The sequence below is a fragment of the Hippoglossus stenolepis genome, chromosome 3 (assembly GCF_022539355.2).
Source record: "Hippoglossus stenolepis isolate QCI-W04-F060 chromosome 3, HSTE1.2, whole genome shotgun sequence".
In the NCBI taxonomy this organism is placed as follows: Eukaryota; Metazoa; Chordata; class Actinopteri; order Pleuronectiformes; family Pleuronectidae; genus Hippoglossus; species Hippoglossus stenolepis.
Genome location: NC_061485.1, coordinates 20,452,672 through 20,572,263, shown reverse-complemented (window position 1 = coordinate 20,572,263; position 119,592 = coordinate 20,452,672). Strand labels below are relative to the sequence as shown.

Here is a 119,592-nt window from a genome sequence, read left to right as displayed (position 1 = left end):
GGCAGAGTGACGTCACACATGCTCAGGTGTGTGAGCTGCTCTGGTTTACAAACTGTGGAGGAGTCAAACACAAGAGAGGTGGAACTGTTCCTCACAGCCAGACGCCTCAGATCGGTGAAGTCCCGGACGTAGAGGAGGCTCTGCTGGGAGCTCGTGTCCATCACTACCGTGGTGGCCGATGGGAGGAAGTGGGCGACCTGCTTCCAGTCCTTCACCTTGGAGCTCCTCACCACCGCGCTGTTCACCCTCCTGCGCCGCAGACTGGCCCAGAACTGGCGGTTGTAGTAGCCGCTGTGAAACTTCAGCACCACGGTCCAGTCCTTCCACAGGGAGCCGTGGTCCACCAGCGTCTTGAAATACTTACAGGAAGCCCGCACGTTCAACTTGTCGGCCGTGGACAGGCAACTGAAAACGCGGTTCCACACCTCTGACGGAAGCCGAGGAGGAGTCTGTGCCATCGTGTTGTTCGGTGGGCTTTAGTTAAATGGCTTCATCTCATCCATTTAATAGTTTTTGTTTCTGTTCTAAAGTCAGAAATAAAGTTTAAAGAAACAGACAACTACAACCGCTTCGCTGTCTTCTTCGTATTTTTTTCTGATGGCGCATGGTAACTAATGTGGTAGCTGCATTACCGCCACCTTCTGGTTTGGAGAGTGAACCATTGATTACGCCATGAATCCAGTGTGTCTCATATAAATATCTCTACATATGTAAATATCTCTCTTCAACCCGTGTGGCAGATTCATTAAAGATTGAATGCTGAGCGTCTTTCTTTATTTAATTTGATTTATTTATTTTATAGGGACAGAGCATGTTAATGAACATCAGTATTTAAAAAAACACTACATTTGAACATCAGATTCTAGCAAGAATGCTTATTTACATGTGCAGTCCCTAGGAAAGGGAACAACCAAAAACAGACGCGTCAGTATCAACAACATACAGAATCAAATATAAGCATCACACAAGTAAAAGAGGACAAACCACAGCCTGCAATGTGTCCAATCAGAAGTTATCACAGTTCTGGTTCGCCATCAATTTACTCATCTTTCTCAGTTCTCTTTTATATGTTGTCCCTCATGATCATATCAGTCATTTAAATCTAAGTTATACAAAAAATATTTTATAATTATAATAATAATATTAATAATAATAGATGATTCACCCCCCTCTCCTGACTCAAAGGAAAGGGGGTATAGATGATAGATGGATGGCTAATACTATTACTAATAATAATAATAATGATAGCTATCTTCATTTACATAGCACCTTTCAATACACAGTTGTAAGGTGCTTTACAAGTTAAAAATTAAGAATTGAAGGCAACAAATTAATTAAAATTAAAGAAACAAACAATTGGACCCAATTAAAAGCAATTTGAAGATCACACAGCATTAAAGCACAAATATGAGAAAATAAATGTTGCCAATGAGAAAAGAGTAAAACCAGATAAAACTAAAACATCTAATTATAATAATAGTTGGTAAAATCAGAGCTAGATTAAAAGTAGAAAAAGAAGTAAGGGAAATAAAATGTAGAAGGTGAATTCAGAGTGTGATGATAAAGTAACCCCACCTTGTTCTGTTACTAATTACATGTAGTTTGCCACCCCTCTATTGCTTCAGTCCAAACTACCACCATGCCATCTGATTCGCTTATTGTCCTGACTGTCCTCCCATTTCCTCTCTATAGTACATCCGGTGCAGCCTTGCCTTTCTTTTGATTGACACTGAAACCATTCAATAGTTGTGAAGCTGCCGCCCACAGCTCCACTGTGATTGGTCACTCATGTGTATATATATTTGCCCGGCGTCCATCATCTTTCTCTTTCTTCCACGCGACCCTCGAGTTCGGTAAGGCCTATCCTTTGTCTTCTTGTTTAGCGGAAAATATTTATCTTTAATGTAATTACATCATCTTTGATTATTAGACTCATCACACTAACATGTATGGCACATATTGACGTGGATTTTGTGTCTAGTTAAAGTGCGGATGTGCGACTTAACCGAGTGCGGCCTGTTTTAGCTTTGCTAGCTAGCTAATAGCCTGCTAACGTGAGTGGCCGACCACGTGTCAGGATCTGTAATACACATATTGTATCGTTTGATGTTACCTTTACCCTTTTAGATTATGACTAATTATCGTTTCCCTTTCTACAGATACTACCTTGTCTTTAAACCAGCTGTTAGCGATCCTTGGAAGCACTGCAAAGATGCCCAGGGAAGACAGGGCCACGTGGAAGTCCAACTACTTCCTTAAAATCATCGTAAGTACGACTTGGCGCATATAATCCTATATTTTCATTCAAATAAACGCACATTAAATGCTTTTCTATATTTTCATACTGTTTATGCAAATTTCTTGTTTAGATTTCACTGCTGACGTGCTGTGCCCTCGATTTGTAGCAACTTCTGGATGACTATCCAAAATGCTTCATCGTGGGGGCAGACAATGTGGGGTCCAGGCAGATGCAGACCATCCGCATGTCCCTTCGCACCAAAGCGGTGGTGCTCATGGGTAAAAACACCATGATGCGCAAAGCCATCCGTGGCCACCTGGAGAACAATCCAGCCCTGGAGAAGTGAGTTTACTCTTCCCCTTCTACTTTATCGACCTTAAGTCATCAGAGTTTATGTTGCAGGATAAGTTACAGTGCAGCTTGTTGGTGCTGTGTTGTCGTTCCCCCTGCACACAATAACTTGTTTCCAGCTATCCCTGTCTGTCTCAATCACCCCGGCAACCAGGGACGCATGGTTTCATACACTTGATGAATTATTCTCTTCATTTAAACGATGATCTGCCTCCGTGATTAACAGTTGATCCCATTATTTTTGACAGGCTCCTGCCCCACATTAAAGGAAATGTGGGCTTTGTCTTCACCAAGGAGGATTTGGCTGAGGTCCGGGACCTGCTGCTGTTCAACAAGGTTAGTCCTAAAGAAATCCTGGTTGAGCTATCAAATTTCATGAAGTTGACCTTTGTCTCCTGTTAAGTAGACAGTGTTCAAACACTCCTATGGCAATATAGCAGTACAATAAATTGTAGCCTATAAGGTGACCAGCAGTTTATGATGATCTTAAACAGCTATTAAAACTTCCATTGGTTTAAGCAAAAGCATGTCCAACTATCATATAATTGGACATTGAAGCATTAAAACTTGCGTAAGATCACCTGAAGTTCAGTGGAAACTGTTTCAAGATTCATTATTACCCAAAATGCAATAAACAAGAGTAAAAAGTAATTGACTAAAATGGTGATAATAATGCTTTATGGTTGTACATGTGACATGCACATCCAATCAGGGACCCTACAGGAAGAACATAGTTGTTAGTCTTTGTCTATGTGCAGGATAAGTTACAATGCAGCCTGTGCAGTACTGTATTGTCGTTCCCCCTGCAAACAATAATCTGTTTCCTCGCTATCCCTGTCTGTCAGTTCCCTTTGACTGCTAGGGACGTATGGTTTCAGACATTGAATCACAAACTTGGCATTAAGCCTCATGCAGATATGGTCAAACCTGCCTTAGTCAAGTATAGTTCTAAATTGTTGTCCATACCATAGGTGCCTGCATCTGCCCGTGCTGGAGCCGTCGCCCCCTGTAATGTGACAGTGCCTGCCCAGAACACCGGACTGGGTCCTGAGAAGACTTCTTTCTTCCAGGCTCTGGGCATCACCACCAAGATCTCAAGGGGAACCATTGAAATCTTGGTAAGTTTGAAACTATTATTGTTGGTATTTGTTTGCTTGACTCTGTGTGAAAGTCAGTGTTCCAGACTTTATTGACTGAAATGCATGGATGCTAATCCAAGCTGTAAGTGCATGAAGATGTTTCCATTTTAACTTGCCCTATTTCTTTCTCCCAGAGTGACGTCAATCTAATCAAGACTGGCGACAAGGTTGGTGCCAGTGAGGCCACGCTCCTCAACATGCTGAACATCTCGCCCTTCTCCTATGGACTCAACATCCAGCAGGTGTATGACAATGGCAGTGTTTACAGCCCTGAGGTGCTTGACATCACAGAGGAATCCCTGCACACCAAATTCCTGGAGGTGAGATGTTTTAGGTTTTATGAAATCAGATTTACAATAATTCATTTAGATCTGTGGTGAATGTTTGCATGGGACTTACTTCGTAGCTGCAACTATAATGTGACTTTTTTGTCTTTCTTAGGGTGTGAGGAACATTGCTAGCGTGTGTCTGGAGATTGGATACCCTACCATGGCCTCTATCCCCCACTCCATCATCAATGGCTACAAGAAAGTTCTGGCTGTTGCTGTGGAGACGGACTACTCCTTCCCCCTGGCAGACAAGGTATGATGCCTTTTCTCTGCAGGATAGATTAAGATGTAGCCTGTGGTTTTGTGAGGTTCCATTCATGCAGGTCATTCAGGGATGCTAGTTTTCTGACTACCTTATTTGATTTTCTTGTCCTAGAATACTTTAAATGGGCCTTCGAATCTTTGTGTAGCAGAAACTAACATTATACCCTCTATCCTCACAGGTCAAGGCCTTCCTTGCTGACCCATCTGCTTTTGCTGCCGTTGCTGCACCTGCAGCAGCCGCAGTTGCTGAGACTGCTGCTGCTCCAGCTGCTAAGGAGGAGGTTAAAGAAGAGTCTGAGGCATCCGACGACGACATGGGCTTCGGTCTGTTCGACTAAACAAATGCAGCGAGCAAAAGAGTCAAATAAGACCATGATTCAATAAAAGAATTAATCTCAACTCCTTGTGACCTGTCAAATTTCTGTTGCACTAAACTTGTGGTATTAAATGTTGAGCTCATGTGGTCCTAATCTAGTGCTTATTGGGTGAAATATAGTCATTGTGCTAGGTCAAATACTTTCAATTAACATTTCATCTGATTTGGAGTCCAGCATATTTAATGGTACCTGTTTTGTCACTGTATTAATTGTTGGAACTGCTGGGTTTTCTATAAATTAAGGTCTCGACCTTAATGTCAAAATTAGCACTTAAAATAGAAATTTTACTATCTAATTAGAAATACAGTGTTTAGATAAGTGCTTACAAATGTAAGACTAAAGTTTGCATCTAAAAATATATATATCAAAGTCAACCTCAGGTAATTTCATCTGGAAAACTTTTCAATGGTAGGTCTACCTCAGTAACGGTTTTTGTTGGTCATATCTGAGGGATTTAAGATTTTTAATTTCACGTTATAGGTATAAATTAAAATGTATGTATTGTGACTCCAGACTTGGAGGGTAAATGAATTCCTCAAGCGCCTTGCAAGTAATGTGATGGGCATATGTAGGACTTTTATTCTGAAATCCGTGGAACGGAACTCAGTGGGCTTGTGGAGCTAACAGGAAGTGTCCGCAATGGCTGAGGTAATTGTGTTTTTCTGGGTTTTATTCGTTTTTATAGATTGTCATGTATTTGAATGTCTAAATAGCTTGACGTGTTTGGTAATGTGTCGGTTCAGGTCCAGATACAGTCTTAACATCGTATTTTCCCACGGCGTTGGCTCATCAAACCTAAGCTAACGTGATATTAGCAAACACTAGCTAACATTACCTCATTAAACACGGATCTTAGTATAGCATATTTAATAATTTCCTCCAGTGTTATGTTGTATATGGTTGAGTGTCATAGGATTAGGTCGATATAGAGAATAAATAGTTTGTGGCTTACTGATAACAAGCTTATGTGGCTAAAGTATCCTGATTTCCCTAAGAGTTTGTTAGCTAGCCTCACATGTGTCGGTAGCCTTTCAGACGGATCATCTTTAAAAACAAGTCACATTATTTTGTGTTTTGTTGTCCAGACCCTCAGTTTACAGGACCTCCAGCAGCCAGGTGTCTCCTCCAAGGTGTTCGTCCAGAGGGACTACAGCTCAGGAACCATCTGCAAGTTCCAGACCAAGTTCCCCTCTGACCTGGAGTCAAGAGTATGTATTCACAGTATTGACATGTATGTCATCGTTGTTGGCTGAGTGTCCATGCATCAGGCCTTTAAGTGGTGTGTGTGTGTGTGGTTTCAGCTTGATAAGCAGCAGTTTGAGGAGACCATCCAGACTTTAAACAACCTGTATGCCGAGGCAGAGAAGCTCGGGGGGAAGTCATACTTGGAGGGCTGTCTGGCTTGTCTAACTGCGTACACCATCTTCCTCTGTATGGAGACACACTACGAAAAGGTAAAACTGCTTCAAGTGTTTTGGTCCCTGGTGGGTCGGGCAGATCCAATAACAACAACCAATAGTTTACAGTTGTGTGCTTCTCCCTGAGTGTGTCTCTGACTATCTCTGTACAGGTGTTAAAGAAGATCGCCAGGTACATTAAGGACCAGAATGAGAAGATATATGCTCCCAGGGGCTTGCTGCTCACTGACCCCATAGAGAGAGGCCTCAGAGTTGTATCCTTTGCTTGGCTAATGCTCCAGCTCTGAATTCTGTGTCACCAGGTGTTTCAAGAAATTTGTCATGTTCCTCCCTTTACTCTGAATTCTTTTCGAACATTTGCTGCATGTCCCAGGTGTCTCAATCATTTTGCGGGAAATAAAGCCACCCTTTTTATGTTAAGCTTTTGGCATTTTGTGTTGTCTCGAGGTTGAGGTAGCTACTAGCTAACTGTAAGCCATTGTTATGTGCTGCCAGAGCCATGGAGAGTGTGTTGCCACCAGAGGTAAATGTAATCTTAACTATGCATGTGTGGTGATGTTTATGTTGCGTGTAAGCAGAGCAAATATTTCAGTACATAGCTCAGGCACAGAAATCTGAGTTGTGATTTGGCCCGGTAGGTACCAGCTGTCTGCGAACCGGAGAGTAATTGGCACAGGAATTCTGTACCTAAGCCTACATAGCAACACATTAATATGTGCTACAATAACACGGGTAAAATTAGGATCAGTGTTAGTTTAATTCTCCAGGAAAGTGAAATTCAGGTTCAAAATAATGTGCGTTCATCTCCATGAACCACGTCCCATGATAAGGGTTAGTTAGGCTCATAAATCTCTATGGTAAGAGTATTCTTGGAAAGTTTCAAGTGTGCATAATTTGATGCACCACACTTATCAAACTAGTCTCAACACAGCTTGTAACACTAGTGATTCTATCTGTAAATGTAAACGTAGCTTGTGCAACCTTGTGTATTCTAACAAAAACAAATTGTCGATTGTATAAGAACATGTGTAGCATTGCATATTCTCCTTAACTTGCTATCTTCCAGGTTGAAATCACCATCTTTGAAGACAGAAGTGTTGGCTCTGGAAGATAAAGAATCTTGCAGTATGTTGTCAGTCATAGAAGCTTCTTTAATGGAGTCAGCTTCGCTGGGAAAATCTTGGGAGCTCCACTGTGACACTCTTGATCCATGAGGATTCTGAATTTCTGGACAGTATTTTCCTTTATCGGTAGTCCAACCAATTACTGACCAATTCTACTTCCATCATGTGATAATAACTGCAATTTACTTACGAGGATGCCTTAACAAACCAAACTCCATGGGCTTTTGTTTATTTTCAAAAAGTTTTCCCCTTTTTTCCTTTACTCTTTGTATAAACTAATAACTGACAAGATACTCTTCATCTATCTGGAAGCACATATTCAGATATCTGCTTCACCTGAATGGATGTATATAATATAATCTGATTCTTATTTCTGTTATTTATACGTACGCTACTGTCTTCCTATCCTTATTTGTTAATGTGTCTTTTTATATATATAAAATAGTTTACAGTCCAGACTGTAAGTGTTTGAGCAGTGACACTTTTTTTCCCTCTTCAGGCCCTTTGCTTCTGCACATTTAGTTTGAAATAAAAATTCAAATAGTCCATTGAATTGCCAAATCTCAACTTTAATTTGAGTAGGCTCTTAATGATATAGAAAGAACTGTGTGGGAGATGCAGCTCATTTAACACAGAGGCAAAATTTCTAAATGATTTGGACACTTGGCTCCTAAATGTTTCTTGGGCAGCTGTGTGTAGTTTGAATGTTAATTCATGCTGTAAAAAGTTGAAACTGCAACAAGCAAGGTATTTTCCATAAAATGTTCCATTTAGTTTTGTTTGACCTCATGTGTGTCTGTTCAAAACCCCTAAACTGTATGCACTGTGTACTAAAAGGGCCATATCTTCCACACGGTTCTCTCTGTATGAACATAACCCATCTCAATGTAAAGCTGAGACATGGCACTTTAGTATTTGTATTTATTATTATCTGTTATCATTTTAAATTGAATCTACTGAGGGACAGAGCCTGAAGAACAAAAATATGTGTAACTGTCAAAATACTTTGAATAAATGTTGATGTCCTAGTTGATCAAGATCAGTCTCCATTAATCGGCCATTGTGATAAATGCCACTTTTTACCATGGTAATCATGAGGGATTTGACTTGTGTATTGTTTTGCAAGTCAAATATTGTGTTGTCATAGAATTGTGTGGGGGCGGAGTTGTTGGAACTGTCTATAAACCTAAGTCCTGTTATGCGTTGTATTCCACAGTGTTAACATGCTGGTTGTTGTCTTTGTTGGAGCAAATGTCTCATTCGTGCATGAATGTGACTTTTTGGTGGGAAACTCTTGTCTTGTGAAACACACACATTGGACTCGAGATTTTTATGACATCAAACATGGAGCATGTTTGCTGTTGGTAGGTCAATCATAAAACTAAAATGTGAACCAATACATTTTGAGAAATGTCTGTCTCTGCCATGTCATAACCCAACTGGACTAAATCTCCCAAATCATACCCAACAGTCCTGTGCCATGTTTCTCCTTAGAGTCGTTATCTACATGGTCAATGTCATCCTATTTTTCATTGTCACCAAACACCACAGGAACCTTAAACACTTTGAATTCCACAGATGATTGCTGTAATTGGTGTTTGATACAACCAGTCTACTTTTGTTACAAATAATCTTCTGTTTTGTCTAAATAAACAATCTTTTCCTGAACTTTGTGGAACTCCTCATGTTTGACTTCATTTAAAAACTAAAGCACATGTGTAGTGATGGTAAGTAACCAACACATTTACTCAAAAACTGTACTTTGCAGATTCTGCTAAGTATAACAAAACAAATCAAGAAATTAATTATAATGTATTACAGGTTAAGCAAAGACTTTGATTTGACTATTGATACTGAAGTAGGTTTTTTCCTAAAATTAACTTAATCCTAATTACTCAATTCTTACACAGGAAACTGCCTAATTTTTACTGTTGCAAGTTATACACACAGTAATTGCCGTAGTGCTATGCTTAACTATATTCAAATATTGAAACATCAACAAAACAACATCTTTTTAAATAATTTAACCTTTGGTAAAGTATTTTTTATGCAATACTTTATGGGAGTATGTCTTCGGTTCTGGTGCCTACATGAGCTTTAGTGGCATGTTTGGGCATCAGGTTCGAAAAAAGATTTTTATTTTAACTTTGTTTGAATTATTATCACCATAAAATTAGAAATATTGCATCTTAACAATCTTGTCGGGTAGATTTGTAGGACCTTTATTGTGAAGGCGTCAAACTGGATCTTTGGCCAGTAGAGCAAAACATCTGCTTCCCGGAAGCTAGACGGTCAGTTAGCTTGCTAGTTACTTACACAAAAACATAACACATAATACCACTCCAGGGTAAGACCCTTCAATTTAATATCAGCGTTAACTAGCCTCCGGTTATCTGACGTTTACCACATTCGTGCTAACACGACAGCATGTTTTCAACGCGTTGTTTAAGACATAAAAACACAAGCTGGTAGCTTTCTGCTCCACTTAACACATGCGTTACTATTGCGGCTAACTTTTAGCTAACGTTACGGGTCACAGGAACTACATTTGGCTTGATTTGATGTGTTTTGGCGTTGCTGCTAGTTAGGTCAGTTAAAAGTTATCTTCTCCGCACTGGACCCATCCTTCTATATCCACCCTGGCGTTCCCCTGTTACGATGGCATCTATCTCCCAAAGGAAGAGAATGAATTCGTGCATCATGTCATGGAGGAGCTGGAAACATACCAGCAGAACAAAAACCATGAGAGGTAAGGGAGCACACAGCTGAACTGTCCAGCTGTTTTATTTGAAGTCATGTGTCTCATCTAGTTCATCACAAATCCCACAGGATGTTATTATTTTTAAGAACCACTCATTTTATTGTACAGCTTCCTCATCAGTCGTAAAGTCGTACAGTCATTAACATCTGGGGATGCTGGTTAGATGATATTGTCACTGAGCATCATGGGAAATGATTGGCATACAAACTGAAGTTAGGTTTGTTTTGTTGGAATAAAACCGGTTTTACTCTTGACAGGAAACCATTTAGTAGCCTACCATCATTTCTGTGCTTGACTTGCTGCTCTTTCATTATGGAATCATCACTGTGTAATTTCTAGGAAAATGGGCTCGGTCCTCAACGGCAGCAAGAATAAAACCCACCATTCTCTTTGCTAAGTGTATCTTACTAAAACTGCCTCAATAACTTACATCTCTTTTCAGACTTACAACTGGTCCTCAGATCAGATACAAAGCTCGGCAAACTCATATTAGTCCGAGCTTAAAACTAATCCGGGGTACACAGCCTTCTAGCACTTTACATTGTATAATGAAGTGAATTATTAAAGGCTGTAACAGTTGGAACACCTCATCCCATCGGTTGAATAGAAAGTGTTTATTTTGTACCCTTATAGAGATCTGTGAGATTATTTCTCCTCTCTGTACTCACCAGAAGAGACTATGATCTGAGTGAGAGATTTACAGTGACAATGAGGCCTCAATGGCACATTTATGTAATTCAAAATTAAGTTGCTTTTACATCGTCCAAAGAAACTGCAGCCCTCTAACGGTGCATCTCTGTCCTCTTTCAGCGTGCTCCTGTTCCCGTCCCTACCCAGCAGACTGCGGTACCTGATTCACAAGACCATAGAAGACCTGCCAGAGCTCACCACCTTCTCAGTCGGAGAGAGCTGGTGTCGCAGGGTGGTGGTCTGCCACTCTGAGCTCAGGTACTGATGCAAACAAAGGATCATATGCACAGCGTTGACTAAACTTTATGCTGTGTTTTAATTGTTTTTTAACTCTTTTAATAATTATATGCATTTTAAATAGTAAGAGAAACATAATATAACATAACATAATAATCTGACAAGATTTACAGCTAGTTCCTCTAGTGCAGGATACATTACAGCCAAGAATGGTCATTTAAGGTGCTAAATAGCCAGCATTAGCACTATACTTAGCAAGAGCTGTCCCCACGGTTTGAAAGTAATAACTTTTCTTTTACTAAAGGTAGCATGCTAACCAGCTAGCCCCATCCTGTCCCATTTAATACTACTACTTTGTGTTAAGGAAACACTGTAATTTTCAGTCAACTCTCAGTCCAACATGAGAGGATGAAGAATTAGAGCTGTCTAGAGGGTGTATTCTAACCTCTTGTCTTGCAAAAAAACAACTACTGAATCAAACAGCTTTTAATGAGACTTGCATATAGCACTGTTAAAGTTGAACTAAAATGAGTAATTCATATCAAATTCAAGGTAGGGTTTAATAAAAATGTGGATTTTTGTTCTCTTTTTATTGTAGGGGAGAGATGGAGGAGGACAGTGACTTGGAGAGCAACAACAGCTTGTGTGAAGAGCCTCTAAAAAGTAGGGAAGAGGTGGATGGTGTTGCCAAGTCTAAACCTTCAATCACATCACGAAGCCGAGCACCTAAGAGGCCAGACAAACCTCTTTACATGCCACGAGTTGCCCGGGAGAGGCTGTCCCTGAAAAGCTCACACGAACCCACGGCAAATAAAGAGCCACCAAGTCCTGCCTCTTGTAGCAGTAGCTGCATTAGTAGCTCATCTGACTCTTGTTCCTGCCATGAAACTACAGAAAACACTACGTCCTCATCCACATCCGAACAAGAATCACTCCACCATGTAGCAGACGGTGTCCACAACCTTACTGAGGACAGTTCAGTGCATTGTGCTCTGGAAGAGAAACAAAAGATGTTGCTGAGGTTGGATGAAGCTGAGGCCCTTGTCTGGGACCAGACTGCATCTTGCTTCACTGACATGACTCTGGAGGACAATGCTAGTGTGCCAAACAACACCCAGATAGAAGACAGCACAGATGCAGATGATGTAACTGAAGAGGTAAGTTAGCATACCTATACTTTTGAAGGTGTGGTATTATTTCTACATTTTCATTTAGTGAAATAATAGGGAAATCACGAGTACAAAATGCTTTGTACTCTTGTGTTTTTGTTGGTGATGTTGTCTTTAATGTCAAGTTGCTTATTTTGTGTTTATCTTATCAGATCAAGGTACACCTGAAAGAGGCAGTGTCCTTCTCCATTGAACACGTCCACAACGACTTCTCTATTTATGAGAATGTGTGCATCAGTCCGGATGGGTTTAGTCATGTGATCGAGATCTATGACTTCCCGGCTATTTTCAAAACAGACGACCTGCTGGATGCCTTCACAGAATACAGGTGAGATCAGAGAGTGAAGATTCTCTTTGAAGGGAGCAGGACCTAATGCCTCTGTTCCTTCCTGAGAACCGTTAAAAAAAACAGCTCAATGTTATTGTTTTTTTTCTTTTTTGTTTGTTTTAAGGGGACGGGGTCACTCAGTTTATCTGCAAAATATCCAGTAGGATAATGATGATGTCATCGATTTGGATCAGAATCAAACTAGGTATCCCACCAATATAATTTCTTCTTGCATGTGTTGTTTAGCAGCACTAAATTACTGGTACTGCCAGACCTTATGTCAATAATCTGCATTGGAAACAATACACAAAGTGACGTCAGCCAGATTACTAGCTCTCATTTCATGCACACTCTGCCATTTAAACAATTTAAGGTCATTGAAAAGTTTCCTTATAGCAGGCAACCACGCAACACTGGTGCATAGCCTGAAGGAAACTGGTGCATAGCCTGAAGGAAAGAACATCTTGTGGCAAACACTTGCTGATTACGTACAATCCTGAGAGAAACAATGGGACATTATTACTGGGCAAGAGCTTACTCCGATATCAATGTAGTGCATGAAGGGTGAGAAGTCCCCCCTAGTAATGTTCTCACTGTTCACGTGAAGGGGAGCAGCGTCACTGGCGTAGATTTTATTCATTTAGGAAAGGCAGTGGATGAACTTGTCAGACCCGCGCTTTACATTCATATCAAAGAGCCGTTGAAAATAATCGTTTGTGTCACAACACTACAGCTCAGTTTGTCTTTATAGTCACTGTATTTTAGCCTCAGTCCTAACATTTGTTTTACTCAGTGTTCAGCAATAGAAGCATGTTTTTCCTCCATATTTATTCTCCAGCAAAATTATTTCATGAGGACTTGAAAGAAAAGCAGCATCCTTCTGTCTATTGTCCAATTTAATTAATGAAATTATCCTATATAATTGATCTAACCAATAAAGATGTAGTCGAGATTTACTAAAAACAACTGCTCTCCTGTGTTTCTCAGTGATGGTGGAATGAAGATCAAGTGGGTGGACAACACACATGCCCTGGGGGTTTTTGCCAGTGAATCAGCAGGTATGAGCTCTCTCGTGTGAGTTTTAGGTTAAGAGCTTATGTATGTGACAGAAATGATGTACTAATGTGCAGCGCTCTTTACTGTGTCACAGCTCTCCATGCCCTCTCCATCTCCCACCCACTGCTGAAGGCACGAGCACTGGCTGAAGGGAGTAAAAAAGCCAAAGGCAAAGCCATGCGACGAGCAGGTTGGTGATTCCCTCCTTAAAGCCATGTCTTATATGTAGCAATAATGTTTTAACCCCCTCTTAATATTTAGTCCGGGGGATTCGTTTTTGTTGTAGCACTGTTTGATGGATAAGATGGTTGTTTCTGTGACACCCTCCAGAGTTTATCCAGCCTGTGAAGGAACGCCCCAGGACAGACTGTGCTGTCGCCAGGCGGATGGTGACCAGAGCCCTGGGGCTGCAGGCACGAGGCAGCGTGCCGCGATACTGAAGAGAAGTGCTCACACTGTCGACATTTACAGGTGAGCAGACTAATGCAAGCCAAAGATTTTTGGCGTCAGTTTCACACAGGTAACACTGTGGCTTCATCCATGCTACTTTATTTTTGTTTTAAAAATGCAACACAATGCTACTTTTTCCAGCGCCTGTGTTCACCGCATTCACTTCCTTATTGGTTCTCATCAGTCACGACTTGACTACCAGCGGTAAAGGCAAAAGAAATCCCTGCTCTTACTTTTCACCATTGTTGTTTTTCATTCGTAGTATTTTCTGTATTCAAGCAACCAACTGCAGAGTAAACATTCTGTTTCCTGTTTTCACCGGCACGCACATGTCCAGTGCACGTGAGAGGTCACGTGACATGCATTTTTCAGGTGTATTAGTATTGATTGAGATTATTATTGATATAGAGCTGAGATCGTATAGATGCCTGTGGAGTTGCAGCTGAGGATTTACTGAAAAGGAATTCCTTTATTGTCCAATGAAAGTCGGCCTGTGCTCCACTGTGGCTGAGGTCTTCTTGTGGGAATAAATGAATTAGAGCTATTTTATGATTTGGGAGATTCCATGCTATTATTACTTAATAGGATTTCTGTCACATTTATTTTAACACTTAAGTTCTCAGTCCAACTCTAACCACTTTGGGGTTTTAATTGCTACTGATGAGAAAACTATGAATAACACACAATTAACTGCAGAATATACACATATCACACAACATTAAAACCTTTAAACATTAGAAAAAGGTTCATCACACAAGTTGATATCTGCGTTTACCATTTTTAATGAGCTTTTCCACATTCACCCATGCATACAAAATAAAAAACAGTTTGGAAACAACTAACAAGTACTCTTATAAAAAAGAGGGGTCATTGAATTCGTACATCAGAAATTTAATTCACAAAACCATGAAGAGTCATTTTCACACATGTGCAGGTATCACAGTTCACCCGCAATGTTATCATAGTCCCTGATGGTAATAATTTAACAAACTTGAAGCATAAGCTGAGGGGATGTGCACTTCATGAAGATGAAAATGTGTCTACTGTAACAGCCAAAATAATGAAAGCAATAAATAAAACATTTCTTAAAAGTGAACTCAAGGTAGCAAAAAGCACTTTCCCTTTCAGCTTAATGGTGACTTAAATTTATGAGTGAAAACCTCACAGATTGTCAGAAATACTGCAGGAACCCAATCCAAGACAGTTGGCATCAATAAATCTATGATATTCAGCAGAGTGGCTCTGATGATCGAACTTCCACTCGCCTGCTTTGCAGTTGTGGTTACTAGTGATAATTATTTGTAGAAAGTTCATTTACAGCTATGCTGGAAACAGGCATTATTTGTGTGTTGCCATCTTCTGTGCCTTGTTGCTCTGTAGTTGTTCTCATAATCATGTACTGTATTTGTTTTTGGCTTCTAGTGAAGCATTTTCACTGTGATTGATAGATTTGTCTTCTAGTTCAACTTTCTTTGAGAAAACAAACATACAGTGCAAGATTTCGACCAGCACCAGATTTAGCAGCAGACTGTTTTTCCATCCATCCTAAGTAAACTCGACATCCAGGTGACGCTCTCTCTCATCTAATGGGTACTTTCATTCGAGTCGTTCCCCAATGTTTGAAACTTTGGCCTTGAACTGTTAGGCACAATTCATTTAATAAATTATTTGGCTTAGATCCTCCCTGACATCTCTTTCATTAAGCACCAGGTCAAAACTGATATTTCACTAACAACAACCGTAAGAGACTAAGAGATAAGAACATTTTTGTACATCGTGTAAATACATTTAGTAAGCAAGCAGGTCTTTTGTGTCCATTTACTCATTGTCTTTTGTACCAGCTGAGCTCTGAGCTCAACTTCAATCAAGGACTTCTGCAAGGAAGCAAAGCTGCACAGCCCCCTCTAGTGGTTGTCAAATATTAATATTTGCTTCCCTAATGTCCGTCTGTCCGTCCTCGTTGTCCACCTCAGGTCTACCTGCGCGACAGCTGGTTGGTGAGCAGTCCAGGGAACGTTTCCTCTGTTTCTGAACTCAGTGTGCCACCTGTGGGGTCAGACAGGGAGAGGATGATGAGGAGCAGTATTATGTAACACAATTCAAATCAAAAACTGAATCTCCTGGTCGAAACGTAAAACACTGTGGGTTTTTTTAAATTAAAAAGTGTGGTCTTTCAGTTTAAAAGCAGGACTTACTGATTTATACATTCAGATTTCGTAATACTACAAAACCCTCGTGCTTAGTTTTTCAAACTGTGAGCTTGCACTCAGATATTTTGTTGCTTGGAGAGATTTCCTGAGCTCCAGCTTTAGCTCTATGTTTGCATTAAACGTCTGCCCGCGGATTTTTTTCTTCTGCTCTGACAGTTTGAGCACAACTCTAACAAATATTAGCACAATGGTTTTGAGTGAAAAAAATTCTAAACGTTATGATTTGACATCAAAACCGTTTTTTTTTTTTTTCTGCAGAGATGTTCTATAGCTGAAGAGGCTCTACAGTGGTCACCAGCAGCTGACATCATGAGTATGACTACCGTCCAACGTCACCAACATCCACCCTGATCGAGGGTCCTGAATCCCCACCAGCCTCAAAGTTGTTGTTCTGCAGTTAAACCTGACCCCCAACCATCAGACATTACTGTTGTGGTTCCTGTTGTTCACTGGGTCACTAATAATACGACAATGATAAAAGTGTTGAAGAGCCAGTGAAATATGAAACATTCAGATGCAAACAGACTCATTAGAAGAAGCTGGTACATTTGTTTTGAGTTGATTGCATGTTGCCTTTAAACTTAAGTATGTTTAACAGTCGCTTAATTTCTTGACAGGGAGTTTTATTTTTGTTTCCCCCTGGCCCAGGTGATCCAGGATTGCTTAAATAATTCAGTGTTAGTAGCAATTATTATAATGTAACTTAATATCAAATTTCCCCACAGATTATTTCTCAGGATTGTTTACAGAAATCTATTACATTATGCGCTGAAGTTATAGACAGATTTTTATATGGAGCGTAAACAGATATAATGTAATGTAGATCCATTACCATCAAGAGAGACACAGGTATACAGAAGAACACATGTAACAAGCAATGTTTTACTGGACTTCATAGGTATTTTCTGATGTTTTAGTTCATTTTAAAGTGTAGTTTTATTTTTGGTAAAAAAGTTGCAATATATGAGTTGTTGATATTTAATTTATTCGGAAAAGCTAAAAAAAATATATTTCTTGTTGCCTCAGATGTGAAGAGTTCAAGTTGTTTCTTACATCATATTACAGAAAACTTAAGCTTGTGTATTGGAAGCTTGAATGTTCAGCCCTCTGTACATGTTACTATTACATTTTATCAGTCCTCTGTAAGTGGTGTACAAAGAGACAATTTATAAGTTTGTATTGAGTAGAGGAAGATAAGTGTTTTAGATTTTGAATGGGCTGTTTCCCTGAAATTGTCTTTTGTGCCTGATTTGAGTTTGACAGGACTTGTTCTGGGTCTGTGCCGATGACAGTAACTTGGAGATTTGAACTAATCTACAGTATCGTATTAGGACATTTCAGGCAAAAGTAGACTGGATTGTAGCGTTAAATGTGGCACAAATTCTCAAAAACAAAACTATACATTGTTTTCAACTAAATCTGTTGAATAAAAGAGGTTTCAGTGTTGTAAAATAAATATATATTCACCAAGCACTTTATTAGGAACACCTGTACATCTGCTTATTAATGCAGTTTCCAATCAGCCAATCATGTGGCAGCAGTGGCATAGAGTGCTGCAGATACAGGTGAGATGCTTCAGTGAATGTTCAAACATCAGTTGTGTGACCAGCAGCATCTCACTGATTAGAGAGTTCAATGGAGAGAGCTTAGACTGGAGCTGCCAGAAAGAGAACCACCCTTTACAACTGTGGTGAGCAGAATCAGACCACATCAGGTTCCACTCGTGTCAGCCAGGAGCATAAATCTGAGGCTGCAGCAGGCCTGCTCACCAAGACTAAACGGCTGAAGAGTGGAAAAATGTAGCCTGGTCTGATGAATGTGGATTTCTGCTGAGGCCGCAGAGTGTAGGGTCCGAATTCATGCTTTGCACAGCATGAATCCATGAACCCAACCTGCCTTGTGTCTGCAGTCCAGGCAGCTAGCTGGGAATATCCAATCATGGTTTGAATGAATTAAATTATTGCTTATGATCACAGCATCTTCTCATGGCTACTTCCAGCAGGATCATGAACCAAAGTAAAAATCGTCTCAAACTATTTTCATGAACAGTAATTTCAGTTGCCTTCCTATTCACGAGAAGAGTCACTGAATCTAATAGATCAACTTTTGGGATGTAGTACAACGCATTTGCAGCATTATTGTGCAGCTGATCTGCAGAGATGATGTGAGGCAGTCATGTCAACATAGAGCTGAATCCCTCTAAGGAAAGTTTCCAACATCTTGTGAAAACAACGCTATAAATAAGGTATTATGTGCAAAGAGAAACTGAAACACTGTTGTATTACAATCTTCTTAATCTTTAGTATGAGGATCTGTTCATTTACACCAGAGGAATCATGTGACTTTAAGCCAATTTTATATAGAAACATCACATGTAATATCTGGTTTCAAATCCTGTGCAGTCAAGTACGTTTTGTCAAGTAAGGTATGTTGTGTATGCGCAAAAGTAAGGAACAGTATAAAAATATTTTAAAGAGTAGAAAAAAGATAAGTGCAATATGAACGTTGGATATGTTCAATTTAAAGTTAGCGCAGTATAATTGTGTACTGTTATATTGCAATGTGGTCCCGGGCCTTATTGATGAGGCCAGCAGCAGTCGGTCCTGATGTTTAACGGTTGGAGCTAATATCCTATTGACCCAAACACAGAGGAGATAGTGATTCTTGTAAGTTCTCACCTATACGACAGTTGTACATCCATATCCTTTGTCCGTCGTACCGAGAGCGGCACTTCATTATGTTGTTGGTGTAATCTGATTCTGCGACCTCATAGTTGGGGTTTATCACAACCTGGCAGAGGAGAAAACAGGTCGGGTTAAACATGACCGCAAGATGTTTCGCTATTACAGATTTATACACTTTTAAAAAGGAATTAGAGCCCAAGCACTGACGGTGCATTATTGCATTATTATTAAGTGTTACTGATGACCAAACAATACAAGTTAAGACTGAGAGGGTGTCAGGATGATCTCGCAAACTGAATGTCCCAAAACGTGAACTTGTTGCAGCTGCTTCAGAAAGATGATTTTCTAGTGCAGGAGGTCAGAGTTTGAGTGACAACTTTGTTGAGTTGGTAAATTCAGTTTCTGCAGCAGCTGCAGTGTCCTTCAACAACCCCTGCTGACTTGTTTTAAGTCTGAATAAGAGTTTTATTGCCTGAATGCCAAACAAAAGCAGATGCAGAGACATGGAAAGTGTTTTGTTTGGTCTATGAGACCACGCTGGCTGAGGATGAGAGGATCTTTCCAGCAGCAGATGCTAACAGACGAACCTGGAAGATGTAGTCGCCAGGCTTCACGTCTGTGATGTCAACCCACTGGCAGTCGATGTCATGTCTGTATGTATCCCAGCATCCAACTGTGATTCCTTGTGCTCCAAAGTTTGCACATTCGTACCTTTTCTGGATACCTGTGAGTGTAAATGTTTGTATTTAGACCTGTTCAGGAAGTTTTAATCAAATCCTTCATTCAACAACAGTGTTCAATATTTGTAAAATCATCCATATTCAATAGTAGAATTTGGGCTTTTACTACTACTTTAATATTCTGAAGAAAATCTCATTAAACCAAAAGTCATTCAACACAAAGCAACAGCTATGTAATGTAGATCAAAAGGAAAGGAAGGTGTCTGTGTTTACCTTCGTCACAATACGTGTCCTCCAGACAGAAGCTGGCTTTGTGTCCCTCTGCCACTTTGGTGCCATTCAGACTCAGCAGGTCATAGTGGGTGAAAACTTCCATACTATGGTAATGTCTAGGAAGGACAAAGGCAAAGAAAAGATACATTTTCTGTACACAACTACTAACCTGACAGTTACATATGATTACACATTCTACTCTAATCAGCAGGAGTACAGGGGGCTCTGGTCTTGTGTCCTGTGTTAACGCTCCGGAGCTACTGCAGGATTATTCCTTCTCTTTGGTGAGTCGTCCTCACAGTTCTACAATATACTGTCACTTTTTTATTGTTTGTGTGCTGGACGTTGTGTGCAGAGCTTTTTATAAACAGTATATATCTGTAGAGTGAAGGTTGAAAACTTTGTGTTCATCCTACCTGGTTTATCTGCATTGAATATTTTATAATCAATGTTTTTCATATAATGAAACTGCATTTGCTTTATTATGTGTGAAATTAAGTGTGAAGTGCAGCAGGGAACTATTAAGTGTGCGGCTCTAACCTGTGACATTCATGCCAAATCCAGGAATGGTGCGCCGACCGCGGCCTGAAGTCTGACAGGCCGTTGTTGTGGATCTGGGAGGAGAAGCGGAGAAGGCGGCGGTAGGAGGTGGAGTCGGCTTTGTCTGCGCTGGTGGAAAGACAGTTCTCCTCCTGGGCACACTGCAGCGCATACATGGGCCTGTCCTCCAGGTAGGTGGTCTGCTCTACAACCTGAGCATTGAGGACCAGGTCTGGAGCCGCTGGACGGAGAGAGCAACAAAAAACATTTATATCCAACTGTGACAATACACGTTACTCCAAACATATTCCCCCATAAAATGCACCTCTCTTAAACTTTGCAATATTCTAAATGTGTTAAATATTGGTGTTCTACGGTTTCTTACACTGAGTACATGAGACCCCAGCAGCGAAGCGTCCGCCTCCTTTGGGACAGAGGACGTGTTTCCCATGGTGCAGACACTGGTCCAGAGTCAACTCGGTACCTGAACACCTCACTCCGCTCATCACCACGGCGTCAGCTGAGGAGTCTCCTTGCCAGTACCATGTTTCCTGAGTAATGAGAAGCACAGAGATGAGAGAAGTCGAGAAGTCAGCTGAATGAGAAGAAATTCAGAATACTTTGGGTACTAATTATTGTGACTTAAAAGAATAAGCTATGGTATAAAGCTGAAGCCAGCCGCTGGTTATTTTAGCTCAACACAAATACTAGAAACTGGCTCTAAAGCTCCATTATTAAAATGTAACATTTGTTTATTTGTTGCAATCGCTTGATTTGTACAAAAGCTGAGGTGTTACTTGGCTTTGTGCCTCTGCTGTAGTAACGAATTACATCAGAGGTATTTTGTTACCTTCAGACAGAGCGATGCTAGCAGTTTCCCCCTGTTTCCAGTCTTTATGCTAAGCTATGTTAACGGCCTGCTGGCTGCAGCTTTAAATTAAGTGTACAGATGCGATAGTGATATCATCTAACTTCTGGGGAAAAAAGCGAATAAGGGAATTTTCCATCACGTCAAACGACTTTTAATCTCAGTTAAATCCTGGTTACATTATTTCATCTATTTATGCTCAACTCAGCTGGAAATAAGCAGAATGAAAATCATGGTGCTTAAAGAGTTTTGGAAACAAAGATCTGTGTGGGACGGTTTAGAACCAAAACATGATGTTAATTTTCCTTTGGTATTTAATTTGCGGACACGTCGTCATCCCATTCGTCCCACAAGGCGGATCTAATCAGAGGGTATATCAAACACACACACACACACACACACAGCATGGGGCGCTCTCTCATCCTCACTCTCCTGACTCAGCCTTTTTACAGCGTTTTGCAAACCACAGGGAAACCGTGAAAGATAATCCTTCTTTCCATTATCTACCGAGGAAGTGGAGTCATGAGAGAGAAACTGAGGGATATGGATGTGGGGGTGCTCGCGGGTGGGCTGAGGAGACGGACAGACGTGCAGCAGTATAGTTTGAGCTCTGTGTCATTTGTTCCATCTGGTGGTGGGATTTGCCTGCAGAAGCATTTCAAAGTCAGACAGGAAAGAGTTTCCTAGGAGACGGGTTCCCTGCTCCGCTGTGATAACAAAGAGTAGACATTTATCACTCCTCAACCTGCCGTTAACATGAGAACTCTTATGTAATGGCAGCTTAGTGTATGTAGTAACAGAGAGACTTGTAATTATGATACCTTTACCTGATTATTTGACTTGGCACAGAATTACTCTTTAATCAAGTGAAATAACTACTTGTAATCACAACACAACATTTTATATCAGATCCTGGATCAGTGCTGGTAACACTTGACTGGGGGGTGCATCCTCCGGCACTGAGCACAAACACATGATGACGTGTTTACCATTAGAAGTGCATCACACGTAATAGTCCCAAACACAGCTTAGTGAGATAAACATCCTCCTCCAGAGCCAGTCCACGCACATTATAAAACCCTCTGCTGTTATTAGCGCACGTCCCCAGGATTCACACATACTTTCCAGGCTTATAAAGTCTGAAAGCGTAAATGCCACACTGGTTTAAAATAGAAAAAAAGATATAAAGATCTGAAGGGGGTCTTTACCTTTACCAACCTTATGATTAAAAAGGGAGCCCTGGGGTCTCCTTTAAAAACCAGGAGGGAAACCTAAACATGGCAGGACTGTGACGCAGCAAAGTCATGCCACCGATTTTACTGTTGGAGGGTCCACAAAACTTCAAACGAGAAGCCAAGGCTTTTCCCATCGCTCCTGCTGAGGAGTTGTCATGGGTTTAACGTGCCTGACCTGCTTTCCGTGCTGACAGCGTGTTTTCAACGTTTCTAAGCAGGCGCATCTTTGTTTTGCCCTCTGGGTTCAATAAATTTAAAGCTGGTCCGAGTGAGTGTGAATGTCACCCACTGACATGGAAACACACACACAATAAAGTGTGTGGTGCTGTCAGACTCATTTACTCTCATTCATATTAAACATTAAGTAATATTCATAATGTCTTTTGATGTTTTATAGTGCTTTTAAAACTAATAACACAGACTCATTTCTTTAGCTACAAGCGAAAAAAGCGATAAGGTCAGTTTACTAATACTATACAACAACTCAACAATGTGTGTGACAGTCAACAAAACACTACGCCAAACAGGGTAAGGACCCATAGTGGAAACCCTCAATGCTGAACTGCTATTGCTGCTATCAAATGGATGTTTTGTTAAGCATGAATAATGATCATCATCAGTTTACAATGTTTATCACTACAAGCTAACTTGTCTCTCCCTAGAAGAACTCCCCTGTTTATCTTGGATCCTGTCCTGCTGTTATAATTCAGCTGGAGTTTCTCAATGGCAGGTTAGTCCCAGTGGCCAATCCACACACACACACACACACACACACACACACACACACACAGTATATTGTTTCAAAGTCCAACTCCTTTATTACATCCCCTAAAACTCTTCTTTGTTCATCGAAGGACATTCAAAATGTTTGTCATTAAAAGAATTCTCCTCCTGCCTTAAATGTGACTCCACACCTTCCTTCCTCATTTCGTGACTGTGATCTATTATGCAAAAAATCTATTCATATGATAATACTGCCATGTCCCTCATCCTGTCTTCCCACCTTCACAGCTCACCTGCAGTTGAGGAGCCTTTTCCATCTACTGAGCCTCAACCACAAGATGACAGGATTGGTTACTTAGGTTTGTGACATCACAAACCCTGGCTGTTTGACAAGTGAGATATTTTACCTTGTTTAAAAACTTGATATTCACCAGAAAGGACATTAAGGGACAATTTTATGAATGAAAACAACATATATATATCTCATATTATAATAAACATTTGCTCCAGAGATCTTACCTGGAAAGCGTGGCTGGCAAAGCCCAAGCCCAGCTGCCTGCAGACCACCATGGCCTCCATGGTCCCCCAGCTGTCACTGCACACTGTGCCCCACACCAGCGAGCCGTTCTTCTCTGCCAGGACCTCCACACGACCCTCATAGGGGTTACGGCCCCCGTTTATCCGAAGCTGAGGACAGAGACGGACAGATGTGTCTTGCAGTGCAACACAATCAAAAGCTGTTTTGGTTATACATGCCATACTCAGTTACTCACTCTGTTCTTGAAACCCATGGCAGGAACGTTACACTTGACGGCTGCGTCTTCCTCGTGGCTGCAGCCCAAAGACTCACGGTTAAAGTGGCACTCAGTCAGTGACTTTTCAAACCCAGAGCACTCCACCTCATTCATGTGGACCGGCCCGATCCCTACAAGGAAACAAACCCAACAGAGACAATGAATATTTTCACTCTGTTGAACTTGTGACTACACTTACTATGAAAAAAAACAGGTTGGCTTATTCACCACGACCCTAACCCAACTTTTGATATTTGCATTTCACAGTAACTTCATAGAAACACAAGCAGTTCCCTCTTCCCGAGTGAAGCTCCAGCATCCTCGCCTGCCTGACTGTTTAGTTAAAATAACTGCGTCCAAAGACAGATGTTGTTTCCTAGAATCAATCAGCAAAGGAAACAAGCTGTCAGCTATGTCAAAAGAAGATTAGACACTTGAGGCCAGTAAAAAAACAGTCCTCTGAGTGTAGCAGAGTTTCCACGATAACATGCTCCGTCAAAGCAGGTTTTCTTCCCATGTGCCTGAGCAGGAATGTCTCTAGTGATGTGAGCTCTGAAAGTACAGACTGAGACTGAGACGGACTGGCAGCCTTCAGAGAAAAATAACTTCATGACAGGAAGAACACAGTGCTGTGGAAAACAGGCAGTCAATTTCTGTGATTGACAGATGACAGATTTAATAGATTAAATGATTAAACATGGAATTTTTCAATTGCGTGACACACAATTTATATAGGTCCAGCAAAAAAAGAGTGAGAAAAAAGTTATAAAATTACATTCATAAAATGCACATTTATATGTATTGTATAATAAAAAGGAAAAAGTAATTACACTTACATAAAATTTTACTCCCATAAAAATCTTGGAATCTCTTTCTTGTACCATTTCATTTCATTTTTATTGAAAAAAATGTTTTCGTCCACTCCACCGACTTCTGAAAACAATCACAATCATCTAATTCCAGTCTATTTTTCCATCTATTTCCAGGATCCTGTGGTCAGCTCATGAAAAGAAATCCATCAAATAACCTTGTGGACTCTCCAACCATGAATTCCTCCTCTGAAACCCATAAGGTTGGTTTTCTTTGCTGGAACACTAAGGGCGCTCCTGTGTTTTTGATGTGAGACCAAAGCAAAGGAGACGACCAATATCTTCCAACCAACATATGGTTCTTATAATTCTGAGGTAGATTGCATTTCGCACAATCAGGTTGGTAAATCGAGGCGTGAACATTAATCTGCTGCTCCATATATCCTCCTGCATATTTATGTGCTGACTCGAGGTCTAGACTGATTCAACTGAGACACAAACAGGTGGGGACACAGAGGGCAAACTAGAAAAGTGCTCGGAGAATTCATACCTCATACCCGCCAAGGCTAACGCCCTATCTCGCATGCTAAAGAAAGAGAAAAAAAATGTCCTGGATCCATTCAGATCTTCTCCGTAATGGATTCTTCCTTGGGTCATGCCCCAGCCCATTGGTTCAGTAGTTTTTCTGTAATCCTGGTAACTAACAAACACATGCTGATGGAATCATAGCCTCCTTGGCAGAGGTAGTAAGGGGGAGGTGGAGATCTCTGGTTTCAGCCCACACCTCTAATTGTCCCAGCTGGAACTACTGTTTTACTTGACCTAGTTTTTAGATTCTTGTTGTGTGATAGTGCTGTAAATGTGGAATGTAATGAAAGTGAATATTGTGCTACACTCTACCCGTACGGGTGTGAACATGTCTTAGTGTCTGGAGTCAGGATTGTGTCACCACTGCTGCGATTAAATGAACCGTAGTCTGAGATAATTTTGTTGACACTTAATGTGCTTTGGAGCTCTGTTTAAAGAAAAACAACAACAATGATTTATTTTTTATATAAACCTGAAAACATCTTTGTTCTGAATTACTGTAAGTAAAAGGGAAACTGTTTCCAAATTACCTCAAACTTCATCTTTGACATTTCTGCATTGGAGTTTTGGTCCAGCCAATTTATAGCCCGAATATTTTCTTTGTTTAACAAGTACCTTCACATTAAAACCACTTTTTTAAGATGAATGCACTGAATTTGTGAAGGAAGTGTGTTCAAGCTAAAAACGGATGTTAAGTTACTCTTTTGATATAAAATATGCATTTAAAGGATGATTTCCAACTCATTCATTCAGTGTGCCACCCTATGCAGTAGTACTATTATAGTACTGTAGTATGATACTTTATGGTATGTGTACTTTTATAGGATGATTAATCTGTAGATGGTACCTTGTCCTTGTCGGCCGCCAGTCAGGGCCTCTTTGGCACTACCGAATCCAAGCTCTCGACAGACCACGGTGGCAGCTCGAATGTTCCAGTTGTCGTCGCACACTGTTCCCCACTCGCCGTTCTTCAACACCTCCACTCGCCCCTCGCCTATCATGGCTCCGCCTCTTAGACGCACCAGGGGTTGCTATGGAAACAGTCCACCAAAAACAAAAATTTGTGAAAATATTAACAGTCATGTAGATTATAATTTTGTTAAAGATTCCATATTTTACGTTTTCCAGTGTTTTATTAGAAGTTGTTGTCTGAAGAAGATTATCTGTAGTTTTACTGGCAGTTTTTCTGAGTGACGCACACATGCCAACCAAAAGTAACAGGTAATAAAGACCTTTAAAATCAAAGTTTGAATTAAAGTGATTTATTCACTTTAGTAACATTAGAGGACATACTATATACTCTATGTCTATATCACCATTGTTCCTTGTTTTGCAGCATACAGTTACAAATCAGGGACACCATGGTAATAACTCAGCAGTAAACAATAAACACAGTAAGGGAGTACTGATAATTTCATTGTATTTTTGACAGATGTTCATCCATTCAAATGTTTCCAGATGTTTGACACCACTGACACTTGATTTATAAGAATGAATTGTTGTAATCCAGAGTTGGACGACATGATACGTGTATCTTGTTATTATTGAACTCTGTATTTACATGTACAAGATTTTGTACTTCCTGTTATGTGATGTAATCATCTAGCGCCACAATGAATTTGCAGATCAAACAGATTTTGAATCGGATGTTTGTAATGAGTCTAATTAGGAACAAATGCAAGCATCTGCAATACGTCCAGTTAGATCCCATTTGCAGAGACTAATTTCAGCCATATGGTATCATGAACTGACGGTGTCAGACGGTCTGATAATATTTTCCAGTTGACAGTTGTTCTCTGACCTACCTCCATCCTGTAGGCCTTGCTGAAGCCGATGCTGATGCTGGAAGCGAAGGCACGTCCCGGGATACAGCTGATCACGACAGGCATGCCCTGTCCACAGGAGCTGTTGCCCTTGAGCTCGATCTCCCTGCCCAGTTTACAGTCGGACAGGTTGGCCTCGTTACCTGTGCAGTTGACAGAAAAACCCCAGTAGTTCTTCTTACGACGCTTGGCCAATAATCTGAGGAGGCATAAAATGACAGGGAGATAACATAGAGTCATTTACTGCAACACATGGTTTATACTGTACATTATTTATGGTTATGTGTGAATGCCATCCATTTTAGAAAGCATGTCATAGATTTTAAGATTAACACATGAAGAATGAAAAAGAGTTCATGCCGAAACCTGCAGACTTGAATCTCACTTCAGAAACACAATCCATCACAGTCAGTATTTAGTCTCTGTTATTTGATGTTATCTCATCGTCACGTGTTCCACTTTGGAGCTCCTTCAACCCCTGGTTTGATAGATCACCTTTGATATTCGTCAGCACCCAAGCAATATCATTTTATACCTTAACCCTTGATCTTTACATGAAATTACTTCTTGTCAACTCTACACATGTCTCAGCTTCTGTTTGCCACCTTAAAACCTTAACAAATTTCCTCTGACATGTACAAAAGCACATAAAATGTTTTATTGTTCTTTCTCTTCACTAAAATATTAAGCAGCTGTTTTATAAGATTTATTTGCGTGCAGGATTGAACAAAGCACATCTTATACTGAAGCACAATGGAGGTATTATTGTGTGAATACCTTTCCATTCTCACGACCCCAGACTTGAACCAAAGTCTTCAAGTCACTGAGCAAAGCAATAACAGTGGATACTGAAGAGACCTGAGCCTTGGAAGAGGCTGGCCATGTAATGAAAGCAGCATGAGAAACATTTACAGCCTTTCACTTCTTCAGCCTTATCCAGATGCTGTTAACACAGTGAAGCTTCAAGTCCCTTTGAATACAAGGACAGATTGAGATCCGTGAAATATGAAGAAATGCAACTTTTGATCGAGAGGTATTAGTTTCGTTTCGCACGTTTGTTAAATAGAACAGTTTTTTGATGTTCCAGATAAAAGAAAGACTGAATCACTAAAAATCAGTAAAATTGTGAACCGTGTGAGGCCACAGCAGCATCACACACTTTGAAACCACATCTCAAGTGATAAACAAAAACACGTGTTCCTTCCTGATATGAAGCATACGATTAGCATCAAAACAGATGAGGTCATGTCTACCAGAGCTATAAAAACAATTTTAATCCAAGTCACCTTCTGTGCCTTCATTTGGCCAAAATAGAGACGTGGCAATCACATTGACTCATAGTGTAAATTTATGTATTTCTGACTGGTTTTGATTTGACAGTGGTTGGACTAGGTTTAGGTGCATAAAAAACAGATTTGGATATGAAAACTAAAATGTACGGCCAGTGTGAAATTCACTTTAGATCAAACCATCTATTAATGTATTCTAAGAGGGCAGGTCGCCACGTTTTCTTCTCAGAAATATTTGATTCTAGGATTTATATCTCAGCCTGAGAGAGCCAAGAAAGAACTATATTGTTCTCCTTCACGCAGTCACCAGATGTGCTCGTGTGATTATTTTCTCATGTGGTGTCAGCATGTGTTTTGTTTTGAACGTCGGTTCACATGTAAGCAGATAAAAGTGACACTAAGTGTTGTAAGAAGTGGCTGGCTTTGTGCTGTGACACTTAAGAATGATGGCTCATCACTTACAGGGAAACAATTAGATGATGTAGGTGCTCAGACTCATCGGCGGCCAATCGTGCCTTGACCACCAGTCGCTGTCTGTTGTGGCAGAAGGCTAGACTCTACGTGGGTGTACATATTTCACTGGTGTATGTCTGCCACAGTTATACCAGACAGTGTGCACACATGTCGACAGCATTGGGATGAACAACATCTGAGCTTTACTAGTTTTCGAAAGAAAAAAATGAACAAGTTGTTGGAAGTGGTCCAGAAAAAAAGATTCTGTGACACTGAATCTGAGCACCTTTATACCGCGACTGATACGGTCCCCGATCCCACTTTATTTACACATTCTTTACATTCCTGTAAGTGTGTGTGTGTGTGTGTGTGTGTGTGTGTGTGTGTGTGTGTGTGTGTGTGTGTGTGCATCTAGTTGAGTCCCTCTCAGAGCAAATAACAGAACAGACAAAAAAAGCAGGTAGATGAGTACCAAAAGTGTTTCAATGCAGAAACGATTTAAACTGAAAGTCAATATTTTCTCTCCAAATCATATTGCATGTATTTCCAGCTTGGGCTTAAATGATTGATAAATGGAGCTATTGCCTATTATGTAATATGAATACAGTGTTTTGATATCGTTTGGTGTAGGATGGTTGGCGAGTTCTTTAAACTTGGCAAAAGCTTTCAAAATAAAACAAATTTGTAGTACGCTATGAGGCCAGTCAAAACTAGAATAAAGTATAACCTACCAAATGCGTAATAGAATACTTTTTATCTTATAATTACTATTTTACTTATCATTCTCTAAGCTGTTACATATTTCTTCGATTCTAGAATGGAGCAACTGTAATGTGATCCAATTACCCTCAGGCATCATTTAAGTATTTCTGACTCTAATTCAGATTTCTTAAATTAAAATCTGTGATTGATGTAGCTTCCAGCGATCCTGATCAGGCACAAAGATCCTTAGACTTATTACACGTAGCCAAAAGGAGCCACTGTTTCCCAGCGTACTGCGTTAAGTCGAGTCCCAGCAAAGCCCGGCCTTCATCCTCTAAGACTTCCTGAGGCTGTTTGGCTTCTTGTCAAGAATCTCCAGGCCCAAGTCTGTTTCATCTCCGTGTGGAAAGTGGATGAAGGGCTGACTGATGACCACTGTAAACAGCCTGGTTATGCAACGGTTGCTAACATCAGTCTGGTGTGGTGCAACACTCCTAAAAAGACTTAGACCTAAAAAGCACCTACAGGAAATGCTGTATTTTTAACATATAGAGATGTTTGTATCAAAAAGGAATGTGCGGCGAACCTCAGACGTTAACATGCTTTTTACACAACTATGAATTCAAAAAGGATTCATTGTGTAACACTACTATATTCCCATTACCTAAACTGCAAATAAAACTCATTTTTATGTGTGTGTTTCACTCATGTGAAGACTTTCATTATATCCAACGGCCTTACTTAAACCCTGCTGCTGGCCCATGCCCCATTACTCACTTGTAGGGCCGGTTATTGAAGCGTTTCTCGCTGGGGAAGCCATACATGCCACAGATGACCCTGCTGTTCATCTCCGTCCACTCTTCATTACAGATCTGTCTCCACTTGCCGCCGTCTTTCACCTCCAAAAAGCCCTCGGTGATGGGAACCCTCTTCCTTTGGGAATACGTGGCCCGGATCCTCACGTCCTCCACTTGCACCGTCAAACCCTGCAACACGGAGCAGAGGAAATGTTCCATCACTGCCTCACTGCCTCCGATATTATAGATAATATAGACATAGGTGGCCTCTGAAAGTAGATTTTAGGCCATCTGGATGGAGACAAATGTGCTAAACAACCATTCGACGGGATTCGACAGTCACTTTACAGCATCACTCAATAGATGGAATGAAAGTTTATTTTAAGTAGGCGTTCATGATCCTCGGGGAGACTTTGATGATTATGTGGCTTTTTCTCGCGATTTACATTTGTAGATTTAAGTGAAATATCGGAAAACAACTTTTGCACATATCAATGTCCCCTGCAGGAGGAAGTGTAATTCCATTGGTTATAACTTGACATTTAATTGAGCACCATCATCAGATCAGATATTTAATCAGTCCAATTTGGTTTCTGACAAGACCTGCACAACTAATCAGATTAACATCAACCTCTTAGTGGGAATTGGCAGATGAGCGTGCTTCCATGCTAAATTGACATGATGATAGACATAGGAAACAATACACCTGCTTAGCATCAGCATGTTAACATGTTCAGTGAACGCACACATGTGGATGTTATGGTGCTTTGAGACACAAAGCAATTCAAAGTGCTTTTCAGAGGCTTAAAATAATTGCAAACATTTACATTAAGACAGTATAATTGCATTTAAAGACAATATAAAAAAGCAAATGAATAGTTACAGATTAAAAAGAGGTTACATAAGTAATTTATCGGTGCCTTTGACAGTGGTTCAGAGTTTTAGTGATTCATGGTGTAGGTAGATTGATGGTGGATCATATCAGACTATAGATTGTAACAAGAAAAAACATATTCTTTTACTTGGAACCATCCTTCATTACATCAGTAATGTCTCCAGTGATAAATTTGTTTTCATGCTAAACATGCCAAATAGAACAAGTGGAGCCAAAGGAAATTCTTTATATTCCCAGGTGCAGAAATATCTGTGCTCCCATGCATATCATGTTCCAGTGGAGGCTTTTTCTGTGATTCCCCCTAACGTGTTTCCAAGAACCTTCAGTGCAACATTACATTCAACACACTGAAATGTAACGTGATGTTTCCGTTAAACTAAGTCACTCAAATCCATCAGTTACATTTTTCTAAAAGACAACCATGACTACTCTGGACATGTACAGCTTCCACTTAATAAATTGTGAATACTATACAGCCTATATGAATAATAAAGGGAGATGGCTTTCTGGTCAAATACAGGAGTGTTACAGATAAAAGGAAAAGAAAAGAAATTCCACTCCAAACTATTAGGAACGGGAACATTTTGCACATCTGCTACAAAATACACAAAGTCCAGCTGAAAAATCGAATGATAAGATCTGTGTTTAAACTTGTTAAGTGTTGGTGAGAGGCCCGAGCAGGGCAGATGAATGTCTGGAATTTTCTTTTTCCTTTTCTTCCATCTTTGCAGAAGGATTTGGAGAAGACATTTAAAAGTCAGTAGGGAGTTTGTTGACAGCGTACTTTACAACAGAAACCCGTCAAACCCAGCTAGTAGTGTTTTGGTTACCTGCGTCCTAAAAAGTGGTAATTCATCACTGTTTCATACTTGTTGCTGGATATTCAAATATGAGGTGAAATGTATTATTGCCATTATTTTTACTGATGCAACAGTGAACCAAGAATCAGAAACAGATCAGTGAATTATCATCTTTTCCCTAAGTTCTCATCTTTCAAGGGAGGTTAATAAATAAAATCAGAATCCAATTAAGTCTCATGTCAAATGAAGAGAGGTTGAAGAAAGAAGCCTTGTGGAGCTGAGTGCCCGACAGGGTTCAGGTTGGGGAGCGTGTCTGCGGGTGGTCCACAGGCTACTAAAGGGCTGTCAAGCCAGTTGGTCAGGCGGAGGGTCATCAAACATAGTTAGCATCATGTGTCCTGAAGACCCCTAAATCAGGAAGGAATGGTAACCTTTGACCTCCAGGGCTTTACGGGGAACCGGCTACCTAATAACAGAGCCATTGTTGATTTCCCTCATCGAGCCTAGAGCTGCAGTTGGTTCCTGGCTGGGTGTGACGTTACACTGTGGGCGCCAAAAAGAGCCAAAACTCTGAGCTACTTTGTGGTGTGCCAACACTGATCTCTGTAATTTTGTAACAGGAGGAACTTTAACTCTGCAAGAAAAAAAACATTCAGGCACGTCTCCTGGCAAATACTAAAGGCTTGCCCAGAGGGTGGTTTCCTGGGATGGCATCATCCTGAAAGAATGTTCAAGACTTCAGGACCTCTGAACACTTACGACGGCAGGAGGAGCCATGACTGAGTCAGACTGTTTCTACTGTGACCCCAGTGCTTCCACTGACCGCAGCGGTTAGAGCAGCAGAAAACCACTCGTTCAGGAGGAGATTCCTGCTGGTCGTATAGCATGACATAGTGTTTTCCATTAGTGCCCTGCAGTAAATGAAGGTGAGGAGATGTGATCATGATCAGGGGATCTGGTATTCTCGGTAACACTTCATTATTATTATGATTACACTGAAATGAACAAAATAAACTGAAACTTTTATGAATAGATTAACTTTTCTTCAATATAAAAGCAGAATGATGTACAGTTTATAACTTATGGTTTAACAAACATGAAGATAATACAAAAAAAAGAAACAAAGAGGACAAATGAAAATCATACTCATAAATTGATAAACTAAAGTATAACTGACACAGAACATGACAGTACAAGTATGTACGTACTGTGTATTTAGTATTTTCTCTGTTTTTACTTATTCTCTCTTGTGTCTTTAGTTTGTATGGCATGTCTATTTTTTTTTTTCTATTCTAATGGGAATCTACTGGTCGGCTTCCAACAGAATTTCATTGTATTGTACTGGTGCAGTGACAATAAAGTTATCTTATCTTACAGGTGAAGGCAGGTGGGAAGATTAAAATACCAGACAGGACAGGGAGGGTAAGAGGTGAGTATGAAATGGGGCACTGAGAAGGGTCTGACCAGTGTTGCATTTGGCTCAGACAGCGGAAACTGGAAATGTGAACGTGTGAGGCCGAAGAGACAGATACCCACAGCCGTGATCCGTCCAGCAGGCGTTTCCCCTCTAAACCCAAACCGCCAGACATAAACTCAGCAAAATCCTGTTTGGCCCAGCCCCAACCTCTTTTCTTCTTCAGGCAATGCTGGGAAATTATTACTAGAGAGCAAAGAAGGCGATAAGCTGTTTTACAATAATGAAAGACTGAGAATTTTAATGATATCACTTAGGAGATCTAGACTTTCCAATAAGAGGACTCTCAAAAATGTACGATGAAATCAATGGAAAGAAAATCTTTTCGGGGGAAATATGCTTCTCGGCTTCCATGCAGAGAGCTAGATGAGAACATTGATATCACTTAGGAAGTTACAGCCAGAAGATGGTTAGCTTAGCATCTCATGAAGGGATCTGGATGTGTGCTAGAGAAAGTGCTGCACATGAAATGAATGGGTGCATGGCAAAAACTGTACTGTAACTAGTCATGAAAACTAGGAAAGCTCAATATAAATACAGACCATTCATCTAAAATATGGAACAATTTATGTAAGTATAGGTAATTTGCGTGTTTATCATCAGGATCAGTGCAGGGACAGAAACTCATTTGTAATGAATGCAGGTTTTCCATCCTGCAGGTCATCCTGAGGTTAACTCTCACCTGGATATTTCTATAAAGTTTCCTCATCTTACAGTCAGTCTCACCACTGTGTGACTGCACTGATTCATTCATTCTGTGGATTTGATCCAAATACTTTTATCCTGTTCAAATACAGTCATTCTTGTTCTTGTTTGTGAGTGGTAAAACATTCTTTATTTAGCCAGTTTGACCATTACTGAAACATTTCCAACAGGAAAGCAGACTTGTTTTTCTGACCAGGATCCCCCCGCCCCCCTCACAATGTACATGTGTGAACATTAGACTGTGGTCTAGCCAGTGTCTGACTAATGCTTCCCCTACTGAGCATTTCTTTTCCGTTTTACTCAGCTTTACCGCCCGGCTGCACGTTTGTCTACACGTGACCACAGACCCCCATCCGCTCGAAGCCCCACACTGCAAAGCTTGGCAGGGATGAATGATAATCATGCCACAGTTTAGATGAAAAGCAAGAGCACAGTGAGGCTCTTTGAAATGACTTTCACAGCCTAACTTCTGCCTCACCGGCCCCCAGTCTGCCTGACTGACGAAGTGCTGTGTGTGTGTGTGTGTGTGTGTGTGTGTGTGTGTGTGTGTGTGTGTGTGTGTGTGTGTGTGTGTGTGTGTGTGTGTGTGTGTGTGTGTGTGTGTGAGATGATTAACATCTGGAATATCTATTAGAGTGCACTGCTCCCATCATAGAAATTAAATCATTACAACAGGAAGACTAGACCCATACTCATCTCAGACTAATTTAATGATCATTACTTCATGACTGAAATATGTCTGCAAATTAACAGCATGACCTTGATTAGATTATTAATCAAATTAGAACAGTTTAAAGCATCATAGAAGGTGATGATTTCCAGAATCTGACATATTCTAACATTTGTTTTCTTGCTGAGCGTTTGATGTGACAATCAATACAACTCTCTGTATTTCTTTAAGAAGCCATAGCCAAGGGATGGTTAGCTCAGATTACAACTAGAGAATCAGCCTGGCTCCATCCGAGGGTTAAAAAATCCCCGACCAGCACCTCTAAAGCTCTTTAATCAAAAGGCTTCATCTTGTTTGCTGAGTATCTATAAACAGAAAAATGTAAAAGCAACAGTTCGGAGTTTCACAGAGGCTTATCTGCCCAATGTTTTCTTGTTGGAAGACAGTTCCTCCCTGGGCTCTTGTCACTGTGAGTTTGCCAGATGAACAGCTCACTGCTGATAATCCATAACATAAACCCCCATTAAACCGCAAGTTGCTGTTTTTACACTTAAGGGATCAAATTCACAAGATATAATGAGTTAAAATAAGCCTTAGAGATGCTAGAAGAGATATTACAGTTGGACAAAGCCAGGCTAGCTGTACCAGTTTTTATGCAATGCTAAGCTAGCTGGTGGTAACGTCACAGACAGTCATGAACTCTCAGAAAGAACATCCCAAAGTATATTTTCCAAAAAGTTGAATGGAAATTTAACTTATGTCACAACAATAAAAACAGTTAAAGTGTGACTTTTCTCTCTGAGCAGTGGCGGATCTAGGGTTTTTCTAAATTAGGGGCCATAAAGGGGCCATTTATATGTCCAACATCCATGCACAATTCATGATTTGGAAATTGTTTCTTGTTTAAGCAAGTTGTGTATTTCAAAAAAGCTTAGATAATAAAAATTCTTAACAAATTGTAATATTTATTGTTAGCATAGTTAGTGAGTGACTACTGACAACACAGGGGCACTTTAGGGGCCAATCGGATTTCAGATGGGGCCAGTGCCCCCCTGGCCCTGCTCCTGGATCCACCCCTGTCTCTGAAACATTATTTTCAAGTGAATCATGAGCACCATTATCTTAGCTGAAAATCTCTTTTTGTGTCATATCTATACTTAGTCTTGACTAAGACAATATGTGCAGTGCTCATACAATAAATCACATCTACTGACAATAAGGGTCAGGACTTTTGGCACTGTGCAGTCGAGAGGAGGGCTGAGGCCCCAGAGGGATCCAGCTGCTGAACATGTGGTGGATCTGTCTACTTCTCTATCCATAAGAGAGAGCAACTGGCTCCTGCCTCCTGACATGCATCAACCTTTTCTCCCTTCGATCAGACTCCTCCTCACGAACCTCTCGCATACATCATGCAGGAGGCTAACCCACTGTCTCCAGTTTCTTTTTTTTGCTGTATAGCACAGAATGTGAGGCGCTGAAATTCTTGTAAGAGGACACCATCGTGCCTCACGGAGACGTGCAGCCTTTGGCGTGCAAAGAATCAAAAGCCGTTTAACCGCTGCATTCTGTTGTTCCAAGTGGCTTCTGACGTCTTTGTGTTGATTTAAGATCCAAGTGTTTGGTGGAAGTAAACACGCTCAATGGTCTGGTGCGCAACTGCAGCTGCTTTTTGTGCAGATGTTTTCTCGACCCTTCAGGAGGAAGACAGAAGATGAACTCATCAAGTATTGTCCCGTGCTTGTAATGATGTACGAGGTTCTGAAAGCAGCAGCGGGATGATCTCTGTACATGAACAATGCTAAATTTATCTGCATTGGTTTGTGAACAAACAAACAAAACGTGACACGAATGGGCTTATGTGAGTTCCCACTGTAAATCTCTCTTCTTCAGGGGACAATGTGAAATGCAAGTACACGGCAATGCCACACAGTAACAAACATGGTGGAGTAGCTCTAATCAAACTTAACCATGAAGCTATAATTATGCTCAAATGACACAGTATACTCTTACATAAACATCTAGCATCGAGAGACTTGAACTTTCAGACATGTAACTTCTAATAAAGGAGACGTATCCAGCTGTGATCCTCTCAACATCGTGACACATGCAGCAAGCTGTTCCGTTATAAACAGCAGCAGAACCCAGCTGAGTTCATTAAACAGTCCCTGCTGACGGATAAACAAAGCTTCCTGTCATCCCAGTGTCTGGTTCTGATGTCAAATGCAAGTTTCCCTATTTACTGAGAGACTCAGGCCTCTGCTATGCACAAACACATAATAAATAAAGCAACTGTGCTGAATTTTCCAAAAGACAAACTCTCCTTCATGTACGAATACATAGATTCCAGGCAGTGTTGCTGAAGCATTGAAGCTTTTTGAAATAATCGAGATTATCCATGGTAAGGATTCAGTCACAGAGGAATGCAAGTTCTGTTGTGTTAAAAAGCGTTACGCAACCAGCACAGACAGGTTGTCATGGTGAGAGCAGGAGGAATCTGGTCAGATCAGTAGCAGACTGAGATATGCATGGACATTACAGAGGTTAAATGACCGCTCGGATTTGGACTGAGTGAGAAAAACACTTTCAGCAATATGACGTAGATTTTCTGCTCACGCCCTACGACTGTTTTAGTCGTGCCTATACAACACATCTTTGATTGATCGGCTAAAATTTGAGACGTGCAAGTTGTGCCAGCGGAAGCTGCTGTTTTCATTAATGACAGACTGATGTTTTCAGCAGACTATCATTTGTGGTCAAAGCTCAACTTGCCAGAGTGAGTTGTTATGGTCTTATCTTCACTTATTCCCATACACTGTAAAATTGCCTCATGATGTATCCCTCACAAAAACAAGATAATTACAGTTTGAAGCAACTTTATGACCCAGAAATACTTAAAGAATACCTACTTTACGTATAATTCAAATTGCAATTCCAATTTTATCGACAAATTCACGTATATCACATCAAAATTAATCAACAAATCACTGACAACACAAGTTACATTTTGGGATGATGTGCTGGAAACTTCTTCATGCACCAGTTTTTTGAACGTTTAAAATAATTCATATTCATGAAGACACTGACTGCTTCACTCTTTCACTTTTTACCGTTACTTAGACTATAGTACACTCATGGTTAGGGTGTTAACTTTTCAGGTTCAGCACAGCATCTCGATTCATGCTGTGAATAAACAGATTGAAGGAACAGAGCCGCCCGCTGACGTCAGCCCATGCATGGTTAAAGTTGTATGGCTTCAGCCAGACCATGGAAATATTTACAGGGTGGGGGACTGAACTGAAGTAACTCCCCAGAGACCCTAAATACACTCTACATATAAGGAACAAGAGGGTGCTGCTTATGGACATGACCTGGAAAATAAAAATCCTGAAATGGTTTCAGTGGTGCTTTCATTGCCATGACTCAGCTAGAAAGTTACACAAGTATTTCAGGTGAACTCCTCAGGCTTGTCGTCTAAAATGAATCCAGTGAAAACACAGTCACAGTTCTGGCTGTTGTAGAGATGGGTCATTCAGCAGAATCTACCACCCTACATCTAGTATACATAAAAATAAAACTGTAAAACCAAAGCAGTAAAAATATTAACATCGACTGTTTTGTTAGCTGCCAAAGAAATGTTGCTTCATCAGTGTCAGTCTGGTTTTAATAGAGAAGCCCTCTGTGGCAGTGTGTTTCCAATGACTTGTTCTCAGACAAGCTAAAGGAATGCCGCTATCCTCATTTCTCCCTCTGTCTCACAGTCACAGACCCACACTGACTTTCCATCCGGCACAGAGGCGTTCCGAGACAGGATGGTCTTCCCCCTCTCTGAGTCATGGCTGCAGAGTGGGCCGGGGTCCGCTGAGGGCTGGTGATAGACGAATAGCAGCCTGGCAAAGTCATCAGTGGAAATGGTGGAGTGGAAAGCTCAACGTTATTCGCTGACTAGTGGATTATGTCACCGGCCTGATTTCACTGCAGATGTGACTACCTGCACGTCTTGTCCAGACAGACGGATTTAATATCCATAAGGACATTTTCGTTACTGGTTGTATCCATTTCATCGTAAAGATCATAAAATACTGGAGCCAGTTTCAGCAGCTGTTCATAAGTTCTTATTAACTTTGGTTAATAAGAACTTTACAAGAAGTGTTTACCACATTGAAATAAAATGCAAACATACTAGATCATATGGAGACACTAATGTTAGTAAATATTTATGCCTACATAACTGTCAGTTGTAACTTTTTAGCTGCTTAACTAACAAAATAATGTTACCTTGCTAATATATTACCAGAGCACTAGCAGTATAAGAATATTGGCGATACGTCTGACCTGGCTCTTGCGTAAAATACTCTTTAATAACGATAAAAACAAGAATATTTATAAAAAACTAAAAATATACCTCAAATTAGTAAACATTCTCCCAGTCACCATTAGAGTGAAGGAGCCAATAACGGATAAATATATATATATATATATATATATATATATGGAATATTTCCACACATATTCAAAATTGTATCAATGCTACTAACACGGACACGTTTGTTTCTATGCAGTATACATATAAACAACAAGTCACACCTACAGTAAGTTTTATATATTGTTTGGTCACCTAAACTGTATTTTTATATTTGTGTTACAGTTTGTGAGTTACTGTTACTGTTGAAGCTACTTAGTTTTAATTGGTCATTACTAGTCTGAACAGGCCAAGACAGTCATGTTTTAATGGTGCAGTCTGATAAAAGTAACCACTGGTTTGAAATTAACTTGTAGTTACTAAGAAAATATGAAAGACTTCATCCACAAACTTGTCTGACTCACAAATACATTTATGAAGAGTTGCTGCCACCCTGTTCTGACCTGTACGTTGGTGTTCAGTCGCTGTGTTGGAGCGAGGGTATGAAAGTTAGTCAGTGAACCAAGATGACTGATATTTCCTCCCATAATCAGTTTATCTGTATTTTCTTTGGGAGAAGTTATCCTCAACACTGTAGAGACTATGTTTTAATGCAGTGAAATAGTGTTCCTCTTATAATCGACAGACAGACAACAGACATATTCAGTCTGGAAAGTTGGCAGGACTTGAAGAGCACATTGTACTTGAAGCTCTTTGGAATGGTGCACTATCATAAGGATTTTCTTTCATCCCGAGCCTGTCCTCTTCTTTTTTTATTGCGAACATCTGTTCAGGTTGCATGTGTGTACTTGAACCATGTGTGAATGTAGGTAGTAGCTGGCTGGAAGTGATCCCACCCTGGTGTTAGATTAGTGTGACATGGACCTACACGTGCAGGTTTTGATTGTTTAGACATAAGTGTGTTGATCAATGCGAACCCACCTCGTCACCATGGGCCTGGTTCCGGATGAACTTGAAGCCTGGAATGCGCTTCTGGTTGCACACCACCCCGACATCCTCCGAATGTTTGCAGTCAGACACTCCAAAGCCGTTGGACTCACACTGAGCCAGACTCTTCTCTCCACCAGTGCAGTGCACGTTGTCGAGCCAGATACGGCCTGGAGCGAAGAGGAGCAGAGTTATATATGAACATGATGTATGTGACACGTACTCTGATGAAGGTGAAGGGTTTCTGGTAGAAGACTCAACAAGTTTTGGGGATGTTTAAGCATATATTAACTGTGAGGAGTTTTGTCTCATGTAATCTTATAATCTTTGGACTTTTTCCTGTAGGTCAAATGAAATGAGCAATGACATTTTTTTCCTACATCCACCCCCTGATCTGAATTTACTGGATTCTTCCTTGAGTCATGTCCTACACAAACTTTATCGGAAATCGGTTGAGTTGTTTTTGCGTAATCCTACTAACGAACAGGCAATCACAGAAACGCAGACAAAAACATAAGGTGAGAATAAAATGTGATATTCTGTACTTAAGGTTGTGTATTCTATATTACAATGTGAGTGTCATCCTTGTTATGGCAGGGCTGATGCTGCACTCTCCACTGAGCAACATGTTGACACAATCCCTGTCCCTTTCCCTGACAGAGGATTTCTTCATTAGAAAAGTCAAATGAAAGAGTGCTTTCAATATTGCACCTTGACCGTCTTAAGCCGTGTGTCACACCCCATCGATAGTTCAGCATTTCCACTGAAGCCTCGTCACAGAGACAGTAGACCTACTCACGTGGAGATGTGTTTGGTCTCCACCATAACCTGACGCATTTTTTCAGCCAAATCCTGGCCAAAGAATGTTGTCACGGCTGAAGCGGAAGCATGGAAACCCCAACAACTGTGGCCATGGAAACCACCTACGGATCGCTCCTCTGACAGTCTCAACACGCTGCAGAGGAACATCCTGATCATACCAAGAAAGTGACTGAATGTTATACGGTCACGTAGCCTCCTCCTGGCAGCAGATTATTACCTCTGGAACATTTTTTCAAAATAGGAGCCAAGTTTCCTGCTGGTGATTTACTGCAGAGAGTCCACGTGAGAGCCAGCCTGGTCTCAGTGCACCTCTGGCGAAACAAACATTCTGAATAGCCAGTTGTAATTGTTTGGGATTGTTGTGTTAATACCATCATTTGCAAGCTGGTGAAAGGTGCAGGGAGAACAGCTTGCAGGGTGCCATTTATTTTCAAATTGAGCTTTTATTGGCATTTTGAGTCAACCACGAAACCTATACTCAAAATTATAGCAAACTGGAACAGAGCACAGTTTTCCTAAGTGGATCTGAATAAATGTGAATTTATGATGTTATCAACTGAGTTGGCAAAGTACAGCTGTGCAAAGGCTGCTGGGAATCGGATTAACAACCAGGCAGGAAAATCACTGCATCCAAAAGGGAGATGTCCTAGTACTTGTTTTGTAGTTATGTCTTCAATTGAAAACATGTGATGGTCTCTTTCAACAGTCCCCATGATGATGGGAAAAAGCTCTTGATCCCTTTTACAGCCATGTGTCTCTACAAACAACAAGGAAACACATGCACACAGCCTCAAACCCTCCTCTCTAAACCATTCTCCTATAAACTAATTTGAATCTATTTGTCAGAATAAAGAGGAACCCTCCTCAAAATGGCACACTAATTTTCTGCAAACGTTTTAGGTGAAAATTCAACTTTAATCTTTAGGAACGCTGGAGGGTCACGCCCTGACCACATCCCCAAAAGCCTCCATCTCTACATTCCTACATCACATTCAGTGCAAACATTTTCCTCTCTGCACAGACAGGCCATACATATACATCAAACTGTTTTGGTGCTACTCATAAAATGGTATTTGCATGCAACATTACATGCATGGAGCCTATTAGGTCATAAACGTAATTCTTGAATAATGACTCTGGTGCTTTGGGAAGTAAACAGCCAAGTTAATTACTTCACTGTTGAGGTGGATGGCTGGATGTGGCCGAGACCCAGTGGTAAAACGTGCCTTTAACAAGGGACACTGTTTTAATTAACACCAACTTACTCATACATGTACACCACCAGCAGCTACAGCTTTGACACAGTTGGAAATCTCATCAGGGTTGTTGTTTTTACAGTGACGGAGAAATTCACATGAGATAAAGAAAAAGGAGATGAGATTATGTCTCATGTGTGTTTTTTGATTATGTGTGTATGTGTCTGGCTTACACACCCAGTGTTTCCAGTCTTAACCCCCGACCCAACCCTGATGCTACTTCATGAACTGATTGGCGTCTCTCACGTCTCCTCTAATGTGGAAACCAGTGCCTCAGGTTATTAGCAGTCAGACAGGGGGAAACGTGTATCTCATTCAAAGATGTTTTTTTCCATGGAACATATGAAACAGTATGAAGAGACATACTGCGTTTGAATGTGTGTGGTTGGCTGATTGGCAGTTTGCAGAGATAACCAACCATTAACCCTCATATCAGGTCTTAAACAGCTGAAGAACGTGGGTTTGAGATGAAATTTCAAGGTTTTTGATTTGATAAAACATATGGGTTTTACATCAAATTTTGGGAAACCAACATAATACGACTTTTTCTTACCTTCTCCTCTTCCAAACTTGGCCGAGGGCGACCAGGACGCTGCGTCCATGAAGCCAAGCTCTCTGCACACCACGTGGGCAGTGTAGATGGAGAAGTCGTCATCGCACACTGTCCCCCACTCTCCATTGTAGAAAACCTCCACCCGACCCTCGTAGTGTTTCCGCTTCTCCCCAGCGAGACGGAGCTGGATCACAGGTGTGCCAGAGTCTGACTGGGCATTGCACAGCGCACACATGTACAGCAAAGAGAACAAGGCACCTGGGTGCAGCATGATGCAGGAGGATGGAGGAGAATCTAAAAAGAAGATGATGAGACAAATGACTGTCAGAGGCTGTTTCAAGCAGCTGTGATGCTGAACTCAACATTACTCTTGATGATACATCTACCAAGGAGGATATGTTTTCACCCCTTTCTGTTTGTTCGTTTGTTTGTCTATAAGCAAAATTACGCAAAACCACAAGAATAATTATCAATGTTCTTGTGGAAAGATTTGATAGGTTTCAGGGTAGAACCCATTAAATCTTTACTGCAGACCCGGATCTGGGGGTGGACCCAGGAGATCTTTTATTACTTTCTTTAACACTGTGAGATAAGTTGTTTTTTTGACATTTCAATTGATTTCCCACTGAACAATTCATGGATCTGGCATGCATGGAGCTTCGTCAATAAGCTAAGACTTTTTATTACAAAATCCTGCACAGCTACAGTTTGGTTTGGCTATCATAAGGTTACCAGAGACCCTCACTGGCCTCCATACACCACATATATAAGTTTGAGGATCAGTAAAAAATATGAAACTGCATTTGACTGCCAATAAGGGAGAGAAGAAGTGGGATTTGGGTGAGAATGGACATTTGGTTTGCTGAGACAAGGATTCCTGCCTCTGTCTTTCTGACAGCCTAATGAGGAGCAAATGTGGGCCTCCACTGGGTGGGTGCTGCCCCTCTCACTTATCTACTGATCTCTGCCCGAAGGCTGCACAACTGAGAAGGAAAGTGAACTCCACATCGATATTTCACGGCAGACCATGAAAGTGTCAACGGACAGACCAAAAGCCCTCGGGGAGGAATGTTCCTGGAGTTAAATGAGGGGAGGACGACAGTGAAAGTAAGGAGACCTCCAGGTCTGTGGTGTGAGGAGGGAGAAGGAGGATGAGGACGGGGGAGGACGGGGTGCTTTCCAAGTTGACGTCATAGTAACAGCCAACAAACTGCAGAACGCAGGGGCTTGACAAAACACCCCTGGTGTACACACTCAATAAACCGTTAGACGTCACTTGTGATCCTCCGGTGAAAAACATCTGGTTTATTTCGCCATGAGAGGAACAAGTTCAGCAGGAGCTGCTTTGATTTGGCCTTTTGAATTTCACTGACTATTCCAGAGTCCACTTATGAACACACACTGAACAAACATCATGTGTCACCTCAACAAACCCATCCATTGAAATTAACACTTCTCCTGAATATGCGTTGTGTATGGTCTATGCTTCTTACAAAACCAGTGGAGATACACCCACTTCCTACAGAAACATTCAAGAACAATAAGACTAGAGGAGAGTCAGTGAAATCCAGCCAAGGACTGTCCAGTCAACTCGATAATCCAAAACCCCCAAATGATGAATTTATGGGTTTCTCAGTCAAAGCCAGAGCTTTTTGTATTCCCTATTGTTCATGAGTGAAAACTACAAATCAGTCTTCAAGTTACTGTTAAACCAGAATGGCCCAGTTCCAAATATCCACAGTGAGTGAGAAAAGGACAGAGCTCAGAGGAGTCCTCCTTCTTCTGGATATCCAGACACATATAAAATAAGAATACTGTCCCTCTCTTCTGCATTTGGGTAAATAATGCATTGCAACAATACAAAACATTAGTAGCTCCTGTTTAGATCAGGCTCACTTTAAATGGGTGTAACTCTTGTTTGTTAAACAACTACAGGAGATAAAGTGACAGCAAACTACTTTTTACAGTGGTAAATGATATAAATATTCCTCCTGTTTAAGTTCCAAGTCATGCAGAGGGGACAAAGAAAGAGAACTATGCAGTTTACAGAGAGTCTCATGTTTCAAGAAAAAGTTTCAAAGATTCCTGCACGTGCGGATCAGATCATCCAATGAGAAGTGGTCTATCCTGACACGAAGAGGAACACTTACCTTTACAGACGGAGAACAGGCGGCTCGGTCCTCCACACACACACACCTTCAGTTTTCGGAGCTGCAGCAGAGGATGAGTTATGCAGCAGAACTTCTTCTTCTCTTCTCCTCCTCTGGCTCTTCTCTTTTTCTCCTCTCGCTGCTGCCAGCGCGCTCCCGTCCCACTCATCACCGCGGCCAGCAGCCAATCAGCGGCAGCCTCAGCATCCTGGACCCGCCCCCTCCGTCCCGGTCACCATGGGTTACAAAAACACTGCTCGAGCTGGAAAGACCCTGGACCCGGATCTGTGGATTGTGGGAACCCCCCCCCCTCATAACTCCAGAGAGGTCAATAACTTATTGTCACTGATTATAGGCATATCATTAAATCATATTTGATTTATTAACTGTTCACTTGGCCAAACTGAAGATGCATTTTTTTTATTATACCATCCAACACAGACCCAACTTCTCAAAATGTCTTCTCGGTGTAACAGAGACAAAATGCACTTAAATGTTTTTAATTTGTATTTTTAAAATGTATTTATAATGAAATGATTTTGTGAATTTTATCACTGTGCTGTTTTTCATTGCTGTGTTATTCAGTGACTGTCTGGAAACTGGACAGTTTTAGTTGAATTTATCATTTTTGAACACACAGTTTTGTTTTGCAGGTGCAAAGAAACACCAGAAGGCAAATACCGGGATTTATATTGTCCTCTGCCGGGGCCATTAGTGGAGAGCAGTCCTCTGAGTCGTCGCCTGTCTTTGCCTAAAGCAGCAGAAGAGAAATTTGGCGATACTTGGGCTCCAGGAGTGTATCTGTAAAGTTTGGTCAAGCTATGTTTTGATAGTTGTTAAAATGACGAGTGTCATTTACAGTATACAGGACTTAAATGTTAGTGAAGGCTAGTTAAGGTGAATTTCTCTCTTGGCAAAGTAAGGACGACCATTTCCATCAAACAACACCAAAGTCAAGTCCACTCCCTTTCTTTCCATCATAAAATGAATGACAGACCAAGTAATAAGTGATAAAAATAAATAAATAAAAAGAAAACATTTAGAATAACCAGGTCTTCATTCAAATCCAAAGCACAACAAGCAGGAAATATTAGTTAAATGTAAGAAAAGAAACTATCCAGATTATATCTATGAGTGATCCCTCTCACCCTTCAGTAAACCCTACATGTCTAAGCCTCCTCATTGACAATGATGTTGAGTAACTGATCTGTCAGAATAAACTGAAGCTGATCTGTTAGGATAAGATCCCATCAAGACCAGAGCTGTGCTATTTTCCTGTGGTTTCTGAGGACTCCACCATGTGGTGAGAAGGTGCTGATCCAGGGATGTTGCAGACTGAATAATTAAATAGACACGGCTTCAGAAAAATACTTCCATATTGTGTACAATTTAAAACATATTCACAAACATACATGTCTTGAATTTACAGCTATAGGTGAAGTAAAATCTAAGCCCAAACTTTGCACTTCTGTCTTTCCAACTATCATATAATTGCACATGAATCTTTATTCGCTTCTTGATGTTTATGCCCTAATAACTTACATTTCAGCATATATCCAAGTTGTTATGGTTTTTCGGAGCCAAACATTAAATCTTCTTCAGATTGTGTAACATTATTACATTTGAGGTTTTTATTATTATCATTTTGCAGATGTTGTAAAGCAGGACACACGTTGATGAGCACATTAACCATCTTTGCTCTTTTTCATCTGTTCTTTTTCATTGCTTTTTCATACAATAACCTTTAATCCCACATTTAAGACAGTGTGAGTTAATCCTTCATTATTCTCAAACAATAAATCACTTAAACATTGTACTCTAAGAAGTATCTTATTATGGCTAGTTACCACATTTGGTCTGAGTGAACATCACTAAGTTACATCAGAAAGTAATATCAGTGGGCAGTCTACTCTATGCATAAACAGCTAAAAATATATTAAACAAAGAGTTACTTATATACTACTTAAATAGTCCTTCTCTGGCCCAGGGGAGCAGGAAGCAGGTGGTCTTCATGGTCAGATTGAAACAGAACAGGGGAGTGTTCAAACATACTGCAGTGCTGGCCACAGTTAGTAACTCAACTTCCTTAGTGCCATTTCACAATCTACAGTATAACAATGTCATCACATCCTAAATAAATACTATAATGGTTCCTTACAAATGAATAGACCATGCCACATGGGCGAAGATAGACTGTTTTGTTGATGTATTTATGGACACATTGTTATGACTGTTAAATTTGACTGCTGGATGAAACTGCCGGCTCCTGACAAACCAAACACCACAAATGACATGTCTGTAAAAAGTAACAGTGGGAAGAGCATGAAAACTGGCTCCTCTGTATAGGACTGAGCAACATCTGTCTGGATTTACTTCTGTTTATGTTCATCTCTGGTTTGTCGTGCACAGCTGAAATGATTCAGGCAGAGGAGGACAGTGGCATCATATTAAATCTTTTAAACCATTTATTCAGGAATGCACAAAATAATCTGAGTATATTCTTATTAATTCTTCAAGTTTACAAATATTAGCAATGGAATTCAGAATATTCTTTTCATAAAGTATAAAATTCACGCATATTATAATGTAACAATGGGTTTGCATTGAAAACCACCTTCACTGTAACACCAACACAACTGGACAAGGTCACACTGAAACCCAACTCGGTTTACACAGACATTTTACAACTGATTGTGCTCACATGAAATAAGGTTTCTATACAAAAACCTGTCTTTTATATATGATACATGTCTGAGTGATATCTGACCAGAGGATGTTCAGTGGAGATATGATCATAAACTGCCCCCAAATCACAGACCTTTACCATAAAAGTAATGTCGTCCATCTTGTGCACACATGAATCATTGTTTTTTAACTGCAGGTAAAACATTATAACTGTAAACCCATGCTGACTCACTGTTGTACTTTAGTCCTAGAAATATACATTTTGGCAACAGACTTTGGAAACAATGAGGTGGGACAAACTTTCTTTTACATAATAAACAAAATAAAGGCACACTAGCAACATGTGAGCTCACACATAAAATATCAATACGATCCAAATATATCTACATGGCAGCGTCAGACTGTGCTTTTCCACACTCGAATGCAGAGCGAGAGAAAATTAATCTTGGCACATGGTTCATTATTAAGAATAATAAGCAAAGTTTTACTACTTGAAACTTTCATCTTCACCCATCATCAAACTCCCATCAAATGAAGATATTATATAGCTGAGTGAAAGGTTTGAGCTTCATAAGTGCTCCTGAAATTTCCCGATCCCAATCCCCGAGATGTAAAGGGGTCAAATGTATAAGATGTGAAATCATTGTGGTTTCACTTCAAAATCTGTGAAACAATAATGATAAAATGTAAAAGGCAATTTATAAAAATATCTGTCATATTACTTCCAGCTCATTTACTGATGATAGAAAATAAACAGCAGAGCAAAACTATCTGTATCACAAATGAAATACCATCAAATTTTAAACTTAATACACTCATTTTTTTCTTCCTGTATCAGATTTAACACTGTAGACCTTCTGTGGTCAAAAGTGTCTGTGCACATTTTCTTTCTCTTAGTTCCACATTATTTTCTACAGCTTTGTGTGAGAGAAGTTTGATAAAATGATGTTGGAAAATAAAGGAGAAGATGAAAATCATCACGACTAATCATTTAACCTCAAAATAATTAATTAAATCCTAAATAAAAGATCAACAAATCATAGCAGAAATATAATCACTTTACTTCTCCTTCAATATTATTAAAATACCCCTCATGATAACCTTGTGCTTCTTAAATTACACAGTAACATATATCTGCTTTTATATTTCATTCTGAAAATATTACGAGAAAGTGCAACCATATCTCAACCTGTATTTCAATAATCACCAATTATTTAAACATATGAGCTGACAAAGAGAACGCTGCGATGTCCTGTACAGAATTTACATCACTCGTAGGCCGATCAGTCTGTTCCCATTTTGGCGATCAGTTCATCGCAGATCTTGGTGAGCTCCTCGATCTCTTGATTCTGTGAGAGACAGACATAAGTTTTAGAAAATGATCTGACAGATCTTCCAGGACAGAACCAAGGACACGTCCCTGTAAAGGTACAATGAAAGTCTCTGAGTCTGTTGGCAGAGAAATGGTTTCCATGTACCTTGCAGAGCAGCCAATAAATAAACAGACTTTATCCAGTGTGCTTCATTTCAAACACTAATTAACTGAGCATACACAGTGGTATTTGGTAACACAGTTGTTTGGCTGACATCCATCAACAAAGTATAAAACATCCAACAACAAGCTTTTCTCCCCATCTAACTTCCAATGCATTGTGGTTTTAGTAAATGAAACACTGCACTCTAGTGTCCAATTCCATGTTGGCACATTTTTACGAGCGGTGCTCATTGCCTGCACATGTATAAAGACAATAAAAAACATGACTATATGACTATAATGAAGCAGCACAATTAACCTATGTTTTTACATTGTGAGTAAAAAACCTTTTGATTGAAAATGTTAAATAATATCCAGTTATAAAAAACAGGAAAATGTTTGTTTACATTGAAAGAGGAAGAAAAATATGTGTAGTTCCCCATGATGCAAAAGGTAAAAAGCTGATGGGAGCACATATTTATCTGTAAGCAGACTTAAAGACAATATCAAATTTAACAAACAGACAGGAAACAACTGGTTCTGTGGGAGTTGTGGTCGATTCTATTACATGCAGCTGTACTTGACACATTTTACCAAACTTAACATTCGAAAACATAAGCATCAGCCAACACACAACATTTTATCAATCAATCAATCAATCAATCAATCTCTATTCTTATAGCACCTATCACGCAAGTTTGTGAAGTTCAGAGTGCTTCACAATTGACGGATGATGCAAGAATATGACAGACATAAAATGCTGTCGATAAAATTCCATAAATTCTTCAACACTGTTCATCCCTTTTTAACCATGTTTTCAGTCAAGCTACCTTTTGAAGCACAGCTCTTTCAAGTGAATCCACCTTCATCTGCTCCATCCTCAGGCTGGCGTTCAGAGCCACGCCCTCAGAGCTGGCCTTGCCTCGCACCTGGGCTATCTCTTCATTCGCCCTGCGAAAGTGGGGGAGCGGAGGAGAGGGGAGAAGGAGGAGATGATTGTCAGAATCAGCCTTGAACCCTAGTGGATTTATTCAAACCCGTCTTATGACACTTACTTGTCCAGTTTCTCCTCAGCATGAACCTTGAGGGTTTGGTATCGTTGCTCCTCCTGCTTGATCCTCATCAGGTAGTCCTGTGCACACTTCTTCAGCACCTCCTCATTCTGTAGAGATGCATGTAGAGAGTATATAGTGAGCTGATTATTACATGAAGGTGGAATGAACTGCTTAATGAAATATAAAGCTGTACTGACCTTCTTGAAGCCCTCCAGGACTCCCTTCAAGGACTCATACCTCCTGAAGAGGTCAGCGAAGGAGCGCTCCACTGAGTTGAGGTCAGCAAGAGCCTGATCTCTCTCTAAGGTCAGCTGCCTCACTGACTTACTGCAGGACAGCGTCTTCTGCTGCTGCTCGTCCTCTACAGACACAGACGTGTCAGAGGAAAGGTTTTATGCAAACAACTTCAAGACTGAACTGAAACAGTGCTGTTGAATGCAGCCCAAAAATGTGTGGGCACATCAAATGGTTGTATTGTGAGTATTCGGTTGTGTTGCGAGTATTTGGTTGTATTATGAGTATTTGGTTGTATTATGAGTATATGATTGTGTTGTGAGTATTTGGTTGTGTTGTCAGTATTTGGTTGTGTTGTGAGTATTTGGTTGTGTTGTCAGTATTTGGTTGTGTTGTGCGTATTTGGTTGTATTATGAGTATTTGGTTGTGTTGTCAGTATTTGGTTGTATTGTGAGTATGGGAAAAACATATAGAAAAGTATCACCACCAGGGGGCAGGAACTTACCAATCATCTGTGCAACTGTCTTCTCATATTCTGCAACTATTTTCCTGTCAAGAAGAGAGCAGTCCTCTGTCAGCTTTGCTGACCAGGACCATTTTCACATTTGTGCTGTAATGTTTTGTAAACAGGAATTGAGGTGCCAGAGTAGCTACCAGTGAAACTTCGTACCTCATCTCAAAAACCTCAGCCCTGCTCTCCTCGCACTTTCTCTTCCACTCGTTCACCTCAATCTCTTTAGTGATGATCTGGTTAGAGGACAAAGAGAAAAAAGAAATAAACTGAATAGATACGTTTAGATGTGTATTAGTGATCATCATCAGATTTACTTCGGGTCAGTACCTCTTCTCTGATCAGGGTGAGAACTGCAGCCTTGTCCATCTCACTCAGTGGTAAGTTGTCCTGGCTCAAGGCTCCTGGGCCTGTGGCATCGTTGCTGCTAATCTTTATAGTTTGGTTCATGCATATCTCACTCTGTAGAACAGGCAGAAAACACAATGTGCTCAGTTTGACGAGATCTGACCCACGATCTTTATATGTATGTTTGTTTTTATTATTATCATTATCAGACTTTATCTAAACAGGTTATTCCCAATATGGTTAATAATCTCTTTTACAAGGGCGATCTGGCAACACAGTCTCAACAGTGAAGGTAATTAACAGACAAACACGTAGATTAATAACATAAAAACTTGATCGTATAAAATGCTTGCAGACAGACAACCTGTGCCTTCTTTCTAATCAATTATTAATAAATAATAAATAAATAATTTCAGACCTTAGCACCTAAAAAAACAGCTCGCATTCATGTAGACTTAACAAATCAACATCTGTGTTGTCTCACCATTGCAAGAGGTTATCTTGGATAAATATTGTGTTAGTAAAAACCATTTGGTTCTTGTAGCTAAATTACCTTGTGACTGCAGCACAAGTCAACTGTTGATTCAGTATCAAAATAAAAACTAAGACTCCAATTATAACTAAACAATCGTATTATTTACTACTATTAGGTGCTAAACAAGCTGTTTGTGTTGAATTATTAATATTAACACCTGCCTGTGGTTCCTACAGTACTTACTATATCTTCCTTCAGGCTGCAGGGGTCCTTCTCCTCCTGCTGATCTGAAATCGTTGTCTCAGGGCCTTTGAGGAGAAAAAACACATAATTCAGGGACATGTGTTAATTGTACTAGCTACTCATGTCCAAATTACAAAAAGAAAGAAGCAAATCCATACAGTGGCTCATCTGTAGTCTATGTGAAGAAAGTATCTTCAGCATTAGGATATTTTATTACATCGTCTTGATTTTGTGATAAAAAGATTTTGAAAAGTGTAATATTTGCACCACTGACACAGACACAGTTTTAATGCACAACTGTGGGAAGCAGTGGTTCCCCGGTGTTACATTTATAACTTCCTCATATCCAGGAGAGGGGTTTTTTGCTGCGTTTGCAGGCTCCGTTTTTCTTCATCATAATTTGACACATTTTTGTAGCATTGCAGTCTCTAAATTCACCCTCACTCTCCTTCTTGGTGTTTTTTGGTTCAACTGACACCTTTCTGCGGATGCCTACTTCTCCCATCATCAATACTCTGATATAAAGTGGCACTATTACCACATCATAAGGGAACTTATATGTTCAGGTGGAATAACAGAGACCAGACCTGTCATTTTAACATAAACATACATTTCTTTGTGAACACATTGGTCTGACAGCTGTTCCACTGAGGCTCGCTTAAAATTTTAATAAATGTCATCTCTAGCCTGGGCGCTCCATTAGCCCAAGCTATAGCTGACCCCTAAAACAATGCTCTTGAATATTTCACAACAGAGAAAATCTGAATCTGTATCCTACCATCCATAACATCAACTGGTGCTTTATTGAATTCAGGTTCTCCCTTCTCCTCCTGGCTCTCCATTGTCTGGCCCATGATGCCAGTGGAGGCCAACTTCTCCTCATCGGTGGCATGATGAACCCGCTGAGTGATCTCTGGGGTCTGAACCACCACCTCGTCTTCCCCCTGCAGACAAGAGAACCCACAGTATGATATGATTTATATCACACATTAGCCTACTTACATACTCACCTGTAAGAGAATACACAACATTCTGGGTGAAAGAAAACATGGAGATGACGTATAAAGTAACTGGTGGCAGAAATCAAGATAGTTTGCAAGTTGAATAAAATCATTAAAAAATAAAATGTTAACATTTTATGAACTAATGAGGGTAGAGCAGATTAATTCAGACACTCATCATAACCAACCGTGACTGTGTGTGGGTGAGTGTGTGTGTGTGTGTGTTTATTTGTGTGTGTAATTGTGTGTGTTGAGAGGTTGGACAGCTGCCGAATAATGGACATTGCGGTGTCACTGCAGTAGAGCAAAACATTTCAGCTAACACAACATTCACACACACAGACACGTATACACACATACACGTATACACACACATGCACGCACACACACACACACACACACACACACACACACACACACACACACACAGACACGTATATACACACACGAACACACATAAAGCCAAAACACACACATTACCTGATTACACACATCAAGCACCAGGGACTGGCTTTCATCATATTTCTGTACTTTACAGGAATTCCTACAAAACAAGCACATGGAACCAACACAACAGTTAATATCTAAATATAACTAAAAAGCATTAAATTCAATGTTTCTATAACCATAAAGCTGCTAACACCTCTGAGCCTTGTTGCATGGCCCTATATCATGTGAGGTGAGCAGCATACATTTATAACCACACAGGTGCTGCCCAGCTTCCAAAAGGGATCACGAGACAGGACAAATTAAATAGTGAGTGATTGGCCTCACAAGTTGGGGGGGGACACTGAGGGAGACACGTGCTCCCTCAAAGCTCAGTTCTGACACGACACATGTCACGATGGGAGTAAAATGGGAAGGGGCATGCGTGAGAGGCAGCGTCGATAGTGAGAGTACTTACAACAGAAAACAGAGAAACTTGACTTGTTCAGATTTCCTGAGGCCGAGAGAGGTGGGCGAAAGCAGAGGTTGAGGGGGTTGCGCAACAGACAAGAGGAGGAAGGATGAAGGATGAAGGGGGATAGAGCGAGGGATGGGGAGGGTTTTCATAAGGGAACAAAGAACAGGGGGAAGAAACAAACGTGTTCAGCTCAACATGTTAGATACTCAGCAGATAGTTTAAGGTTTGAGCAGAAACACAAGATGCCGACAAACCTGGAAAAGCTAGTTTGAACAGTGCATGCGCACTTTCAACAGTCTATTTATAACTGCATCAACTGGGAATTGCATCAATGGTCAGTATGCAGTGTTAAGTGTTTGTCATGTGTTCAAAGCATTGTTTGGTATGCATCCAGACACCCTCACTGACTAAATATAGATAATAATATGTGATATATATCTTTTATCTTCTGGGGCAAGAAAGAAGGAATGCAAGCATATGGATGGAAATTCAATCGCATATCTCTGTAGACTAACCTCTCTTTGCTTTTCTTGGGAATCTGCCTCACTTTCTTCTCACCAGGCAAGGGCCCAGCTTTCTGTTTTACTTCGTCTTTCACTTTCTTCTCGGGCTGAGCGGTGCTACTGGACGATTCCTCTGTGCTCAGGCTTTTGGAGGAATTAAAAGGGTCCACAGAGTCATCAAATGTGTCTGGGTCGAAGCTGTAAGACCCCTTAGGGAGCACAGGAGAACTGCTCGTGTTGCTGTTAGTGCCAAACGGATTGAAGTTCGGGTCATCCCACTGGTTGGGATCAAAGTTATATGTTCCTGTTTTAGGAATAGGAACGTCGTCAAGGTTCAATGGAGCGGAGGAGTCTGAAACTGGCAAAGAAGTTTCTGGGAAAGGATCTGAAACTGGTTCTGATATTGCCTGGGAAATTGGTTCTAGTTCTGGTTCTGGTTGAGGGACTGGTTCTGACTCTATGGGTTCTGGTGCAGGTTTGCTGGAAGCCTCTTGTCTTTTTGGCCTCTGCTTCTTAGCTGTGAGTTTACTGATTGTCTTTTTTCCACCTAATTTCCTCGGAGGTGGTTTACTGACTGGCCCCTCATCCAGACCGAACTCCAGAATCACAGGTTTTGTCTCAGATGAGGGCTCCATCGTCTGTGCTTCTGCTGCTGAGCTGGCCTCGCAAACAGGAAATGAGCTACCAGGTGGCTCAAGTCTCGGTAGAGAGTCTGAACTGCATGGGGGAGGAGAGTTTTGGATTTTTGGTCCACCGCTGGTAAAGGGGTTAAAGCTCACATCCAGCTGGTCAGGGTCAAAGTTGTATGTGGCATTGGGACCAGGAAGTTCTAGTTCCTCATTTGATTGTCCAAGCTCGTCCAGCGAAGCCGTCATTTTCAGAGCCGGAGGCTTAGATTTGCTGGTTTTAGTCTTTCGAATGGGCTCCGTCTGTTTGGGGAGGCCATTGCACTCTGGTTCTGAAACAGTAAAAGGTTTTTCCTCAGGGGGCTTCAGAGTTTGGCTGGGTGCAGGTTCACTGCTCTGCACTGAGTCTGGGTCTGGTGCTGGGGCAAAAGCAAGGACTCGAGCTGGGGCTGAGATTGGGGCAGGTGCTGGGGCTAAAATTGGGGCAGGAGCTGTGGCTTGGGCTGAGATTGGGGCAGGAGCTGTGGCTTGGGCTGAGATTAGGGCAGGAGCTGGGGCTGGGGCTGAGATTGGGGCAGGAGCTGGGGCTGTGATTGGGGCTGTGATTGGGGCAGGAGCTGGGGCTACGATTGGGGCTGGAGCTGGATCTGAGATTAGGGCTGAGATTGGGGCTGGGACTGAGATTAGGGCTGGGACTGAGATTGGGGCTGTGGCTGAGATTGGGGCTGGGGCTGAGATCGGGGCAGTGGCTGAGATCGGGGCAGTGGCTGAGATTGGGGCAGGAGCTGGAGCTGAGGCTGAGATTGGGGCTGGGACTGAGATTAGGGCTGTGGCTGAGATTGGGGCTGGGGCTGGGCCTGGGGCTGAGATTGGGGCTGGGACTGAGATTAGGGCTGGGGCTGAGATTGGGGCTGTGGCTGAGATTGGGGCAGGAGCTGGGCCTGGTGCTGAGATTGGGGCTGGGACTGAGATTAGGGCTGGGACTGAGATTGGGGCTGTGGCTGAGATTGGGGCTGGGGCTGAGATCGGGGCAGTGGCTGAGATCAGGGCAGGGGCTGAGATCAGGGCAGGGGCTGAGATTGGGGCTGAGATTGGGGCAGGCGCTGGGGCTGGGGCTGAGATTAGGGCTGGGGCTGAGATTAGGGCTGGGTCTGAGATTGGGGCAGGAGCTGGGGCTGTGATTAGGGCAGGAGTTTGAGCTGGAGCCAGATCAAGGACAGGGTCTGCATGTAGGATGGGTTCTGTGTCCCGGGATGCCTCAGAGGTAGGCACTGTGCATTCGGCCTGCTGAGGAGTTTCCTTCACTGAGGAGGAATCAGGAACAAGCATGGAGCCCAGAGCATCTGTTTTTTCTGCTTCTAGTGTCTGCATGTTTATTTCCAGTGGGTCCCCCATGGGGACCACAGGCTCATCCTGACCCATGTTGTGTCTAAGAAAACTGTTGTGATCGTCGACAGGAGCTGTCACTATCAGGTGCTCGTCCTGATCCAAGTCTGAAGAAGAAATGAGAGAAAGAAAAACACCAGAATTAACCCTGAAAATAAAAACATTAAAACACTTCAGCTTCAAACAGCAACCTCTCCAATCAGAACATAAACTCTGATGAAAGTGATATCGGATTGGCTCTCTGAAAGCAGGTTACTAGCCAGCCAACTGTTCCACTAGCTGCTGTTGCCATGGCGACGTCTTACTATGAAGGCCGTCACATACCAAGAAGAACATTGGAAAATACTACATAAATAGCTCTATTTTTCACCCTGTGTTGTATACTGAGGACAGCAGGGACAGCGGCTGTGATAGTGTAATAATTACCTCCAGGGCTCCTTTTGACACATCAACATATTTCAGTGTGCCCGTCATACCCGCCATATTCATGTAATATTATGTTGCTAAGAGACTAGCTCTGCCTGCTGTGTTTCTACCTACTTCTACACACAGTAGCATGTCTCCCTGAGTGTCATTTTCAAAGTGCACCTTCCATCTGACATGCCCATTCAAACACGTCCTCATCTGTATCCACATAGTCTATACAATGTTTGTTAAAGAGGTTGTTTTGTTCTCTCTGTGTTGCATAGAGGCAAAACACGTCACAGCAAAGATTAAACTAACTCAGCTGCAAAATACACTGATCCCAAGGTCTAATTTGCCTATTAAAGCATTGTTTTGCATCTGTCTACCATTTTGTAAAGATTTTTTCTGCACAAAAAGTGCAACATATATCTGTTCATCGTAGTAGATTTGTTTTCTTTGAAATGAGAAATGTCAAGCATCCCGCTGTTCACATTATCAGGTTTTATGTTTGGGGACTTTTTGTCACATGGTATTCTACCGTCTATTAAATATTTATAAAGTGCCATCATGTGTAGACTGATTCTGATGCAGTGATGGAGACTTTGGATGGGCACAGACACAGAGATCACCATGTTTATATCCAAAGAAGTTTATAGAGTCACTTCAGCTCCTGGCTGACAGGATTCGAACCTCCTCCTCCTCCTCCAACAGCTGCAGGGTTAGGGATGTTTGTGTTTGCAACAAACATGAACGCCTTCCTCTCTCTGTATCCTGGCTGACCTGCGCAACGTACACATTTGTAAAATGTCGCTGGAGCTGTTTTACCGGAAGATTTTAACCCTATCAGAACTGCAGCAGCTTCACTATAAAGCTTGTTCTCCAAAGGCTACTTGATGGTTCCAGCCTGATAACGGTCTTTGTTCAGTCACTCCCCTCACTGTGACCTCTATCAGTGACCAGCACAAAGCAGGGCCAACCAAAGCTTTTGTTGAACCTGTTGAATTCCAGAGCAAAGGCCATTCCCACACTCTGCTGCAGACTCCTGCTGTTAGTATTTAACTGACAGTGACAGTGCTTCCGCCATCAACACACCCAAAACCCACCCAAAATTCCTACTCAGTGCGCATACCAGTTTACATACCAACAGGCAGGACAGCTTAACTATTAGGTAACCTCAGGTATATGTTATCAATCATTGCATTGTGCATTTGATGGAATTTAATACATAGCGCCACCAAAACCTCGCGCCACCTGAACAGTTTTTTCCCCATGGCAGTGGGGCTCACAAACAAGCCCCCTGCATCACACTGACTCTGCCCCCGCACATAACTTATAACTTATATATTGTTGGCACTATCCGGAACCAATCACTGCACCTTAGCACCGCACGTGCCTATTGTTTTTTCTGTATATATTGTTGTTTTATGTCCGATTTGTTGTTATGTCCAAAGGCACCAACCACACCAAGGCAATTTCCTGTATATGTAAATATACTTGGCAATAAAAAGAATTCTGATTCTGATTCTGATTCTGATAGGAGGTGTGAGTGCTTCTTTCACTGGTTATGAGTAACTGAGCTTGTAGTTAAAAAAAAGGCAGGTCAATTCTTATTGAAGCTGAAATGTATTCTGTAGGTACATTCCTGAGACAGCACACTGCATATGTATCCAATTACTGTGGCATGGTAAACCTGAAACACCGTGTACACAGTTCACCAACGGTAGTGGAGGTCATATATGCAGAGATTTTAACATTTAAATGTATATTTTTAGGAACATGTTCTCATTGTCTAATGATACAGACCAATACATTCACACATGTGAAGTCTGAGCCTTTTGTGCAACATCAGAAGAGTGACAAGGAGTAACGCTGTCTGTCTATTCTGTTCAATATTTGCCATGTGAATGAGAACCTGCAGCCACCTGAGGTGCTACTGTAGCGTGTTTACGTCTTGGACATCTTACGTCGGCAGTCTGTCTGCCTTTACAGTTGATTTACTAAGCAGTGGCCTCACCTGTTTTCTCTGCATCGGTGTTGTTGTTCTCCAGCTCTCCCAGGTTGGTCGCAGGCACGTGGACAGGGGTTGCAGCTTCAGGGGTGCCAAAATTCCCCTCTGAGTCAGAGCTGTGGCAGTCAGAGAGAGAGTCAGAGAGTTAGCGCGTGAACTTTCCTAACGTTCATGAGATGAGAGAGGAGGACAGAAAAATCCTTACATAACTGAGGAATCACATTACAATACTGAGAACACAGGGCGCACTAAATCTGCTGATCCCCAAAAGCAAAAGGGTGAATTAACTGAACTGTAACAGACCTGCATAGACAGAAATGCACAAATTGCATTTGACTGTGCATGTATATGGACAAATGTAGCTCTCATTAATTCATATACAGACACATTTTTGATTCCATACTATGGGATTCATGGCATCATGGCTTGTGACCCTGAAATGTAAATGTGTGTTTATTTGTGAACCCTCATCACAGGCTGCAATCCAGATGTTCCCTTGTCACATAGTTTCATTAGAATAGAGACATGAGGAGGTAAAACTATCCAGTATTCAATCACCAATCAGAGAAAAGTCATGAAATACAATCGTTCAGGTCTACAGAATTATCTTTCTAATTATCTTTCTAACCTAACGCCTCACAGCTATCAACATGTTTTGCATGTGAACCAGAAATATATTGAATGTAGTAATACACACAATTTAATGTGTTTAGTGTCATGTATCATTCACTTCATGTCAGCGACGGGGAGACAGTAATATATAGTTGTAGAGAAAGAGTAAAAGAGAAAGAGGAAGTAGGACGGCCTACTATTTCCTGTTCCACTGTAAGCACCATGCAGCATGATTTATAACATTCTAGAAATAAGTGATCGATTAATTTTAAATAAAGATGTGAGCATTGCCTGGGAAAACAGTTTGTAATATACATATATATATATATATATATATATATATATACTCAGTCTTTTCCATGCCGATTTATGATTTCAGCATTAGTGCAATGGCTTTAACTTCAGGAAGCAACATCACACATGTTGACGTTACTCTGGTTATATAACAACTGATTAACAACAGAGTAAACATGGATTCTGACAATTGACTTCACACAGCAGTCAATCAATAAAATGTGTTTAAAGAGTGAGCACAAAAGAAGTAGAGCAACAATGACCAGGATGATAATGTGATCAGGAACAGAGCCACATGACACAGTGTCTGGAGCATGTGTCATCTTTGTGTTTCCAGTGATTACATCATTGAATTGAATTGTACCTGACTGGTACCTGACTGGGGTGTGTGTTGTTTCTGTCAAATCCACAGAAATGTACCGGCTGAGAAAAACATTAATTTCAACCACTGTCACAGTCTAAAGACCAACCATACCACAACGTGTGTGTCAACACCAGACAACACACACGTCTTTCTCTGTCAATCTCACAAACGTACAAATGTCCCCTCCTGTTGGGGGAACCCACAGTGTCAGTGGTTCCCTGGGCCCCCGCACAACACTTGCCTGAAGCCTTGAGATCTTTCATCCTCCTCTCTTTCCTCCTCCTCTCTTTCCTCCTCTCTCTCTCCACGTTGCCCGCTCTCCTCGCTGGCCTCCCTCCCCTCTTCATCCTCCTCTTCTCCCCCTCGCACCGCCGTCCACGTCCATTTGGCCCATGACACAGGTGACAGCCAAGACATCACTCCTCTGTCCTCTCGGTGGGATCCTCAACCCTCTGTCGACTCACTGATGGGTTTTCTTTAAATCCAGAACGGTACTGGTTGTCCTTTTCTGTGTGTTTCCTCCTCAGATTTCCACCCTGCTGCCAGTTGCTCTCACATCTTCCCACAGAGCTCCCTTCTTCTAATGAGTTTCCCATGAAAGGAAGGAGATAATTATTTTTCCACTCTTCTTTTTGTATTTTCTCAAAAAGACTTCATCGGCGTTCTCTTCTCTTATTTCCCCCAGTCACAGTCCCTCTCCTCCTCCTCTCTGCCTCTGTGGCAGAATACCACAGGTCTGATCAGCTGGTTTACAAAATGCTGCTCTCACTCTCTTCTCTTCTAAACCCCCTCCAACCTCTCCCTTCCACATCAGGCTGCTCCACTGACAGACAATGCAGAGGGGGGAAGGCAGGGATCTTGAATGCAGCTTCTCTGCACTGAGCTGAATGAGTTCCCCTGTGGTTGGAGATTGGTATCTCCCTGTCAGGCTGCTCTTCTACTCTGAGGCAGAGGGAGGGAGTCAGAAAACAAACACAGGAGGAGGAGGAAGAGGAGGAGGAGGAGGAGGAGGAGTTGTATGGTTGGGTCTCCACAGTTTACAGCCCAAAGAGAGGTTAGGAATGTGGGGCTGGATTTTCAAAAGCCCTCGTTGCCCCCCCAGGCTTTTAAGCGGTTATCTGTCTCTCCCATCCAGTGGCAGGCAGGCATGCATGACCACGAGAACCTGTTCTGTTGGACAGCCTCAGGTGATCTACCTGAAATTTGTCTGAGGTATAGCACTAAATGCACAGGCAACAATGGACTTCAATGCAGTCATTAGCAGCAGGTAAAACCCCATTATTGTATCTGACACAGGTACATCGTGAAGACAATTGTGCAGTAAGACAGAATGACATCTCTCATGATGTGTCTGAAACACCTCAACAGCGCGAGAAGCAGTGTTCTATATAACTATTGCTGCTATACAAGAAAAAAAAGCCCTTAAATATGTGTCAGCAGAGGATTCATCATGTTTACATAAAGACTCATGACATACGAAGGCTAAACACTTCATGGAAAAAGACTCTTTAATTAATCATAATCACAACGTCTTCTTCAAATGTGGTTTGTATTTAAGTAAAAGCCAATTAGCAGCACTTATCGAATCCGCCACTCACCTCTTTGATATATGAGTTTTCAAAGCCATAATGAAACACACATGAGAGGAAAGTGAATGCAGCTTCTGTGCTTATAAAAATAGGTTCACTTTCCCCCCCCAAGTCCATCCTAAAGCAATACTTACAGCCATATGTACACTGACAGAAATATGGCTCTCTACAGTTTTTCCTGCTGTTCATAATGGCTGTAAAGTAATCCCCCAGAAACGCTCTCTCACCGTAACTCCTCCAAAGATAAAGCAAAATGAGGCTTTAGCAGCTGCAGCTTGTGCTTTATTTCTGTTTTTCCACACATTTATATTTTCTAGTTCAGTTCCTCTTCTTTTTCACCAAATCATGTTTTTGCAGTTTAGGAAATTCCTTCTTATTGGGCATATTTCAAAGTTACAGTCTTACTATCAGAAGTGAACGTTTTGTCACCGTGCCTAGCCTGTACAAGGACAAACTATGCATGGAAACAGAAAGGGGGGGATTTGGCTCCAAATTGACTCTTACTTTGGAGGAATCCTACTGTTTTGGCGAATTCAAATTTACTGAGCCTCACGTTAGCTTCAGCTAAATAAATGAATGACTGTGAAAGACTGTGAAGTTAGACCGACAAAACAATAAATCTGATGTATCAGCCGAAGATATATCACTATGTTGACTGACAAGTAACAAAGAATATGTAGAAACAGAAAACTAGAAATCTCACCACGTATCTTATATGAAAAACATTAGTTTCATAGTTTCTTTTGTATATTATATCTCTATGTTATAAAAGATATTATTATTGGACAATATATTGTTTGTTGTATTTTAACTTGTATATAACAATATCAGTATCAGCCTATTCACCGACAGGGATATACTGTACATTGTCTTCATGGTCTGTAGTGTAAGGAATAATTACAGTCACTATAAACTCTTGCATTGTAAAAATTGACAAGGGAATATTTCATTATGGTAGAAAATATGACTTTATCCTTTCATTTGCAGATGGACCGATGATGAAACAGACAAACCCTTGGAAAAGAGAAAGAGGGATTTAAGATACACACATAGTATTAAGGAGATCAAAATATCAATAGCCATGCTTGCAGCAGTGTTTGTAATAGCATTTTAGTTACTTTAAAATCAGTGTTGTTTTTCTAGTACGCCTGTATAGTACATGATCTGATGTTTTTGTGCAGTGATTCTTGTCATATAATATGACAAAGCATCTTCTGTGCATTTCTTTTTAATATCGACCTCCATTGCCAGAAAGTCAAAGGTTTGGCTCGACCATGCAGCAGCTAAACTCCTCTCAAATTCTCACCGAGCAGCAGAGACACACGTGCCTCAGTCGGCCTCAGAGTTTCCACATCAGAGCACAATAGGGGGGAGTGTGCCCACTGCCCATTCACTGTGGAACATGTGAACTAATCATGTGCAGGTACTAGTAAAGGGGTAGTTTAAAAGATTTTCCTCGGTGCACAAGGATCCGTCTGCGCCTTTATTCTGAGAAGTTAGTTTCTCTTTATTATCTGTAAACAATGTTCTCACAAGAGCACCAGGATTTTCTCTTTTTGAAGTTACTGAGACACAGTCAAAATGTTTAAAGGCTCAGGCTTATCAGAACAAAGGATTTTCTGTGTTTAAACTGGTCAATAATCCATCATCAATATTTGGATCATACAGTATGTGATTAATAAGTTACACCACATGAGAAACCTTATATGGTTTTCACATCTGCGGAGGTTTTTTTCATCAATATGTTGATGTCTGAAAGCGGAAAGAACATTTAAGACTTTGTTTCCATGGACTCACTGTTTATTCCAAGTGTCTCTGTACTGGAGCGGTCAGTGAAAACTCATGGTAGCCAAGGATAAGAAGGTTACATAAGGAAGCATTCCTATTACCATCCCTGACATGATATCATAACATGTTGTTCTAAACACTGAACTAAAGCACACAGCTTTTCAGTCGTACTAGGAGAGGAAACCTTTAGGACTGGAGCTTTTCACGTCTAAAAATAAACGGCATCATTAAACATCAGTGGGCAGCGTGAGGCAGCTGCGTGTGACTCAAGATAAAGAGACCAACCTATTCTCAAAGGCGGCTCTATCACCACCACCACCACAGCCACCATGGCTCCTGCCAAGAAGTCTGACGCTCCACCAAAATCCAAACACAGCTCAGAAGAGCTCAGGTTTCAAACACGGTGGGAGGAACCTGAAAGGCTGTTTTTGAGAAAGTCATTAAAACTAGAAAGAAAAACAACCTGGCCTTCCCCAACCTTTTCTGGAGTTGTTCTCAAATTCAGGTTGTTACAGTACAACTTTGACTAATGACACGAGTATGTTTAGTCGTCTCGGCATCATGTAACAATATCTTTCAGACAGGGCTGCTCTGTGGCTTCACAGCTCAGGTGTGTGAAAGAATGCCAAGATAAAATGTGCTTATACACACATAATATATTTACACAGAGTCTACTTTATAATGCTTTAAATAGGCTTTTGCTAAAAACAGAAGTGTGTTTGTGTTTAAGACAACAATGCTGCAGCCATGGTATTACATAACAGCCTTTGCTCTGGAGCCTGAAATAAGTCCAGACACATGGAGAGATGGCCTGGTTTTGGCAAGTGTCAGCAAACTATCTAGAGGCATCAGACAGTCCGTGTTCTTTTTGTTTTCTTTTATTTTTCAGGGGTGGAAACTAATGAGGAGGAAGGAAGCGAGTCCAACAGTTGTGTGTGTTTGAGGAACAACGGAGGGACGGCAAAGACAGGCAGAGTCCAACAACAACTGGTTAATAGTGTAGCATAGAGCAGTGCTCACTTCTGCCTTATTGTGACAACGAGGGACTCTACCATGTTAAATATGAGCACAAACTGAACACCATGAGAAGAACATTCACCAACCAACAAAACCTACAGGCAGCTGGCAGAGACCGTTAAGCGTTGTGACCACATCCTGTCAGAAATGACTGTGGGCCCATTCACCAGCCTCATCAGTCATCAGATGGCAGAATCAGTGTTGCATTGACATCTAGTGGTCAAAAAGCACTATAACAACTGGAGAATGCACAACATGTTATTGTTACATTATTATTACATATGGATATGTAGATTTTGCTGGTGCAGGGCACACAAAAGAATACAGAGGAGAACATAAGAAGACACAATACACTGCCTGTTGTAAAAATTTTGAAATCTACAAAATAATGTATAGTAACAGGAGAGACAAATTATAATAAAATAGAAGAAGACCTGTGGCACTTAAAAAGTAAATATTTAATTCTAAATATAAAGTGCTGTGTGCCTGCTCAGCTCAATGAGTCCATAAGTTCCTCCCTTACTTCATCACTTTATTCATCAATTTTTAAAAGACACAAATGTTATACCAATAATAAAAGAGTCAAAAAGAGTCAAAAACAAGAGCAGAAAGAGCAGGATTTGTCTGTTATATTACTTGCTGGGCTCCATTGAAACAGTGGTTTAATTATATATCTAACATTTAATTTAAAGTTGATAGTAGAAGGAAGAAATGGCAAAATATTTGTATTTGTATTTTATATATATATATATATTATCGCCGCTAGATGGCGATACCTCTGTTCTTGCTGTGACAAATTGACAGTAAGGAACAGATCCGCCAAACGTGAAGAAGAAGCACTTCCGCTGTGACGCGCTTAGCACTCAGTTAATGGCGGTGGGCAGCAGGGTGGACTGTTAACGTTTCCACGGTTATAACTCTGTCTCATAATCTTCTCAACATGTACCGGAGTGTGTCGGAAAGGCGGAGTGGTTTCAAGATGTTTATTTTCAACTTTCAGGTCGGTTCAGGCGACGCGCTGACGCCAAACCCACAGCCGAGGAGCCGGAGACGAGACAAACGGTGAGAGGGGTTCAGTGTGGATGAAGTGCAGCTGCAGGACCTTCATCAAAACCTCACATGTCTCTTTACTCATATGATCCATGTCTGATCTACCGCTACACTCAGACCCCTCCGGTCTCCAGGGACAGGTTTACTTTCCCTCCTCAGAGGCAGGGTTTAGCTGTTATGCTCCACACACACGGAACAAGCTTCCTTTAGAGCACTGCAGGTCCACTGTGCTTTCATGTTAGTTAGTCACAGCCCTCTGTTAAATCCAATAATCATTTCTCACACTTCACCGTTACGTTCACTCTCCTATTTCTTATTTCATCTGTTCGTGTTTTGTTCTCTAACCATCCAAATACTTCGTTTGTATTGTCTTATGTTGCTTTTAGACCCTCTTCAGACCTGCTATCAACATCAGTCCTGAGTGATCCGATCACAAAGAGTGAAGTTCAGGTCCGAACGCACCCAAATTCATCCAGAATGCGTTCAGAGACCTGATCCTTCAGACCACATTTAGTCTGGGACACACGTGGCCACAGTATTTTTGCTGTGTGAACGCTAAACTTTTCCTGGGCTACAAATGAAGGCCTTCTCTGCTCACGTTCTCTGACCTGTTACAGTTTCACTATTAATCAGAAGTATTGTTACACCGCTCAGTAGCCATATTAGCAACAGTGACCACCATATATGTATTTCTGTCTTTCTCAAACGGGTCAAATCTTTCTTCAAAGTAGATCTACATATGGCATTGATTCATTGAGCCCCAGGCTTTCCACTTGTGATCAGATCTGTCAGGACGGATGTTACCAGGTCTGAACAGCGCCTTACAGTTTGTCATGATGTCTTTTCTATTTCATGTAAAGCTCTCGTCATTGAAAAGTAATTTACAAATAAACTTGTTTTGCCAATTCAATGCTGCATTCGTGAATAACTTACACATTTTAATGTCAACATCTTCAGTTGAGCTAATGGAGAACGAAGATGGAGAGAAGGAAGCGGAGTGTGAAGTGGCTGAGCTGCGTCTGAAAGCAGACTCGCTGAAGCAGGAGCTCAGAGAGTGCAGAGTCGAGCTGGCAAAGTTACAGAAGCAGCTGAATCAGTCTGAGAGGCTGCAGAAGAGCACAGAGAGCTACAACGAAGACCTGAGGAAACAGGTCAGTCCCACTCATGCACCATCAAAGAGTCATATTCTGAAAATTGTTGTGACCACAAGTAGATGGCGGCTTAATTACCTAACAACTACTTTATTTGTTCTCTTCTGGTGAATGTTTTATTTCATTAAAGTCTATTAACTGTTGGCACTCTGGCCTTTGGTTTTGTGATTCACAACAAACAGATCATCATGTTAGAACCATATGAATTCTGAATTCATTGATTTATTGATCTGAATTATTTTGTTTCAGGTGGATCAGCTGAGTGCAGAGATTCACGAGCGGAAGAAGAAGGATAAAGACCGAGTCAACAGTGAAACTCAGACAGAAGAAAATGTGTGGACAGAAACAGGTGTGTAAATTTCACATATGTACATTTGATGGATAGGATGACAACATCAGAAAATAAGAAAACTGTTGCAAATCTTTGGATATTCTCTTCCAGATTATTACAACTACTACTATGGAAGCTACTCTCAGAACACTGAGTCAGCAGATCCTCAGGAAGGCCTGAACGCAGCAGCAGCAGTAGTAGTAGCAGCAGAAGCTTCAGCAGCAGAAGCTTCAGCAGCAGAAGTATCAGCAGTGGACGGAGCTGACCAAAGCAAGGCTGCAGAGGTTTCAACACCAAACGAAACAGAAGCTGCAGATGAGTCAGCTCAACCTAACAGCAGTGTCACAGTCGCAACAGAGGTCAGTTCATTAAAAAGTTAGTTATATTTAAACAGTCACTACGAGCAAAATTTCTTCAATTTTATTTTGAACTCAAGCATGTACTGATTAGAATTTGTTCAAAGATCAAAAGTCAAGGTCACAGTGACCTAAGGATCTTGGAAATGTGACGTCAGGAGCACCCATAGAGAATTTCATTATATCTGGCACCAACATTCACTTGGATTCAAGGATGATACTATTTTAATTTGGTGATCAAAGGTCAAGGTCACTATGACCTCTCAAAACCCACTTTTGTATCGTGAACTCTTAAGAAGGCCTCAAGAGAATCCTTTCAAATTTGGCACAAAAAAAACACTGATTAATCGATTTCTTTAAAAATGTCAGTTAAAAGTTTGAGATAAAAATTTGATGTTGTCTCTTCCAGGAGGGCGATGCAGGATCTATAGCTGATATGTTGAGGGCCACTGCTGAAGAGGCAATGACACAGACCGGCTTTGTGTTTGATGAGACCACAGGGATGTACTACGATCACAGCACAGGCTTCTACTATGACTCGGTTCGTCAACTGCTTCTGTGTAAAATTTTGGTGTCTATAGCAGAATCCATTTCAGCAGCAATTTGACAGACAAGCCATTTTTCTTCCTCAGGCTAGTCAGTTGTACTACGATGCCAACACAGGCATTTACTACTACTGCGAAGCAGAAAGCGGCCGATATCAGTTTCATTCCAGGATCGAGGTGCCTGCTGCACAGACCGATGTGGAGCCTTGTTCAGACATGTACACTGCTGAGAAGAAAAGCAGGAAGTTGAAGAAAGGGCTCAAGAAAACGTCACACAAGGACGATAAGGTATTTAAAAACAAAATCTTTCATTGATCCATGGCATAGTCATTTTATTCTTTGTAGCTGACAGCTGCCAATTGACTTTGTACCATTGCCCAAACAAATCCTCTGGACCTTGTTAGTCTCAGTCTTCAAACACTTGCTTGTTGTATTAATTTGAGGCTAATTCACTAAAAGAATATTCCTCTGACCTAGGTGCAAGAGGTGACTAGCTCTTTGGCTAAAATGAAGATTTCCTCTCGCTGGAAAGTCGCTGCACACAGAGGTACATTTTTAATACCACCATTAAGGTCTTAAAAATGTATTTGTATATGTGTTTAGTTATTTCTCCTACCATCATTGAAATAATAATAATTTTGTACATTTCACCAACAAAAAATCCCATATACAGTTTTATTAAAGGCATCATTTATAAAAACTACACCTTTAATACTATTTACTTATTATAGATAGTTTGTAAAATATATTTTTACAAAACTTAACAGAGTTAAAAGGTTTTGTTTTCCCAGTGAGTTTGGATCATATAAACTGTCTGTAGGATGTTTCACAGTTTTCAATGAACTGTTAACATGTTTGAAGTGATCATTACTTCTCTACTGTGTTGTAAACCTGACTCAAGGTTTTAGTCATCTTTTGTATAAATCTGCCCACAAACTAATATTCGGATGACTGAGGATTTTCCTGTTAAGCCTCACGTAATGTGGTTGAGGTCTATGATGAGTTGTGTTTGAAGACTGAGATCATGCACTGTGCCAAAAGGCACTGGAGCTACAGTACAAAGCCAGCTGGCCGGCTGTCAGTAAACATTCACTGAAGGTGGTAATCACACCATTGACTCTCTGATGGCAGGAACTAACGTTCGATGATATGAGGTTGGAACAAGAAGATATTGAATGGGTCGAGCTGAAAACAACCAAGAGGAACACAGAATCCCGGAACCTGAAGCGAAGGTCTCGCAGTGCAGACTTGGCTCCACGCCGGGAGGAGAGCGACAAATCTTCGAAGAGGAAGAAGCAAAAAAACGGTTCAGGGCACGATGACAAGGGAAGATCAAAGAAGAAAAGCAAGAAATCAGAAAAGAAGAAGAAGAAGAAAAAGAAAAAGAGCCAGATTCGAAGTGATGACTCGGAGGGGAATAGCGAACCGGAGGAGGGTGAGATCACAGAGTCTGAGAAAGACAAGTGGGAGTCTACTCCTTCGTTCTCATCGTCGTCTGCATCCCCCTCCCAGGAATCTGAGATGGAGACTCAGTGTCAGGAAGGTGAGAAGAAAGACAAGATAGATTCAGCACCTGTCCAGGGTGCACATGTTCACTATAGGGTCTCTGTGAGGTTTAAGCTGGTAATAACTTGTATTGTTTTTATTGTCTTAACTTTTTTGTGGGTGTATTTTTCTTGCAGTCAATGCAAACATTTGGCCGCCATGTGTAAGAGTGACAGTAGTCAGGTCTCCAGTGCTGCAGGTGGGCACTCTGTTCATCATCACTGCAGACTCTCCAGCCACCATCGGCAGGTCTGTGTAACTTTCTCTCTTTAATTGACAAGTGCCAACATAAGTTTTGTCTCAGTTAAAATTAATACTTTCATACCAAGGACTTAAAAATGTGTGTATATCGTTTTTAGAGGATGAATTGTTAGTGCTAAGGCTGCAATACTGAGCCACATGGCTTTAACACAGATTTTTTAAAATGCACCATCTTTGTGAGTAGTACAAGTAGTAGAGGTGCAACAGATCACAAAACTCACAGTGCAGATTAGACTATTGTTTTTATTGTTTATATTCCAGGTGTTCAATGTTTTAAACTAAAGTAGTAATTGATATCTCAGTGTGTCCTAACGGCTCGTGAGACTCCTTGATGACAACGTGCTGTTTTCTATTGCAGAGAGAAAGATATGGATCATGCAATCCGAATTCCAGAGATGGGAGTCAGCAAGGTAACGCTCTTCACTTCTATATTTACTTGAGGAAGATAATCGTTCATTAGAGTAACACGTGGTTGTGTGATGTTTCTAACTGTTAACTGTTGTTCGGTTTCAGCTCCATGCAGAGGTGCACTTTGACCAGGAGCAGCAGAGCTACGCGCTGGTGGACCAGGGAAGCCAGAACGGAACAGTCATCAATGGCAACCGAATCTTACAGGTCAGCATTTTTTTTCCTCAAATAAATTAGGAAAACTTGAAGCTAGCAGTGACATCATTATCAATATTTCTTCAACAGCCCAAAGCAATATGTGAGCCGCAAGTGCTGATGCACGGTGATGAGGTGAAGATGGGAGAGACTGTTCTCTCATTTCATATCCACTCAGGCACTGACACCTGTGATGGATGTGAGCCAGGGCAGGTGATGGCCCACCTCAGCAAGCACAAGAGAGAGGAGAACACAGGTGAGCAACCTCCAGAGCAAACCAAGTCACAGAAGAATATGTTTCTGGCTTAGAATCATGAAACAGCAGTGATATACTTCACTTAAATCTCACTGTTTTCCCTAAAGGCCCTGCTCTCACCAAAGAGGATAAAGAAGCACTGAGACAGAAGGAGCTGAAACAGATGAAGGCCAAATATGGCCTGCAGGTCAGTGTTGGCAGCAGCAGACAGGTTAAACCCTCAATTTGTCTTTACGCAGTCATTCACCTCTGTGTTTTCTGTAAACAGAGCAATGAGGAGACCAAAGCCCTGAAGAACCCCAAATATCAGGACCGAGCAGAGTCTCGTCGACAGACAGTGGGCAGCGAGGGGGTTTTCCAAAGAGATGATGCTCCTGCTTCTGTTCACAAGTAAGTCCGTTGTTTTTGAATGTTGCTGAAGAATTTAAATAATAGATTTGAGTGGTAACTGTATATTATGATTTTCCTCTGAAAGGGAAATCAGTGAAGTCAATAAAGGACGGAAGATGCTGGAAAAGATGGGCTGGAAGAAAGGAGAGGGACTGGGCAAAGGAGGAACTGGAATGAAAAACCCAGTAAGAGCGCCTTACAGACTGGAGATGTCGAACTGTAACATCTGCTTTAACATAGATGTACTCCAAAATAGCAAAGATATTTGATTTTCTTTCTTCTTCTTTTTTCTCATTCCTTTCTCCACAGATTGAACTGAAAATCAGGAAGTCTCAGTCAGGTCTGGGAGCCGGTGCAGCCATGTCTCTCGACAGCGTCTCTACGACCAAGTCAAAGTCCCAGAAGAACTGGGAGAAAGCCAGAGAGAGATTTGCTGATACATTCGAGCTTGACGCATCGGTCGTCAAAACACAGAGCAACTCCCCCAAAGCCTGGGTGAGAGCAGAAGAGACTGAGACCACCAACTCACAGACAGACAGCCAAAGTTAGGAAGAAGATGCATATATGTACTGTGGACATTAAGAGCTGAGTGCTTTTTTACTCAGTTTGTTCTCTAGTGTGCTGGATGAAGACCCCAGCAACCAATGAAATCCAACCTCTAACTTTGTTCTGTTGAGAGCAGAGTGTGACCATCAGTGTTTGGCACCACATTTTAATTAGTTTGATGAAAACATTGATCAATTGAAGTCATTTTAATTGTCTCAGTTAAATTTTTTTATGTAATTTTTGGCATTTTAAAACTATCATTGTTTATAATTTCCATGGTGGCAGGGATTTCTTATTAATAATGAGGTTGAATCCTCTTCTGAAGAAGAGATGTTTAAGGCAGCAGAGGAAACAGTTCTGCTGGTCTGGAGCTACAGTGTGAGATTACACAAATGTAGGAATAGATTGAATAAGAATTTGCAATAAAACACGTACATTCATCCAACTTTCACATTGTCATGTGGTTATTTGTTGAAGAAAAATTAGATGCATTTCAAAGCCAACCTTTTCCATAAATTAGGGTTAAACAACAAAATAGTTGTAATTGATTAAATTAAACACTACTGATCAAAAGTATTATGTCAAAATATGGGAACTTCATGCCCACCATGATTCTTCTGTCCATTTGTAAAACGCTGTCTATCAACCAGTTGTCCAGAGCTGTGCATTAACAGAGTTTGTGAAAGTCAGTCGCTGTGTTTGCAGAATGTTTCTGCTTCAGCTCCATAAGTGAATAATGTGGGATGTTTTCGGTCCACAACACTGGAAGTAAAGTTCCTGACAGTGTTTCACAGACCCATGTGTCTGTAGTCAAACCAACACAGGGCAGATCTGCTGCTGTGCCTCCCAGAACAAAGGGGACGTGGATCGCCTCAAGCAAATATTGACACTGTGAAGCTACATTTCTCACAATGACATCATACTGTGATGAGACAACTGTGGATCTGCTCAGACAGCCCTGTCAACTGGATCATGTGCCCAAACACCAAACCCCTTCTTAACATGTTGCACCTTTAAAAAATTTGCATTTTCTGAACATTGTGTACGATCAGAACACATTTGTTTGTCACTGCTGTTTTTGCTGCAGCGCTCACACACAGCCACGTATTTGTTCAACGTCAGTGAGCAAACATATTGTACAGTCCGTCCATATGAAGTGTGAACTACAGACCCCTGCTGTGTGAATATTTGCATGTGAGTGCAAATGTGTGCAAATGTGCGCAAATGTGGCCAGTCACACCACAGGGAAGAATGAATTCAACCAGCCACAAGTTTTGTATTATAGTTCCAGGTATCGGTTCACCTGCATACAATTTAACAGAAAAGTGTAATTTGTTACTAGCTCAGCGAAAAGCAGCACAAGTTCATGTCAACAAATAGAAAAGTAAATGGTGGTGGACTTTGCACTACAACCTGTTTCAAACAGGTGAGTGATGTGACTCACATGCTGCTGCTGGTGTGACTCCTTGAGCTGGCCCTCCTGCTGCTCTTCTGACTAAAAGATCCCCCCATTCTGATCCCCCCTCGCTCCAGTCAATGGGCTGCCACTGGTACGGGTGTGTGTCTCACTCAGCTAGCAGGCATACTCTCCTGAGACTGTTCAGTGGGAAGCGCTGGTGCTCTGTTGTCACATTTCTTCCTCTCTCTCTCTGAGCAGGTAGGTCCCTCCCTGCTGGAGTCTCCTCCCTCAGCCTCCTGTCAGCAGCTGATACTACAGTGTAATAAAGTTGGGAGGGACCGACTTGTGTCCTGTATGCCCGGTTGTGTTGGGTAGAAGGTCTCCGCCATAAAAGATGTTGTGAGTCATGAGATAGAGTGGGAATTCATTCTTGTGTGAGGATGTGGCTTCGGGCTCTTTCAGAGATCAGGCTTGACCAGTTCCTAACACTGCAAAGTCGATCAGAGGAACACTGGGCCTCTGTTCTTTCAAGTGCGTTCATAATTTCTATTTTTTTGCAAAACAAAAAGTGATTCTTACTGCTCGGAGGATGAAATCAGCTGACGTGTTTTCATGGTCTGATGCATGGTAATGAAAACGTGCTAATAAATGAATGTTCTCAGTGTTGCAGGCCCATGTTAAACTAAACACTGGAATGTGTAGAGGCTGCTGTGTCAGTTAATGTTGCAGTGAGAAAATATGGGTATTCCTGAGACGACCATGTTTCCTCACAACGTACTCTCACAGGCAAGTGGCAAGTTCTCTTTAAGTCGAAGTTTGAAGCTGAAACAGATTCTCGCTTATTTGACATACATGTTGTAATATTCTGCTACTTAGAATCTTAGAGGTTTAAGAAAGCAGAAAGACATTTTGTTGATTCACCACATCTGTATTACAGGATCTATTTTCGTGTGATGAGAGTTTTTAGGTTTAAACCAACAGGAACATTTTAACACAGTGGCTAAAGTGTGCTGCTGCTGTGTCTGACTCTCTTAAAGTCACCTGGTGGCTTTGAGCTGAACACAGGTCAAAGGTCATGGAGCATGGTTGCCCCCTCGTTCATACCACGCATACATAAACCCAATCACACAGACGTGTAAATACACCGTGTCGTGTGCTGTATTTTTAAATCCGCTCAGACAAAGAAGAGGGAAGCGTCTCTTGCCTGCAGATAACAGGGGTGTGTCTGTACAAGTGTTTCAGGTATTCAGAGGATGTTCAAGTCACAAATAATCCAGATGAGTCAGAGGTGATGATTGAAAAGTATTTTCGGGCCATTGTTTATATTTTTCACTGCACAGTTTAACTTTCAGTTTACATTAAGTATTACATAAATAAAATTGTTAAGAGAAAAAAGAGATGTCTTTTATAATAAATACGACTTTAGCTTTTTCCATGTAAATGACTGAATATCAAAAGGACAACAGAAGGAGAGTTGGCACATTGAACCCACCTGCAGGACATATTTACTTACTGTCTCTACATGGATGTTTTTACAGAGTGAATGTAAAATGAAAGAATCAGGAACTGTAAAGGACGTAGTTTGGATTAGATTCAATTAGATTTATTTAATTAAAATATGCTGATGCAACAAAATAGACAAAATGTAATCTTATTAAATTAACTTATTATACATGAGGTTTAATCAAATCAACTAATATAGACAAGTACATTAGTTGAGTATATAAAGTTAGATATAATTCAATTCAATTCAATTGTGTTAAATTGATTACATTACATCAATCATATATTGTATATATGTATATTGAAATCATTAATTTAATTTAATTTAAATATATTTATTTGTGTTGAATAAATTAAGATGTTTAATTAAATTGTATAACTAATTTTGATTTGATTGAATCCTATTAATTCAATGAAGAATCTCAAATTTAATTGATTGAATTAAAATAAATGATTAAATGATATTAAATTAATTGATCCAAAATGAGTGAAACTAAATAAACAATTAACTTTAATTCCAGCCTCTTTATGGATCCTTAACTACAGCTTGATCACTATAATTCTTCAAATGAAACAATCTGAGAAGAAAAACTCATTCTTCGGTTGGTCCAGATCTGTCACTGAGTGAAACACATCAGCTGGTCGACTGTGAACACGACTGTACACTCCCTCTCTTTCCCTCCTCTGTTTTGTAGCAACCACACAATATAAGAGTAAGAGCAACTCTGCAACTTCATTATCATCCATAGTTTCCCGACAAAAGACAGGACATCATGTATTTCTAAAGTTTTCCATCATGGTCGAGGGCTGAGCTTGGCTGTGCTGCAAGCATCGGTCAGTGGAGTCTGTAATTTTGGAAAATATACCTCAGAAATAGAGTTCAGTGAAAAGCACGTCATGATGGTTTTGAACTGGAGTTTCGTTGTGTTCAGAGCTTGTCTGGTGTGTTGCATTACACAGAGCTGACCACAGCATGTTGCACTTTGAAATGCTGCTAACAATGTGTTCATCTGAGTGACTCAATCTGCTGCACAGCAAAGTCCTTGTACAATGTATGGAGTGCACATACACACAGGGTGATGGGAGTGATCCCAGTCACGTAATGAAGACAGCAGCTCCACAGATAGATGGAAGATTGGGATCTTTGCAGTCCACTCCATTAAGTTCTTTGGTGTTCAGATCATGAGATGAATTTAGAAACATCTTGTAGGAAACAATTAGGCTAAATAACTAGAAGGTCACTCCGTAGAGTGATTACCTCTGCCGAGGTCCAACAGTCTCCTTACGAAACCACATTTAAATTAACTAGATCCAGATTTTTATTTGGATCTGCACCAAATTGCTCCCACTCATGAAAATCAGACCGCTTAAGATGCCTGATTTCTTTCATCGAGATACATGAATTAGTCTCTGAGAAATGAACGAAAATGTAAAAAAACGTGCTCAGAATGTTTAATGAGTTCTCTTTTGGGTCAAGCCCCAACCCTCAACAAAGTTTCATGGAAATCGGTTGGATATTTTTTGCGCAATACTGCTAACAAACAAACAATCAAGCACAGACAAAAGGTAAGAGGTAAATACAATAATGCATTTCTTCCACTGTCAGTTACACATGGTCCCTCTCTCTTTGATCCAACTCTGTTGATTAGAGGCATGGAACACACACACACTTCCCATCAGACTCCCAGTCAGCCCCCTCAGCCGCGTCCGTCTGGCCAAATCTGAACCTTTTACATATTAGAGTAAAGCTCTCAGGCTGAAGACACAAGATTATACTATTTTAAAAAGTGACCTTGGACAGTAGTCAAAACAGTGTCCGGCTCAGTGAAAATGCACTTGTTGTGTGAGTGTCCATGTGAGGAGAAGAGAGATCAGGAAGTGGTGGGGGTTTTAAACGCTTCCATAAAGTTCACAGGTCATCCAACTTGATCTCTCCGGCTGAGAGGAAATGATCCTCATTCCAAGCACATTCCAATGGAAATACGTGTTTTACTAAGAAAAAGAAGGCTCATATAAAATCACTTTTGAGATTTAAAAAAGGAAATTAGATTTCCCTCTCAAGTCTTTTGCTAAATGTTTGTTTATGTGAAAATGTAGCAGATTATTTGGTCCAAGTCGTCGTAAGGCTTTGATTTGTGCATGTGAGGGAGAAATGACCCATGTTAGTAATGTCATACATGTGAAGGGTTTCATACATTCAGACCTAAATTCCTTTCCTCCAAACTGAATGGAAATTCCATCAGCGGCTTCCTCCCAGCGAGTGACTGAGTCAGAGGCACTGTTGAATGTCTTCCAGCCATGTCCGCTCCTGCTCAGGGCCCCAAGCCTCTGGGTGTGTCTCCCTGTGACCTCATCTCCCCAGAAAAATCCTCCGGAAACAACAGCAGCACGAACAGCCCACATGATGCCGCCTCCGTGCAACTTGTCCACAACCACAAACCAGACAGTTTGTGGAGAAACATCTCGCTCGGCTCATCATATCAACAACGCTGTTGGTGGTGCCTGTTCATTCAAGCGGAGTGTGTGTGAAAACTACAGCATCCTGTTTATGCAGCCTGGTCACTGCTGCCTGCTGTGAGAACTTCATTTTTTTGCTCAATCTGAAGCTTAACAACTCCTCAAACTTTCAGTCTTAACCTCACTGCTCTTTCCAAAGTTCAGTCCTTTCAAAACGTACTGACTAATTCTACCTCTAGTGCTAAAACAAAAAATCTCACGTGGGCAAACTTTCAGTTAGTCTTCACAAAAATAGCTTTAATGAACCAAACTGCTTTACACCTCAGGGCATCACACCCCCCACAAACTGCTGGGTCAACTAGTGAGAGGAATTATACATTTGTGAAAAGAAGCTTTGTGTTCATGCAAAAGACAAAAGCTCCGGCAGCAGGACCGTTAAACACCAGACACAGCACATTCAACGAGTCATTTGACACACAGCCGTCCAAAAATCAGCAGATCAATACTAGAGCACAGTTTACTAACGCAAAGCTCCAGTGTATTCTACTCAAAACTGATAACGGTGTACTTGACTGTGTCAATGTAAATCATACCTGGACCTCTCAGAGGATTGACGAGCTGTGACGTCCTTCACGGTGGATGGGGATGAAGTCCTGCATGGGTCAGTGACAGATGTCCTTCAGGGAGTCAGCGTTCAGACTGCTGGTGGAGTTGCTGCTCTCGGAGTGAAAATACTTGTCTCCTGTGTGTGGCGGAGCTCAGCCCATGTGGCTGGATGGGAAATGGGAAATGAACCGTCTGGGCAAAGAGCCAAGAGCAGAGTAGGTTTTAAAGACACAGCAGTTTCAGTGCTATATCAGGTTTGGTCCCACTTTCACTGTGGAAGTTACAAGTGAAGATATTTCTGCTGCTGCAGGTTGTCATTGTAGTTGTGACTGCATAAATATGACAAACCCAGTAGTTGCTAAAATTTGACCAAATTAAATTCTGATATCATTCAATTATAAAAAATGTTTAACTAAATAGAAGATGCCCTATGGCCCTTATCATGTGACACTCCAAACTGACATTTACGCTGTGTCTGGGAGTGTGGTTCAGCTCTGTTGTGTAACATGTCGAGGGTGAGTCTTTATGAAGTTGTGACAATGATTTATGCAGTGACAATGTATAATCACTGTGACCACATATAAGTCTCAGTGTGCCACTCTCTCACGGACCATGGCATGATGTCGCGTCAGGAGCGTTTCACCAGAGAACAGGTTATTTGTGGATACAAATCTAACAGTGATCAGCTTTTCATGTTAGAGAAACATCACGCAATATTGAGCTAAAGCTATTATTTTCACCTGTGTGTGTGTGTGTGTGTGTGTGTGTGGGGGGGGGGTATGCATCGCCTCATCTGACGCTTTAACTTCAGGTTGTGATGAATTTTCACACCAAAAATCAGATGTAGCTGAAAGGCTTATTTTTCGTTATGTGATGATCATTCGTAATGTTCAGAATGGTTCAAATCTAATGCCTGTTTTGGATACTTACAGCAGAGAGCAAGAGAAAGAGCTGAAGGAGGCAGCAAAATGGAGCCCAACACTGCAGATATAAATGGCAAACAAACATCTCTGATGTAATGGATTTAATGTGGAATAGGCCTGTAGACAGGACAGGAAAGGGGGCTTGAGCTAGACAGAACGATTCCATGACAATTTTCCAGATTTTCTTCAAGGAATGTTCGGAGAATTTCAAAGCCAGTTTTCTTCGATTTTACAGAGGAATTTTTCTGAAAATTTCCTGGGTATCTTCCTAAATTATTTACGGAACTTTTTAAGAAATCTTGTTTGGAATTTTATATTCTTTTTCAGGGAATCATGCACAAAGGATTTGTGATGATCAAAAACAAGTTAATTGGGCAATACCTGACATACCGAATGATGAAATTCATTCACTGCAAAGATATAGAAAATCAAAACTGAGCCGGGTCACTTTTGACCCATGTTGTGTATCAAATGGTTAATATTCTGTAGTATTTCTTAACATTTATCGGGTTAATGTCTTTCCGATTATTTAGGGTAATTTTTATTTCTGTTAATCTTCCCACACTTTTCCAATATTTCCCCGTATTATTGAAAGAGAAAGAGAAAGGATGTCAACTGTTAAAATCTGTATCTTGAATCAATAAATTAGAAGCTGGTAGTTATTTGAAAAGATTTCTGGGTATTTTTCTAGAATATATTTCTACATTTTTCAATTTATTTCCTTTTTTTGAGTGGGGGTATTTTTTCAATATTCTTCTGTATTCGTCAGTGTTTGTATCTGGCAGATGTTTGAAGTCTTTATTAAAAATATTTAGTGTTTTATCCCTTGTGTTGTTCCTGGGTCGGATTGACCCAGAGTGTGTGTGCCGCGGGTGTAACAAATACATCTGCAAGGGCTGCTCACTTTCGTGTGCGTCCTAATATGGGGTGGGCTATGTGAGGGGGCCAACAGCCGGGGGAAGCAGGGACAACACAAGGGTTAAGGGATATTTTTGTCAATTTTGCTGTATTTTTTTTATCACAAATTATCACAAACACAAACAGAATTTTTCTAAGCCAGTGGTAGAAAATAACTTAGACAATTTCTTACAATACTGTGCTTAATAACTATTTTGATGAATGTGTACTTTCCATTTTCAAAGTCAAAGTGAACTTTATTGTCATTCAAACCATACAACAAGTGCACTTTGTGCTACTTTGTGCCACCTATCACCACTACTCCACTTCACTGTTCCACTACATTTAGTATCTAATAGCTTTAGCAAGTGGTTACTTGGTTTGTTCATAGCAATATTACAAAATACCCTTGACAAACAAAACATGCTACCTTTTGTACACAAAGTAATTATATTTGAGCTCAAGTTTTACCCAATGCAAGGTTTGAAGTCATACACATATTAATGCACCAGTATTGTCATTGATACACATTATTTTTAAATGAGCCATTCATCACAATGAGTGGTTTTACTTTTGGTATTTTAAGTATCTTTGGATGTAAATACTTTTCTAATTTTACTGAAGACAAAACTTTTATACATTCTTTTTATTTCCTTTTCTTTTTCCTATTTCATGAATGTTTTATTGAGCTGAGGACAAATATAGATATAGTATAGTACTTATTGTCATTGCTCATTTTCATGATGTGATTTTTACCTCTGACAAAGAATGACTTGGGTATCATGGTTTAAAAGTTTTGCTGATTATATTAATGATATCGATCACATCACATAATGGCTCATCAGTCATTACACTGTGCAGAACACATGGCTTTCATCACTGACCTGGTGTCTCCCTCTAGTGTTTTTTTCTGAGAAGGCAACTGCAGCAGAGAGCCTTTCTACACATCTCCTTGTTGCTGTTATTACCTAAATCTCTTTGCATTACACAGGTTTGCTTTTTCATACAAGAGAATCACTTTTCTATATGACTTAACTTCATGTTCTCATCCTGTATGTTCTGAGGACAAGAGACAACACCAACAGCCCGCTGAGATTACAGCTACAGTATCTGGAGGTGTAGCGACCAAGACAAGTTTCAGGACAATCTTTGTCTGTGGAACACTGTCCCTGCTGGAGCATTGAAAACATACATGCACTGACAAACTTGTAATAATAATAATAATAATAAGATATGACATTGTTTACATAAAAATAGTAAAAACTGACATGAAAGCTTCACTTAAACTTTGCCCATTTACATGAAAAAGGTTAGAATTTCTCCAATATCAGTGCAATGCGTGATTTGCTGGTAACTGGTCTGTATTCATGTAGCACTTCTCTAGTCTTGATGACCACTCAAAGCTCTTTACAGTACAGTTCACCCATTCACACACACATTCATACAGTGCATCTATGTGCAGCACACATTGCACAGCCATACATTTAAGGTTCATTATCTTTTCCAAGAACTCTTCAGCACATGGAATCGGGGAGACTGGGATCAAACCATCGACCTTCTGGTTAGAGAACGACCTGCTCTATCTCCTGAGCCACAGCCGTCCCACATGAGCCACCTCAGATTGTAATTCACATCTCAAAGAATAAGATACACAAGGGCCCAGCTACCAAACTGTGACACTGCTCATTCACGTCCTCACCACGCTGTACTTTCAGGAAATACATGACTTCACCTCTTTCAGGCCCCAGGGAGAAGAAATCTGATCACGAATGACTTTGTACCACAGACTCATCACATACACCCCATCAGAAAACCCAGCAGCAAGCATCATCCCGCGGAGGCTCTGCAGCTGTCGTATAGCTATGAGGCCAAGATGACCGTCCACTGAGGAGCTGTGGTTTGTTTCTCAGTATGTGATGAGATCACTGTCATTCTCTCTGCTGCTGCCTTTTATATATACAGTAGATGAACAGGCTGGACATGATAATTTATGCAACTGCTCATAACCCCCTTCACACTGTAGCCTGGCAACAGGCCACAGGATAAAACCTCAGTCACAGATGAGAAGAAATAAAGGCCTCATAAAATCAAAATGTCATGTATTTCGTTTGTATTTTAGCCTGATGGCTCCCCAGATTTTTTTAAATCCCAGGTTCCTGTTCACAGTCATTCACTGTTGGCTGATTGTGCTCTTTACCACAACAGATATAACTAGGGCTACGTTGTAGAGCACACTGTCCGTCCCAAAAAAAAAAAATACGGACAGACAGACGGACGAAAAAAAAATAATTAAAAAAATCCGTCTGTCTGTCCGTCCAAAAAATAATAATACGGACAGACAGACAGACGGACGAAAAAAATAAATAAAAAAAAATCCGTCCGTCTGTCCGTCCAAAAAATACGGACAGACGGACGGACAGACGGACGTCCGTCCGTCCGTCCGTCTGTCCGTCCCAAAAAAAAGAAAATATAGACAGACAGACGAACGAAAAAAAATTCGAAAAAAATAAAATCCGTCCGTCTGTCCGTCCAAAAAAAATAAAAAATACAGACAGACGGACGAAAAAAATAAAAAAATAAAATCCGTCCGTCTGTCCATCCAAAAAAAATACGGACAGACAGACGGACAAAAATCCGTCCGTCTGTCTGTCCGTGTGTGATGTCGATCCTTACCTGCTAGTTGCTCATTACGGTCCACGCTATCAATTGCACATCGCACTGTGAAAATCTGTCAATCGAATGACAGTTGTAAAACAAAGCTTACTTCCTGTTGCCAGTAGGTGGCGCCATCACTATTATTACATACAGACATATAGATCTGTTCCAGTAGGGGCTCTGATGTAGCGTGAGCAATTTTGTGTCAATTGGACAATGTTACCACAACTTAATTTTCACACTGATCAGTAGGTGGTGCTATGACCCTGAACTAATATTAATATATGGAGCTGTTCAGGTCAGGATTGTGATCATAGGTCAGTAGTTTGGAGCCGGTTGGATAATGCAGATGGATTTACAAAGTACTTCCTGTTTTATGGCGAATCAGTAGGTGGCGCTATGACAGTGAGGAAATATTGACACATAGAGCTGTTCAGGCTTGGACTCCGATCATGAGACAGAAGTTTGGCGGTGATAGGACTGTCACAGCACATTGTGCTGTGACATCCACTGAGGTCAGTGGATGAGGAGGAATACATCCAAGTGTAAGACATGCAAAAAACAAGACATTTCCTGTTGCCACCAGGGGGCGCTGTGATCTTAAGTCATGATTTCTGTGTAGATGTCATCAGGCCGGGACTGTTGTCTTACATGTCTAGTTTGGATTCGATTGGACCATGTATGTCTGAGATACACAACCTCGTGTTTTGATGGCGTGTAATCAAAATTTGACGCCACGCCACGGTCACACCGTGTGACGAAAAACACGAAATTCGAGGTAGTTTATATCTCCATCTTGTTGAGATGACATTCATCTCAATATGAAGTTGATCTGATGAAAGCCCTGGGACAAGTTCGTCAAAGTAAAAATGTGGAAAATGTGGAAAATGGCCACTGAATCCAAAATGGCGGGCTTCCTGTTGTGTTTTTCACAATGCACCTCTAGACTTTTTTGTGCGTCTGGTCATGATACACAGGTGTCCCGATTTTTGTGAAGATCGGTGAAAGCTAACTGAGGGGCTTTTCCTTAGAAGGCGCTGTTGAGCCATTTTGCCACACCCATTTAAAATTACTCCAGAATTCAAATACTTTTTAGGGTTTTGAATTTCCTGCAAACTTTGGTGAGAATTTGAGCATGTCTAGGCCCTGAAAAAGCCCCAAAAGGGAAATACAAATCCTTCAATTTCGAAGGATTTGTATACAATAGGGCCTCCCAAAGTTCGGTGCTCGGGCCCTAATAAATAATGAATATAAGTCAGTTTATCTCAAATGTGTTCATGCGTAACGAAAATCCGATTATTCTGCAGGAGACACTCTCTTGACAACAAATGTTTCACACAACTACATGTACACAATCATTTTTTTTTTTACAAGTCCCTTCATCAATGGACACAAAAAAAGCTAAATTTGTTGTGAGGGGCTCGGTGTGTGTGTGTGTGTGTGTGTGTGTGTGTGTGTGTGTGTGTGTGTGTGTGTGCGTGTGTGTGTGTGTGTGTGTGCGTGTGTGTGTGTGTGTGTGTGTGTGTGTGTGTGTGTGTGTGTATGTTTATGAGGGCCAATTTTAAACCAATCAATGCAAGGACATTTTGGCTGGTCCTCACAAATTCAATGGGCTGCTTGAGGGTTAGGACCTGGTGTTAGGGTCAGGTTAGGGGCTAGGGAATGCATTATGTCAATGAGTGTCCTCACAACCACAGAGAGACGTGCATGTGTGTGTGTGTGTGTGTGTGTGTGTGTGTGTGTGTGTGTGTGTGTGTGTGTGTGTTACATCACTTGCAGTGCAGCCAGACGCCAGCAGCAGCATCCAGCAGCATCCAGCAGCAGCAGCTCGGAGGAAGGAGCGCACGGACCCATTTGGCCATATTGTGCAGCAGCTCTCCGCAAATCGGCTGCGTCACACCTAAAAAACACACACACACACTCATACACACTAATACACACATTCAGCAGCAGTGGAGCGATAAAGGCAGCACATCCGGAGAAAACTGTGACTGAGAAGGCGACTCCACAGATCTGGTAGGTGCTCGGATGCGGTAAATGGTGTTTTTTTTTCTTTGCTCCATCAGTGTCATCATGTCGAGACCGTGCGCGTCCTCTCCTGCGCCTTTGTGCTTCACAGGGGTTTCTCCCCCTGGCCCACAAAGCGCCTCGCATCATCAGCTGTATGTGTGTGGGGAAACATCAAGGCTCGTTTTTCATGGAACGTGTTTTTGGCAGAGGGAGCATCGGCACCATCTTTGGTTGAAGGCGTAATGAGCGCTTGTCTTCTCCTCTCAGGTTGGTGCTTTTTCTCCGTGTTGGGAAAATGGTGAAACTGGGGAATAATTTCAGCGAGAAAAACAACGGGAAGGTGGTTTCTGAAGACGGGTTTGACACCATCCCTCTCATAACACCACTAGATGCCAGCCAGCTGCAGTTTCCTGCACCAGATAAGGTGAGATTTGAGATTTTATACATTTCCATTGATTGAAAAACGGCCTTTAGATGTGTTTCTTTAATTACAAATGGTCCAATGAAGGAAAACAGCTATTAAGGGAACAAATGTTCATCGATGCAGATTTAATTTCATATGTAGAAAAGCAAAATAGAAAGGATTTCATCCCTCCTGCCTCTGTGAATCCTAATATCCTCATAAAGCTGTATCTGCAAGCTGATTGGATCTGTTCTCATATGTGTGTGTGTGTGTGTGTGTTTCTTCTTCCAGGTGGTGGTGAAGACAAAGGCAGACTATGACAGCGACAGCAAGAAGGGGAAGCTACGGTCTCCCAAAATCGCAGAGTTCTCCATCAGCATCATCGAAGGCGTCTCCGAGCGACTCAAAGTGAGAATCATGTGGCCGCCATCGTCTGTATCTCATGCATCATCCCATTTCCCAGCTCTCCCACACTCCCACACACATATGCCGGAGAGCAGACATCTGTCTCCCTGCAGCTCAGGACATTTGTCTCTGCTGTCATAATATTGTCTCTCCAAGTTTAGCTCAGACTCTGTGGCTTTCTCTGCTGAGGACACCCTCCCGTCCTGTGCCGCCTGTCATCTTGCCCGGGCTGCACAGGGAGACAATTTCACAATGATTCCCTTAACCCCGCCCTAAACCCTCATTAATTCAGCTGCTGCCATGGCGATGGCCTCCAAACGGCAGCATCACTCCAGCCTCCTTCAACGCCCCTTTGGCCAGCTGATGTGTCCTAGATCATTAAAACGGATTTAAAACACATCCCTTGCTCCAGCTCTGATTGGCCGACTTTTTCCTTGTATGTTTTAAAATTCATCAAACTCTACGTGCCTTGCATGCAGACTGCTCTCCCTCCACATTAAAAATCAACAGATGAAACTGTCAAGCTTCCTTTAGTAATAGAGCTTGAATTTTCAAAGATCTGGGAGGCAAAGAGGCACATCACTTTCTGTGAGAACACAGCTTGTATCCTCACATTGGTGCTTTGAAATGCTGCAGGCGGCTCTTTCATCAGAGACAGTCTCTTTCATAAGCTCCTGTTGCGTTGCTTCATACGTTTTGTACCGTCTGCTCCGCCGTGCAACTGCAGGACTCGCACCGACAGATGAAACTCCTTTTATTCATTGATACACGCTGTTAACAATCAATTCTGTGCCAAACAGACTGAGGAGCGGTACACAGAGCGGCCTCACTCCCTGTCGAAAGAAATCCTGAGGAATAATCAAACAGCACAGCACTCAAATGAAAATCAACATTTGCATCATGTTTTCAGTGTTGAAGCAGTTTAACCAAACAAACACAGAACAGTTTCTCCCCAAATCTCCACGAGCACTCAAGCAAATAAGCACATTTATTTTATACCGACTCACACACTGTCAACCTCTCTGACAATAATGAGGCGTTTTCTCCCACTTCACACAAACACCAGTAGCTGTTGCAGAAATCCCCAGAGAGGTGAGAGCTGGGCTGCACAGATGGTCACACAAGCTATTTCCCTGTCGAGTTACAGAATATCTTGTAGCCCTGACTGGCTGTTAGTCACTGTTACATATAAACACTCACTAATGTAGAGACACAGGATAACTCTGAACACCTCCGTGGATATTTCTGAGCTGCAGCCTCACGCTGCTCTTTAACCTGTAAAATAAATAAATGAAAAATAGTCGAGAAAAAGAATTTGCCATTACAATGTCCCCACAGTTTGCATGTTCTCTCTCTCTCTGTGTGTGTGTGTGTGTGTTTTTCTGCGGGTACTCCAGTTTCCTCCCATAATCCAAAAACATTCAGCTAAGGTGAACAGGAGACTCTAAATTTCCCGTAAGTGTGAATTATTGTATGTCTCTGTATGTTGGCCCTGAGATACGCTGGCGACCTGGTGTACCCCACCTCATGTCCAATGTCAGCTGAGATTGGCTTCAGCCCCCCCCCCGACCCTCAGAGGATAAGCAGTATAAATATTAGATATTATCTCCCCACTCATTTCTTTAAGACAGCTAGACTGGCTGAGTTATCACACAGGACGTGGTGTTGCTGATGACGGAGCTGTTGTTGTTGTTGTGTGTCTGCTCCTGTGTAGGTGACCTTGCTGGTGATCTGTGCCCTGGCCTTCCTCGTGTGTGTGGTGTTCCTGGTCGTCTACAAGGTCTACCAGTACGAGCAGCCGTGCCCCGACAGCTTCGTCTACACGGTAAACATCTACCAGCGACATTATTTGTGACCCTGTCTGATGTTGATATATCTATGAGTTACAATAAGTATGGCGGTAACACTAATCAGTCATCTACAGTACAGACACATATTTATTTCCAAATTTATCAAGACTTCATAATAAAACTGACTTCACAGGAGATTTCTCTTTATTTAGCCCCTTGATGAGTGATGAAGAGATTGTTTTGTTTTTTGGAATGACTTTGATATTACCATTTATCTTTTGAAGGTTAATCAGTTATCTTAATCAGCTTTTGGTGCAAATTTACCTTTTCAATTAACTTGAAATGAAGGTATGTAAATTAAAGAGTAGAAATATTCCTCTTGCTGCAGGATGAGCAGTCTTATTAATAAACAATAAAAATGTACCATCGCTCGGTTCAATATGCTGATAAGATTTGCTTTTACAGCCTTACTTGGAATGAATATGAGCTAATGTTATCAGACTTTCTAGTATATTTATGGTACAGACATTTATAGCTTTTTTTCAGTTATGTCACTGTTATTATTATTATTAGTAATAATAATAATAATAATGTTCTGGTTAAAAGCTGCAGCAGCTCGATCACGTGGGTCCCACTGTGTGACTTGTAGACTCAGTGATACTGTTCATCACAGTCTAATTAAAACTCTATGGCGGTGGAGTAATTGTTAATGAGGACTGGTTCTCGGTGAGAGCCTGATCTCACTGCGACAGGTACTTAAAAAAAGGAGCTCAGCTCGTATTCATTTCTTTCTGGTCTCTTTCTCATTTAAAGTGAGTTCTCTTCCTCTGTTGCTGCAGCTACGTTTTATCACCTGCTTAGTTTTCTTCTCACACAAATGTGAAGGGTTGATCACAGTTTGTCTCAGACTGTCATTGTACTTTCCTTCATCAGAATTTTTTCAACTTGTGTCGTTGTCAATTATGCTTTGTGCCAACTGATCTTTCATCTCTTGGTATTTTTAAATCTCGCTCTAACTGTTTTTCTCTCTTTTGAGCAGCAAGGACGCTGCATGCCGGCTGGGATGTACGGCAACTTCCCTCCCCAGGGCCCTGGGGGCCGCGGACGCCTCTTTACCCTCATCAACCACTACAACATAGCCAAGCAGACCATCACTCGGTCAGTATCGCCGTGGATGACCATCATGTCTGAGGAGAAGGTCACCCAGCAGGAGACGGAGACTGCTCAGAAGCTGGCTTAACCAACCTGGGGTCAGGAGGTGGGCTCACCTGCTGTAGGAAAAATAAATAATACGGTTGTGCCATTCAAGCAAACCTCGGAGTGTCATGGCTTTTTGTAGGGCGAAAAAAATCAACTTCTCGTTCCTGAGGTGCTGTGCTGCCTCATTGGTGTAGTTTGGTCAGCGGACGTGTAGCAGGAAATCTGTGGAACTGTCGAAAGTGTTTTTCAGCAAAGTGAGTCTTACAGTCGGGCAGACTCGCGGTTTGTTTGAATAGCATATGTTGTTATTTATTTACACTTCAAAACAAGAGTGGCATAAGTGTAGAAAAAAGCCACTGAAACACACACACACACACACACAGACACACACTCACTGTCTTTGTACATTTACACATATGTAAGAGAACTCACTTTAGTACTCAGATTGTGAAATGACTGTGAACCATCTAGTGTCTGCGTCGCTTGTTTTCACGCACATGCACGCACGACTCTAATAATAATAATAATAATAATACAGTTTTGCTTTGAACCTCTTCCTTTTCAGTTACATCATGTACTGATAGCGCATGTCAGACCTGTTGCGGTCCAGTAAGTTTGCAGCATATCTGCCGCTGAGGTCATAGTTTTACTGTCATGATATTGTGAATACATGAGGGTTGAACTGGAAGAAAACTGTTAACCAGCAAAAAAAACAACATTTTAATTGTTATTTAATTCAGGCCATTCTGCTCTCTGCATATAGTGCTGTTAAGGAGTTTATAGTATTTGATGCATCGTCTTTTTAACCAGCGTCAATGATTGTCTCGATTCATCTGAACTGTTTGTGATCACCATGTGCTTTCATTTGCTGCAGGCTACAGATTATTTAAAGGTTACTTTTCATAGCATACATTTTATGCTACTCTATTGAATGTTTTTGCATTGCTGGTGAAGACACTGTATTGTGCAATGCTTCGCATTGATTCATGTCACCGTTGATGGCTGGTGGTAGCCGTCACAGACGCTAGACTTAGGTTGATGTAGTGGAACAATCCGACAGTAGTTGCTTGTCCTGTTGCTTTTCCCCCTGTATTTGTCATTTGACTAAAACTGTCACAGATTCTGTACTTTTTTCAAACAATGTAATGATTACCATTGAAGTGCATTTGCTACATAAAAATGTTAAATTGAAAAACTGAAATAAAAGTGCCCACATTTCCCACCAATGTTCAAGTGGAATCCATGTGAGTAAAAGAGAATTTTCTTCAACTGTTTCAAGAATAAATTTTGTCATCAACACCGATGCTCTCACACAGCTCATGTTCTCTTGAGTTATGATCAAAGAGGCGTTTCTAAGCACTTCATATGAATATAGGTTAAACCTAATAAACAGAAATTATCAAGACTCAAACATGTCGAACGGCCTCTTTTCTTTGGCTAAGACGGGCCGTGACTGGCTGCTGCTCTTCTCTTGATGTTATCTGAAGGCTTGACATGAATTTGAAATGTATTAACTCATAAAATGATGTCCTGAGGTTAAGAGAGACAGAATTTAATTAAGAATATTGCTCAGTTTTACTTGAATGTGAGTGTGTGTCAGTACAGTTATGCTGTGAGAGGTTTCAAATAAAGGCAAAACATTGTCAGTGGTTTGACAGTGATGTATAAATTAATGTCACAGACGGAAACAAATTCATGATCTATTTAAAGACATAACACATGAGAAGACACAAGTCTAAACAGTATCCTTTAGTGCACTTGTTTTTCAGTTAGATTAAAGCAGGAGCAGCCAATCAAACCATTATCATTCTTAAGAGACAGACAAAGACAGAACATCCAATCATACAAATAATGATAGTGGATACAGTGCTCCCTACAAAGCTTGCCTTCACAGAAGTGCTTTCAAACACATTGACACTGCCTCCGTTTAGCACTGGACAAAGATAAACTGATAATTCAGATCGGGGAAGAGCAAACTGTCATCTCCACTTGACTGCACAATCTTCATCTTGGGAAACCGAACATTCAGTCTGAGTGTTGTCATCACTTGTTAATGAGATCACCAGTATGTGCCAGAGCAAGGCAGTTTCCCAGCATATCCACAAGAGTCCATGCTGGCAGCTGTGTTAGCTGTCATACCAGTCCAGAAAGAGGAGTGAGAAAGAGCACATGACGAGGAAGAAGAGGATCCATACCCGGAAGCCGGCGTTGTTTTTGATTGCCTTGGGATTGAAGAGAGAATACAGAAGAACATTATACATTTTTATAAGACATTTTACAGATCAGATGTATAGAAATCAACCAAAGGAGGACATCATATTTATGAGTAGTACTCATGTTTTTAATCTAGTGAGTGTTACCTCTCGTATGTCTTCATTGCCTTCTTTCACGTTCTCCGTAGCTCCCACAACCAGCTGATGAATGTTGTCAATCTCTGATTCCTATCATGGAGAGTGAGAACGGTTTATGTGCAACTTATTCTCAAAAAACCATGTTAATGAAACGAAAGGTAGTCAGCTCACTTGGTGCAGCACTTTCTCAGCGAAGATCTCCTGAAGTCGAGAGATCTCCACCACCTTCCCCTCGATTTGCCTGATGCACACAAAAAATGAAGCATGAAACATCCCATGAAAACAGTGTGCCTAGCCATTTTAAACCCCTCCAGATGACATCAATATTACTGGGGCAGGTCTGGTAATTTTCACCTCAGGACCTAAGGAATTTTGCCATCTGGAACAAACATGTCAGTGATTTTCTCTGGCTGCCATAGCAATAATTCCATCTGCAAACACCTATGTCCTTGGGTCATTTTAATCCTCTCTGGATCGACATCTGCTATTTCAAATAAGTGTTGTCTTGCTCACCTGGCATTTCAATCACTTGGGGCATGTAATTTAGTGGGAGGGACGTGAGGATGTGTAACAGCCACACTTAAGTGTCTCTGGATTACAGCAGTTAGATCCTAATAAATGATTTAACGTTCACAGAACAGAGTGAAATCACTGACCTGCCCTGAACACAGTTCACAACAAACTTATTAAAAAGGAAGGGGAACATGTTTGCTGAGGGAGTCTCACCTCACTTCATCCACCAGGTTGCTCATCTCACTCACCAACCTCTGGTTTTCCTGCTCAAACTAGACAGAAATACACAGCTGACACTTTCACGTCTTCATCAGCGACGCTTATGTAAATGTCAGATTTTAATGTAGTACAACAGGAACATCGGATATCTGAACATTTTAGGTGTCCAACAAAAAGACTGGATCAATTTAGGTGATTGTTTGTGTGACAATACACTGAAGTGATTGTGTTCTATTTCTATAATGACAAACACCTAAAAAACTAAGTTAGTCAGTTATCTGGACCTCTACTAATGTGATTCTCCTCCTCAGTAATGCACTAAATGTGTAAGTCCCTGTGCATTTAGATGTCATCTAATAATAGCTTTCCATTCCTCAACACCTGAATCGTATGGATCTATATATACTGCATAACATAAATAATGAATGATGACATCTGAGGCGCTGTACCATCTGGATCTCCTCAGGAGAGAGCTCGTCCTCCACTCGGCCCTCCTCCCACAGGTGTTCCACTGTGTTGTCCAGGACCTCTGACACACTCTTTTCTACAGGAAGACAAACAGAGTGAAAACACTTGATGTAGCAACAAAAACTCCCAACGTTTTACTCAGTACTTCTTCACTGGGTTTATCTGAGTCACACATGAAGTCGCTAGTTCTCTGTGAAAGGGAAAATTTAGCTCAAAGTTGATTATTTAGATGGATGTAGTCACTTTAGAGCAGCCAGTTTGGCTATTTATCTTCAGATGTTTTCTTTTTGGTCAAATCCTGATGGTTTGGATGACATAAAACCTGTAGAATTACAAGTTATTGAATGTGATTTAATCAGAGTCCCCACAATGGATCATCATGTGAAGTGACACAACACTTTATAATTACAGTTTGCAGATGAAACACACACACACATCTGTCCTGCTGTTCTTCAGATGGCTGTGAATATGAAACTAATGAAGTGGAACCATTTAACACAATTTAGGAGCTGGTGTAGATAAGATCCAAGTTAACATTGGCTGCTAATCTTAGCTGCTGAACAAACTGCTTCACAAAAATTCTTCCTATAATCAGTTTTAAAAAAAGAGCGTTTCTTTGACCTGCACAGAACACAGGTATAACATTTTTTTGAAGGGGCATATATAGTAAACTAAATACACAAAATACCAAACCAGTGAAAAATATTAGACTACCCACACAAAATGTAGTAACAGGGCTGCTTGTACCAGAAATACAGTGGAGTGTTTCAGCTGACTCCCTGTCTTACCAGTACTTTCTTCCTTGACAGTTTTCTCCTCCGTGGGCTCCACCTCTTGCGCTTTCTCCACCCGACTGTGGTGTTCTGGTGCCAGTCTGGACCTGAAACCATGTGAATCAAGATGATTAATTGGCTTTTAAGGTCACTATAGTCCTAAAATGATTTAAAAAAATGTAAATAATGAATTGTGTGAATGAGGTATGCATAGATTTTAATAATTGCAAATACTCACAATCTCTTCTTGTCCACCATCCTCTTGACTCTGATTGCTCTCTGCTCAGAGTACAGCTTACACACTCCTTAGAGACAGAAGAGATGTGTACAACAGTGATACCACAGCAACCATCATCTCTTTCTTAAAATGTTAATGTTCTTTACGATACACAAATGGACAAGTGCAAAATAGTTGTAGACTTGTCATATAGCAGGTTCTCTCTGGACTATTTTGATGCATCGACAGAGGACTGCACTAAATTGTAATGAGCTGCATGAACTCACCTCTCAGATACATTTCAATGAGGTCCAGTACTGCTCCTCTGTGCTCTTTGATCTGGGCTGATGTCACCTTCTTCTCCGCTACATCAACAACAACAACAACACATTCACTTACTAGTTTTCTCTTGATGTTTTGTAATTCAACACAGTTGAGTGCTGAGTTAAAAAAAATGAATAATCTGAACATATTCTATGTTTCATATAATATTTGAAAGCTAGTTCATTGGCTGCACACCTTCATTGCGTAGCAGCCTGATGGCTTCAGAGCAGGTTCTCATGAAGATCTGAGCGTCCTGGTCGATCTGATCTCGTTCACTGTCCGTCATGCGGGTCAGATCTGATGAGATGAGACTGTAGAACGCAAGAAAACAATCACAGTGGGTTTAAATACTTTGTATGCAAGTATCAAAAGCTGAACGATGAATTGAAAACCTAACAAAGACTCACTAAAGCAATGTAGCACTGTATGTACCACAACTTCCTCCTCCCTTTACTAATAAAATCCGTCAACTACTTCATGTATTTCCTTTATTCTGATTCAAGGTCAGAGGCAGAGGCCGATCATACCAGGCCCTGAGCTCATGTTTTATCCCATTGAGAGGAAACTAAAACATTCTTGAATAGCACAATCACACAGAGAGAACATGTGAACTCAACATAAGAAAGTGCATGACTACGACTCAGATGCAGGTTGTTCCTGCTGTCAGGCCACAGTGTGCAGCTGAGACTGAATGTTTCCCTCTGGTGGACTGCTAAGACACAACAAGTAGGAACAGGGCACTGAGAAGCTGTGATGCTCCTCTGGTGCAAAGCTGGTTTCAGTTGGTTAGACTTCATTTTGAATAAGTGTGACTGGATTAAGTATTTCTTGCGTAAGGTATCACTGTTCATGCAAACACCTAAAGGGATAATGTTAAACTAGAGGTGAAACAAGAAGCCGATCAGCAGGAAATCAACAACTTATCATGTTTTTTTGTTTGTTTGTTTGTTTGTAAGCAGACTTACTCAAAAAATACACAACTGATTTCCATGACATTTTGTGCAGGAGTGGAGAATGACCGAAGGAAGAACACATTAAAATTTGGAACAATCCAGATAAACAGCCAGATCCAAGATTTTCCCCCCACTTTCTTTAACATGGTGAGATAGGGCGATAGGCTTGACAGAGGTACATGCTCTCGGAGTGCTCCTCTAGTTTCATATTGAACTGTTTTTTCAATTATTTTTCTATCAAAATGCTAAACATTTTCTTGGGCCAGCTTCTTGAGTGTGAACGTTTGCCATTTTTCCCAGGTTCATGTCTTGATATATTTCGTCTGTTGTTTGCAGAAAACAATCTATCTGAAGACGTGACCTTGGACTCTGGGAATATGTGTTGCTCCCATCTATTTTAGAGTTATCATCCGTGAGGCTTTTACTATAATTAGCCATTATTTATTCATGCTTGGACTGAAATTGTGGCCATTATTCTGTCTGGCTAAGTCAAATGATGTAGAGGAAAATGGAGGATGAGGCTGAACGTAGACACACCAGTGACGGCATCTTGATGGATTTTCCCAGGACTAAATACGACTCAACTCCACCCCTCAGCATCTCTAATGTTGAGTTAATGTGTTCTGTAGAGACTTTATCAACAAGCCTAACTAAACATGGGCTCCTCCACACACACCCACACCTACAGAACACAGAAAGGGCCTTGGAGAGAGGAAAGCCTGGATTAGTCCCAGGGCGTGATTTGTTCTCCACTTGGTTGCAGCTCAATTATTCCAGACAATTAGACTGGAGCCTGCCGCTACAGACCACCCTGCTCGCTGCTGACCTCGTGCCAGTAGCAAGGCCCTGCAGCACACACACACACGCACACACACACACACGCACACACACACACACACACACACAAACATTAAGAGCCCCATCATAACCCTGACCTCAAAGTGCTTGTCCCTTTCTCTGCAGCATCGGTAGGTTTTCCTACTGTCGTTGTGGATTGTGGTGGATGACAGTGACTTTTTGGAAATGCTTACCTTCCAGCGCTCACATAATCTTTCCTGTGTTGCAGCAGAAAGTCTTTGAGCTTGGTGATGTTCACGATCTGCCAAGATAAAGTGATAAAAATCATTAGTTGACTTCATTACCTTCATGTCAACGGGTCTCTTTAACTGTGATGTTTCGGTTGCTCCTTCAAATATGTAAACCCTGTAAACACAGCTTAAGAAAGAGTTTTAAGACATGTACCAGGAAACCATTTTCTCCAAACTACATTTAGACAGAGCCAGAGTAAATGTAGAAATTTGTATTTATTGGACGACAGGCGACTACTGTCTGTCTATCTCTGAATTCTCAATATTTACTTTTACAATTCATCAAGTCTGTGACATACAGAAATCAAACCAGCAATTTCCTCCTCAAACAGCTCTCATAAATACAAGTGCATACAGAGCACTGACAGAGCGGTCTCTAATAAGCTTTAAATTCACGATCTGCTACTATTTATCACTGAGAAAATGTCCAAGTGTATGTGTGCACAGGAAAACCAGAGGAAACTTGCTTCAATCCAATATTTGCTCCTGTAATTTGGTCAAATATTAAAAAAGAACAAATTGCTTCCCTGTCCACAGAGCGGTGCTGGCAGAGAACGAGTGGGTGTGAACACAGCCGGCTCTGTGAGATCCAGAGGAGGACAGGACGGAGACAAGCCCGAGACTGAGAAATGACACAATGAGTTTGACTGTGACAGCGACCTCAGAGCGTAGGAGATTATTTTGATAGCATAATGACGCTGTCTTCGGCCTTCAGCCTTTTCACTCTAACAACCTCAATTATCAAATTGCCCTGGCTGTGAGGAGCAACCTGGCACCAGCCGTCTAATAATGTCTCTAAACATTCACTCCCAGCGTCACGGTGACCTGAGGCGCTGTTTTATTTGAGCTGACGTTTGAAAAAAATGACTATTTCTTCTATGCAGAGCAAAGGTGTCAAGATAAACAGAGCAGGGCAATTTGTTCGAAACCAAGCTCTCCCTTCTCTGGTTTGGAAGAAACCTCAGTGGCGTAAGACACTGCTGTGGGGCACAAGCTCAGGCACGTCGACCCTTGTAATAATACAATTATTAGAGGTCAAGAGTTAATTGTTGTTCAGAGCAGTTGAGCTTAGCGAGGGGGGTTCAGGGGAGAACAGAACCTTTCTTATGGTTCAAGTCTTTCCAAACATTGAACGTTATGTAGTGTCTCAGTGAATTAGAGAACTTTGATTGAGCTCCTATGAGTCCGACACTTATTGTATATCCAGTGGATAACTTGTTTTTTAAAATGTACTTGGGTTGGAAAGAATGGACAATCTTGCAGCATGCAAATATGCATCTTAAGCTGCTTTCAGACATGCACTGGACTCCGCAGTTCCTCCAAGTTTCCTCCGTCGGGGTTGCATGTGAACGAAAGTGTGAGACGCTCCAGAGTTTCTAATGACTTCTCTCTAATGTCTGGCCTCCAAGAATAAAGTCCATAGAAATCCAGGAGATCCCATCAGAAACTATTATCACAATAGAAATACAAGTTTTTTTCTTAACAATTTTAAGTAAACAATTGTTGTATATTTTTATATATTTTTTCCTTTTAGTTTCCTATGATAATAATCTGGATATCTTTGGGATTTACACTAGATCAGACAAAAACAAGAAACCGACATTGATCTCTTAGTGATTTATATAAAGAGATTTTTGAATTTGCTGACAGGTCTTTAAATGTTAAAGATGCAGTATGGTCATAACGTGATGTTATAAGTTCTTCAACTCCCAATTCTCAAGCATTAAATCGTTATTTATAAACCAGGAAAACTGCGATGTTTTTGCCCTTTTTTTCTGGACTATCCATGACCTGCCACAAAGTGAAACACGATTAGCACTTGGCTTCAGTCTTTTATTTGTGTACAAGCTAGTGTATTTATCTGAATAACTGTGTTTATGGTACTACACCTTTTTGACCAGCAGGCAGAGCTAAATCCACAGCATTAGAAGATGCTGGTTTAGAGCTCAACCCAGTGAGTTCATGTGTATGTTTGTCTGTGTGATGTGGGGGTGCGAGGGAGCGTCAAGAGTGCTGCTCTGGGGGTTGAGCTGTCTCCTGTGTGTATACATTGGGGCTCAGATTCCCAGCACAACCTCAAGGGTTTGCAGGGGGTCAGAGGGATCAATTGCTCTTGTAACTTAAGACCCTAAAGAGCAAGTAATTCCTCAACAATGAGGAAGAGGGTGGCCTTGTGCATACGGCTCACCGCCGTGTGTGTGTAGGTATATGCGAGTGTGTGCGCACACAGACGACATAGGTGTGTGTGTGTGTGTGTGTGTGTGTGTGTGTGTGTGTGTGTGTGTGTGTGTGTGTGTGTGTGTGTGTGTGTGTGTGTGTGTGTGTGTGTGTGTGTGTGTGTGTGTGTGTGTGTGTGTGTGTGTGAGGCAGAGCTCGCAGCGAAGGCAGGAGGAGACAGTCTGCCGGGCTACATCTAATCTCGTCATCATCAAAGACCCCCACTTTACCTCCTCACTTTCTCCTTCCCCCTGCTTCCCTCCAGCCCCGACTGAGCCCAAACAAACCATCAGGGGGGATTATTATGAGGAAGAAAAGAGAAAAGGCTTAGCTTGCAGATTTCTAAAGAGCTTGGATGGCTCTTTGTTTTGCTAAATCCAGGTAACTGACAGAATTTGATGATGGCTGCCCTGCTTGTGTTTAAGTCCCTGTGTGTCCTGACCGAGGGCGATCCACACTGACGCCATGCTATGTTGTGTTTAGGTATGTGGGCCTGATACATAAAGGATGTTTCAGTGGAGAAGACTGCGCCGCATGTTGATTTTATTATCATGTTTATGTCTGACTCTCTAATGGGCTCAGTTTTGTCTTCTTGTGTCTATTCGCAGTTCGAGAGCTTCACTCAGCTCTATAAACAAAAAGCACCAGCAAACAACGCTTTTAAGATGATCCCTGAACTGAATCATTGACCTTTTTTGATAAGTTTATAACGCGTTTCAGATTTTTACTTGATTAGTAATTTAGAGTCAAAACTGTATAAGCAGCTATAATACACAACAGTCTTAGTATTCAGTTTTGATCATGCAGGTAGGTTCATGCATCGATAAAAAATGTCAAATTACAAAACCTAGATTGTGCACTTATTGTTGTGTTGTGTGCAGTGTGAATGATGCTGCTGAGGCTCAGTGAGTAGTATTGTGTTGGCGACATTCCGACAGAGACGGGGCTTGTCGTCTGTTTTGGTCAAATTTAAATTAAAACTACAAATGTGCATTTTGAAGCAACCACATCACATTTCAGTATCAAACACATTATTGTCTGTGTCACATTTAACTATGAAAAATCTGGGCATCACAGTGGACAGAAGAAATAAATAAGCACAAAGGCAATGTTGTCTGTGTGAAGGGAAGAAGGGACAACTAGTGATGGGTCAGCATCAGATAGATTATTGCAGATATTTAGAAAAATGGAAGCACCTAAAAATGTAAACTGCATGTTAAATTTAAGTAATCATTTGCAAGTATCCTGTGGTCCATGTGATATATTCTATAGAGCAAATTTTCTTTAAAGGAACCTGATTATGTAATACTGCAAGAGTACTGTTTGTGATTCCTGCTGTGTGTTTCTGAATAATCTGAACATGTTTCATAAGCATCGTTACCTTTCTTCTTCTCACTCAGTGTTTACAGAAAGCAGAGTCAGAGGTGCCTGCATGTTGCTTGGATTAACACCATGATACAATAATTGATTTATCCTGACAGCCTAATACACATCAAGCCTCACTTCCAATTCTAAAGTGTAAAATCCAAAATTACACCCACACCTCGGATTGAATTTGGGAAAGTGTTTCTGAAAGGTTTTCCAGTGTTTCATCCGACAACTGGTTTTGATTTCTTTCTAGTAATTTGACCAGTATGTTTTCAGCATTGTTTTATCCCATTTTCAGAAAAAAATAATGGAATCATGATACCAATAAAAACCTAACCTGTGGGGTGGTCACCCAGATCTGTGAGATATACATCCCATACAACCTAGTATCAAATATTCCTACAGATGATAATAATATAAGTACTTGAAGTGTCTTAAGCTTTAATTTAGAGGAATAAAAAAATAGATCTAATAGAATTGATTCAATAAAAGAACCAAAAGTTAAAACCAGGATGGGTCACAGAGACCATATAATCCCATAACTTGTTGTGGAATGTAAAATGTACTAAATTACATCTTGTAAAGTAAACAGCAGAAATGAATATGAATTTGAAAATTGATCTTTGCTATATATCATAGATACTCCATTTGTAATGAAAGTTTTAAAAAGAAAAACAGTTTCTCTCGACTCCAAATTGGACTGAATCACGGAGCACAGAGTCTGTTAATCTTGTGTACTATCAGTGTGTAAATGAGTATCATAGATTTTTTTTAAAAATCATTTAAAGAATTTGAAGAACGATAATCAAAGGGTGTACGTGTGGAAACAACAGACTTCTCAGCTGAGTGGATGACTGACGGAGAATATTGCCAGACTCAACCTCTTGAGGAAGAAAAAAACGAAGAAAATGAGGACCTGGACAGTTTGCGCCTCTGAGGCAGTAAACAAACCTCTTATTCTGTCGACCTTTGCCTTAAACAGTGTGTTTGATCTACTGTAGATGACGGATGACAGTGAAGTGAGAAGCCAAACAATACGTAATGTTTGCTGTTATTAGTTAGTTACTCAAACAACAGCATCACTTGAACTATTCAACATCAGTGTGAAATAACAATACATAATTAATACTCAATGCTCTCTTGCACGGACATCCTAATCTATAAGAAAAAGGCACCCTGGTGTCCTTAGGAGATGTCATCTGTTTTAGATGAGTACACATCTGTTGTAGTTTCATGGTTCAGACTCTCAGTGTTTTGGAGTGTCAGGGTCAAGTATGCAGCCTGCTGTCATCTGCATTGGTAGTATTTCAGCGATTGTAAATCACAATAACTGAGATTTGTCTAACAACAGAGCCTTACAACATTCTTTAAAAAGTTTCCACAGCTGCTGCTGTAGTCTTGCTTCATGTTTTAATGTTTAAATAGAGTCTTCATCTATTGTATTCAACATTACTTTTTGTTCTACTTAAACTATTTATTCTGCGGGGAATCTGGTGTCCATCTCGTGATTTAGCGTTTGACACACATCTGTAAATCTGTGTTTCACCACTTTCTTCCTCTTTTATTTTCAATTTCATGAATCATGCAACAAAAAAACACTGTTGCACGCAGCGAAACAAAATCAAGATTGTGCTTGGGCCTGACAGCAGATGCCTCAGAATTCAATTTGCCTGGCTTTCGTGGGAAAACAGTGCAGAGATTAGGCCAACTGGTAAAGAGACCATTTAGCAGCATGTTCATCTCAGGGTGATCCCCGCAGATCACTTCCCCATGGCTAAAGTGCCGACTCAACATAGAGCCGGTTTAGACAGCTGTATGTGAGCATGTATTTGCCTGTGTGCCAATATAGTTTGTGACTTGAAACATTAAAGAGGAAACTTAATACACTGAAGAGATTCAACAGCTTCTCCTATTCAGGCCTGATTTTGAAATAAATAACACACTTTCATACAGTTTGCCAAACAAAGACTTTAGTCAGACCTCATGTTGACTCATGACAACAATGTTGTATTATACTCATAATTTAATACATGAATGATTGTTTTCCATTCTCTTAAATATTTGTTGGATGTGTACTGTACACATATGTGAATATTCAAATAGGTTAATTTTAGTAACAGTACTTACAGCCATTTATGGCTTTTTATTCTTGATAAAAAACATTATTGTAAGATTAGGCCAGAAAAAATATTCAAGAGAAAAGGACAAATTTCTTTCTAGACCCATAATTTCCCTAAAAGTTATATACATGTCGTTTTTCAGCTTTTCCACCATGAAATACAACACATTTGCAAATAAGTCCCTGTTCCATCTGAATGACAAAACAAAAAATATCCACATCATTAATTTAACACATCCCAGTTTTACTGGGGAAAAAAAGTCATGTTCATTGTCTGACATTATGCGGTTCGATAGAGTATGACCAAAACATGACTTTATTGAAATTCCAAATGTTTAAAATAACATTATGGGCTTGGAAACTTGATAATTTCTAACAGAAATTTTGAGTAAAGCAGTTTGTGTATATTTAAACTGTTGGTTTGAGAATAAATAGGGATATTAGTTCAATGTGCTAAATGGTCAGAGGGAACAAGCCCTTTTCCAACAGCACAAAATACTTTGAAACTTTTAATGGCTTACAAGAAAACACTGTGAGAGGGAGCCAATTTTGGAATACCAACACTAAAGGCACAGTTGGGAGCCCAGCACTATTTTCTACACACAATTTTACAATTTCAGAGTGACCCCCTTCATTTAAAATGGAAAAGGGCAGCATGCTATGGAGAGAGAAGAGGTGGTGCGGTGAAATGGAGATCCCAGTGCCCCAAACCGACCCCTATGAGGTAAAAGATTCCCCAGACCAAACCCCACCCTGCAAACACTGGCCCTCTTATTAGTCAATCAAGCCCTTTTTTGCATTGCTTTGAAAGAAGCTACATTTCCTTTCTCATGGCGCATGAGTGGAAAAAAGCCTCACTGGACCACTGTGTATTTGTCAACTTTGATGTTTTCTTTCTAAATTTGTGAAGCTTCAGTGGGAACTTGGAGAGTTATGCATGTCAGGGTACTCACATCTGTTGTGCATTAGGTGCCGGCCGTCAACATTGTTACTGGGGACCTAATTTAATATTTTCTTTGTTTTGATCTTCCACCTTTAATCACTGGCTCTTGGGAAGATCGGCTTTCCCCAAGAAATTGCTCGAGAGCCGAAAGAAAATGTTATTGCAGCGTGTTTATGGAATCATACATGTAAAGAGGGGACTCGCACAAAAAAAGCTGCCTATGTCAGGCTGTAAAGAGAGAAGAATGGTTACTTGAGCTGGGGGAGATGTGGGTGAAAACCGCGACATAACTGTAAGCAGTCAGGACATTCCAAACTCGCAATTTCAATTTCTACAAAAGCTGCTTTACGAGGACCATTTGAGATGATATCTGCAGTGCGATGGAGACAGCGGCGGGGGGGAGGAGAGCAGAGGGCAGGAACCACAGGATAGGTTTTGGTTTCTTTTGATTCAGCATCAGTGCTTTTATTAAACCACCAGTTCTAATATCAATGTTTCAGGACATAACAAAAAGCTGGTTGTGCAGAGCTGCTGAGACTGGGCTCAAGTTTGCCTCAGACTCATTGTTGGAGACATCAGGTAAAACATCCTGACTCTCGGAGGGAAACGTAAAGTGGTTCTTCAAGGTGACTTTGAAGAGGTTTGTGTTCATGATATTCATGTTAGGCCAACGACTCTTAGCTGTATAAGCAACACTCGTGACATGGAGGGAAGCCTTTGTGTTGCCAACGGTAACTGCCAACCATTGATGATGTCTCTGTACTTCAGTGGAAGAATAACATTTGAGATGTTTCCTGAGCTAATTTAATGCCAATGTTGCCTTTCCTGCCAAGTTTCTAAGTTCAGTGTCCCATTACACGAGTTTAAACTCGTTAAACTTGTTTTCACCAATATATTTAAGCTTATGTGATATTTCCTACAATTAAATCAAGATTAGTTAAGCATAGTTAAGTTAAAAGAGGCACTGGGATCAGAATTTCCTTGCTGTAATGTAATTACAACCTGAAGTTGAACATCTCTCTAGTGAACCACTTTATTAATTAGAGCAGGATATCATATCATCATCCATCACATTGGTTCATTTTCTGCATTACTTTTAAACCCAGACCTGTTGGTGTCAGATCTCAAGCAGAGCAGTTGATCTGCTCATCCATTTGAAGGAGCCTTTAATCAGTCAGCAGTAAACCGTGCCAGAGATGCAGAAATACCTACCGAGACATTAGATTAATTACTAAAAGACCAAATGACAATTATTCAGGCTGAGGTCCTTTTGCTAAATGTGATTTAGAGCCTTATGCCACTGTTGCAGGGTTCCCACGCCTTCATAAACATCAACTTCAAGAACATTTCTAGGACTTCCAGGCCCAATTTCCTCAGATTAAAGAATTCTACATGGCACAGTTTGAGACATGGATCAAGGTTAATAAATGTTATAACACTAAAGCTGTTTTCAGACATGAATTCCGGGAAATGTCCAAACAGAGTTTGGAAATTCTCCGGATTTTGCCTTTCACAGGTAAGGACACAGCAGGATATTCTCCAGAGACACATTCACAACAACATGGAAGTGTTCAGGTGAGGGGTTGAGGGCATGCAGGAGGCAGGACGTAACATATGAATTCTGTTGCAGAGATCATGTGTTTTGGTTTGGCACATTGACACTGGCATCAATGTCCTACTAGAGTCTTGTTGCCTTCCAAGTTGACATCTTCTTCTGTGTTGCCTACGTGTATGGCACGTCTTACGGTGAATCATCTGGATAATCTCCTGCTGTATTCTCACATGGGCTCATTCGGACATTAACATGAATTTTTACTAGGTGGCCGACAGGAGGAACTCCAGAGAATGTCTGCAACACTGACTCGGACAGTTGCGTTCTTACATACAGCTCCCCCTTATCATTTCATTAGCTTATCCGGAGTTCAGTGCAGTACTGAAAGCAGCTTAAGATTTTTTAGCTCATACAGAGTACTATTTAAAGGCTTGAATGTGTGAAAACTACAAAGTCACTTATGTGTGCTATGTTTCAGTGATGTCAGATTGAAATGGCAGAATAAAAAGCAGACTGTGGTCTCTTACACACACACACAGACAGCAACACATAGCCTCTTGCTAACATTATGCCAGAACTTTAATTTAAACTTTTCCACAGACTATATCAATTCAAGCACTTTCAATTACCGATTGAGGAGCCACCCTGCAAGATGAGTTAGAGTGACAGGAAGAGTGTATTAACAGCAGACATGATGATCCAGCCTGATAGTTGTGCAGGTAATATCTGTGGGGAAAGTATGAGGATGTTTTTCAGGCAGAGCAGTACTCACTCAAAGAGCTTCCCTCTCATTAAAATCGAAATATTTGATTGCATAAAAATAAGCTGTGTTAAATTACAAAACTGGTTCATGATAAACACAGTGAGCTTTATTCATTGCTGCACTTTGTCTTCTTTAACAATGGAATCAAAATGTGCTACGTTACTTTTAGTTTTGTTATTATATACATGTTGACTTGGCAGGAGTTACTATCATAGTGGACACACTGTAAACATGGACAAGACCATAAGGTTAGTATTTCTCCTGTGTAAAGCTGTGTCACCGTTTCTTGAACATTATCATAGAAATAATCTCTTAACGAGGCCATAACAGTTTGAAATTAGGTTTAATTACGTTTTGACATCTTCTTACACTGGACCAGATTAAAACATCTGTTCACTTCGGTTAAACCTGGACCAGATGATGATGATGATCGTGGTTAGGTTTGACAGATATGATGTCTGAGTTGGGTGCAGACAAATCTGTCAACTGTCAGATCCCTCTTTAGCCAAGTGTCTATCTCTCCATGTGTTTGAGTGCATCAGACACAGTTTAAAATAACTAAACGCTACATTTTAATTCAACATTGTTTTTACAAGACAGTAACTTGTGTTAAAACATCCCTGCTGTCATCAACTGTGAAGTCAGGGTCGGTGCTAGGCTGCTAGCCCTGTTAGCTAAAGCTAACTCGGGGGAAACACTCACCACTTCCTTCGCCTTCGGAGAGAAGCCGCTCTTTGTCCTGGTCCGCCGGAAAATCTCATCTTTCGTGGAGTCGAAGCCGACTCCTATCGCCTTGTTCCTGGTTTTCACTGTCTTCACACTGGCTTTAAACAGACTAGTTATATCCACAGCCATGATGTCCCGGGCAGCTGTAAACAAACTGACACGTCACCGGCAGAGGACGTCATCATCCTGCGACCCGGAGTTTTCCCTGAGACGGAGAAGAAAGCCTTACGTTTTACCTTAAGGTTTTATTAAGATTTATTCATAATAGCGTCGTTTGTGCTTCATATTATTCACATCTTACAAGAGCCTGGACTGATAACAGATCACTCCTCGACCTGATTCAGCTCCAGGCAGCGAAAATGTTCAAATTTCAAAAAAATCTCTTAAATATAATAACTTAAGTTGGAAGAGACTCAAGTGTAAGTTTTTTCTGTGCAGTCAGGTGATCATGTTGAACAGCTCAGTTCAACAGAGTCATGCTGACATTTCTAATTGATATTAATGTGCTGCAAGGATGTGCAATTTTTTTTATTTAATCCATCATATAATCAATATGTGTGAATATCTTTCAGATAAAAATGCCTCTACAACTTCTTGAGGGGATGACCAGCCGGAAAAGAAGACCTAACTGGACCGACCAGGAGTGTCTCCTTCTCGCCCAGTTAATGCAGGAGAGGAGGGAGGTAATCAGAGGGAAGTGCAGCACCGGAATATCAGTACAAGACAAGAGACAAGCCTGGGAGGACATCACCCAAGCCATCAACACCGCATTTCCACAGATTCAGCGAACAGTGTCGGACTGCAACAAAAAGTGGGAAAATCTGCTGGCAAAGTCGAGGGAGGAGATCAAACGACAGAGAAGGCAAGCGGATACAGGTGATGGAAATCTGCCCTTCAATGCCTATAACTCATAATACCAGTGTTAAATCTGCAATCTGAGACTACCAAAGTCAAGAGGGTTTTTAAGAGTTAAAAGATATAATACATTTGCAAATTCCAAATCTCTATTTATATGTTGAATTTATTAAATGTGTTATTAATGAATGCATACCTTTTCTATCAACAGATGAAGGCATGTCTCTTGAAGAATTCAGCACTGTGACCCAAATAGTGATTTCTGTGATGAACCTCTCAGATATGCTGCAGCAAGATCGAGAGGACTCTTCAGTGTCAGACTTTGTGGAAACTCCTCAAAACAGGTAAAACATTTGTTATATTAGTGGCTTCTCTCGTGTGCTCAGACTGTGCCAAAGTTACTTGTAATTTGTCACTGTCAATCTGGCCAAATTTAACCTTAACCTAGAATGGCACTCAGTAGAGTGCATACCTCTGCAAAGTCCCAACAGCCCCTAAAGGAAACCCTATTTAAATTCACTAGATCCAGATTTTAGCCTCCTTTTTGGAGGTAACTATGCACGTGGTTGGAGATGTGAGAAATTGTGTCTTTCCCCCATTTCAGCTGTGATCAAAATGGAAACGACCACAGAAGTGATGAAGGTTTCCCAAACAAACGTCCACTGACAGACCACGAGTTCCTCTCCTATCCACATCCATCCACTTCTCCAGCAGAGCAGAAATTTTCTGCTTTTACAAATATTCCTAAATCCCTTGCAGTACAGTTCAGTAGTCCCCATGCGGCCATCTTTACTGCCTCTGGAGAACACTCGTATACTCCTGGCTCTGCTTCTCCAACCTCAGTGCACTGCACAGCTCTGCAAGAACGAATGGATTTGGAAATGTCTGTGCTGCGAAGACAAGAGGCTGTCCTCAAGCTGCAAGAGGAATATTACACGCTAAAAATTAAGCTGATGAAAAAGAAAATGGAAGAGCCACTTGAAAAGGACTAACACAATTGTAGCAAACTCAGTTGCAGACTTATGTGACTGTCGCCTGTGAAATGTGGCTCGTGGAAATCCAATGAGTGTTATGATTTGTCAGTTTTATAGATTAAATCTGTAATGTTTTGTGTAGCAGAGAGAAGGGAAACACCAAAAACACTTTATTCAGGGTGAAGACTCATTCCATATTCCGCTGTTGTGAAACTCTCATCAGGTTTGTCCCATTATGCTGAATAATAATCTTCATGTGACCTGATCTGTTGGTAACAGGTCAAATAAAAGTCTGAGGATATTCTGCATCCACCAAGTTATATGTTGTTCTGTTTCCAAATGAATGTGTTTTTCAATGACTCAGATTGTATTCAATATTTATTCCTATACGGGTCAAAACAGTATTGTCTTTCCTGTCTGTCTATCTGTCTGTACAGAGCTCCCAGTGTTGTGAGGATGTTTGAGTGAGGAAATGATTTTTGTGTTTTTTCTTCAGTGATGTCTTTAGGAGAAAGTATGTTTTATGACTGACTGTCCAATCTTTGTGCAACACTGTTATACATCATTAAATTTGTAGCACAATGAAGGTATAGGGATTCATAATGTATTGCCTTACATTATTACCACTTTAGTGTCATATTGAGAAAAGAAAATTACTGCAGAATTATAAAATCAAAACTGTACCGAGTCCTTTGTATTTGATTAAACAAATGTGACCATCTAGAGTGAATTTTGGTCCAATGTAAATCAGTTGTTGCTTGAATACATGAGTAAGTTTGTATTGGAAATACAGAGCAGCTTTTGATTAAAGCTTACGTCATAAGTGTGATATATGAGCTTACCATCCATCTATGTTGACAGATGACGTATTAATAAATAGGCTATATACAGTAACTGTAGAATTTCACATACTAAATTGTGTAATTCTTGAAATTGATTTATATTTTGTAGAAAGCATAATTTGTGTTTTTCCTGGCCTGAAATTCCAATTCATTCTAGTAGCTTTACACTGTGAGACATTTTGTTTATTTACTGATTCCTGCCATTTACTCCTAAGTGCAAATTTGAAAGCTGTAAATGTTTGACATATACCAATAAACATATTTATGAAAATTTAACTTGATCCTGCCAGTGAGAGTAAATCCAAACTAATGTCCTGTCTAGACAAATGTAGTTATTTATGCGTAATATTCCTCATAAATCCATTTATTTGTAAGTGACTGGCGTTGGCACTCAGATGTAAGTGGTGGGGGCCCAGAGTGTTGAATAAAAGTCTGTGATTTGCTGTGTGGTTTGCTCATTTCCTTTGTTAGTGTTGTGCCAGACTGTGTTACAGCTGAGTGCTGGGACTGTCTCTCCGTTTCTGCCGCCTCAGCATTAAGTCCTCATCATTTGTTTTTTCATTCACTCTTTCAGCTTTGACTGTGGAAAGAGAGCAGCTATTCAGGGACCAAGGTTATTGGCTCAAACTGAGGCATGATTGCCCTTTTGATACCTAATGTGTTGATGTGAGCTAACCGAGCATTAAAGTTTCCTAGCTTTTATCTTACCACGGGATAAAACACATTATAACTATAACAGCTTGCTGCAAGCATGTACTGTACTGGGCCTGAATGGGAAATAGGATAACTGGCAATAAAAGATTTGTATCTCCCTATGTTCAGTTTTTTACCTGAACATTGGTAACTTTAGTTTGACTCTTTACATTTACATGAAACATGAGAAACTTAGTTATTTATAACTTATTCATAATAAGACCGTATCCATGTTTCTGAAGACGTTCAACATGTTCCTCCAAAAGGCCAATCACACAAGTCCACACACTGTTTTCCATCATATACTGAAAAACTAACATTCATCAGGTCACTCTCATTCTCTGAATCAGTGGTTCCCAACATTTGTCTGCTGCAGCAAACCTCACATCCATTTCAGATGAGGACTTATTTTATCTGCACTATTTTAAAATGTCCATACGGATTAAGTATACACTGAATCTCAATGCTTAAAGTTACATTTATATACATAACCAAAGTACAGCCATAAATATTCAGTTTAGATCAACTCAATTTAAACAGCTTTATGTTTAGCTAACTGCTTCATTAGCTTTACAATAGTTCATTCATCACAATGTCAAACCATTATAACCAGTACGTTAAGCTAACTTTTTTTGTGAAGCATGAAGTGTGGTAGAGAGTGGGGGTGCCCCTTAGCTACTTATTTCAACTGTTTATCGTTAACATTGAGCTGTTTCTACTGTTTATAGACTCTTTTAGCCAACTTTTATATATTATAAAGTATCATTTCTAGATCTTTTACCAATCCATTTCAACTTTTTGTCCATTCTAACCATTTATCCATTTACCTGCTATCTTTTCTTGTAAGTTTTCTCACACTCTTTCAATTGCAGGAATTGTTAGGTTTGAATAGACGTTTTCAAATCAAATACACTTTAATATTCCCATGGGGAAATTTGTCTTGGGCCAAAGTGCTACAGCAGCTGCAGAACATTACATTGTACAAAAAAAAAAATACAGTACACAAGGACATATCATGTATGACCCTGAATAATAATGCAGAATAATGTGAGTTGAATATTGCAACTGCCATAAGAGATGAAAAAATCAAACTGCCATTAAAACTTGGACCACACAGTAGAACTAGAGCTCTGAGTTGGAGAAGGGGACAGGCAGTGATCAGGCCAGGATCACTGGTAGAGAGCCAGACCGGCAGCAGGACACATAACAGGACTATCGGAGCAGAGTTTGAGGCCGCGATAATCTCTATAAAGGGATTCTACATGTGAATATGCAGAATCTTTGGGGCGAGGGACAAGATTTTGGGGCCGGAAGCTTTCTGTTCGAGCAGTTATTAGTTGCCCACAGGTAAACAGTCCGTGTGGAGAGCAAAAACAAATTGACCAAATCGGTTATTTTTATTTTATCTTCATTAACATGCAGATAGCTGTTAATAGAGATTAACCAAAATGTTGTGTGGACGTAAAGAAAGCGACACTAAGTACCCCCAAATATTGGCCGTTGCACACAGAGGCTAATTCATCGTTCAACATTTGCCAATGGGTTCTGAGATTGAGGCCGAGCAGACTGATAGAGGATCTTGAGCTGGTGTAAGATGGGTCAGCCATATATAGAAACATGCTGCAAGTAGCAAAGACAAAGCAGAAGAGATGAATCTGAACCCGACTTTTGAAGTTTGGGAAGTTGGTTACTCATCAGTGGTGCTGGAAAATTATTTATAATATGTCACTATAGCATTGAACAACAAGCTGTGCATGTAGCTCCTCTGTGCTACTTGTGGTGCATTTGTTTTTGGTGCATTTCCTTGTTATGTTTTGTGCAGTTGTAGCGCATGTGTTGAATTAAATAAAAAATTGTTACTTGTGCATTGTATATTTGCATGTGTTTTCTTCGGTCGCAGTGCGTTGAACTCTCTCAGCCGCTGTACATTCCTAGATACGATCTATCCCTATACGAAGCGTCAGTGATGGTATCCATTCCTCCCGTCTGTGACAGATGAGCCATGTTTTGGAGTATCCTCTGGGCAGTCCACTTAACTGTCTGAAAAGGAACCCCTTAATCTCCACTTTCTCTTTGTTTGGACTATTATCAGACCTGTCAGTCCTGGCTGCTTTATCTTCATAGAACTCATCTATTGGCTGTTTGACGTTGGCTTAATTCTATCAAAGGCCCTTATCTCTGCTTTGCCTGGGGATGCATCCTTCCTCTGACTCGCTAGAACAGTCCTGGCTCTGATAAGAGGATCACTTATTAGGGTGAATAACTCTGTTTGGTGTAAGGGCTTTTTAATACATGTTGTGGCTCATTGGGCTTACGTTTTCCTCTTGTGTTTTGCCTGGTTCAAGTCCATCAGTGTGCTTTTTCTCTATATGGGCTGTTTATTAATAGGTTGTATTCTGAAACCTGGGCTAATGACACAACGCTATCCCATCAGCCACTGCTGATCCAGATCTGAGATTGTCCCCTTTGATGGCAGTTAGCCTTCTCTGTCTTTTGGCAGTAGTCACTTGAAGCAGTCTGAAGGAATGTTATGCATCTTGATCTGATGAAGAGCAATTACATGGGAGGGAGCAGTTGCCTTTGAGGTGGAAGCTTACCTGCCACACCCTGCAGGCTTACAAATAAGCCTCTGGACACAACCCAAATCTGTGAGAATGGTCCATTTTCTTCTTGTCCTTTTCCTTGTCACATATAGTCTGACAAGATCTGACAGGTGGGGGTAGAGAGGGAAGCATTTGCCAAGGCGCTAAATTAACTCATCTAGTTTGTTTTGGTTGGCATTATTCAACAAGACAAATAGAAGAAGCCTTTTTAGAGCCAGGAAGAAAAGATATTTGGAGCTGCTGCCAGAATAGATGTTTGACTCATGTCCAAGTCATCTGAGTTTCTGTCTTTGCCTCATGATGTCATATTAAGTAAGTGAACAATAACAATTAAAGATTACTATTTCAAGTTACTGTCAAACAAAGGGTGATCAGATAGATAATGTCATTATTTTAATATAGACTGGATGAGAGTGTGTAAACATGACTATATGCAGATGTGTGTGTGTGTGACTGTGGGGAAAAGAATGGGGTATTGTGTGCATCCACACACATTATCTCTGGGTTCTGTTCTCTTTACATGAGTTTGCATGTCTGAGAATACTTATATGTTAATTCTTTTTACCACCATAATAACCAGATCCAGTTTTTGCATATAAATCATAAGCATTGCATGCAAGGTCATGTACATGTAAGTTTCCTGGAAAACTAATCATGGAAAAGACATGCAGCTTTGCTGTTGGACGAACAAAGAGCTACTCATAGGTTAAGTAGAGATGTTGCAATCACAAATTGGATTTTCCATAATGAAGTTGCTGTTACAAATGCTTAACTTTATTTGGATTAGAAAGGGCATTGCCCATTACCAGCAGGCTACAGGCACAATGTCTCTGCTCCAGGGATTAACCACAATTTGTGTTTTTATTTTGCTGGCGTGGTGTCAGCCAAGAAAGGGAAACTTTAGAAAAAGGCACAGTTACAAGGCAAATTACCATTTACCCCTTTATTTCATTTTGTTCTTTTATTTTGTTCACCACAAGCACAAACAAAATGGTTATTAAAGAAACAAGTTCTTGGACATTGAGTGATTGGACTGTGGCCATCAGTGTTATAGTTGTGTCTTGCATTGTTTACCCGTGGCACACAAAGTCTCTTGGGTCTACATTTCCATCATTTTGAAGGTTGTTTTACAGAGCCTGTGGACATGTGAGTTTCAAAAATGATATAATCATGCCATGGCCATTCTAAAACAGTCCAGATTTAAGCGTTCTGGATATGCTTGACTTGATAATTTTCCACAATGGTCTTCAGAAATGGACAGCAATTGCCCCACCAATGAAAGGGGATCCTCTTTGTAATTAAAGCCAGTAGAAAATTGGATCATTTTTTGCCTGGACAGCTTTCACATTCCAGCCTAATATGGCATTGGGAGCTTTTGAAGTTGCTGTCTTGGCAGTCCCAAATTATACCTTTCATCAGCCAATCATAAGAAAATGGCAACCTGACATTCCCACTCACAACTTGCTTTTGAGCCGCAGTCCATGTAATCAGCGACGAGAGCATACGAGGAGTGATACCCACTGACAAATCGACTGTGAATACTAGAATTACAATTTCTCTATCACAACCCAGAGAATGTTTTGCTTTTAAAATCAAAGTGACATTTTTACTTGAGCCATGAAATGTCAAGTACACTGTACATAATTATCTTTTTACTCCGTCGTGGTTCAAAAGATGACCTTTTTACTGAACCCTGAGTAATGTTACGTCTTGTACTCACAATGTCAAGTCCTGTGTGACGTAAACTGTCTGATTTGTCACTACAATACTATTTATTACTATTATTAGCTCAAGTCTTTTGATATCTATGATGAACATTAGAGCATCAAAGGTTCATGTCCAGAAGGGGAACTTTGTCACATATAATAAATAAGAGAATACATATTTTGCACAAGTTTTCTCTCTTGATGCTCTTTGTGGTGATTCAATGGAATTACAACCCTTAGTTTTTTCTTCTAACCAGTGACAGTAACAGTATTAGCCACGAGTAATGTCATTAGTGCTTTCACTGTCATTGGCAAAATAAATTAATTCGTTCCTATTTTTCTGTGAGCCAAAGAGTCAAGGAGAAATGCTTTGGCCAAACTTAAAAGGCACATTATCTAACTGTATAGGTAAACAAAAGCAGGCCTATTATAATATATTATAATATTAAGTCAGCAAGTCAGCATTAATCACCTCTGTAATTGACAAATATGTTGCTTCGCCCTCTGAGCTCAAGTTGAATGCGTTTGATGGAGATTCAAAATATCGTCGTCATGTTACTGAATCACTTCCTGCAACTTCCTCATTGGTCACCCAGTTCTGACTTGACAGATGTGACACAGATGAGCACATTCACAGTGACACAATGGTCTTTGAGGGGCAAAACGCTCCATGGAAGCATTTACAGAGGAGGCAGCTGGTCGCCCCATTGCCTCATCCTCACTAGACAGCTGTGATGGTGAAAATGTTATTTGGAGTTTGAAATGACTTATGGGCGTCAGCACAAGCCAGCGGGTTCATCCAGAAAATATATTTTACTGTGAAAACCTTATACTGTGGTAACATAGAAGTACTATGTTAGCTGTACTGCAATTTTCTTCTCCCCAATGTAACAGTCTGTAATTGTTGTATAATGTTTGTTGACCCACAGCATATAAAAGATAAAATATTCCTGGATGACAATTGGCCAGCTGAGGTCAATTTAACTTGTGCTCTTCTGCAGAGAGACTGTTGGCTGACCAGCATAATCCTAACAATGGACACTATTATACATCCTCAGACACATCTCCTGTGCAGGCAGATGCTTCTGCCCGACAACAAACCAGCCTCCTCAGAGACATTGAAATGAAACATGAACTAATTTGTGTCTTGGTGGTTTCTTCCATTCCTAACCCGAGGCTCTGGCCAAGGCCAGGATGTCCGAACAACTTTGTGTATTTATAAATAGGCCAAGAGAAAAGGGGAAAGAGAAAGGAACCCATCAGATGACTGGAAGCATATGGAACTGGTAGAGAGCAACTCATTTTGTGACAACATAGCATGCAGCTCACCCCCGCCCCCCCGAGGTCCCACTCTGTCTCGTGTCACAGCCGTTCACGAAAGACTGCAATTGGAGAAGGTCAATCGGTGGCTGGGGCCAAGAACAAAGTGATCATGATTTTCAAAAAGTACATGCGGGATCTCAGGAGGAAATGGTTTTGCCACCAAACACTCAATTACACGTAATTACAATAATTCAACCTTGGATGGTTTATTCCATTTTATTATGAGGTTTGTTCTTTCATGTCTCATGAGGCGAGGGAGGAGCGGGAGCACAGTGAACAGCGACTTTGTGAAACAGATACTCTGTCACTAATCTGAATGCTCTCTTTTTTCTCCTTTATGTCCTTCAGGAGTTGACCCCATGGACAATTATTTTTCTCAAAAGGTGATAGGTCATGTTCTCCCACATGCTAAACACCATTAACCTGTCAGGACTTTTATCAACAGCAAATGTGAAGGTCGAAAAGCTGCATAGTAAAATGAATTGTGTAGAAACAATTAGTAAATTAATAACCTTGAATTACTTAAAATTGAATACTGTGGGATTTTGGACTGTTAGTGAGAAGGAACAAGCAATATGCATGTGGCAGTTTTGTAGATAATAAAATCTCTGATTGTTGCAGCTCTAAAAGAGCAGAAATAAAGGGGTACTTCATAAATTTTGTATGAATGAATCAAGGCCGAAAAAAACACAATCCTGCATTATAATGTTCAATTGTGTGTGCAATAAGAATTTTCATGCATCCTAAATGGCCAACTGGTAAATGACGCTTTTATCCAAAGCACTTTAAACACCTCTCATTCACACATTCACACACACCAATGGCAGCAAGCTAGCATGTAAACTGCTGGTCTGTTAATCTGGGTCCACGGTTAAACTTGATCTTGTACACAGACACTTGTTCCCTGCTCAAGGAGACAGGGATATAACCATCAACCCTGTGATTATTGATCAAGTTATAGTACATCCTAAATGCATCCTTTCTGTTACAAATGTAATTACACATCTATTACATATACATCTATTTTCACAGGCTGCGTGGTGATGTTGTGCAAATTCACACGCAAAGTACGGTTTACACTGACTAAAAGCAGTTCACATGCATAACTTTGTTACTGCATCCCCAGCCCCGAATCATTTCCCCTTCCTGGTTAAATTTCTATATAGTACTACTATGAGATTGAAGAGAGACAGAGGGATCATGTAAAAGGCAAGAAAAACCAATGTGTACATGTTTTAAACAATGTGTCATAAAGCAGGACAACTCAAACCAGATCCATTTACAAATGTAATTCAGCTCTATATACATTGTTTTATTGTGCAGAAGGAGAAAAAAGTGCTGTTAAGGTATACTGCACACAAAAATAAATAATAAAAAAAAAACCCACAAAAATAAAATGGATTACAGACTGGTGCAGGCTTCACCACTGGCTTTATTACGATACAGAGACTGTATAGTTACGATCACTCGTGAAAAGATTCTTCCTCTGATGATTTTTGGGGGTAGGCAAACTACTTTTTATTGTATTAATGCCACCCACTGGGGCAGGATGTATATTTATTGCAAATGGTTCTTTCAGTTCACGGTTCACCAAAAACATGAGCAAATCCATGCACAACAACACTGAGTAGTTCTCATGATGAGTAAACTGCATGTCAGAGGAGAGTCTTATGCTATATGCGATATACTGAAAAAGGTTTTTTGAAAGAATAAAAATAAAAATGATCTTTCTTCTATTTAAGACTAAATAAAATAAAAAATCAAAGGAGATACAAGCATCATCATTTCTGCCTGTCACTTATTGTCAGTATCTGTGTCTGGATCACTTTCAGATTTAACTCAGACGGTTGTTTTCCATTCGACAGTGGATGATTGTACATTTCCACTGAAGCATCTTCGCAGAGGACAAAGACCCAGTCACTGCAGAACCAGCTGAGCTTCATGGTTCCTGGCTTTTGGAGTTTATAGAATTTCCCAGTCTCAGTGCAAATTTAACCTTCTATTACAAAAACACACTCAAATATCAGCCCACTCAGTGTCGCAGGGTTAGAATGTCGAGCGTCCAGGTCCACGCCACCGCCACACCCCGAATGAAAGACTGAGAACTCTGTGTGATTGATAGTCACTTTTAATTTTGCTTCAGCTTCTCTGTGTGTTTCTGTGCTGAAATATAGGCCCCTTAACAAGACCGAATCACATGGGCAGAGAGGAGGCTTTGAAATGCGGCAACCCCTGAACCAGAAAATAATCAAGGGGACTTAGGCATGGCACTGTGGCCGGAAATTCACTGTGAATACTGGTTTCAACCATGACCATTTGAGAGCCCAACTTTTTGGCTGTTGCATTGATTTCAAGCCCACCCCCCTCTTGGCTGTGTGTCACACACTCAATTTGGGCTCCCTCTGACCTAAAAGTTGATGAGTAGCGTCTCTGTTTTTGGGGCAGCTCTTGTCAGCAAAAAATGAACTGGTGCATGCCTTTGGTCCGTTTCTGACACACAGAAATGTGCACACACATGCCCGCAGACACACACACACACACACACACACACACACACACACACACACACACACACACACACACACACACACACACACACACACACAAATATACAGCACGTCCCTTTTAGACCTATGGCTTGCCTCCGTTTTTCACAACACATCGCAGGGATGGCTACTTTTCTGCTCGTCCAGCAAAAAAGTTTGCTCACCGTTTCCCCCTCTGTTATTCCTTCTCGTCGTCTCCCAATCTGGAGGAAGAAATTGCGGTTGAGAGTTTAGGCCAAGTCTCCCCACAGCTTGTCCTGATTACTAAGTAGACAAGTACCCGTGGTTAGAGGGAACCATGTCTCTCTGGTCCTCGTTTCCCCTCTTTCATATTTCTGAGTGACTGTCTCTGAGGTTTCTGTGAAGGACAGGAGACTCGATTGGACTGTAGATGCTCCTAAAATAAAGTTGCTTTTAATCAGTCGCCACTGTGTGGTTCGATACGTGTTGTGCAGACGTTGAAATGGTAGACAAAGTCATCGATAAAGTGGGTCATGACCATATCCAGCATATGGGAATAAATACACACAGTATAATTTGGTTTTGAATAAACAAAGTTCAACCACACGTCACTGTCTGGCACGTCCTTACAACCTTAATGTTCTCATCATCCCTCAGAATATCAACCAACTGTGGATTTTTTTAATCTGCAGTTTCCACCCCTCCTCACTCCCTCACTCCCTCACTCCCTCACCCCCGTCTCCCCCATCTCCTCCTGTGATCACTGTTTTCCCTCTGACTTGTATCAGCAGCTCAATGCCTTCCAGCCAATTAGTAAAGGCAAACACAACAACAATCAGTCTCTTGGTTTAATGCACTCCACCTCTTCAGCAGTAAATACCAACTGATTCCTCAGAGCATTGTCATTCAGCAGGGCCCTGCTGGCTCTGGTCTTTGTCGAGTAGAGGAGGCCCCCCTTTGATATGGCAGGCCATAGCAAAAAAACACAACTTGTTAAAGGGACAAAGGGCTGAGGGGAGTATCACAATGGCTGATGGAGCCTGATAAAGTCAGATTACAGTTAACTGGCAGCTTCATTATTCAGGCAGGTTGTGTTTTGTTGTGTAACACAGGACAAGTCATATCACAGACCACTGGAACTCCCCGATGTCAACGATCTGAGTTCAAAGAGACGACTTCTAATTTGAAAGACAATGGAACTGTTTATTCAAATCAATACAGGGAATAGATGTAATTTCAGTTCAGAGGAGGGGAAGCTGGTTTGCTGTTGTAACAAGAAGAACAATAGGATGTAAACAGCAGTGCTAATGATGCATTATAGCAGCTAGAATGAGCTGAATGTGAGATTTAGACTTTATAGAAAGAGTGAAAAATATAGAAAATTTGCTTTATGTAAATAAATGAATTGAAATTAAAAACAGCACATGACGATTGAAACAAATATAAATTTCTATATGTCGGTCTATCTTGAAATAGAATAAACTATAGCTTTGTGCCTCTCGTTTGACCACAGTCACAGAGAAAAGCATTTTCCTAAAAACATCAAGCCAGAATGTTTCTAACAGTATCCACTATAATGAAGGTATTTCAAGATTTCTAAATGACAATTTGGATCAAAAACTCTATTTATTTTTCTAGATTAAAAACATTAGTTTTGTAAATATTGATAAATCTATCAGTTATGGTTTGCTTGGTTTTTCAAGCTGAAAGTGACTCAGTCTTTTTGCTTGTTATTTTGTATACAAATATAAAATATTACAAAGAAACATTAATATGCACTATATAAATGCATAGCATTGTATCAACATAAACTAATATCACTGAAAACAAAAAAATTATTTTCATCTCTCTCCCTTAACATTGACATGTTATTTACAAAACAATCTTTGTTTGGTTTGGGGGGAAAAGTGAAAAATTTGGGAGACTCATAAAAAATATTTTGTTGTAGAGTAACTGATGGAAGATTATTTTTCCAGCAAGATAGTGATAACGGTCTGATAATCATAAAAATACATACACATTGTCAATAATTGTTGTTTAAAATTATTATTATTAATATTATTATTATTAATAATAATAGTTTTGTACATACAAAACTTGGCGTATATATTTGAGTTGAATCAAATGTAAAGATCTGTGACTCAAGTGTAATGAGAAAATAAATTTAAATAAAACGTCAGCACAAACATAGTCTCTAAAATCATTTAAAATATATTTCTACAGAAGGCCATAAACTCTTACCTTAATAAAAATTAGAAATGGATTTATTTATTTTAGGTTAACATGCATTATAATTGTAAATAATTATTTCTCTGATGGATCATTGTCTGTGCAGTTATTACATGTAGCCTGAGCATCTCTTATTGTCTGTGGGCCTGCAGAGTTTATAGTCTGCTGACAACAGTCAGAGGTAAAGGATGAGAGCGCTTCATCACAATAACAAAGAAAAGGTAAGAGAAAGTCACAAAGAGCACGACAAAAGGAGCATGCAGTAAAAATAAAATGCTTTGTATGTAAATCATTTGAGTCTCCATGGCGTCATGAGAAAGCATGTGAGACAGTGCAAAGAATCTCAGGCATGTTGCTGGTATGGGAAGGGCCTGACACCAGAGCGGGGCCATTTGTCCATCAGAGACACACAGAGAGAGGGAAGGATGGAAACAAAGGGAGACATAGACAGGCACAAGATAAAAAAAAAGGATGAAAGAAAGAAGAGCAGAATATAAAGAGGGCAAAGATGGAGAGACAAACATTGGGGGATACAGGTGCCTGTAGGTTAAAGTGGAGGCTGAGGGGCGAGGAAGAGGCGAGGACGGAAGATAGATGAAGCAGACCCCTGCTGAGCGTCCGTCTCAGGCTCCCGTCTCGGACCGGTCCTCGCTCCTCTGAGCACAGCGGGAGAGAGAGAAGAGGACAGTAACTTCCCATCACACATCCTTTCTGTTTCTTCTGTATTTCTCTGACATTTTCTCTCCTCCTTTCATATAAACAGGTTCATATCCAGTCTTCACACATGTACACATCCTCGCTAACCCTCTTTCCTCTCTCTCTCCCTCTCTCTCGCTCATTAGGGGCCATTTTAACTTCAAAGCTCCTCCATTATCTGCCATCTCTGAGGGCAATTAGGAATGGGGTGACTCTGAGCGGCAGGCACGGCCGCGGCATTACAACTACTCATCCTCTGTCATGGGGCCCTTTGTTGGGCCTGCCGACATTGATGGAGAGGATACTGGGGCCCCGTTACCTCCAGCCCCCCACCCTCCCATACCCCCAGCTGGCCCCTCCTTTTGACTGGTAAACTGTGGAGTAAAACGGTGTGTAATTAAGTGGCAGTCAAAGCAGGTCCTGTTTGGGTGTGTGATGGTCTTGGCAGGGGAGAGTTGGGTTTGCGGCGGCAGTTTGGGGAGGAGGGAGGTGAACGGAGTCTCAGGGTTTGTGTAGCAATAGAAGGGGGGATGAATGAGAATGGAGAGAATACAATAGTGAGGCTATGAAGCGCAAAAAGGGAAAAACCCACTTTAGATGAAATAAAGTCTGTGTTTACTGACGACAGTTACTTTACGTGATTGTCTGGAGGGAGGGTTGTAAAAACTGTCTGAGGGCAAGCTAACGCAAACT

The 119,592-nt window shown here is 40.8% G+C and overlaps 9 protein-coding genes and 1 non-coding gene across 18 annotated transcripts; 7 read left to right on the top strand and 3 right to left on the bottom strand.

Annotated features, from left to right (window-relative positions):
- Positions 1–1,751: 1,751 nt before the first annotated feature.
- On the top strand, positions 1,752–4,721 carry rplp0 (ribosomal protein, large, P0). 2 transcript variants are annotated; one of them, XM_035152133.1, is made up of 8 exons: positions 1,752–1,853; positions 2,160–2,266; positions 2,406–2,581; positions 2,839–2,926; positions 3,562–3,708; positions 3,864–4,049; positions 4,171–4,311; positions 4,502–4,721. In XM_035152133.1, the coding sequence occupies exons 2-8, from the start codon at positions 2,213–2,215 to the stop codon at positions 4,658–4,660; spliced, it is 951 nt and encodes a 316-aa protein (XP_035008024.1). In that variant the 5' UTR covers positions 1,752–1,853; positions 2,160–2,212; the 3' UTR covers positions 4,661–4,721. The 2 variants fall into 2 exon arrangements, with proteins under 2 accessions (XP_035008024.1, XP_035008025.1); XM_035152134.1 differs by having other exon boundaries at positions 1,834–1,853; positions 2,370–2,581.
- LOC118105534 lies at positions 3,343–3,472 on the top strand. The gene has a single exon (XR_004695131.1). It is a non-coding gene; the product is annotated as a small nucleolar RNA SNORA63 (small nucleolar RNA).
- A 539-nt stretch (positions 4,722–5,260) lies between the features above and the next one.
- golga7 (golgin A7) lies at positions 5,261–8,909 on the top strand. Its single transcript, XM_035152135.2, has 5 exons — positions 5,261–5,347; positions 5,785–5,907; positions 6,001–6,153; positions 6,270–6,371; positions 7,184–8,909. The coding sequence occupies exons 1-5, from the start codon at positions 5,339–5,341 to the stop codon at positions 7,229–7,231; spliced, it is 435 nt and encodes a 144-aa protein (XP_035008026.1). The 5' UTR covers positions 5,261–5,338; the 3' UTR covers positions 7,232–8,909.
- Positions 8,910–9,491: 582 nt separating this feature from the next.
- Positions 9,492–17,598, top strand: r3hcc1 (R3H domain and coiled-coil containing 1). The gene is made up of 8 exons (XM_035152637.2): positions 9,492–9,990; positions 10,813–10,950; positions 11,528–12,086; positions 12,251–12,426; positions 13,414–13,484; positions 13,577–13,672; positions 13,813–13,953; positions 16,401–17,598. The coding sequence occupies exons 1-7, from the start codon at positions 9,947–9,949 to the stop codon at positions 13,920–13,922; spliced, it is 1,194 nt and encodes a 397-aa protein (XP_035008528.1). The 5' UTR covers positions 9,492–9,946; the 3' UTR covers positions 13,923–13,953; positions 16,401–17,598.
- Positions 14,697–45,223, bottom strand: loxl2a (lysyl oxidase-like 2a). The gene is made up of 14 exons (XM_035152636.2): positions 45,073–45,223; positions 42,923–43,216; positions 40,286–40,461; positions 30,381–30,589; positions 27,142–27,358; positions 26,184–26,367; positions 23,919–24,070; positions 23,665–23,832; positions 20,705–20,870; positions 20,320–20,560; positions 19,780–19,895; positions 19,414–19,550; positions 18,821–18,932; positions 14,697–15,978 (listed from the first exon to the last, which is right to left on the bottom strand). Exons 2-14 carry the CDS (start codon positions 43,191–43,193, stop codon positions 15,908–15,910), a joined length of 2,220 nt encoding a protein of 739 aa, XP_035008527.1. The 5' UTR covers positions 43,194–43,216; positions 45,073–45,223; the 3' UTR covers positions 14,697–15,907.
- Positions 45,224–47,519: 2,296 nt separating this feature from the next.
- tacc1 (transforming, acidic coiled-coil containing protein 1) lies at positions 47,520–77,735 on the bottom strand. 3 transcript variants are annotated; one of them, XM_035152629.2, is made up of 13 exons: positions 77,582–77,735; positions 58,938–59,047; positions 54,519–56,625; positions 53,580–53,643; positions 52,877–53,042; positions 52,099–52,163; positions 51,363–51,494; positions 51,192–51,268; positions 51,027–51,070; positions 50,484–50,647; positions 50,287–50,393; positions 50,062–50,182; positions 47,520–49,106 (listed from the first exon to the last, which is right to left on the bottom strand). In XM_035152629.2, the coding sequence occupies exons 3-13, from the start codon at positions 56,552–56,554 to the stop codon at positions 49,041–49,043; spliced, it is 3,042 nt and encodes a 1,013-aa protein (XP_035008520.2). In that variant the 5' UTR covers positions 56,555–56,625; positions 58,938–59,047; positions 77,582–77,735; the 3' UTR covers positions 47,520–49,040. The 3 variants fall into 3 exon arrangements, with proteins under 3 accessions (XP_035008520.2, XP_035008519.2, XP_035008518.2); XM_035152628.2 differs by lacking the exon at positions 77,582–77,735 and adding an exon at positions 73,074–73,219; XM_035152627.2 differs by lacking the exon at positions 77,582–77,735 and adding an exon at positions 60,443–61,023.
- Positions 65,416–72,074, top strand: aggf1 (angiogenic factor with G patch and FHA domains 1). 5 transcript variants are annotated; one of them, XM_035152632.2, is made up of 15 exons: positions 65,416–65,471; positions 65,596–65,657; positions 66,603–66,796; positions 67,046–67,145; positions 67,239–67,486; positions 67,893–68,024; positions 68,116–68,316; positions 69,160–69,571; positions 69,711–69,822; positions 70,193–70,244; positions 70,348–70,449; positions 70,528–70,693; positions 70,801–71,083; positions 71,169–71,268; positions 71,393–72,074. In XM_035152632.2, exons 3-15 carry the CDS (start codon positions 66,611–66,613, stop codon positions 71,630–71,632), a joined length of 2,334 nt encoding a protein of 777 aa, XP_035008523.2. In that variant the 5' UTR covers positions 65,416–65,471; positions 65,596–65,657; positions 66,603–66,610; the 3' UTR covers positions 71,633–72,074. The 5 variants fall into 5 exon arrangements, with proteins under 5 accessions (XP_035008523.2, XP_035008522.2, XP_035008521.2 ...); XM_035152631.2 differs by having other exon boundaries at positions 65,425–65,505; XM_035152633.2 differs by having other exon boundaries at positions 65,430–65,657; positions 70,801–70,880; positions 70,962–71,083.
- A 6,101-nt stretch (positions 77,736–83,836) lies between the features above and the next one.
- On the top strand, positions 83,837–89,146 carry LOC118104907 (neuronal vesicle trafficking-associated protein 1). Its single transcript, XM_035152199.2, has 5 exons — positions 83,837–84,085; positions 84,347–84,503; positions 84,774–84,890; positions 86,602–86,712; positions 87,717–89,146. The coding sequence occupies exons 2-5, from the start codon at positions 84,375–84,377 to the stop codon at positions 87,915–87,917; spliced, it is 558 nt and encodes a 185-aa protein (XP_035008090.1). The 5' UTR covers positions 83,837–84,085; positions 84,347–84,374; the 3' UTR covers positions 87,918–89,146.
- A 267-nt stretch (positions 89,147–89,413) lies between these two features.
- Positions 89,414–104,667, bottom strand: stx18 (syntaxin 18). Its single transcript, XM_035152196.1, has 11 exons — positions 104,448–104,667; positions 94,727–94,794; positions 92,938–93,053; positions 92,706–92,783; positions 92,440–92,506; positions 92,217–92,308; positions 91,410–91,504; positions 90,955–91,013; positions 90,400–90,469; positions 90,238–90,318; positions 89,414–90,099 (listed from the first exon to the last, which is right to left on the bottom strand). The coding sequence occupies exons 1-11, from the start codon at positions 104,598–104,600 to the stop codon at positions 90,004–90,006; spliced, it is 975 nt and encodes a 324-aa protein (XP_035008087.1). The 5' UTR covers positions 104,601–104,667; the 3' UTR covers positions 89,414–90,003.
- On the top strand, positions 104,614–107,585 carry LOC118104906 (myb-related transcription factor, partner of profilin). Of its 2 annotated transcripts, none has more exons than XM_035152198.1 (4): positions 104,614–104,713; positions 105,044–105,347; positions 105,538–105,670; positions 105,931–107,585. In XM_035152198.1, the coding sequence occupies exons 2-4, from the start codon at positions 105,050–105,052 to the stop codon at positions 106,316–106,318; spliced, it is 819 nt and encodes a 272-aa protein (XP_035008089.1). In that variant the 5' UTR covers positions 104,614–104,713; positions 105,044–105,049; the 3' UTR covers positions 106,319–107,585. The 2 variants fall into 2 exon arrangements, with proteins under 2 accessions (XP_035008089.1, XP_035008088.1); XM_035152197.1 differs by having other exon boundaries at positions 104,668–104,890.
- The last annotated feature ends 12,007 nt before the right edge of the window (positions 107,586–119,592 follow it).

Bases quoted from the DNA above. Each gene is read 5' to 3' on its own strand.
- LOC118104907 (XM_035152199.2), top strand. From the start codon at position 84,375: ATGGTGAAACTGGGGAATAATTTCAGCGAGAAAAACAACGGGAAGGTG. The intron at 84,891-86,601 runs GTGAGAATCATG...GCTCCTGTGTAG, and splicing joins GCGTCTCCGAGCGACTCAAA to GTGACCTTGCTGGTGATCTG. The intron at 86,713-87,716 runs GTAAACATCTAC...TCTTTTGAGCAG, and splicing joins CCGACAGCTTCGTCTACACG to CAAGGACGCTGCATGCCGGC.
- r3hcc1 (XM_035152637.2), top strand. From the start codon at position 9,947: ATGGAGGAGCTGGAAACATACCAGCAGAACAAAAACCATGAGAG. The intron at 12,427-13,413 runs GTGAGATCAGAG...TGTGTTTCTCAG, and splicing joins GATGCCTTCACAGAATACAG to TGATGGTGGAATGAAGATCA. The intron at 13,673-13,812 runs GTTGGTGATTCC...GACACCCTCCAG, and splicing joins CAAAGCCATGCGACGAGCAG to AGTTTATCCAGCCTGTGAAG.
- golga7 (XM_035152135.2), top strand. The intron at 5,908-6,000 runs GTATGTATTCAC...GTGTGGTTTCAG, and splicing joins CCTCTGACCTGGAGTCAAGA to CTTGATAAGCAGCAGTTTGA. The intron at 6,154-6,269 runs GTAAAACTGCTT...ATCTCTGTACAG, and splicing joins TGGAGACACACTACGAAAAG to GTGTTAAAGAAGATCGCCAG.
- LOC118104906 (XM_035152198.1), top strand. From the start codon at position 105,050: ATGCCTCTACAACTTCTTGAGGGGATGACCAGCCGGAAAAGAAGACCT. The intron at 105,348-105,537 runs GTGATGGAAATC...TTCTATCAACAG, and splicing joins GAGAAGGCAAGCGGATACAG to ATGAAGGCATGTCTCTTGAA. The intron at 105,671-105,930 runs GTAAAACATTTG...CCCCCATTTCAG, and splicing joins GTGGAAACTCCTCAAAACAG to CTGTGATCAAAATGGAAACG.
- rplp0 (XM_035152133.1), top strand. From the start codon at position 2,213: ATGCCCAGGGAAGACAGGGCCACGTGGAAGTCCAACTACTTCCTTAAA. The intron at 2,582-2,838 runs GTGAGTTTACTC...TATTTTTGACAG, and splicing joins AACAATCCAGCCCTGGAGAA to GCTCCTGCCCCACATTAAAG. The intron at 2,927-3,561 runs GTTAGTCCTAAA...TCCATACCATAG, and splicing joins ACCTGCTGCTGTTCAACAAG to GTGCCTGCATCTGCCCGTGC.
- loxl2a (XM_035152636.2), bottom strand. From the start codon at position 43,193: ATGCTGCACCCAGGTGCCTTGTTCTCTTTGCTGTACATGTGTGCGCTG. The intron at 40,462-42,922 runs GTAAGAAAAAGT...TCTTCGCTCCAG, and splicing joins CAAGTTTGGAAGAGGAGAAG to GCCGTATCTGGCTCGACAAC. The intron at 26,368-27,141 runs GTAGGTCAGAGA...CTGTTTCCATAG, and splicing joins GCAAGGCCTACAGGATGGAG to CAACCCCTGGTGCGTCTAAG.
- stx18 (XM_035152196.1), bottom strand. From the start codon at position 104,600: ATGGCTGTGGATATAACTAGTCTGTTTAAAGCCAGTGTGAAGACAGTG. The intron at 93,054-94,726 runs GTAAGCATTTCC...TGCGTTCTACAG, and splicing joins GATTATGTGAGCGCTGGAAG to TCTCATCTCATCAGATCTGA. The intron at 90,470-90,954 runs GTGAGACTCCCT...TGTGTGCATCAG, and splicing joins AACCTGGTGGATGAAGTGAG to GCAAATCGAGGGGAAGGTGG.
- tacc1 (XM_035152627.2), bottom strand. From the start codon at position 60,618: ATGTCTTGGCTGTCACCTGTGTCATGGGCCAAATGGACGTGGACGGCG. The intron at 56,626-58,937 runs GTGAGGCCACTG...TTTCTTCTTCAG, and splicing joins CACCGATGCAGAGAAAACAG to ACTTGGATCAGGACGAGCAC. The intron at 53,644-54,518 runs GTTAGTCTACAG...CTTGTTTTGTAG, and splicing joins CCCAAGAAAAGCAAAGAGAG to GAATTCCTGTAAAGTACAGA.
- aggf1 (XM_035152632.2), top strand. From the start codon at position 66,611: ATGGAGAACGAAGATGGAGAGAAGGAAGCGGAGTGTGAAGTGGCTGAG. The intron at 66,797-67,045 runs GTCAGTCCCACT...ATTTTGTTTCAG, and splicing joins ACGAAGACCTGAGGAAACAG to GTGGATCAGCTGAGTGCAGA. The intron at 68,025-68,115 runs GTTCGTCAACTG...TTTCTTCCTCAG, and splicing joins CAGGCTTCTACTATGACTCG to GCTAGTCAGTTGTACTACGA.